Genomic DNA, 136,762 nt, shown 5'->3' on the forward strand with positions numbered 1-136,762 from the left:
AAAGAGTCTGCTCACTGCCTATAATGCAGGTAAAAATAACAAAAGTGAGAGAAAAAAAACAAATAATAAATAGACATTACTCCAGTAGTCCTGTACAGTTAGAACGAAAGTGAAATCACCTAACGTGCTGACCACACACACATACATGTTATTCAGTCATTATTCAGTCACACATAAAACGGTCAACCGAATCATTTCTAGTCGTCTCTCCTCCTTCCAGGCTTTTTCTTCTTTGGACTTTATATGGCAATTGGCATTTAACTTTTATAATAAGGTGTATTACCACAACTGACCGACCGACCTCAGTTCATCTTTCAATCACCCACATGGGTATAACCAATGAGGAGCTGGCACGTGGGTATCTGCTTCTATAAACCGATGAGGAAATGGGAGAGGCAGGATTTTCACCGCGTTCAGCGTCACAAATAGAACTGACTTCTATTTTAGCGCTTGACGCTCGTTGGCGTGTGAGAGCGTCAAGCGCTAAAATAGAAGTCAACACGGTGAAAATCCTGCCTCTCCCATTTCCTCATCGGTTTATAGAAGCACGCCAACGAGCGTCAAGCGCTAAAATAGAAGTCAGTTCTATTTGTGACACTGAACGCGTGCCAGCTCCTCATTGGGCGGCAGGGTAGCCTAGTGGTTCGAGTGTTGGACTAGTAACCGGAAGGTTGCAAGTTCAAACCCCCGAGCTGACATGGTACAAATCTGTCGTTCTGCCCCTGAACAGGCAGTTAACCCACTGCTCCTAGGCAGTCATTGAAAATAAGAATTTGTTCTTAACTGACTTGCCTGGTTAAATAAAGGTAAAATAAATATAAAAAAATTGGTTATACCCATGTGGGTAATTGAAAGATGAACTGAGGTCAGCCGCTTTCCCCTCTTTTTCGTGCTTTTCCATTAGCTGGCCACGGCTTTTCTCATCTTTCTCTGTTTGGTTTTTCTCTTCTTTCTCTGTCTGCTTTCGAGTGGTCTTCAGCTGTCTTCTATTGTTGTCACGTAGGAAGTTTGATTTTTTTGCTGCTTTCCAAGTGGCTTCCCTGTAGATCCATGATGGGAACTGAAGAATGACACCTCCCAGGCTTGGAGTCACCCTGCCTTCTCGTGCCGAGGTTATGTACAGTGTCAATAACATCTGCTAGCTTAGCCTTCTGCTCAGGTAGGACAGCTTGGCAGACTTTGATGGTCTCTTGCCGCATGTTCTCCCCATTTGCTTCAGGAACTCCATACAGTCTCAGATTCCCTCCTCTTCTTAGACAGGCTTTTCGATGTGGGCAACCTTCTACATAACATCCTTGATTTCCATGCATGCAAAATCAAACATTTTTAAGCTCTCGATTTTCATTGCGTTGTCACCGACCATTTTCTCTATGGCATCGGACCTTGTATTGATGAGCCTGGAAAGAGTGGCAATAACATTATTATTGGCAGTGGCATCAGGGCCAAGTTCAAACATGCGTTTCTTGGAAGCTGGAGGTTTGCTTGGAGTTATAGGCAAAGAAGGAAAATCCTTGTCTGACACCGTAAGTGTCATAGAATCTGTCAGGCCAGTATAGTTGTGGCAGTTGTCAATCAAAGCATTTGCCTCCTGTATAACAACGTTGGATGATGCCTGAGCATTGCTAGCTGAGGAGGTAGCCCTAAGATTTCTCTTTTTGTCATCGCGCTGTGACATTTTGAAAAATACAATCTTAAATGACTTGGTGTTTTGGATCCTCCCCGGATCAAATGGAAACTTTCCTAGTGGTTTACTCACGCTGGGTCATCACTAGTTACCACCACCACAAAGTCTGAAACTCTGCCCAAAATTTTGCTTCTAAAATGTGATTTCTTAAAATGTGATTTTAAACCTAATCCTAACCTTAACCCCCCTGCTAACCTTATGCCTAACCCTAACCTTAAATAAAGACCAAAAAGCTCATTTTAGCTTCATACATTTTTGCGATATATAGGCAATTTTGACTTTGTTGGTGAGGTAACTAGTGGAAACCCTCGCACAGTTTGAAGAATAGAAAGAAACATATGTTACAAAACATAAAAATATGTGTTGGCATTCGCCGATTGTCATTGAGTCAACTCTTATGGCATGATTTTTTTTATGCGTCTTGCAGACAAAAGGACCTTTATTGTAGAAAGAAAACTTGGGACGTCTGAAAAGGGGTTGGGATATAAGACTGTCTTTGGATGATAAATGCAGCCACATGGGGAAAAACATTGCTTAAACCTCTTAAACCAACACTTTTTTTAAAAAATTGCCTAAAATGACATACCCAAATCTAACAGCCTGTAGCTCATGACCTTCAAGGATATGCATATTCTTGATACCATTTGAAAGGAAACACTTTGAAGTTTGTGGAAATGTGAAATCAATGTAGGGGAATATAACACATTAGATCTGGTAAAAGATAATTATTTGTTTTTTTGTACCATCCTCTTTGAAATGCAAGAGAAAGGCCATAATGTGTCATTCCAGCACAGGCACAATTTAGATTTTGGCCACTAGATGGCAGCAGTGTATGTGAAACGTTTTAGACTGATCCAATGAACCATTGCATATCTGTTCAAATATATATCTGTTGTATCAAGTCTGCCCAAATGTGGCTAATTGGTTTATTAATACATTTTCAAGTTCATAATTGTGAACTCTCCTCAAACAATGTTAATGTATGGTGTTATTTTACTGTAATAGCTACTGTAAATTGGACGGTGCAGTTAGGTTAACAAAAAATTAAGCTTTCTGCCCATGTCAGATGTCTGTTCAGGGATTTTTTTGTTTGTTACTAACAACCTCATGCTAATCACATTAGCCAACAACCGTCCTGCGGGGGGACACCGATCCTGCGGGGGGACACCGATCCTGTAGAGGTTAAACCATGACACAGAGTTGGGGGTGTTCATTTAATTTGGAATAAGCTTTTATTTTAATATTTAACACTGTAGCAGTAGAAATAGCAATACAGTGCATTCGGAAAGTATTCAGACCCCTTGACCTTTTACACATATTGTTAAGTTACTGCCTTATTCTAAAATGCATTAAACAAATACAAATTCTCATCAATCTACACATAACACCCCATAACGACAAAGTGACAATAGGTTTTTATCCATTTTTGCAAATGTGTATATATATATATATATATAAAATACGTAAATACCTTATTTACATAAGTATTTGCTATGAGATTCGAAATTGAGCTCAGGTGCATCCTGTTTCCATTGATCATCCCTGAGATGTTTCTGCATCTTGATTGGAGTCCACCTGTGGTAATTTCAATTGATTGGACATGATTTGGAAAGGCACACACCTGTTAATATAAGGTCCCACAGTTGATTTCAGAGCAAAAACCAAGCCATGAGGTCGAAGGAATAGTCCTTAGAGCACCAAGACAGGATTGTGTTGAGGCACAGATCTGAGGAATGGTACCAAAACATTTCTGCAGCATTGAAGGTCCCCAATAACACAGTAGCCTCCAATATTTTTAATTTGAAGAACTTTTCAGCAACCAAGACTCTTCCTAGACCTGGCCGCCCAGCCAACCTGAGAAATCGCGGGAGAAGGGCCTTGGTTGAGGAGGTGACCAAAAACCTGATGGTCACTCTGACAGAGCTCTTGAGATCCTCTGTGGAGATGGGAGAACCTTCCAGAAGGACATCAATCTCTTCAGCACTCCACCAATCAGGCCTTTATGGTAGAGTGGCCAGTCGGAAGCCACTCCTCAGTAAAAGGCACATGACAGCCCACTTGGAGTTTGCCAAAAGGAACCTATCAGACCATGATCAACAAGATTCTCTGGTCTGATGAAACCAAGATTGAACTCTTTGGCCTGAATGCCAAGTGCCATATCTGGGGGAAATCTGGCACCATTCCCACGGTGAAGCATGGTGGTGGCAGCTTCATGCTGTGAGGATGTTTTTCAGCGGCAGGGATGAGGAGACTAGTCAGGATCGAGTGAAAGATGAATGGAGCAAAGTACAGAGGGATCCTTGATGAAAGCCTGCTCCAGAGCGCTCAGGACCTCAGATTGGGGCGAAGGTTAACCTTCCAACAGGACATTGACCCTAAGCACACAGCCAAGACAAAGCAGGAGTGGCTTCGGGACAAGTCTCTGAATGTCCTTGAGTGGTCCAGCCAGTGCCCAGACTTGAACTGATTGAACATCTCTGGAGAGACCAGAAAATAGCTGTGCAGCGACACTCTCCATCCAACCTGACAGAGCTTGAGAGGATCTGCAGAGAATAATTGAAAAGGCTCTAAATACAGGTGTGCCAAGCTTGTAGCATCATACCAAGATGACTCAAGGCTGTAATCACTGCCAAAGGTGCTTCAACAAAGTACTGAGTAAAGGGACTGACAACTTAAGTAAATGTAATATTTCAGTTTACATTTTTTACAATGAGCAACATTATCTAAAACGCTGTTTTTGCTTTGTCTTCATGGTTTATTGTATGTAGATATATGAGGGGAAACGATATTTGAATCCAGTTTAGAATAAGGCTGTAACGTAACAAAATGTGGAAAAAGTAATTGTGTCCGAATACTTTCTGAATGCACTGTATACAAAAGTATGTGGACAGGCTGTAATCACTGCCAAAGGTGCTTCAACAAAATACTGAGTAAAGGGTCTGAATACTTCATACTGAATACTTACTTTAAATTTGATAGCTCCTTTTTCTTTTTTTGCCCCCAAAAAATGTAACGTGTTTTTGCTTTGTCCTTATGCCATATTGTGTGTAGATTGAGGAAGATTTTTTTTAAGTACATTTTAGAATAAGGCTGTGTGTCACTCCCTGGCCATAGAGAGGCTTTTATTCTCTATTTTGTTTAGGCCAGGGTGTGACTAGGGTGGGCATTCTATGTTAATTTTCTATGTTTTGTATTTCTTTGTTGTTTGGCCGGTGTGGATCTCAATCAGAGGCAGCTGTCTATCGTTGTCTCTGATTGAGAACCATACTTAGGTAGCTTTTTCCCACTGGGTTTTTGTTGTTAGTTGTGTTCTGTTTTTGTGTCGATACCAGACAGCACTGTTTTGGTTATTCCCTTTGTTATTTTTGTATTTAGTGTTCAGTGTCAATAAAATAACATGAACACGTTGCACTTTGGTCCTCACCTTCTTCCACCATCAGCCGTTACACTGTGATATAACAAAATGTGGAAAAAGTCAAGAGGTCTGAATACTTTCTGAATGCACTGCAGCAGAATGATTGAATTAGCATTATTTAGGTACCCCCCATCCATTTGAGGGGACTCGTGTCCAGTGGCAACCTGTCTTTCAGGGCCCCGCCTGTTTTGAGCCCCACCTGTTTAGCTGTTTTGCATGTAATTTCGGCATTCATTTGTGTACCATATCAGTTTGCAAACAATGTACAAACAAAAGTATCCCTGACTTAATAAAGCCGCATACAAATATGGTATTTTTCTTGAGTCAGATAGCTCCAAATTGCAGGTGTTTTAGCCTAGCTCCGCGCTTTCTGTGGTGGAGGGGCAGCCAGCGAAAATACAGAGCCGTAGGCGTTGGTAATCTTCTCTTAAAGTGCCATGATAGGCTCAGTGTTCTATTTTTCACTGGGACACTATGTCACCGCAGATTCTATAGGGCGAGCTGGGCAGTTCAACCCCCCATTGGGTGCTGCCATGGATTTACATTAGAAGTGTCCATCCAAGAAGGCTCAAGGCCATTGGCCACAGATAAAATGATGTCCAATCACGGGATATCTACCGTAGCTTTGATTGGACTGATCATGTCAACATCACACTTTCAAAATATTAGCTAGCATACTATACATGCTTATACTTAGAGCTAAGTGTTACTGATTTAAGAATAAACATTATGAATTTACTGAACATAAATGTGATAATGTTTGCGTGTGTTTCAAAAGTCAAAACTCACGGTGACGTTTGTTATTATTGAAGGAGAATGCAGTTCTTATCGACTTGCAGAAATCCACAAGGAGTCAGTAGAAACCATATTTCTTTAAGCAAGTCAGCCATATCAGCTATGGTTTTTAAAAAGGCAGTAAATGAGGCTGAATGAACTGTTTTGCTGCCAGACGAGGCTCCGCTGATAACCAGGTGTAGCGGTGGTAAGAATTAACATCATGGTGCTGGAAGGAAAGCTCTGCTCTTGGGTCAGCTTTATGTAGGCCTGACTGCGGGCAATGTTTGTCACTGTTAAAGAGCAATTCATATATTGTTTAGCGTTGTGTAGCAGCTTTGCAGGTATACATCTAAAAAAAATTGGCTGAGTTTGCCCCACCAAGATTTACGTGCTAAAATTCCCACTGCTCATGTCTCATTCATCTTCAACATCTTCAACCGATCGCTACCTGCACCTACCCACCTGTCCAACATCACTACTCTGGACGGCTCTGACTTAGAATACGTGGACAACTACAAATACTTAGGTGTCTGGTTAGACTGTAAACTCTCCTTCCAGACCCATATCAAACATCTCCAATCCAAAGTTAAATCTAGAATTGGCCTCCTATTTCGCAACAAAGCATGCTTCACTCATGCTGCCAAACATACCCTTGTAAAACTGACCATCCTACCAATCCTCGACTTTGGCGATGTCATTTACAAAATAGCCTCCAATACCCTACTCAACAAATTGGATGCCGTCTGTCACCAAAGCCCCATATACTACCCACCATTGCGACCTGTACGCTCTCGTTGGCTGGCCCTCGCTTCATACTCGTCGCCAAACCCACTGGCTCCATGTCATCTACAAGACCCTGCTAGGTAAAGTCCCCCCTTATCTCAGCTCGCTGCTCACCATAGCATCTCCCACCTGTAGCACACGCTCCAGCAGGTATATCTCTCTAGTCACCCCCAAAACCAATTCTTTCTTTGGCCGCCTCTCCTTCCAGTTCTCTGCTGCCAATGACTGGAACGAACTACAAAAATCTCTGAAACTGGAAACACTTATCTCCCTCACTAGCTTTAAGCACCAACTGTCAGAACAGCTCACAGATTACTGCACCTGTACATAGCCCATCTATAATTTAGCCCAAACAACTACCTCTTTCCCAACTGTATTTTATTTATTTATTTATTTTGCTCCCTTTGCAGATTCTTCCATTGCAAAACTACCATTCCAGTGTTTTACTTGCTATATTGTATTTAGTTTTCCACCATGGACTTTTTTTTGCCTTTCCCTCCCCTCTCAACTCATTTGCTCACATCGTATATAGACATTTCTACTGTATTATTGACTGTATGTTTGTTTTACTCCATGTGTAACTCTGTGTCATTGTATCTGTATGCCATTTAGGAGACACTTTTATCCAAAGCAACTTACAGTCATGTGTGCATACATTCTACGTATGGGTGGTCCCGGGGATCGAACCCACTACCCTGGCGTTACAAGCGCCATGCTCTACCAACTGAGCTACAGAAGGACCACAGAACTGCTTTGCTTTATCTTGTCCAGGTCACAATTGTAAATGAGAACTTGTTCTCAACTTGCCTACCTGGTTAAATAAAGGTGAAATAAATAAAAATAAAAAGTCAGCAGGTCTGAGACCCCCTGGGCCCCCGCAATTTGCACTCTGAGCTATGTGTTTGTTGTGTAAAAATGGGCTGTATTTATGGTGCAAAAATAAATGGAACCATATTACCACTAGATGATGCTATCACTCAGTTTGATGCAAAGCTACTTGTTCCTCAACCAGACCGCTCTCTGTGTAAACACCCATTCTCTTACTTAGCTTATTAGAATCAAATCAAATCAAATCAAATTTATTTATATAGCCCTTCGTACATCAGCTGATATCTCAAAGTGCTGTACAGAAAGATTCAGTCATTATTCAGTCACACATAAAACGGTCAACCGAATCGTTTCTAGTCGTCTCTCCTCCTTCCAGGCTTTTTCTTCTTTGGACTTTATATGGCAATTGGCATTTAACTTTTATAATAAGGTGTATTACCACAACTGACCGACCGACCTCAGTTCATCTTTCAATCACCCACATGGGTATAACCAATGAGGAGCTGGCACGTGGGTATCTGCTTCTATAAACCGATGAGGAAATGGGAGAGGCAGGATTTTCACCGCGTTCAGCGTCACAAATAGAACTGACTTCTATTTTAGCGCTTGACGCTCGTTGGCGTGTGAGAGCGTCAAGCGCTAAAATAGAAGTCAACACGGTGAAAATCCTGCCTCTCCCATTTCCTCATCGGTTTATAGAAGCACGCCAACGAGCGTCAAGCGCTAAAATAGAAGTCAGTTCTATTTGTGACACTGAACGCGTGCCAGCTCCTCATTGGGCGGCAGGGTAGCCTAGTGGTTAGAGTGTTGGACTAGTAACCGGAAGGTTGCAAGTTCAAACCCCCGAGCTGACATGGTACAAATCTGTCGTTCTGCCCCTGAACAGGCAGTTAACCCACTGCTCCTAGGCAGTCATTGAAAATAAGAATTTGTTCTTAACTGACTTGCCTGGTTAAATAAAGGTAAAATAAATATAAAAAATTGGTTATACCCATGTGGGTAATTGAAAGATGAACTGAGGTCGGTCAGTCAGTTGTGGTAATACACCTTATTATAAAAGTAAGCCGATTCCCCTCTTTTTCGTGCTTTTCCATTAGCTGGCCACGGCTTTTCTCATCTTTCTCTGTTTGGTTTTTCTCTTCTTTCTCTGTCTGCTTTCGAGAGGTCTTCAGCTGTCTTCTATTGTTGTCACGTAGGAAGTTTGATTTTTTTGCTGCTTTCCAAGTGGCTTCCCTGTAGATCCATGATGGGAACTGGAGAATGACACCTCCCGGCTTGGAGTCACCCTGCCTTCTCGTGCCAAGGTTATGTACAGTGTCAACAACATCTGCTAGCTTAGCCTTCTGCTCAGGTAGGACAGCTTGGCAGACTTTGATGGTCTCTTGCCGCATGTTCTCCCCATTTGCTTCAGGAACTCCATACAGTCTCAGATTCCCTCCTCTTCTTAGACAGGCTTTTCGATGTGGGCAACCTTCTACATAACATCCTTGATTTCCATGCATGCAAAATCAAACATTTTTAAGCTCTCGATTTTCATTGCGTTGTCACCGACCATTTTCTCTATGGCATCGGACCTTGTATTGATGAGCCTGGAAAGAGTGGCAATAACATTATTATTGGCAGTGGCATCAGGGCCAAGTTCAAACATGCGTTTCTTGGAAGCTGGAGGTTTGCTTGGAGTTATAGGCAAAGAAGGAAAATCCTTGTCTGACACCGTACGTGTCATAGAATCTGTCAGGCCAGTATAGTTGTGGCAGTTGTCAATCAAAGCATTTGCCTCCTGTATAACAACGTTGGATGATGCCTGAGCATTGCTAGCTGAGGAGGTAGCCATAAGATTTCTCTTTTTGTCATCGCGCTGTGACATTTTGAAAAATACAATCTTAAATGACTTGGTGTTTTGGATCCTCCCCGGATCAAATGGAAACTTTCCTAGTGGTTTACTCACGCTGGGTCATCACTAGTTACCACCACCACAAAGTCTGAAACTCTGCCCAAAATTTTGCTTCTAAAATGTGATTTCTTAAAACGTGATTTTAAACCTAATCCTAACCTTAACCCCCCTGCTAACCTTATGCCTAACCCTAACCTTAAATAAAGACCAAAAAGCTCATTTTAGCTTCATACATTTTTGCGATATATAGGCAATTTTGACTTTGTTGGTGAGGTAACTAGTGGAAACCCTCGCACAGTTTGAAGAATAGAAAGAAACATATGTTACAAAACATAAAAATATGTGTTGGCATTCGGCGATTGTCATTGAGTCAACTCTTATGGCATGATTTTTTTATGCGTCTTGCAGACAAAAGGACCTTTATTGTAGAAAGAAAACTTGGGACGTCTGAAAAGGGGTTGGGATATAAGACTGTCTTTGGATGATAAATGCAGCCACATGGGGAAAAACATTGCTTAAATCTCTTAATCCAACACTTTTTTAAAAAATTGCCTAAAATGACATACCCAAATCTAACAGCCTGTAGCTCATGACCTTCAAGGATATGCATATTCTTGATACCATTTGAAAGGAAACACTTTGAAGTTTGTGGAAATGTGAAATCAATGTAGGGGAATATAACACATTAGATCTGGTAAAAGATAATTATTTGTTTTTTTGTACCATCCTCTTTGAAATGCAAGAGAAAGGCCATAATGTGTCATTCCAGCACAGGCAAAATTTAGATTTTGGCCACTAGATGGCAGCAGTGTATGTGAAACGTTTTAGACTGATCCAATGAACCATTGCATATCTGTTCAAATATATATCTGTTGTATCAAGTCTGCCCAAATGTGGCTAATTGGTTTATTAATACATTTTCAAGTTCATAATTGTGAACTCTCCTCAAACAATAGTATGGTATTATTTTACTGTAATAGCTACTGTAAATTGGACAGTGCAGTTAGATTAACAAAAAATTAAGCTTTCTGCCCATATCAGATGTCTGTTCAGGGATTTTTTTGTTTGTTACTAACAACCTCATGCTAATCACATTAGCCAACAACCGTCCTGCGGGGGGACACCGATCCTGTAGAGGTTAAACCATGACACAGAGTTGGGGGTGTTCGTTTAATTTGGAATAAGCTTTTATTTTAATATTTAACACTGTAGCAGTAGAAATAGCAATACAGTGCATTCGGAAAGTATTCAGACCCCTTGACTTTTTACACATATTGTTAAGTTACTGCCTTATTCTAAAATGCATTAAACAAATACAAATTCTCATCAATCTACACATAACACCCCATAACGACAAAGTGACAATAGGTTTTTATCCATTTTTGCAAATGTGTATATATATATATATATATAAAAAATACGTAAATACCTTATTTACATAAGTATTTGCTATGAGATTCGAAATTGAGCTCAGGTGCATCCTGTTTCCATTGATCATCCCTGAGATGTTTCTGCATCTTGATTGGAGTCCACCTGTGGTAATTTCAATTGATTGGACATGATTTGGAAAGGCACACACCTGTTAATATAAGGTCCCACAGTTGATTTCAGAGCAAAAACCAAGCCATGAGGTCGAAGGAATAGTCCTTAGAGCACCAAGACAGGATTGTGTTGAGGCACAGATCTGAGGAATGGTACCAAAACATTTCTGCAGCATTGAAGGTCCCCAATAACACAGTAGCCTCCAATATTTTTAATTTGAAGAACTTTTCAGCAACCAAGACTCTTCCTAGACCTGGCCGCCCAGCCAACCTGAGAAATCGCGGGAGAAGGGCCTTGGTTGAGGAGGTGACCAAAAACCTGATGGTCACTCTGACAGAGCTCTTGAGATCCTCTGTGGAGATGGGAGAACCTTCCAGAAGGACATCAATCTCTTCAGCACTCCACCAATCAGGCCTTTATGGTAGAGTGGCCAGTCGGAAGCCACTCCTCAGTAAAAGGCACATGACAGCCCACTTGGAGTTTGCCAAAAGAACCTATCAGACCATGATCAACAAGATTCTCTGGTCTGATGAAACCAAGATTGAACTCTTTGGCCTGAATGCCAAGTGCCATATCTGGGGAAATCTGGCACCATTCCCACGGTGAAGCATGGTGGTGGCAGCTTCATGCTGTGAGGATGTTTTTCAGCGGCAGGGATGAGGAGACTAGTCAGGATCGAGTGAAAGATGAATGGAGCAAAGTACAGAGGGATCCTTGATGAAAGCCTGCTCCAGAGCGCTCAGGACCTCAGATTGGGGCGAAGGTTAACCTTCCAACAGGACATTGACCCTAAGCACACAGCCAAGACAAAGCAGGAGTGGCTTCGGGACAAGTCTCTGAATGTCCTTGAGTGGTCCAGCCAGTGCCCAGACTTGAACTGATTGAACATCTCTGGAGAGACCAGAAAATAGCTGTGCAGCGACACTCTCCATCCAACCTGACAGAGCTTGAGAGGATCTGCAGAGAATAATTGAAAAGGCTCTAAATACAGGTGTGCCAAGCTTGTAGCATCATACCAAGATGACTCAAGGCTGTAATCACTGCCAAAGGTGCTTCAACAAAGTACTGAGTAAAGGGACTGACAACTTAAGTAAATGTAATATTTCAGTTTACATTTTTTACAATGAGCAACATTATCTAAAACGCTGTTTTTGCTTTGTCTTCATGGTTTATTGTATGTAGATATATGAGGGGAAACGATATTTGAATCCAGTTTAGAATAAGGCTGTAACGTAACAAAATGTGGAAAAAGTAATTGTGTCCGAATACTTTCTGAATGCACTGTATACAAAAGTATGTGGACAGGCTGTAATCACTGCCAAAGGTGCTTCAACAAAATACTGAGTAAAGGGTCTGAATACTTCATACTGAATACTTACTTTAAATTTGATAGCTCCTTTTTCTTTTTTTGCCCCCAAAAAATGTAACGTGTTTTTGCTTTGTCCTTATGCCATATTGTGTGTAGATTGATGAAGATTTTTTTTTAAGTACATTTTAGAATAAGGCTGTGTGTCACTCCCTGGCCATAGAGAGGCTTTTATTCTCTATTTTGTTTAGGCCAGGGTGTGACTAGGATGGGCATTCTATGTTAATTTTCTATGTTTTGTATTTCTTTGTTGTTTGGCCGGTGTGGATCTCAATCAGAGGCAGCTGTCTATCGTTGTCTCTGATTGAGAACCATACTTAGGTAGCTTTTTCCCACTGGGTTTTTGTTGTTAGTTGTGTTCTGTTTTTGTGTCGATACCAGACAGCACTGTTTTGGTTATTCCCTTTGTTATTTTTGTATTTAGTGTTCAGTGTCAATAAAATAACATGAACACGTTGCACTTTGGTCCTCACCTTCTTCCACCATCAGCCGTTACACTGTGATATAACAAAATGTGGAAAAAGTCAAGAGGTCTGAATACTTTCTGAATGCACTGCAGCAGAATGATTGAATTAGCATTATTTAGGTACCCCCCATCCATTTGAGGGGACTCGTGTCCAGTGGCAACCTGTCTTTCAGGGCCCCGCCTGTTTTGAGCCCCACCTGTTTAGCTGTTTTGCATGTAATTTCGGCATTCATTTGTGTACCATATCAGTTTGCAAACAATGTACAAACAAAAGTATCCCTGACTTAATAAAGCCGCATACAAATATGGTATTTTTCTTGAGTCAGATAGCTCCAAATTGCAGGTGTTTTAGCCTAGCTCCGCGCTTTCTGTGGTGGAGGGGCAGCCAGCGAAAATACAGAGCCGTAGGCGTTGGTAATCTTCTCTTAAAGTGCCATGATAGGCTCAGTGTTCTATTATTCACGGGGACACTATGTCACCGCAGATTCTATAGGGCGAGCTGGGCAGTTCAACCCCCCATTGGGTGCTGCCATGGATTTACATTAGAAGTGTCCATCCAAGAAGGCTCAAGGCCATTGGCCACAGATAAAATGATGTCCAATCACGGGATATCTACCGTAGCTTTGATTGGACTGATCATGTCAACATCACACTTTCAAAATATTAGCTAGCATACTATACATGCTTATACTTAGAGCTAAGTGTTACTGATTTAAGAATAAACATTATGAATTTACTGAACATAAATGTGATAATGTTTGCGTGTGTTTCAAAAGTCAAAACTCACGGTGACGTTTGTTATTATTGAAGGAGAATGCAGTTCTTATCGACTTGCAGAAATCCACAAGGAGTCAGTAGAAACCATATTTCTTTAAGCAAGTCAGCCATATCAGCTATGGTTTTTAAAAAGGCAGTAAATGAGGCTGAATGAACTGTTTTGCTGCCAGACGAGGCTCCGCTGATAACCAGGTGTAGCGGTGGTAAGAATTAACATCATGGTGCTGGAAGGAAAGCTCTGCTCTTGGGTCAGCTTTATGTAGGCCTGACTGCGGGCAATGTTTGTCACTGTTAAAGAGCAATTCATATATTGTTTAGCGTTGTGTAGCAGCTTTGCAGGTATACATCTAAAAAAAATTGGCTGAGTTTGCCCCACCAAGATTTACGTGCTAAAATTCCCACTGCTCATGTCTCATTCATCTTCAACATCTTCAACCGATCGCTACCTGCACCTACCCACCTGTCCAACATCACTACTCTGGACGGCTCTGACTTAGAATACGTGGACAACTACAAATACTTAGGTGTCTGGTTAGACTGTAAACTCTCCTTCCAGACCCATATCAAACATCTCCAATCCAAAGTTAAATCTAGAATTGGCCTCCTATTTCGCAACAAAGCATCCTTCACTCATGCTGCCAAACATACCCTTGTAAAACTGACCATCCTACCAATCCTCGACTTTGGCGATGTCATTTACAAAATAGCCTCCAATACCCTACTCAACAAATTGGATGCCGTCTGTCACCAAAGCCCCATATACTACCCACCATTGCGACCTGTACGCTCTCGTTGGCTGGCCCTCGCTTCATACTCGTCGCCAAACCCACTGGCTCCATGTCATCTACAAGACCCTGCTAGGTAAAGTCCCCCCTTATCTCAGCTCGCTGCTCACCATAGCATCTCCCACCTGTAGCACACGCTCCAGCAGGTATATCTCTCTAGTCACCCCCAAAACCAATTCTTTCTTTGGCCGCCTCTCCTTCCAGTTCTCTGCTGCCAATGACTGGAACGAACTACAAAAATCTCTGAAACTGGAAACACTTATCTCCCTCACTAGCTTTAAGCACCAACTGTCAGACCAGCTCACAGATTACTGCACCTGTACATAGCCCATCTATAATTTAGCCCAAACAACTACCTCTTTCCCAACTGTATTTTATTTATTTATTTATTTTGCTCCCTTTGCAGATTCTTCCATTGCAAAACTACCATTCCAGTGTTTTACTTGCTATATTGTATTTACTTTTCCACCATGGACTTTTTTTGCCTTTCCCTCCCCTCTCAACTCATTTGCTCACATCGTATATAGACGTTTCTACTGTATTATTGACTGTATGTTTGTTTTACTCCATGTGTAACTCTGTGTCATTGTATCTGTCGAACTGTATATATATGCCATTTAGCAGACGCTTTTATCCAAAGCGACTTACAGTCATGTGTGCATACATTCTACGTATGGGTGGTCCCGGGGATCGAACCCACTACCCTGGCGTTACAAGCGCCATGCTCTACCAACTGAGCTACAGAAGGACCACAGAAATGCTTTGCTTTATCTTGTCCAGGTCGCAATTGTAAATGAGAACTTGTTCTCAACTTGCCTACCTGGTTAAATAAAGGTGAAATAAATAAAAATAAAAAGTCAGCAGGTCTGAGACCCCCTGGGCCCCCGCAATTTGCACTCTGAGCTATGTGTTTGTTGTGTAAAAATGGGCTGTATTTATGGTGCAAAAATAAATGGAACCATATTACCACTAGATGATGCTATCACTCAGTTTGATGCAAAGCTACTTGTTCCTCAACCAGACCGCTCTCTGTGTAAACACCCATTCTCTTACTTAGCTTATTAGAATCAAATCAAATCAAATCAAATCAAATTTATTTATATAGCCCTTCGTACATCAGCTGATATCTCAAAGTGCTGTACAGAAACATTCAGTCATTATTCAGTCACACATAAAACGGTCAACCGAATCGTTTCTAGTCGTCTCTCCTCCTTCCAGGCTTTTTCTTCTTTGGACTTTATATGGCAATTGGCATTTAACTTTTATAATAAGGTGTATTACCACAACTGACCGACCGACCTCAGTTCATCTTTCAATCACCCACATGGGTATAACCAATGAGGAGCTGGCACGTGGGTATCTGCTTCTATAAACCGATGAGGAAATGGGAGAGGCAGGATTTTCACCGCGTTCAGCGTCACAAATAGAACTGACATCTATTTTAGCGCTTGACGCTCGTTGGCGTGTGAGAGCGTCAAGCGCTAAAATAGAAGTCAACACGGTGAAAATCCTTCCTCTCCCATTTCCTCATCGGTTTATAGAAGCACGCCAACGAGCATCAAGCGCTAAAATAGAAGTCAGTTCTATTTGTGACACTGAACGCGTGCCAGCTCCTCATTGGGCGGCAGGGTAGCCTAGTGGTTAGAGTGTTGGACTAGTAACCGGAAGGTTGCAAGTTCAAACCCCCGAGCTGACATGGTACAAATCTGTCATTCTGCCCCTGAACAGGCAGTTAACCCACTGCTCCTAGGCAGTCATTGAAAATAAGAATTTGTTCTTAACTGACTTGCCTGGTTAAATAAAGGTAAAATAAATATAAAAAATTGGTTATACCCATGTGGGTAATTGAAAGATGAACTGAGGTCGGTCAGTCAGTTGTGGTAATACACCTTATTATAAAAGTAAGCCGCTTTCCCCTCTTTTTTGTGCTTTTCCATTAGCTGGCCACGGCTTTTCTCATCTTTCTCTGTTTGGTTTTTCTCTTCTTTCTCTGTCTGCTTTCGAGAGGTCTTCAGCTGTCTTCTATTGTTGTCACGTAGGAAGTTTGATTTTTTTGCTGCTTTCCAAGTGGCTTCCCTGTAGATCCATGATGGGAACTGGAGAATGACACCTCCCGGCTTGGAGTCACCCTGCCTTCTCGTGCCGAGGTTATGTACAGTGTCAACAACATCTGCTAGCTTAGCCTTCTGCTCAGGTAGGACAGCTTGGCAGACTTTGATGGTCTCTTGCCGCATGTTCTCCCCATTTGCTTCAGGAACTCCATACAGTCTCAGATTCCCTCCTCTTCTTAGACACGCTTTTCGATGTGGGCAACCTTCTACATAACATCCTTGATTTCCATGCATGCAAAATCAAACATTTTTAAGCTCTCGATTTTCATTGCGTTGTCACCGACCATTTTCTCTATGGCATCGGACCTTGTATTGATGAGCCTGGAAAGAGTGGCAATAACATTATTATTGGCAGTGGCATCAGGGCCAAGTTCAAACATGCGTTTCTTGGAAGCTGGAGGTTTGCTTGGAGTTATAGGCAAAGAAGGAAAATCCTTGTCTGACACCGTACGTGTCATAGAATCTGTCAGGCCAGTATAGTTGTGGCAGTTGTCAATCAAAGCATTTGCCTCCTGTATAACAACGTTGGATGATGCCTGAGCATTGCTAGCTGAGGAGGTAGCCATAAGATTTCTCTTTTGTCATCGCGCTGTGACATTTTGAAAAATACAATCTTAAATGACTTGGTGTTTTGGATCCTCCCCGGATCAAATGGAAACTTTCCTAGTGGTTTACTCACGCTGGGTCATCACTAGTTACCACCACCACAAAGTCTGAAACTCTGCCCAAAATTTTGCTTCTAAAATGTGATTTCTTAAAACGTGATTTTAAACCTAATCCTAACCTTAACCCCCTGCTAACCTTATGCCTAACCCTAACCTTAAATAAAGACCAAAAAGCTCATTTTAGCTTCATACATTTTTGCGATATATAGGCAATTTTGACTTTGTTGGTGAGGTAACTAGTGGAAACCCTCACACAGTTTGAAGAATAGAAAGAAACATATGTTACAAAACATAAAAATATGTGTTGGCATTCGGCGATTGTCATTGAGTCAACTCTTATGGCATGATTTTTTTTATGCGTCTTGCAGACAAAAGGACCTTTATTGTAGAAAGAAAACTTGGGACGTCTGAAAAGGGGTTGGGATATAAGACTGTCTTTGGATGATAAATGCAGCCACATGGGGAAAAACATTGCTTAAATCTCTTAATCCAACACTTTTTTTAAAAAATTGCCTAAAATGACATACCCAAATCTAACAGCCTGTAGCTCATGACCTTCAAGGATATGCATATTCTTGATACCATTTGAAAGGAAACACTTTGAAGTTTGTGGAAATGTGAAATCAATGTAGGGGAATATAACACATTAGATCTGGTAAAAGATAATTATTTGTTTTTTTGTACCATCCTCTTTGAAATGCAAGAGAAAGGCCATAATGTGTCATTCCAGCACAGGCAAAATTTAGATTTTGGCCACTAGATGGCAGCAGTGTATGTGAAACGTTTTAGACTGATCCAATGAACCATTGCATATCTGTTCAAATATATATCTGTTGTATCAAGTCTGCCCAAATGTGGCTAATTGGTTTATTAATACATTTTCAAGTTCATAATTGTGAACTCTCCTCAAACAATAGTATGGTATTATTTTACTGTAATAGCTACTGTAAATTGGACAGTGCAGTTAGATTAACAAAAAATTAAGCTTTCTGCCCATATCAGATGTCTGTTCAGGGATTTTTTTGTTTGTTACTAACAACCTCATGCTAATCACATTAGCCAACAACCGTCCTGCGGGGGGACACCGATCCTGCGGGGGGACACCGATCCTGTAGAGGTTAAACCATGACACAGAGTTGGGGGTGTTCGTTTAATTTGGAATAAGCTTTTATTTTAATATTTAACACTGTAGCAGTAGAAATAGCAATACAGTGCATTCGGAAAGTATTCAGACCCCTTGACTTTTTACACATATTGTTAAGTTACTGCCTTATTCTAAAATGCATTAAACAAATACAAATTCTCATCAATCTACACATAACACCCCATAACGACAAAGTGACAATAGGTTTTTATCCATTTTTGCAAATGTGTATATATATATATATATATAAAATACGTAAATACCTTATTTACATAAGTATTTGCTATGAGATTCGAAATTGAGCTCAGGTGCATCCTGTTTCCATTGATCATCCCTGAGATGTTTCTGCATCTTGATTGGAGTCCACCTGTGGTAATTTCAATTGATTGGACATGATTTGGAAAGGCACACACCTGTTAATATAAGGTCCCACAGTTGATTTCAGAGCAAAAACCAAGCCATGAGGTCGAAGGAATAGTCCTTAGAGCACCAAGACAGGATTGTGTTGAGGCACAGATCTGAGGAATGGTACCAAAACATTTCTGCAGCATTGAAGGTCCCCAATAACACAGTGGCCTCCAATATTTTTAATTTGAAGAACTTTTCAGCAACCAAGACTCTTCCTAGACCTGGCCGCCCAGCCAACCTGAGAAATCGCGGGAGAAGGGCCTTGGTTGAGGAGGTGACCAAAAACCTGATGGTCACTCTGACAGAGCTCTTGAGATCCTCTGTGGAGATGGGAGAACCTTCCAGAAGGACATCAATCTCTTCAGCACTCCACCAATCAGGCCTTTATGGTAGAGTGGCCAGTCGGAAGCCACTCCTCAGTAAAAGGCACATGACAGCCCACTTGGAGTTTGCCAAAGGAACCTATCAGACCATGATCAACAAGATTCTCTGGTCTGATGAAACCAAGATTGAACTCTTTGGCCTGAATGCCAAGTGCCATATCTGGGGGAAATCTGGCACCATTCCCACGGTGAAGCATGGTGGTGGCAGCTTCATGCTGTGAGGATGTTTTTCAGCGGCAGGGATGAGGAGACTAGTCAGGATCGAGTGAAAGATGAATGGAGCAAAGTACAGAGGGATCCTTGATGAAAGCCTGCTCCAGAGCGCTCAGGACCTCAGATTGGGGCGAAGGTTAACCTTCCAACAGGACATTGACCCTAAGCACACAGCCAAGACAAAGCAGGAGTGGCTTCGGGACAAGTCTCTGAATGTCCTTGAGTGGTCCAGCCAGTGCCCAGACTTGAACTGATTGAACATCTCTGGAGAGACCAGAAAATAGCTGTGCAGCGACACTCTCCATCCAACCTGACAGAGCTTGAGAGGATCTGCAGAGAATAATTGAAAAGGCTCTAAATACAGGTGTGCCAAGCTTGTAGCATCATACCAAGATGACTCAAGGCTGTAATCACTGCCAAAGGTGCTTCAACAAAGTACTGAGTAAAGGGACTGACAACTTAAGTAAATGTAATATTTCAGTTTACATTTTTTACAATGAGCAACATTATCTAAAACGCTGTTTTTGCTTTGTCTTCATGGTTTATTGTATGTAGATATATGAGGGGAAACGATATTTGAATCCAGTTTAGAATAAGGCTGTAACGTAACAAAATGTGGAAAAAGTAATTGTGTCCGAATACTTTCTGAATGCACTGTATACAAAAGTATGTGGACAGGCTGTAATCACTGCCAAAGGTGCTTCAACAAAATACTGAGTAAAGGGTCTGAATACTTCATACTGAATACTTACTTTAAATTTGATAGCTCCTTTTTCTTTTTTTGCCCCCAAAAAATGTAACGTGTTTTTGCTTTGTCCTTAAGCCATATTGTGTGTAGATTGAGGAAGATTTTTTTTAAGTACATTTTAGAATAAGGCTGTGTGTCACTCCCTGGCCATAGAGAGGCTTTTATTCTCTATTTTGTTTAGGCCAGGGTGTGACTAGGGTGGGCATTCTATGTTAATTTTCTATGTTTTGTATTTCTTTGTTGTTTGGCCGGGTGTGGATCTCAATCAGAGGCAGCTGTCTATCGTTGTCTCTGATTGAGAACCATACTTAGGTAGCTTTTTCCCACTGGGTTTTTGTTGTTAGTTGTGTTCTGTTTTTGTGTCGATACCAGACAGCACTGTTTTGGTTATTCCCTTTGTTATTTTTGTATTTAGTGTTCAGTGTCAATAAAATAACATGAACACGTTGCACTTTGGTCCTCACCTTCTTCCACCATCAGCCGTTACACTGTGATATAACAAAATGTGGAAAAAGTCAAGAGGTCTGAATACTTTCTGAATGCACTGCAGCAGAATGATTGAATTAGCATTATTTGGGAACCCCCCCATCCATTTGAGGGGACTCATGTCCAGTGGCGACCTGTCTTTCAGAGCCCCGCCTGTTTTGAGCCCCACCTGTTTAGCTGTTTTGCATGTAATTTCGGCATTCATTTGTGTACCATATCAGTTTGCAAACAATGTACAAACAAAAGTATCCCTGACTTAATAAAGCCGCATACAAATATGGTATTTTTCTTGAGTCAGATAGCTCCAAATTGCAGGTGTTTTAGCCTAGCTCCGCGCTTTCTGTGGTGGAGGGGCAGCCAGCGAAAATACAGAGCCGTAGGCGTTGGTAATCTTCTCTTAAAGTGCCATGATAGGCTCAGTGTTCTATTATTCACGGGGACACTATGTCACCGCAGATTCTATAGGGCGAGCTGGGCAGTTCAACCCCCCATTGGGTGCTGCCATGGATTTACATTAGAAGTGTCCATCCAAGAAGGCTCAAGGCCATTGGCCACAGATAAAATGATGTCCAATCACGGGATATCTACCGTAGCTTTGATTGGACTGATCATGTCAACATCACACTTTCAAAATATTAGCTAGCATACTATACATGCTTATACTTAGAGCTAAGTGTTACTGATTTAAGAATAAACATTATGAATTTACTGAACATAAATGTGATAATGTTTGCGTGTGTTTCAAAAGTCAAAACTCACGGTGACGTTTGTTATTATTGAAGGAGAATGCAGTTCTTATCGACTTGCAGAAATCCACAAGGAGTCAGTAGAAACCATATTTCTTTAAGCAAGTCAGCCATATCAGCTATGGTTTTTAAAAAGGCAGTAAATGAGGCTGAATGAACTGTTTTGCTGCCAGATGAGGCTCCGCTGATAACCAGGTGTAGCGGTGGTAAGAATTAACATCATGGTGCTGGAAGGAAAGCTCTGCTCTTGGGTCAGCTTTATGTAGGCCTGACTGCGGGCAATGTTTGTCACTGTTAAAGAGCAATTCATATATTGTTTAGCGTTGTGTAGCAGCTTTGCAGGTATACATCTAAAAATAATTGGCTGAGTTTGCCCCACCAAGATTTCCGTGCTAAAATTCCCACTGCTCATGTCTCATTCATCTTCAACCGATCGCTACCTGCACCTACCCACCTGTCCAACATCACTACTCTGGACGGCTCTGACTTAGAATACGTGGACAACTACAAATACTTAGGTGTCTGGTTAGACTGTAAACTCTCCTTCCAGACCCATATCTGTTATGCAGGTGAATGAGGACCCAAAAGCGACTTGGCGAAAACAGAGTCTTTATTCCAGTAAAGGAAATAGGCAATACTCCTAGACAAATCAGAGCAGAAAACAAAACATAAAAAACTAATTCCACTCGTAGAGACGAGGACAGACTGGAGACTCGACCATAAACTGTAGGTTGCCTCGGGAAGGCACCGACCGTAGCAGACTCAGACACCTGCTCACACGCAGCATCTGAGGGAAACAAGACACAGCACGGCGAACAATATACAAGGATCCGACAGGACAGAAACGGAAGACAAGGGGAGAAATAGGGACTCTAATCAGAGGGCAAGATACGGAACAGGTGTGAAAAGATTAGATGATTGATTAGGGGAATAGGAACAGCTGGGAGCAGGAACGGAACGGAACGAACCTAATAAGACCAGCAGGGGGAAAACGAACAGAAGGGAAAGCAAAATGACAAGACAATATAAGACAAAACATGACAATATCAAACATCTCCAATCCAAAGTTAAATCTAGAATTGGCTTCCTATTTCGCAACAAAGCATCCTTCACTCATGCTGCCAAACATACCCTTGTAAAACTGACCATCCTACCAATCCTCGACTTTGGCGATGTCATTTACAAAATAGCCTCCAATACCCTACTCAACAAATTGGATGCCGTCTGTCACCAAAGCCCCATATACTACCCACCATTGCGACCTGTACGCTCTCGTTGGCTGGCCCTCGCTTCATACTTGTCGCCAAACCCACTGGCTCCATGTCATCTACAAGACCCTGCTAGGTAAAGTCCCCCCTTATCTCAGCTCGCTGGTCACCATAGCATCTCCCACCTGTAGCACACGCTCCAGCAGGTATATCTCTCTAGTCACCCCCAAAACCAATTCTTTCTTTGGCCGCCTCTCCTTCCAGTTCTCTGCTGCCAATGACTGGAACGAACTACAAAAATCTCTGAAACTGGAAACACTTATCTCCCTCACTAGCTTTAAGCACCAACTGTCAGAACAGCTCACAGATTACTGCACCTGTACATAGCCCAATCTATAATTTAGCCCAAACAACTACCTCTTTCCCAACTGTATTGTATTTATTTATTTATTTTGCCACCATGGACTTTTTTTTGCCTTTCCCTCCCCTCTCACCTCATTTGCTCACATAGTATATAGACTTGTTTCTACTGTATTATTGACTGTATGTTTGTTTTACTCCATGTGTAACGCTGTGTCGTTGTATCTGTCGAACTGCTTTGCTTTATCTTGGCCAGGTCGCAATTGTAAATGAGAACTTGTTTTCAACTTGCCTACCTAGTTAAATAAAGGTGAAATAAATAAAAATAAAAAGTCAGCAGGTCTGAGACCCCCTGGGCCCCCGCAATTTGCACTCTGAGCTATGTGTTTGTTGTGTAAAAATGGGCTGTATTTATGGTGCAAAAATAAATGGAACCATATTACCACTAGATGATGCTATCACTCAGTTTGATGCAAAGCTACCTGGTCCTCAACCAGACCGCTCTCTGTGTAAACACCCATTCTCTTACTTAGCTTATTAGAAGAGGTCTCGCATTTTCTATTTACCTCAGTGATCGTAATTTGAGTAATTCAGCAGATAGTCTTATCCAGAGCGAATTACAGTAGTGAGTAAATACACACACACAAACACACCTGTCTCTCTCTCACTCACTCACTCACTCACTCACTCACTCACTCACTCACTCACTCACTCACTCACTCACTCACTCACTCACTCACTCACTCACTCACTGCTGAATATCACTTAAGCAGAGTAAGAGCTCCAGTGGTGTGTCTAAAGATGCTATTGACTTTGCAGTGAAAGAAAGAGAGACTGCCATGCCATGCTGCCCCTGCCAAGTTTCCCCTCCTCAACATCACTGGCCTGTCCTATGTACTAATAATGACCGCTCAATCCTGGTCTGACATGGACAGACAGGGAATATTTTATGGATCCTTAAGTAGTTTTTGCGAGTATCTGAACATTACTTTACTATTTATATTTTTGACAACTTTTTACTTTTACCTCACTACATTCCTAAAGAAAATAATGTATTTTTTTTACTCCATTTTTTACTCCATACATTTTCCCTGACACCCAAAAGTACCAAAAGTTACATTTTGACAGGAAAATGGTCAATTTCACATACTTATCAAAAGAACATCCCTGGTCATCCCTACTGCCTCTGATCTGGCGGACACACTAACAAATGCTTCATTTGTAAATTAATGTCTGAGTGTTGAAGTGTGCCCTGGATATGCGTAAATAAAAAATAAACAATTGTGCCGTCTGGTTTGCATAATATAAGCAATTTGAAATTATGAATACTTTTACTTTTACTTTTGATACTTAAGTATATTTGAGCAATTCCATTTACTTTTAGTATATTTAAAACAAAATACTTTCAGACTTTTACTCAAGTAGTATGACATTTGAGTACTTTTTCCACCACTGGTTGAAGCATCCATCATCAATAGGAATGACAACCGGCGTGTTCTCAGATATTCAAAAACGTGTCTTATAAGAGTAAGAGAACAAGAAAAAAGCCATAGATGTTGTAGTTCGGAGGAAGGGAAGGGAAAGAGGATACCTAGTCAGTTGCACAACAGAATGCATTCAACCGAAATGTGTCTTCTGCATTTAACCCACTCCCTCTGAATCAGATGTAGAGTAGCTGTGCTCAATTTTTTTCCAGAGTCAGTGTCAGCTGAGGTAAAATAACTAGAGCAGCTCATAGCCCAGCCTTCCAACCAGTCAGTCAGTCAGACGAGGACAGTCTCTGCCCAGAGCACAGTCAGCAGTGGTGGAAAATATATACTTAAAATATACTTAAGTATCAAAAGTAAAAGTATGAATACTTCCTAAATGCTTATTATTAAGCAAAGCAGGTGGTACTATTTTCTTGTTTTTAAAATGTAAAGATGGTGGCACACTTCAACGTAATTTACAAAAGATGAATTTGTGTTTAATGGGTCCACCAAATCAGAGGCAGTAGGGATGAACACGTTATTTTGTGTGTGAATTGGACCATTTTCCTGTCATGCTAAGCATTCAAAATGTAACGAGTACTTTTGGGTGTCAGGGAAAATGTATGGAGTACAACGTACAATATTTTCTTTAGGAATATAGCAAAGTAAAAGACATGTAAAAGACATGTTCCCAGCACAGTAAGATGTGCAGACACAACACTGAGTTCAGCAGGAGGGTGGACTAACACTGAGGGGTTGCCTTCAGCACACACACACACGCACGCACACACACACACACATATTAAAGGGCAGGCATAGCGGGGTGCGTGTGACTCATGCCTTGATAAAAGAGGTCTGACAATGTAATGGGAAATTATTTGATTTGGATTTTATTTACTGTTGATATGGATTTATATGGAACGTATTGGAGCAACAACGGCTCAGCTGCGAAGTGGTAGGCTACACAAGCTCACAGAATGGTACCGCCGAGTGCTGAAGCATGTAGTGTGTGTAAATCGTCTGTTGCATCACTCACTAATGAGTTCCAAACTGCCTCTGGAAGCAACGTCAGCACAATGTTCGTCGGAAGCTTCAGAAAATGTTATTTTTATTTTTATGGCAGAGCAGCCACACACAAGCCTACATTTGGTGGAGGAAGAATAATGGTCTGGGGCCGTTTTTCATGGTTCGGATTAGGCCCCTCAGTTCCAGTGAAGCGGAATCTTAACGCTATAGCGTACAATAACATTCTAGACGATTCTGCTTCCAACTTTGATGCAACAGTTTGGGGAAGGCCCTTTCCTGTTTCAGCATGACAATACCCCTGTGCACATAGTGAGGTTCATACAGAAATGGTTTGTCGAAATTGGTGTGGAAGAACTTGACTGGCCTAACCTCAACCCCATCAAACACCTTTGGAATAAATTGGAACGCCCGCTGCGAGCCAGGCCTAACTGCCCAACATCAGTGCCTGACCTCACTAATGCTCTTGTGGCTGAATGGAAGCAAGATCCCGCAGCAATTTTCCAACTTCCAGTTGAAGGCCTTCCCATTAGAGTGGAGGCTGTTATAGCAGCAAAAGGGGTACCAAATCCATATTAATGGCCATGATTTTGGAATGAGATGTTCGACGAGCTGTCCTCATACTTTTGATCATGTAGTGTATGTAATAAACATAATTGTATGTGGGGGAAGACACAGACAAGACGCAAACAGACACATTCCCTCGGGACATGGGAAACAGGAGTTACTTACCATGTGAGTAAAATATTTTATGTCATTTTCACTTTACAGTTACATTGACATTTTAGTAATTTAGCAGTTGCTCTTGTTCAGAGCAACTTACAGTTAGTGCATTCATCTTCATCACTTGTTAGTCTATAACTACTGATGTTCCTACCTTTGACCTGTTTAACTGCCAGTATCAAATGCCTGCCATTGTTGAAGACTGAGCCATGGACACATTGATAATGAATCGAAATCTGGAAAAAATTGGAAAAAGTGAAGGGGGTCTGACTACTTTCTGAATGCACTGTACTTAATGAACCACAGCAACAGGACAGGAGCTCAGCAACCAACGTGAATTAGACTACAGATCTGAGAGGTCCTTACTGTACAAGCATTAGACAGCCTTACATTGTGTTTTAATATCTCGACATCATAATAACTGAAAGTAGAATAACATATAAGTCTACTTACTGTTGGCCTACTGTTTCTGCCTGAACTCTTGACCTGTAACAGACCCATATCCTCATCAACATTAATCACAGCAGGATACTGTCGAGACCTCCTCTCCATCACCGGCACTTAGAGATAACTACTACCCACAAACCCCTTCTCTCTCTCTAATCGTCCTGTTGTGTGTGGCGCCATGGTGATGAGGTCTTAATCTCTGGCACAACGCTAAGGCAGGACAGATGGCCACCACCTGACCAAGGAACCATAGAAACAGCACCCCGCCTCTTGAGGTCAAATATGTCATTCGTCATGGACACTGGTGAAATCTACCGCGTTACTAACGAGTTACTATCTCCTGACGAAACTCTAAAGATATAAATATCTCTTACATCAGTCAGTCAATTAATTCATTATTATTTACCTTATCAGTCTCATTCTGAATGTCGCAAAATTCCCTAGCATAAATGATGAATCAACGATATACAAATTGGCCTAAATATTTATTTACTAACTAACTAAATAATCATACAGAAATACATAAACACGGTATAGTTATTGGTTACAAACACAATGCAATGAAAGGTCTCTGGTGGACTAAACCGATATGACGGCTTGTTACACAAAATGGCGGATTCAAAAGAGAGGGAAAGAGAGAGACAACGGAATTCCACGATCGTACATACAGCTGATAAGTATGCTCATGGAAATGTGAATACTTTGCTCATGAACAGGCGCTCATTTGAAAGAATTGCAATGTACATATTTACGTGTGCATGTCTTTGCTGTCTCTCTGTTGATAACACTCAATCCATCTACGGGAAGTAATTCAACAGAAAGTCTCTGGTTGTCCGCCTGAGGTCAGCATGTCCTTTGTAGCTGTAGCGTCTCTGTCTCTGGGTGTCTGTTAGACCGGATCTTCCAGAGGAAGTGTTCGTTCGAATGGATCTTTCAAATTACCACCCGGTGGTTCTTGTCAAATTTACTAGACTAAACAGCTCCAGTCCTCTTCTTCTTCTTCTTCTTTCAGAGTTTCTAAGCATTTCGTACTTTTCAGCTCACGCTGTCAGTCACGCTGGTCTAATGTAGAGCTAGATCCTTTTACACGCCTGTAGCAATCCGGCAATGTACTGGTCTCTAGAGATTTCAATGCCTACCATTTCAACGTGCAGCCACGCTCCACGTTTTTCTCATCTCATAAAATCTAACCATTCGTGACGTCCAGTTCAACCGCATCCGCCTGCTTGGTCTGGTATGTTAATTCTTCACGAGGGGTTTTATGCACTCTGGAAAATGGGGCGTTCCATGACGCCGACATAATGTCTGTGCTCACGTGGGTGTGGTCACTGACTGGGTAAGACTTTATATGAACAACTATTCTCCCATTTAAAAGGCTAACATCACATCTTCTCACAAATAGTTTCATATTTAATCATATAAGTTCCTCAACATTTAGATGTGAATCTGATAACTGGGCTGTATATATTTGTAGAGGTACAGTTATTTAGTTATACCGTCCTTCATGATATCACAAAACAACAACTGTTGGACTTGTCTATTCTTTAAATACCCACGGATCATTCCCAATGTTTGGATAACAGAAATATTGTTTTATTATCCAGCCTTTTGATGTTGTAGATCAGAGTAAATGACCTCATTTAAATTTTCATGTGTATAACTTCTCTAAATGTATGATCCCATTTGCCCATTTTTTTAAATAATCATTCAAAAATGTATAAAGACCAAAGACCAAAACATTCAGTCTAGGTGTACCTTAATTCTATTTTTTATTATTTTTAGCAATTCTCAATACGCCTTTTAGGGGCTCTGACAGTCCTTTTTGGTCGTTCTGCTGTTCTGACTGAATTGTACATTTCTAAAGGCATTTTACACTTCAGCAGTATCCTCCTGATGATCCTCAGTCCCTTGCGTGAATGGCTGAAGCCTTAGATCCACTCTGTTTTGTCTCAGTTGTGATCCATGCTCTGTTTGGTACTCATAGGATCGCGATGCAACTTCTCTCTGCACACACCCTTGCTGCATCCAGGTTCCTATAGTGATGTCTCTGAGTCATACATGATCTCCAGGTTTCAGTTCAGGCAAGTGTCTTGCACTTTTGTCGTGTCGCTGTTTTTGTTTGTCTTTCTGGTCTTCCTTCGTGAGGTTGACTTTGTGAGCACCTCTGGGTGTTAGCCAGTCCTCATGGACGGGTAGGTTGGTTCTAATGCGACGTCCCATCAATTTTGTGCAGGTGAAAGTCCGTTCTGCAGCGGTGCGCTGCTGTAGATCATCAGATTTTTTTGTTTGTTGTGAAATCCTCATTTCCATTGTGTGCCTTTTTCATCAGACTTTTGACAATTTTGACTGAACTCTCTGCTAAGCCGTTGGACCTTGGGAAGTTGGGGCTGGAGGTGTTGTGTCAGAATCCCCAGTCATTAGCGAACTATCGGAATTCGGAACTTGAGAACTGCGGGCCATTGTCCGAGTCCAGTTCAGACGCAGCCCCATGTCTTGCAAAGACTGATTTCAGGTAGGTGATTACAGCTTTGCTGGAGGAAGTTGGCAGTGTTGCTACTTCAGGGTAGTTTGAGTAGTAGTCGGTAACAACAATGTGACTTTTGCCATTGCTGTCAAAAAAGTCAACTCCAACTTTGTAGTTGGGTACTGAATGAAGCATTAGTGGCTGTCCTTGCTGCTTTGGCCTGTAGGTCAAACACAGTTCACATGAAGCAGTGGTCTGGCTGATTTCCTTGTTCATTCTTGGCCAGTACAATACTTCTTGTGCTCGTTGTTTGCATTTTTCCTCACCCAAGTGGCCCTCGTGTATTTTCTGTAGCATATCTTTGCGTGGTGTCATGGGAATGACAATCTTGTTGCCTTTGAACACTATGTCATCCACAACGGTGAGCTCTGCTCTGCACATCCAGTAATCCTGTATTCTCCTTGGACAGTTGTTTTTCTGTGCAGGCCATCCTATCAGTGTTGTTTCTTTCAACTCTGTTATTGTTTGGTCAGCTGCGGTCTCTCTTTTGATCTGATCCATTCTCTCAGAAGACACAGGAAGTGATGCTACGATCATGGCGGCGTAGGCCTGAATCTCAGTGTTTTTCTGTGTGTCGAAGCTCTCCTTCTTTTCGACTGCTCGGGAAAGAGTGTTGGCGGCGAACGTGAACTTTCCCGGAGTATAGATCATCTTCACATCATACTTTTGCAGTCTGAGAAGAAGAAGTTACAGGTCTGTGAGAGCCAGAAATCTTGCTTGTTTGTAGGTGACCAAATACTTATTTTCCACCATAATTTGCAAATAAATTCATTAAAAATCCTACAATGTGATTTTCTGGATTTTTTTTCTCATTTTGTCTGTCATAGTTGAAGTGTACCTATGATGAACATTACAGGTCTCTCTCATCTTTTTAAGTGGGAGAACTTGCACAATTGGTGGCTGACTAAATACTTTTTTGCATCACTGTATATCTTGACCAAAAATACAGATGCCTTTTAAATTCTCATATGTGTTAACAAATATGATTAATAAATCTGTGGCTAAAATAAATAAAATATGGGTGGGAGATTGGACAACCATGTCTAATTCCTCTAGTAATAGAGAAACGAGGGTATGTTCTTTTACTCATAGCCACCAAACTGCTAGTATCACTATACATCATCCTTATCACTTTACAGAAATTCTCCCCGCACCCAAAAGTAGAGAGAGTTCAAAAGTAGAGTTGTGCTCTAAAGTGTCAATCATTTTTACAAAATCTAAAAACAATATATAACCCCATCTTTTTCTATGAACTCACTGTAAACTTTTTTCAGCCTATTAGCATAGACATTGGCTTATGACTTATAGTTGCCAACAACGTGATTGGTCTCCAATTGAGTAAAAGAGAGTCCTTCTTTGGTTTTGGGAATAAGAACTGCCATGTAGTATCTATCATTCATGTGTTTGACTGTTATTTTATAAATTAATTACATACCTCGTTCAATTATTATGCAAATAAATTAATCATATAACAATTCATTAAGTAGTAATCTGGGAATCTGTCACCAAGGAAAAAGTTATTTAACGAGTTACTATCTCCTGACGAAACTCTAAAGATATAAATATCTCTTACATCAGTCAGTCAATTAATTCATTATTATTTACCTTATCAGTCTCATTCTGAATGTCGCAAAATTCCCTAGCATAAATGATGAATCAACGATATACAAATTGGCCTAAATATTTATTTACTAACTAACTAAATAATCATACAGAAATACATAAACACGGTATAGTTATTGGTTACAAACACAATGCAATGAAAGGTCTCTGGTGGACTAAACCGATATGACGGCTTGTTACACAAAATGGCGGATTCAAAAGAGAGGGAAAGAGAGAGACAACGGAATTCCACGATCGTACATACAGCTGATAAGTATGCTCATGGAAATGTGAATACTTTGCTCATGAACAGGCGCTCATTTGAAAGAATTGCAATGTACATATTTACGTGTGCATGTCTTTGCTGTCTCTCTGTTGATAACACTCAATCCATCTACGGGAAGTAATTCAACAGAAAGTCTCTGGTTGTCCGCCTGAGGTCAGCATGTCCTTTGTAGCTGTAGCGTCTCTGTCTCTGGGTGTCTGTTAGACCGGATCTTCCAGAGGAAGTGTTCGTTCGAATGGATCTTTCAAATTACCACCCGGTGGTTCTTGTCAAATTTACTAGACTAAACAGCTCCAGTCCTCTTCTTCTTCTTCTTCTTTCAGAGTTTCTAAGCATTTCGTACTTTTCAGCTCACGCTGTCAGTCACGCTGGTCTAATGTAGAGCTAGATCCTTTTTACACGCCTGTAGCAATCCGGCAATGTACTGGTCTCTAGAGATTTCAATGCCTACCATTTCAACGTGCAGCCACGCTCCACGTTTTTCTCATCTCATAAAATCTAACCATTCGTGACGTCCAGTTCAACCGCATCCGCCTGCTTGGTCTGGTATGTTAATTCTTCACGAGGGGTTTTATGCACTCTGGAAAATGGGGCGTTCCATGACGCTGACATAATGTCTGTGCTCACGTGGGTGTGGTCACTGACTGGGTAAGACTTTATATGAACAACTATTCTCCCATTTAAAAGGCTAACATCACATCTTCTCACAAATAGTTTCATATTTAATCATATAAGTTCCTCAACATTTAGATGTGAATCTGATAACTGGGCTGTATATATTTGTAGAGGTACAGTTATTTAGTTATACCGTCCTTCATGATATCACAAAACAACAACTGTTGGACTTGTCTATTCTTTAAATACCCACGGATCATTCCCAATGTTTGGATAACAGAAATATTGTTTTATTATCCAGCCTTTTGATGTTGTAGTTTTGGCTGTAGAAAGAGTGTATTTACTTATTAATAATCACTTCAAGATCTTCAGATATAATACATTAACATACATGGATGAAATGCTTTACCTAGTCTGCCTACTTTTCTCCAAATTAAAGAAATAATATGTAATTTCTCACCTTTCTCAATCCATTTGGCCTTGAGTGGATGAAGGCACGCTGTACCTTATCGTTGTATATGTCATCCATTTCATGTTGCCATTTAGCAAGCTCAGCTTTTTTCATCGTCATTTAAATCAAGTTTACTGCTTAGCCTGTTAACATCAACAAAAATATAATTATTTTTTGAGGTAGCATTTCATCCGTAGTGATGGCAAGACATCGAATTCTGAATTGAATAATTTCCCATTTGTTGGTATCAGAAAGAGCAGAATCGAGACAGGTCTCTCTGATAAATCTTTAGACTGTAAACAAAAATGATAATTATTGAAAAGAAAATAGTTACATTTCCAGTGTCCTTTAGAAAAACTATTGTCATCATCAAAACAAAAAGAATGGACAATGGTCTGTCAGAGGAGCTAAGGAAATACTACATTCACTGACAAGATTCAGAAGATTGGACGATACCAAACAATAATCAATTCTAGAGTTGAATCTTCTGTCGCTAGTTGTAAGAGTTCAACCAATAAAATAGTTTTAAAAGTTCGATTCTGAGAGCGCTAAATATCGGAAAGTTGAAAATTGGAGCGGAAATGAAGAATTGAGTCATTAAAACAATGGGCTGAATGCCTGGTGGGATACCTATCCATCAGTTCATCAGGGGCAACCATTATAATCACCTCCAACAATAATATTTTCTGTTGAGTAGTCGTTTTTTTCAACTCAGTTAAGAGTTTGCTAATAGATGATAGAAGAAGATTGTATGTTAAAACCTTAAATAGTTACCAATATGTAACGTGACCCATTATATTTGAAAACAGTAGTTATCCAGAGACCCTCATCATCACATGTGCTTTCTAAAACTGTACTTGGAAAATGTCTGAAAGTGATTGCCACACCAGCAGCATGAGATGAGCCATGATCTTGTCACCCTATTGTGAAGTCCAACATTTTAAGTCAACACCTGAGGAATATGTATCTTGTTCAGGGATAAAAAGGAAAGAGAAGTGTTGAAGGAGAAGAGTATCTGAGAAAAAGAGTTGTCTGGAATAAACAGGGACCCTGAATAATATAAAAGTAACATAAGCGCTTTAGAATTATCTTGACGAACAGTAACGACCATATAAAAGAAAAGTAATGGATATATTGTGTAATAACATATCTTGTGTTAATAATTTACATCTTCAATTGAACTCTCAAACTTTAAATGAATAAATAAAACTCTGAAGGCTAATCAAGCCATATGAAGGAAATAAATTGAGATTTACTTACATGATATCGATCATGAAACAAAGTGAAATAATTAAAACTGACTGATATTTTAGCAAGCCATCAAATGACAGCAAACAACAAACACACTTTGTGTGCTTACCTTGGTTAATGTTTACATACTAAACTCGCCAAAACAAAACAATATGGCCCTATGCAATATCACCTACAGTGCCCTCGAAAGAACTTTTTTTTCCACATTTTGTTACGTTACAGCCTTATTCTAAAATGGATCAAATTTAAATAATTCCTCAGCAATCTACACGAAATACCCCATAACGACAAAGCAAAAACAGTTTTTAGAAATGTTTTCAAATGTATTAAAAAAGAAAACAGAAATACCTTATTTACATAAGTATACAGACCCTTTGCTATGAGACTCTAAATTGAGCTCAGGTGCATCCTGTTTCCATTGATCATCCTTGAGATGTTTCTACAACTTGATTGGAGTCCACCTGTGGTAAAAATAAATTGATTGGACAAGATTTGGAAAGATACACAGTTGACAGGTGATGTCAGATTAAAAACCAAGCAACGAGGTCGAAGGAATTGTCCATAGAGCGCTGAGACAGGATTGTGTCGGGGCACAGATCCGGGGAAGGGTAACAAAAAATGTCTGCTGCACTGAAGGTCCCCAAGAACACAGTGGCCTCCATCATTTTTAAATGTAAGAAGTTTGGAACCACCAAGACTCTTCCTAGAGCTGGCCGCCTGGCCAAACTGAGCAATCGGGGAGAAGGGTCTTGGTCAGGAAAGTGACCCAAAACCTGATGGTCACTCTGGCAGAGCGCTACAGTTCCTCTGTGGAGATGGGAGAACCTTCCAGAGGGCAACCATCTCTGCAGCACTTGACCAATCAGGCCTTTGTTGTAGAGGGGCCCAACGGAAGCCACTCCTCAGTAAAAGGTACACGACAGCCAGTTTGCCATTAGGCACCTAAAGGACTCTCAGACCATGAGAAACAAGATTATCTGGTCTGATGAAACTCTTTGGCCTGAGTTCCAAGCATCATGTCTGGAGGAAACCTTGAACCATCCCCACAGTGAAGCATGGAGGTGGCAGCATCATGATGTGGGAATGTTTTTCAGCGGCAGGTACTGGGAGACTAGTCAGGATTGAGGCAAAGATGAATGGAGCAAAGTACAGAGAGATCCTTGATGAAAACCTGCTCCATAGCTCTCAGGCCCTCTGACTGTGGCGAAGGTTTACCTTCCAACAGGACATCGTCCCTAAGCATACAGCCAAGACAACACAGGAGTGGCTTCAGGACAAGTCTCAGAATGTCCTTGAGTGGCCCAGCCAGAGCCCGGACTTGAACCCGATCGAACATCTCTGGAGAGACATGAAAATTGCTGTGTTAAGCAATGCTCCCTGTCCAACCTGACAGATCTTGCGAGGATCTGCAGAGAAGAATGGGAGCAACTCGCAAAACACTGGTGTGCCAGGCCTTTAGGGTCATACCCAAGAAGACTCAAGGCTGTAATCGCTGCCAAAGGTGCTTGAACAAAGTACTGAGTAAAGGGTCTGAATACTTGTGTAAATGTGATGTTTCAGTTTTACATTTTTATAAATTAGTAAAAATGTCTAAAAACTGTTTTTGCTTTGTCATTATGGGGTATTGTGTAGGTTGAGGAGGCGGGGAAAACTATTTAATACATTTTAGAATAAGGCTGAACCTAACAAAATGTGGAAGAATTCAAGGGTTCTGAATACTTTCCGAAGGCACAGTATATGCTGTGTTCAGATAAACGCTTGCATGAATAAAGGAAGTGTGATCATAATCATTAGGATAAGATATCTTAAATTCCCCCTAGCCTTCAGATGGCAGCCAAATGGCACACTTGAACTTGATACTGTATGTGTTTTTAGGCTATGGATGAGAAAGTGAACTTGACATTTCCAAACGTTTATGCGGCTTCGCGATCTATTGACAGCAAGGGTTGCATTAAATAGGCACAATATTTTTTTTATGATGCATTTGAAGTGAATTAATTCGCAAAAACATACAGACAAAGCATTCACTGTGAAAGTTGATACAAGTAGGCCCTTCATACTGTATATAGGCTATGTGCAGCACTTTGTTCAATTTATCTGAATCAGTTATTTGCTTTCTTGCTCAAATCGCGAGCAACACCTGCCAAACTCAGACATTTCCCTCAAAACAAAGGAATGTCAATTCACACGGGACTACTTTACCCTAAAAAACAGTAGGTCACTCTGGCTGGAATTGTTACTCTCCTGCCATGTAGAAATTACTGACATGGCGGATTCGGACAGGAGGAAAATTACAGATGTGGTGTTTTGTGCTCATGCGCCTTAAATAGATTACCCCACCTCCTCCATTAAAACTAATCTTGTCCGAATAGGGTTTATGTCATGGATAGAGTATGTGTTCTTAATGTGGACACTTTGTGTCTGTGTGTGTGTGTGTGTGTGTGTGTGTGTGTGTGTGTGTGTGTGTGTGTGTGTGTGTGTGTGTGTGTGTGTGTGTGTGTGTGTGTGTGTGTGTGTGTGTGTGTGTGTGTGTGTGTGTGTGTGTGTGTGTGTGTGTGTGTGTGTGTGTACATTGTTCAATCAATTGGTGAAAGAGAGCCTCAAATACCACATTAATTTGTACATATCCACTGTATACATGAATTGCGGCATCGTTGGTTCCTGTTTCAAACACGTCTTCGGTCACGTTTGTGTGGGTCAATCAAAAATACCCTAATGATTTGACGACAATAGATTCTCCCACAATACAGGTGATGGCTGCAGGATGAACTTGGAGAAGAGCAACTGCAGGAACATGCAGTTGACTGCAGCCAAAACTTCAATAACTTTGAACACATGATTTTTTTGATAAAGTTCATGCACTCGACATGTAGGCGCAAGTTGGACCATTTTTATCCCCATAATGCAAAACACTTTGAAAGGAGGTGACCAACCTGACAGATCTCATCTCCTTAACATCTCCTTAATTCACTGTAAAACCAAATAAGTTCTGGCTAGTGATTCCCCCAAAATATCTGTTAAGAAACGTATAAAGCTGAAGTGAGCAGTACTACCTTAATATGAGTAATACAAATGTTTTTTAGAGTAAGGTATATGTAAGTTTAATGACCCCACTAAGCCACGCACGCAATAATTTCCCAATGTGCCTTGCCTTTTCGAGTGAATTGTGGAGTTACCACCCATGACTGTATTTGTTAGTGACAGACATGATTGTTGAATTCATACTTTGTCAGTTCTGTGACCTTCACCAAGCGAGACCTATCTAATCGCACTTAATATATCTGGGTACATTTATTTAAAGTGATTTTGTAGTCATTACTCAAACTGATAGTGTCACAGTGGGTTCAAATTTGAGATGTATCAGCTGTAAAAACAAAACAAATTATGCCCCCACTAAGCCACGCCTCCAATATATACTGTGTGCTTTGTCTTTTTCGAGTGAATTGTAGTTACCACCAGGAGCACAACTTTCACTGAAATTGCATTTTTTGTCCCCCCCAGTTTTAGTATTGGAAAGTGATAGGAAACGAGGCAACGGTGTGCTTTTGTCAAGTCCTGACCATGGAAAGCCTGTATTTTCTATGGTAGAGTAGGTCAGGGCGTGACTAGGGGTGTTTAGTCTAGTTTATTATTACTATGTGGGGTTCTAGGTTTATTTTTCTATGTTGGTGTTTGTGTATGATTCCCAATTAGAGGCAGCTGGTAATCGTTGTCTCTAATTGGGGTTCATACTGAAGTTGCATTTTTTCCACCTGTGGGTTATGGGATATTGTTTATTTTAAGTTGCTGGTTAGCACTGCATTGTCGTCACGGTTCCTTTATTCTTTATTTTGTTTTGTATTTGCTTAAAGTTTCACTATCATTAAAATATGTGGAACTCAACATACACTGCGCCTTGGTCCGACCATCATTATTACGAACAACTTGATAGCTTTAGGACCATGCGGACGCTTCCGAGCGGTCGGGTAGGCTGTTTGGAGTGTTTATCCGACTGCATATAAGGAATATATATATATTTCTATAAGTTCCCCCACTTCTAAAAACAACAGTTTTCGTTACCACCCATTGCTGTATTTGTTAGTGACAGAGACATGGTTGTCAAATTTGTTTAGTTTCAGCCATGTGGCCTTCACCAAGTGAGTACCTAGATGCATGTTATCATTATAATTAAATTATTTTTGACGATACATTACATATCTCATAAGGCCTTAATTTGATGCCTAGCTTCACCCCAATAGAGTTGCCTAAAACTAATGGTTTTACATGCCACATCGGGTCTGCGAGTTGGGTTGCAGAATTCTGTTCATTTTCCCCAAATTCCCAGATTTTCAAAACATCCTGGTTGAAGGATCTCCGGGAACCTTCCAACTAGGATTTCTGGGATGCTTGGGCAATTTATTATAATTTTGCAAGTCACGTTATGCTGATTTGCAAAGTGATGTGTAATTCCTATTGGAATTAGTGACGTTACATTTGATACCACAAAATAAATAACGTCGTTTTCTAAACTATTCTAATATGTTGGATTTAATGCACCCGTTACTGTGATGGTTGTTCCAGTTTAGATGATTGAGGTAGTCTCAGCATTTCATCTTCTTTACTCAGTCATTTTTTTAATGCAGGTTGTGTGGTGATTAACAATGCTACTTGTTGGACATCCTAATTCCGGTTGTATTAAAATAGGGCGTACACGTCACTTTGCCAGCCAATACAATGTGGTTTGCTGGCCTTAATGTGGCTTTTAAATCAGGAGATTCCTAACACCGCAGTGTTAGGTTATAACCAGGTCCTCAAAGAAAGGCCTTACGATGGATGTAAATGTAATGTAATGTCATAAATAATAAAAAAATTAAAACCAATAAGGCTGGTGAAATTGTTCATTGAGGGTTCTAGGAAGAACCCTCCAAAGATAAAATGGTTCTCGGTACCGCACCTTCATAGGGGTTCCATGAAGAACCTTCAGATGATCAAATGTTTCTTGGTAGAAACCTTCATAAAGGGTTTTAGGCATAACCCTTCATAGTGGGTTATAGGTAAAACCATATACTCTAAGAACCCTAAATAGAGGGGTCTAGATTGAACCCTCTGCAAAGGATTTTACCTAGCACCAAAAAGGGTTCCCCCTATGAGGACAAAACGAATAACCCTGTATGGTTGGTTATACGCACCTTTTTTTCCTAAGAGTGTAGCTGTCTGGCTTTCATGTCCTTATCTTTTGAACACTCCTTTCATGTCAAAAGCGTCTTCTCTTTTTACATAATTGTCAGACAGTCAAGATAGGCTTTGTTCTAATTAATATGCACACATCTGTTTATTGTGATGTATCTTATCATATCAAAAACTGGGGATTCACAATGAGGGGAGCTGGATAATGTAATTAAGGGAATGCCGTGATATTATCAAATCAAATCAAAATCAAATGTTATTTGTCACGTGCGCCAAATACAACAGGTAATTTGACTTAAGGCACTTGGGAATGAACGGCATATATGCAGTTGTAAAACAAATCTAATGCAATATATCGTTTTACTAATACAACTAAAAAGGTCTTTGTTTGTGGATAGCGAATTGCATTTGTGGAAAGCGATTTACATTTGTGGATTGGTGATTTACATTTGTGGATTGGTGATTTACATTTGTGGACTGGTGATTTACATTTGCGGAAAGTGATTTACATTTGTGGATTGGTTATTTACATTTATGGTAAGTGATTTACATTTGTGAAAACATTTGGCACGATATTGATCCCATAGTTGATTCGCTGTGGATGGGAGCAAGAGCGCACCAGAGCACCAATTTATCGCGTCCCTCTCCTCCCCCAGTTGCAAATCATGACACATTGTCTAGGGGTATAAAAGCAGGACCACTCCTTTCACGGCGCACTGTAAGTCTGGTGACGATCACTCAACTCCGTAGCCGGACAGGGGTGTGTGCTGCCTGGTGTGAATGCGAGGATGGCGACGCTTGTGGAGTCCGCAGATATTGAGACTTTAAGCAGCTCGAGCAACGTTATGGCATCCCCGATGTCCGCGAGTCTCTCGCACCGTTTTGTTGACAACAAATTTTACCTGCTTGTGGTTATTGGGGAAATGGTCACGGAGGATCACTTGAAGTGTGCCATTGCCGATATAGAAAAAGGTAAGAAGATTGAGGGATGGGATCCTATTACGATTCTGAGGATGTGGGGTAGGCTAGCCTATGATGGTAGCGTCAGCAACAACATGCTTTGTCATAGGCTACAACTATACTCTTATCTTATTTGGAATATTGTGAGAAGAACTAGCCTAGGCCTACATCACGCGCCAAGTCTGGATCCATGCTTTTGTAACTTAGGCTACTTTACGCATGACACTATCTAATTTTGGATGTATCCACTTCCATAGGCATTATTGACAATGATGCTCTCGGGCAACCAGAAAAAGACGTGAACATGATTGTGTTGTTGTTAAAGTGATGTGTTATTGCAAGCTGCGCGCACGGCCCATCCCAGTGTGCAAATCTGTGGTTAACGCAAATCAAACAGATGGCATCGGTCCACACCTCAACACCCTTTCTCCCTTCACCTTCCTCCATACACCATTTCTATAGGACAGAATATAGTATGTTATGGAAAGGTATAGCCTACTTTTCCATAACATAATATATTCTGCAGTGTTACTTTAAATCAGTCACACACGTGGAAAAGCTGTCGGATTCGGGAATGATTCAGCATTCTTATTGTGCGTCAATGAGACATGTTTTTGCTTTTCTTGGGGATGTGATGCGGATCAGGGCCAGGATATAAGACCACCTGCGTCAATACATTTGTCATGTTTTGGTTTAGTGCATCCGTTGTTTCGTTGTCGGAAATGTATTCATAGGCCTACTGTTATAGAGGGGCCAGGGCCTATATTGTGCCCTTTACCCACACCTAAACTATAAATATATATATATATATATTTTGGTGTTGCATAGCATCGCTACACTTTGCATTCGAACTTACTGAGACAGCTTTTGTTCCACTGTGTCACATTTTGCCTACGGGAACAACAAAGGAGGGTGTAGGCTAGGCTTCTTATTGGCCGGTGTGCGCACTCCAATAGTTCCATATTTTGAACACTATGTTGCTTTATGTACATGCGTGATAACACTCCTATTGCTGCTGCATCTTAAATCATCCACCGTGCCCGCCCCAACAGGACCCATCCCATTCCTCATACTTGCTTTCTCATTCCTGTATCATGGTCTCTCTCATCCGACACCGGCATGTAGGCGTGGCCCACTCCGCACTGCGGTCCCTACGGAAAGTCGTAGGGAGCAGTAAATTCAAACATAAACATAAGGCGTTTGGGAATGACGGTGCTTGTTTCGTCTGTCAGCATTGGTTGGGCCTTGGGTGGTCATACAGGTTGGCATGACAAGAAGAAACTGTGGCGGTAGAAAAAAATGTGTGGCGGATTACAGCGCCATGTTTCGTAAACGTGTGGAACACTGAAAAAACTGCTGAGGCCTACTGCACAGGAATGATCAATGACAATTAATGCTGTGGTTTTCTCCTATATTCTATTGTTTACAGTATAAACACACTATTAACAGAATTGCGTGGATTATAAAAACAACATATGATGGAATCCTACACGTTCATATTTTAGGCCATATTCACAAAAAAAATATGTTTATGCTTAGTAGATGGGGCCTATATTTTGAAGAGTTATTTATGAATTATGATGGCAAATCTGTTCATATGCCTTTGCTAAGAATGCATGCTTTACATTCATTTACATTTACATTTAAGTCATTTAGCAGACGCTCTTATCCAGAGCGACTTACAAATTGGTGCATTCACCTTATGACATCCAGTGGAACAGCCACTTTACAATAGTGCATCTAAATATTTTAAGGGGGGAGGGGGTGAGAAGGATTACTTTATCCTATCCTAAGTATTCCTTAAAGAGGTGGGGTTTCAGGTGTCTCCGGAAGGTGGTGATTGACTCCGCTGTCCTGGCGTCGTGAGGGAGTTTGTTCCACCATTGGGGAGCCAGAGCAGCGAACAGTTTTGACTGGGCTGAGCGGGAACTGTACTTCCTCAGTGGTAGGGAGACGAGCAGGCCAGAGGTGGATGAACGCAGTGCCCTTATTTGGGTGTAGGGCCTGATCAGAGCCTGGAGGTACTGAGGTGCCGTTCCCCTCACAGCTCCGTAGGCAAGCACCATGGTCTTGTAGCGGATGCGAGCGTCAACTGGAAGCCAGTGGAGAGAGCGGAGGAGCGGGGTGACGTGAGAGAACTTGGGAAGGTTGAACACTAGACGGGCTGCGGCGTTCTGGATGAGTTGTAGGGGTTTAATGGCACAGGCAGGGAGCCCAGCCAACAGCGAGTTGCAGTAATCCAGACGGGAGATGACAAGTGCCGCTTCCTGTTTGAGGCAAGGTCGTACTCTGCGGATGTTGTAGAGCATGAACCTACAGGAACGGGCCACCGCCTTGATGTTAGTTGAGAACGACAGGGTGTTGTCCAGGATCACGCCAAGGTTCTTAGCACTCTGGGAGGAGGACACAATGGAGTTGTCAACCGTGATGGCGAGATCATGGAACGGGCAGTCCTTCCCCGGGAGGAAGAGCAGCTCCGTCTTGCCGAAGTTCAGCTTGAGATGGTGATCCGTCATCCACACTGATATGTCTGCTAGACATGCAGAGATGCGATTCGCCACCTGGTCATCAGAAGGGGGAAAGGAGAAGATTAATTGTGTGTCGTCTGCATAGCAATGATAGGAGAGACCATGTGAGGTTATGACAGAGCCAAGTGACTTGGTGTATAGCGAGAATAGGAGAGGGCCTAGAACAGAGCCCTGGGGGACACCAGTGGTGAGAGCGCGTGGTGAGGAGACAGATTCTCGCCACGCCACCTGGTAGGAGCGACCTGTCAGGTAGGACGCAATCCAAGCGTGGGCCGCGCCAGAGATGCCCAACTCGGAGAGGGTGGAGAGGAGGATCTGATGGATTCATTCCCTAAGGGATTTTAAAGGGAAAACTAGACATTTGTTTTGAAACCTTTTTTAATATTTATGCATTTGTTATTATTATGTGTTTGGTTGCGTTCTTGGCTAGCTTGTTGCATGTGTTGTTTAATGTCAGATATCAATCAGGAATTGGACACAGCTGCATCATGCTGTGCACACAGTTCCAGTAATGCTTCGTCATCTTCTAGCAGGGCATTTTCTCTCCTGATGAATCAATCAGCACAGACCAGGCTTCACCCTTTGGTGTTCTACTGTTTGTGTCTTCATCACCTCCATGATGTTATCCCTGGACTTGACCGTGTCCAGACTGCTTGCAAATACGTTGCACCTTATTTTGTCCTATAGGCCTACTGGTTGTTATCTGCACTTTGGGGTCAATGTTGTTACTGTCTTGTATTACAGTGTGGCAAAAAAGTATTTAGTCAGCCACCAATTGTGCAAGTTCTCCCACTTAAAAAGATGAGAGAGGCCTGTAATTTTCATCATAGGTACACTTCAACTATGACGGAGAAAATGAGGTTAAAAAAATCCAGAAAATCACATTCTAGGATTTTTAATGAATTTATTTGCAAATTATGGTGGAAAATAAGTATTTGGTCAATAACAAAAGTTTCACAATACTTTGTTATATACCCTTTGTTGGCAATGACAGAGGTCAAATGTTTTCTGTAAGTCTTCACAAGGTTTTCACACACTGTTGCTGGTGTTTTGGCCCATTCCTCCATGCAGATCTCCTCTAGAGCAGTGATGTTTTGGGGCTGTTGCTGGGCAACATGGAATTTCAACTCCCTCCAAAGATTTTCTATGGGGTTGAGATCTGAAGACTGGCTAGGCCACTCCAGGGCCTTGAATTGCTTCTTACGAAGCCACTCATTCGTTGCCCGGGCGGTGTGTTTGGGATCATTGTCATGCTGAAAGACCCAGCCACGTTTCATCTTCAATGCCCTTGCTGATGGAAGGAGGTTTTCACTCAAAATCTCACAATACATGGCTCCATTCATTCTTTCCTTTACATGGATCAGTCGTCCTGGTCCCTTTGCAGAAAAACAGCCCCAAAGCATGATGTTTCCACCCCCATGCTTCACAGTAGGTATGGTGTTCTTTGGATGCAACTCAGCATTCTTTGTCCTCCACAAACACGACGAGATGAGTTTTTACCAAAAAGTTATATTTTGGTTTCATCTGACCATATGACATTCTCCCAATCTTCTTCTGGATCATCCAAATGCTCTCTAGCAAACTTCAGACGGGCCTGGACATGTACTGGCTTAAGCAGGGGGCACGTCTGGAACTGCAGGATTTGAGTCCCTGACGGCGTAGTGTGTTACTGATGGTAGGCTTTGTTACTTTGGTCCCAGCTCTCTGCAGGTCATTCACTAGGTCCCCCCGTGTGGTTCTGGGATTTTTGCTCACCGTTCCTGTGATCATTTTGACTTCACGGGGTGAGATCTTGCGTGGAGCCCCAGATCGAAGGAGATTATCAGTGGCCTTGTATGTCTTCCATTTCCTAATAATTGCTACCATAGTTGATTTCTTCAAACCAAGCTGCTTACCTATTGCAGATGAAGTCTTCCCAGCCTGGTGCAGGTCTACAATTTTGTTTCTAGTGTCCTTTGACAGCTCTTTGGTCTTGGCCATCGTGGAGTTTGGAGTGTAACTGTTTGAGGTTGTGGACAGGTGTCTTTTATACTGATAACAAGTTCAAACAGGTGCCATTAATACAAGTAATGAGTGGAGGACAGAGGAGCCTCTTAAAGAAGAAGTTACAGGTCTGTGAGAGCCAGAAATCTTGCTTGTTTGTAGGTGACCAAACAAACAAGATATTGGTCCTTCTGTAGCTCAGTTGGTAGAGCATGGTGCTTGTAACGCCAGGGTAGTGGGTTCGATCCCCGGGACCACCCATACGTAGAATGTATGCACACATGACTGTAAGTCGCTTTGGATAAAAGCGTCTGCTAAATGGCATATATTACTTATTTATTTATTTATTTATTTATTATTACTTATTTTCCACCATAATTTGCAAATAAATTCATAGAAAATCCTACAATGTGATTTTCTGGATTTTTCTCATTTTGTCTGTCATAGTTGAAGTGTATCTATGATGAAAATTACATTTTACATTACATTTACATTTAAGTCATTTAGCAGACGGGCCTCTCTCGTCTTTTTAAGTGGGAGAACTTGCACAATTGGTGGCTGACTAAATACTTTTTTGCCCCACTGTGTATATATATATATATATATATATATATATATACAGTACCAGTCAAAAGTTTGGACACAGCTACTCATTCAAGGGTTTTTCTTTTTTTTTTACCAATTTTAGTTAATGGTTGAATAATAGTGACAACATCAAAATTATGAAATAACACATTTGGAATCACGTAGTAACCAAAAAAAGTTTGAAACAAATCAAAATTTATTTTTGATTTTAGATTCTACAAAGTACCCACCCTTTGCCTTGATGACAGCTTTGGCATTCTCTCAACCAGCTTCACCTGGAATGCTTTTCCAACAGTCTTGAAGTAGTACCCACATATGCTGAGCACATGTTGGCTGCTTTTCCTTCACTCTGCGGTCCAACTCATTCCAAACCATCTCAATTGGGTTGAGGTCAGGTGATTGTGTAGGCCAGGTCATCTGATGCAGCACGCCATCACTCTCCTTCTTGGTCAAATAGCCCTTTACACAGCCTAGAGGTGATTTGGGTCATTGTCCTGTTGAAAAACAAATGATAGTCCCACTAAGCTGATGGCATATCACTGCAGAATGCTGTGGTAGCCATGCTGGTTAAGTGTGCCTTGAATTCTAAATAAATCACAGACAATGTCACCAGCAAAGCACCCACACCACCACACCTCCTCCTCCATGTTTCACGATGGGAACCACACATGCAGAGATCATCCATTCACCTACTCTGCGTCTCACAAAGACATGGCGATTGGAACCAAGAATCTCAAATTTAGACTCATCAGACCAAAGGATAGATTTACACTGGTCTAATGTCTATTGCTCGTGTTTCTTGGCCCAAGCAAGTGTCTTCTTCTCATTGGTGTCCTTAAGTAGTGTTTTTTGTTGTTGCATTAATTTAACTATGAAGGCCTGATTCACACAGACTCCACTGAACAGTGGATGCTGAGATGTGTCTGTTAGTTGAACTGTATGAAGTATTTATTTCGGCTTCAATTTGAGGTGCAGTTAACTCTAATGAACTTATCCTCTGCAGAAGAAGTAACTCTGGGTCTTCCTTTCTTGTGACGGTCCTCATGAGAGCTAGTTTCATTATCGTGCTTGATGGTTTTTGCGACTGCACATGAAGAAACTTTCAAAGTTCTTGAAATGTTCCGGATTGACTGACCTTCATGTCTTAAAGTAATGAGTGACTGTCGTTTCCCTTTGCTTATTTGACCTGTTCTTGCCATAATATGGATTTTGTCTTTTACCAAATAGGGCTATCTTCTGTATACCACCCCTACCTTGTAACAACACAACTGATTGGCTCAAATGCATTATTAAGAAGGAAAGCAATTCCACATATTACCTTTTAACCAGGCACACCTGTTAATTGAAATGCATTCCAGGTGACTACCTCATGAAGCTGGTTGAGAAAATGCCAAGCGTGTGCAAAGCTGTCATTAAGGTAAAGGGTGGCTACTTTGAAGATTCTCAAATATAAAATACATTTTGATTTGTTCAACACTTTTTTTGGTTACTACATAATGTGTTATTTCATAGTTTTGCTGTCTTCACTATTATTCTACAATTTCTTTATTTGTACTATTTTCTACATTGTAGAATAATCTCTCCTTGGCACTGCTGCTTATATATATATATATATATTTAAGCAGCAGTACCAAGGAGAGATGATAAACAACAACATAATCCTGGTTATCATGGCTCAGCCTTGGCCAACAGCACCACCCAAAGCACCTGGCAAACTGAAGTAAAGCACTTATAGATATTTCCATTTATAGATTTCCTCTCTCATGCCAAATGGTATATTTTAATTCCAGGACAGGCCCAATGAACTGGAAGAGTGAGACCAATGTTTAATAGATGCTGGTGACAACATTGAAACTTATAAATTGAACAAATCTGGACCTGCTGCCAACCCAGCTAACACATTTGGTTCCTTGGAAGTTGTGGGAATGTACATTTTTGGTTTCCTATTGGTTCTGGGAATGAAGCCATAAATTTCCTGACCTGTAAAACTGAATGTTTTTTCCAACGTTCTGAGAACAGACATTAATATTTAGCCTGTTCTGAGAATGTTAATTTTGTTGTAAATAAACAAGGTATTTCTGTTTGTTTTTTTATATATATAAATTTGCAAACATTTTTTTTTTAACTGTTTTTGCTTTGTCATTATGGGGTATTGTGTGTAGATTGCTGGAAAAACACATCAATCTTAGAATAAGGCTGCAACATAACAAAATGTGGAAAAAATCATGGGTTCTGAATGCTTTCCGAAGGCACTGTATGTCCTGCCTCAAACATCATTATGCCTAAACCAATATACAGCTACACTGGCATCAAAAGACATTCAAATCCAAAACAATCACTGCTGCACACCACAGCAAGGGAGATTCTGAGAACGTTTTACTTTCCTATGATGTTTTATTTACCTTCTGAGAACACAAATTACAAGTTATTTGAAGGTAATTAAATAATGTTCTGAGAACACGTTTCAATGAGTCTTTCAATAACACTGCTAGCTTAGGTTAACTGTTTTGAACTCCAGGCACAGATAGGACACATGGAAATTCATATGCTTAGGCATTAATCATGCAAACATATTTATTTTTTATTGTGGCACGGCGTCAGTGAGATTCAAATCTATGATCTCCTGTTCTCTATCAATGGAATTAGTCCGCTGGATGGAGCTAGCATGACATGTTGTTTTAACGCTGTTCATTTTAGTCTATTCAAACAGACCCTATTTCAAAGGAAACAAGTGCTCATTAAGATCAGGATGGGCCAATTAGTGGGCACAGCCAACACACCTCGGCACACTTAACAAGATAGAGGATAGAGAGAGTTTTGTTGATGCTGAGAACGGAATGTAAATGTTTTTAAATAACATTCTTAGAACATTACTAATGTTTTCTTGTGTTTTTTGATGGAACGTTATCTTAATGTTCTGAGAACATGACTTTAAATATAATCATGTGGAAACCTTCAGAAAGCGTTATGCTAAAGTACTGACATTTCCACAGAATAATATTGTTTCTTAACAATCTCTGAACATTCTGAAAGCATGACTTTAAATAGAACCACGAGGAAACCTGTAGAAAACATTATGCTGAAGGACTGAAATTCTCACAGAAGAATGATGTTTCATAACATTCTCTAAACATTTTGAGAACGTTACTTTAAATAAAACCATGAGGAAACGTGAAGGAAACGTTATGCTGAGGTACTGCAATTCCCACTTAAGAAACATATGGTTCTCAGAACATTATGTGCTAGCTGGGTATCCTGCAGCATTCCCAGAACATTATGGGAAGGTATGCAAATTAAACATAGGACAACCACGCTCTCACCAAGCTCTAAGAAACATATGGTTCTCACAATGTTACCTGCTAGCTGGGATGGCCCTTGATGCAACATGCATGGGGAATATTCATAGTGTGTTAGCCTCTGCCTGGCTAGCCTAGTGATAGAAGAAGTGGGTTTTGCACTGATGTCTTTCTGTTCCTCAATCTTATTGTTTTGTTTTCCATGCAGGGATTCGCTCATGGGACACCAACCTCATCGACTGTAACCTAGACCAAGAACTCAAGCTCTTTGTCTCCAGACATTCGGCCCGTTTCTCTGCAGACGTACGAGGTAAGGTCAAGCACAAAACAAACGTGAAGATGTGACAACGCACCATTGGCAACTTTACAGTCTATGCGTGTTTAATGTTGGATATTCACCCTATACTTCACTTCTTTACATCTTCAGAGGATGCCTCTCTCTCTCTCTCTCTCTCTCTCTCTCTCTCTCTCTCTCTCTCTCTCTCTCTCTCTCTCTCTGCTCTCTCTCTTGCTCTTTCTCTCCTTCTAACTCTCTCTCCTTCGTCAGGTACTAGGTGCAGTAACCCCCAGCAGTGTTTAGTGTGTGATCTCTGTGCTGTCTGTGATTGTATTATGTGTCTCTGGATCTGTAGTGTCAGAAGTGAGCTTGGCTGTCTCCCTATAGAGTGGGCAATAAAGCAGTGGTCCTGATAGACTAATAGCTAGCAGGACATGTGGCATCACAGTGGACAGGGTGACCTTGACCGGGAACAGACGTGCAGCCGACCTTTTGGCTTCACAAGGGGTCCCATTTTATAGGCCTTATTCCATAGGGATAATGTACCTAATATCCATGTTATTACATTGGAATATACATCTTTTATTACTATGGAATATTGTCTCTGTATTGTAAAGTATAACCCATACAGGTCATGATCAGCTAGGCTGCCCATTGGGCTGATGGCTCCAGCCAAAAGAGAATAGATGGCAGGTGTCGTGGTTTGTGTTAATTACAAGCACACACCTACCTGGTGTAAGTTTGAACTGTACCTAGACAGTATACATAGATTCATATTTTTACTATCCTTGGAAGAGAACATTTCCCACATCTCCACGAGTACAAAGGCTATTTTAAGCTTAGGGGTTAGGTTAAGGGTTACAATTATGGTTAGGGCAAGGGGTTAGGTTTAGGAGTTAGGGTTACAGGTTAAGGTTTAGGGTTTAGGGAAAATAGGGGTTTTGAATGGAAATCAATTTTAAGTCACCATGAGGATAGAAAAAAAAGTGTGTTTGTTTGTGTGTGTGTGTTTGCCTTTATGATCTCACCTCTCTGACTTTGGGTTGTGTCATTGTCAACTGACAGCTGGTGAATCAGCAGCAGTTTGTATATTTACATACCTAGAGGTTTGCATATTCAATTTGTTTAGTTTATTCTTGCCAATGATTGTGTGATGTTGGGATATCCTTGGTGGATGCAGTGGAATACATTGAGTCATGCTACATTCAAATAATATGAAATCCTCACAAACAAACCAAAATAGATGCTAAATATAGATGAAAACCAAAGCCATTTAGTGGTCGAAACTGGATTCTAGCTGTGTGGATTCTAGCTGTGTGTCTAGTCAAAATACACTTCTAATGTCGACCACTAAACAGTGACACAGCAGGGGTCAGTAGCCATTTTACTTTCACCTCACTGAGCATAAAAGCCTTTAAGTGAGGTGAACTGTCATCCTCTTTATTCCTCCTGTTATCCCTCTCGCTCTCTTTCTCTCCTCCAGCCTCGCCCTCTCTTCCTCTCTGTGTGTGTGTTGTTGCCGAGCAACGCGGCCCGGGTGCAGATGCACAGGAGAACCGTGGGTAATTAGCTTGATGAACCCCTCCAGTGGCCTGGGTCTGGGCCTCACAATGATTGATGGAGGGAGGGATAGAAGGAGGGAGTTGGGGGAATGAGAGACAGATGAACTCCTCAGTAGCCTGGGTCTCACAATAAAAGGAGGGAAGAGAGGGATGCACTGTAAAAAAAAAAAAATTTAAAAAGAAGAAAAAATAAACATGTTGATTCAATGTACAATATGATTGTGGGTTTGCTCAATAAAATAGCATTGAAGTTGATTCAACATAGGATTGTCATTTTTTATATTTTTTTTTATAGCTGACCCAACATACATTATCAAGTTAAATTGTATGTTCACTCAACTTTGAATTTCAGGTTGAGTGAACAAACAATTCAACTTGAGAATGTATTCTACCTTATTTACATATTTCCCAGAGTGCCTTTCCAGTGAATTGTAGTTACCGCCCATGCCTGTATTTGTTAGCGACAGAGGCAGCATTGTTGTATTCGTTGTATTGTAGTACTTTAGCCATCACCAAGCGAGTGCCTAAGTCAAGCCTGGGCAAAGGTTGGCCTGAGGGCTATATGTGGACTGCAACTTGATTCAATATGGCCTATGGAATCATGCTCAGATCACAAAACTAATTTGGTTTACTAAAGTTTTGAGAAAAATATTTGTTAGTCAAATTAAAAGCCCATTGAATACTTGCCTTTGTGTAATGATTTAACTCCCATGGCTTTGTGGGACATTTATTTTTAAGGAACATATAAACAACTGCACGAGGACAGACAGTGACTCACAGGCTAACACACGTCACAGTTACAAATAGTAGCTAGCTATAAATTGCGCAAAAATTTGTTTTTCAAAGATTTCAAAGAAAAGGAAAGTAGACAATGAATGTAGGGTGTTCCAGCAAGAGTGGACATAGAAATATGTCCTTATTGAGGTATCAGGGAAAGCTGTGTGCTAAGGGTGCAAAGAGAACACTGCTGTCTTGAAAGACTACAATTTGTCCCGACACTTCCAGATGAGGCATGCACAGAAATATAGGAATATGTCTTCTGAGCAGATGGCAAGTGCATCAAGTGCAGAGTTGCTTTCTCATTTGCAAAAGCAGTAAGGACTTTTCACAAAACTGCATTCATTAAACAACGGAATTGCGAGAGCTAGCGACAGTTGAAGTTGGAAGTTAAGGTAGGAGTCATTAAAATTTGTTTTTCAACTACTCCACAAATTTCTTGTTAACAAACTATAGTTTTAGCAAGTAGGTTAGGACATCTACTTTGTGCATGACACAAGTAATTTTTCCAAAAATTGTTTACGGACAGATTATTTCACTTATAATTCACTGTATCACAATTCCAGTGGGTCAGAAGTTTACATACACTAAGTTGACTGTGCCTTTAAACAGCTTGGAAAATTCCAGAAAATTATGTCATGGCTTTAGATGCTTCTGATAGGCTAATTGACATCATTTGAGTCAATTGTCTAGAAGTACCTGTGTATGTATTTCAAGGCCTACCTCTTTGCTTGACATCATGGGAAAATCAAAAGAAATCAGCTAAGACCTCAGGTGAGTCTGTCTGAAAAAAACTGTAGACCTCCACAAGTCTGCTTCATCCTCGGGATCAATTTCCAAACGCCTGAAGGTACCATGTTCATCTGGTTAAAACAATGTTTTCGCCAAGTCGCTTTTGGGTCCTCTTTCACCTGCATGACATTAACAAACTATAGTTTTAGCAAGTAGGTTAGGACATCTACTTTGTGCATGACACAAGTAATTTTTCCAAAAATTGTTTACGGACAGATTATTTCACTTATAATTCACTGTATCACAATTCCAGTGGGTCAGAAGTTTACATACACTAAGTTGACTGTGCCTTTAAACAGCTTGGAAAATTCCAGAAAATTATGTCATGGCTTTAGATGCTTCTGATAGGCTAATTGACATCATTTGAGTCAATTGGAGAAGTACCTGTGGATGTATTTCAAGGCCTACCTCTTTGCTTGACATCATGGGAAAATCAAAAGAAATCAGCTAAGACCTCAGAAAAAAACTGTAGACCTCCACAAGTCTGCTTCATCCTCGGGAAATCAATTTCCAAACGCCTGAAGTTTGTAAAAATGTTCACCCTCCCAAGTCTGCATCATCCTGTACAAACAATAGTACGCATCCAAACACCATGGGACCACGCAGTGGGCATACCGTTCCGGAAGGAGACGCATTCTGTCTCCTAGAGATGAACGTACTTTGGTGTGAAAAGTGCAAATCAATCCCAGAACAACAGAAAAGGACCTTGTGAAGATCCTGGAGGAAACATGTACAAAGGTATCTATATCCACAGTATAATGAGTCCTATATTGACATAACCTGAAAGGCCGCTCAGGAAGGAAGAAGCCACTGCTCCAAAACCGCCATAAAAAAAGCAAGACTACGGTTTGCAACTGCAAATGGGGACAAAGATCGTACTTTTTGGAGAAATGTCCTCTGGTCTGATGAAACAAAAATAAAACTGTTTGGCCATAATGGCTATTGTTATGTTTGGAGGAAAAAGGGGGAGGCTTGCAAGCCGAAGAACACCATCCAAAACATGATGCACGGGGGTGGCAGCATCATGTTGTGGGGGTACTTTGCTGCAGGAGGGGCTGGTGCACTTCACAAAAAAATGGCATCACGAGGTGGAAAAATGACGTGATATATTGAAGCAACATCTCAAGACATCCGTCAGGAAGTTAAAGCTTGGGTCTTCCAAATGGACAATGACCCCAAGCATACTTCCAAAGTTGTGGCAAAATGGCTTAAGGACAATAAAGTCAAGGTATTGGAGTGGCCCTCACAAAGCCCTGACCTCAATCCCATAGAAAATTTGTAGGCAGAACTGAAAAAGCATGTGCGAGCAAGGAGGCCTACAAACCTGACTCAGTTACACCAGCACTGTCAGGAGGAATGGGCCAAAATTCACCCAACTTATTGTGGGAAGCTTGTGGAAGGCTACCCAAAACGTTTGACCCAAGTTAAACAATTTAAAGGCAATGCTACCAAATACTAATTGGGAATGTGATGAAAGAAATAACATCTGAAATAAATCATTCCCTCTACTATTATTCTGACATTTCACATTCTTAAAATAAAATGGTGATCCTAACTGACCTAAGACAGAGAATGTTTACTAGGATTAAATGTCTTGAATTGTGAAAAACTGGAGTTTAAATGTATTTGGATAAGGTGTATGTAAACTTCCGACCTCAACTGTATGTACTGTCCCACAAAATTGCTAGACATAGCAAGCCAATTGCTGAGGGCGAATTCATGAAATAATGTTTAATTGACTCTGCAGCAATACTTTGCCCCGACAAGATAGCTGTTTGAAAATGTTTCCCCGTTAAGACGAACAGTGAAACGGCATGTTGAGGACATTGCAGAGAATATGGAACAGCAGTTGAAAGACAAGGTAAATCATTTTGTGGTTGTTGATATTCTTACGAGGCATAACCCCAGACTTTGAAATTACAGAGAAGCTTGCTTCAGTGCAGTTAATGAAGACCACAGGGAAATATTTGTTGGGGGACGTTAGTAAGTGTGTGGCAATGCTGGGACTGAGTTGTGAAAAGTTATCCAGTCTGACCACTGATGGGTGACCAAACTTGGCAGGAAAAAACATTGGCCTTTTGAAAAGGATGCAAGATCAAGTAGCTGAGCTGAACCCAGATCAGAAAATGCTTTTCCTACATTGCATTATTCATCAGGAGGTGCTCTGTAAATGTGTTCTGAAAATGAGCCATGTTGTGGACACAGTCACTAAAGTGGTAAACTTCATAAGAGCAAAATCTTTAAACCACACGCAGTTTGTCTCACTGTTAGAAGAGACAGAGTCGGGTCATGCAGATCTCCCCTACCACACAAACAGTAGATGGCTGAGTTTGGGGAAGGCACTTGAAAGGGTGTGGGACCTGAAGTCGGAGATTGCTGAGTTTTTGCAAATGAAAGGAAAATATGTGGATTTCCCTCAACCGATTTCCCTCAACTTTCTCAGTGTTGGAAAATGACATGCTGTTGGTTTCCTCTCCTTTCACCTTCAATGTGGATAACGCTCCCACTGACCTGCAACTTGAGCTTATCCATCTTCAGTCTGATGCCGTGATTGGAGAGCTATTCAAAACAATGTCACTGATAAGGTTCTATGCATCTCTCGATGAACAAAACTTTCCAAAGATTAGGAGTCATGCTCAGAAGATGTTTGTACTGTTTGGGTCAACCTATGTATGTGAACATACATTTTCAGTGATGAAATATAACAGGTCAAGGCACAGATCATCTCTCAGCAATCCTGCGCATAGCGATGTCAGAAACTATACCTGACTTCACTGCTCTAGTCAATGCCCATCAGAGACTCCACTCCCCACACTGGTTGAGTAGTTTAAATGTAATGTTGAGCTCTCTCTCTTTCTTGTGTTGTTGTGCATGCCCGTTAACAAGGGTTCTGTCCGTGGTGCTGAATGCACAGTGTACTTTTCCCTCCGTGTAGTTCATTGCATGTGTAATAATGAAAATACCTACCAAAAGGAGAACATGGATGTGGTTTATTTCTGTGCATGTTAAAAAAGTATAAGTATCATATCTGGAGGCGATTTACAGTAGATATATCGGTCAACACAGTCATACACATTATGTATAATCCTGTAATATGATTCTGGCCCGCAATGGCAAAAATATATTCTAATGTGGCCCACCATGGAAAATAATTGCCCAGGCCTGGCCTAAGTGAACATGTTATCTTTAAAAATAAACACTTTATTACATTACATTTATCATAAGGCTTTTCTTTGAGAGTTACACCCTAACACAGTGGGTTGAAACTCTTGGTTTAGAAAAATGGCATTATGCTTGCTTGCAAAGTGATGTGTATTTCCTATTGGAATTCAGCCACAGAGTGGATATCCAACAATATTGCTTATTGAGACTACCTTAATGATATAAACTGAAAAAGCCATCTCAGTAACAGGTGCAATAAGTTCTTCTACTAACAGATTAGAAAAAAATGTTATTTATGTTTGTGTAGCATACGATTAATCAACCAATCAAAGTGCATGCAAAAACACAGATATTGAAACAAGCAATTCTGAAAATCAACCTGCAAGATAGCATGCTGGGAAATATGATATTAGTGGAAAAGGTTGAGTTGTTTTAAGCAAACATGAATTCGTAATTTGACTCGAACAAAATTGTTTAAATTCACATTATCTCATATTCTTGTCCTTCTGAAGTCCACTCAACTTGCAAAATTACACTGATTAAGTAGTTGGTGAAGTTGGCCTTTTTACAATGTGGAGGGAGAGAATAATAAGCTGTGTAAAGTCTTATAACATAGCAAGGATGATTTATGAGAAGCTTCTCATCTAGTATTCCCCACAATCAAAAATGTAATTAGATATGATATAAATAAATAATATGCTCCTAGGAGATAATTGACTAGAAATGTCATTACCATTTTGCATGGTGTATAAATGATGGTGTTATCCATGTTGAGAAATGTACTATGCTGGTGTGCGTTTAAACTGTCTTCATTGTGCTGTAAATTGGCCTGGTTTTAACACCGCTTCCCCAATAAACACAATTATTAACAAACATAATTAAGCAAGTGCATCTGTTCTCATGTGGATCCTCATTTAAAAGCTTTGAAAACATCAAAAGCCTACCATACTAACAGCGTTATCACTTATGGTTCATAAAAACAATTGAATCCTGGGCAATGCCATGATAACGGAGTAACACAGAGACTCATATTTTTCACTTTAAAATGTATGTCCAACCAAAACCAAGGATTGCAAAGTTAAACAAACTATACAAGTCTATGCACAATGACGACTTTTAACCATTTCTACAGAACATCTTACAAAAATACATTTACTTGAAGAACAGTAGAGATGCAAGGTTTAGTAACAGAATGACAGTTTGTGCACAATACCCGAAAGGACACTTTTCACCAAAACCACTAGTTATTGCTGAAATGTTTAGGTTCCACGGAATAAATCAGGAATAGGGAGAATCAGTGACGATGGTTACTGCTGCATTAAATAAACTATCAGAGCACTGTGAGTTGAATGATGTTCTAAATGACACCATTTGAGACAGACTAGTATGTGGGCTATGGAGTGAAGCTATACAAAAGAGACTATGGACTGAAAGTAATCTGACCTTGGCAAAGGCCATTGAAGTCAGTGTTTCCATGGAACGAGCTGCTAAAGAGGCTCAGCAGTTGAGTTCATCAGTAAAAGTGCACAGAGTTGCAACTGATATCAGAGACAGGGAAATCAAGGCACATTATTATTATATATATTTAATTGTACCTTTATTTAACTAGGCAAGTTAGTTAGGAACAAATCCTTATTTATAATGGCAGCCTACACCGGCCAAACCCAGACGACGCTGGGCACTGCCCTATGGATTCGAACCAGGGTGTCTGTAGTGATGCCTCTAATGCTGAGATGCAGTGTCTTAGACTGCTGCTCCACTCAGAACCCCTGTGGTATTGTGGGACATCAGGCGTGTACATGCTGCTGTAAGGACATGGATTTCTGAGCCTGTGATAAAAAAGGGCCACATCAAACGAGCCTGCAGAAACAAAAAGAGCTCCGAGATGCAGATCATGCATTCTGATGAAGAGAAGCGGATTGCTTTCGCATCGAGGACATTGAACAAAAGCAGAAACTAACGCACAGATAGGACGAGAAGCCCTAGGCATCATCTTTGGAGTGTTTCAGTTTCATCAGGGTCTGTACTGGAGGAACAGCTCCAGCTTCCGTCACTTAATGCAAGCTTATCAAATAAAAGGACAGCTCATAATAATGGATGGAACAGAGCAAATGGAATGGCATCAAACACATGGAAACCATGCGTTGATATATTTAATACCATTTCACTTATTCCGCTCCAGCCATTACAACGAGCCCGTCCTCCCCAATTAAGGTAGCACCAACCTCCTGGGTGTAGACTAACAGAATACAAAAGTTTTTACCCTTGTAGGATGGTAAAAATTAGGGCGACTAAATCAATGGAGGCCAGAGGAAATAAAGTGGTCATAAATCAGGAAAATAGGCTGGATGCTGTGGGAGAATTAAGGCTACCATTGAACTTGTCATCTTTCTTCTCAAATCCAGAGGACATAAAACAATAGATATCGATTTTGAGACATGAGTATTTTCATATTTTAGTATAGGGTGTTCATATTAAATACTGTTACGGTTTTCTTCTGGTGAAAGAGAGGAGGACCAAAATGCAGCGTGGTTATTTATAAACATCTTTAATAAAGGCGATAACGTGAACAATAAACATATACAAAACAAGAAACCGTGGAAAACCGAAAACAGTCCTAAGTGGTGCAAAACACAGAGACCTGAACAATCACCCACCAAAACCCAACACAAAATAGGCTACCTAAATATGGTTCCAAATCAGAGACAATGACTAACACCTGCCTCTGATTGAGAACCATATCAGGCCAAACATAGAAATAGACAAACTAGACATACTACATAGAATGCCCACCCAGCTCACGTCCTGACCAACACTAAAACAAGGAAAACACACAAGAACTATGGTCAGAACGTGACAAATACAAAGTACCTGTTTCAAAGACTTCTCACAAAAACAAGCGTATCTCTGTAAAATGTCAACGGAGCACTGAGCCGCACAATTTTTTATTTTCAAAGCCTGATTCAGCTTGTGTCATGCTTATTTTGCTATTTGTGACCCGCGGAAACAACTAGGAATACTGCGACCACAAATCCCCCCAAAAAACATGTTGTCGATAAAGCTGCACCGCATCTGTCAACTTAGTTCAGTGCTTATTATTGGAAGTATTAAACTACGAAATACAGCTTTTAAAAAAAATATATAATGTTAATGATATGTTAGAGAAAGACCCTTTTTGAACAATTCAGAACATGAAGAATTAGATTTTGTCTTGGCAAAGTCTATTTTATAACATAAGGATGTGAAATGTCCTCACGAAGCGCGTTTTCACCCATTTTGGACACACCCTAAAGAGGGGAGACGAGATCAGTGAAATATCAAGGGACCTCTGGATTCAGTTCAAATCAAATTTGATTGGTTACGTGCACATGGTTAGCAGATGTTATTGCGAGTGTTGCGAAGTGCTTGTGTTTCTCGTTCTGACTGCAGCAATATCTAACAAGTAATCTAACAATTCCACAACAACTTCCTAATACACACAAAGCTAAGTAAAGGAATTGAATAAGAATATATACATATAAATACAGTTGAAGTCGGAAGTTTACATACACCTTAGCCAAATACATTTAAACTCAGTTTTTCACAATTCCTGACATTTAATCTATGTAAAATGTCCCTGTTTTTAGGTCAGTTAGGATCCCACTTTATTTTAAGAATGTAGAGAGAATGATTTATTTCAGCTTTTATTTCTTTCATCACATTCCCAGTGGGTCCGAAGTTTACATACACTCAATTAGTATTTGGTAGCATTGCCTTTAAATTGTTTAACTTGTGTCAAAAGTTTTGGGTAGCCTTCCACAAGCTTCCCACAATAAGTTGGGTGAATTTTGGTCCATTCCTCCTGACAGAGCTGGTGTAATTGAGTCAGGTTTGTCGGCCTCCTTGCTCGCACACGCTTTTTCAGTTCTGCTCACAAATGTTCTATAGGATTGAGGTCAGGGCTTTGTGATGGCCACCCCAATACCTTGACTTTGTTGTCCTTGAGCCATTTTTCCACAACTTTGGAAGTATGCTTGGGGTCATTGTCCATTTGTAAGACCCATTTTTTATTTATCTGTTATTTTACCAGGTAGGTTGACTGAGAACACATTCACTTACAGCAACAACCTGGGGAATAGTTACAGCGGAGAAGAGGGGGATGAATGAGCCAATTGGAAACTGGGGATTATTAGGTGACCGTGAAGGTTTGAGGGCCGGATTGGGAATTTATCCAATTTAGCCAGGTTAACACCCCTACTCTTACGATAAGTGCCATGGGATCTTTAATGACCTCAGAGAGTCAGGACACCGTTTAACGTCCCATCTGAAAGACGGCACCCTACACAGGGAAATGTTCCCAATCACTGCCCTGGGGCATTGGGATATATTTTAGACCAGAGGAAAGAGTGCCTCCTACTGGCCCTCCAACACCAATTTGCGACCAAGCTTTAACTTCCCGACTGATGTCTTGAGATGTTGCTTCAATATATCCACATCATTTTCCTGACTCATGATGTCATCTATTCTGTGAAGTGCACCAGTTCCTCCTGCAGCAAAGCACCCCCACAACATGATGCTGCCACCCCCGTGCTTCATGGTTAGGATGGTGTTGTTGGGCTTGCAAGCCTCCCCCTTTTTCCTCCAAACATTATGACCAAGAAGTTATATTTTTGTTTAATCAGACCAGAGGACATTTCTCCAAAAAATACAATCTTTGTCCCCATGTGCAGTTGCAAACCATAGTCTGGCTTTTTTAATGGAGGTTTTGGAGCAGTGGCTTCGTCCTTGCTGAGCAGCCTTTCAGGTTATGTCGATATAGGACATGCTTTACTGTGGATATAGATACTTTTGTACCCGTTTCCTCCAGCATCTTCACAAGGTCCTGTTGTTCTGGGATTGATTTGCACTTTTCACACCAAAGTATGTTCATCTCTAGGAGACAGAACACTCCTTCCTGAGCGGTATGATGGCTGCGTGGTCACATGGTGTTCATACTTGTGTACTATTGTTTGTACAGATGGATGTGGTGCCTTCAGGCATTTGGAAACTGCTCCCAATGATGAACCAGACTTGTGGAGGTCTACAATTGAGGTATTGGCTGATTTTTTTCCCCCCATGATATCAAGCAAAGAGGCACTGAGTTTGAAGGTAGTCCTTGAAGTACACATCCAATTGACTCAAATTATGTAAATTAGCCTATCAGAAGTTTCTAAAGACATACTTATCTGGAATTTTCCAAGCTATTTTAAAGGCACAGTCAACTTACTGTATGTAGGGCCTCCCGGGTGGCGCAGTGGTTAAGGGCGCTGTACTGCAGCGCCAGCTGTGCCATCAGAGTCCCTGGGTTCGCGCCCAGGCTCTGTCATAACCGGCTGCGACCGGGAGGTCCGTGGGGCGACGCACAATTGGCCTAGTGTCGTCCGGGTTAGGGAGGTCTTGGTCGGTAGGGATGTCCTTGTCTCATCATGCACGGTTGCCAGGTACACACACCTCTGACACATTGGTGTGGCTGGTTTCCGAGCCTGTACGGGAGTTGTAGTGATGAGACAAGATAGTAGCTACTACAACAATTGGATACCATGAAATTGGGGAGAAAAAGGGGTAAAATTTAAATAAAAACCTTAGTGTGACCAATTCACTGGAATTGTGATACAAGGAATTACAATAATAATAATAATCTGTAGGTAAACAATTGTTGGAAAAATTACTTGTGTCATGCACAAAGTAGATTTTGCCCCACTCTAACCAACTCTAGTTTGTTAACAAGAAATTTGTGGAGTGGTTGAAAAATGAGTTTTAATGACTTTTAATGACTTAATGACTAAGTGTATGTAAACTTCCAACTTCAACTGTATATGGATGAGCAATGACAGAGCGGCATAGGCAAGATGCAATAGATGGTATGAAATACATTATGTACATATGAGAATGAGTGATGCAAGAAATGTAAGCATTATTAAAGTGGCATTATTAAAATGACTAGTGATCAGTTTATTAAAGGGGCCAATGATTTCAAGTCTGTATGTAGGCAGCAGCCACTCAATGTTAGTGGTGGCTGTTTAACAGTCTGATGGCCTTGATATAGAAGCTGTTTTTTAGTCTCTCGGTCCCTGCTTTGATGCACCTGTACTGACCTCACCTTCTGGATGATAGCGGGGTGAACAGGCAGTGGCTCGGGTGGTTGTTGTCCTTGATGATCTTTATGGCCTTCCTGTGAAATCGGGTGGTGTAGGTTTCCTGGAGGGCAGGTAGTTTGCCTCCGGTGATTCGTTGTGCAGACCTCACTACCCACTGGAGAGCCTTACGGTTGTGGGCGGAGCAGTTGCCGTACCAGGCGGTGATAGAGCCCAACAGGATGCTCTCGGTTGTGCATCTCTAAAAGTTTGTGAGAGCTTTCTTCAGCCTCCTGAGGTTGAAGAGGCACTGCTGCACCTTCTTCACCACGCTGTCTGTGTGGGTGGATCAATTCAGTTTGTCCGTGATGTGTACGCCGAGGAACTTAACTTACTACCCTCTCCACTACTGTCCCGTTGATGTGGATAGGGGGGTGCTCCCTCTGCTGTTTCCTGAAGTCCACGATCATCTCCTTTGTTTTGTTTTGTTGACGTTGAGTTATTTTCCTGACACCACACTCTGAGGGCCCTCACCTCCTCCCTGTAGGCCGTCTCGTTGTTGTTGGTAATCAAGCCTATCACTGTAGTGTTGTCTACAAACTTGATGTTTGAGTTGGAGGCGTGCATGGCCACGCAGGCGTCGTTGAACAGGGAGTACAGGAAAGGGCTCAGAATGCACCCTTGTGGGGCCCCAGTGTTGAGGATCAGCGGGGTGGAGATGTTACCTACCCTCACCACCTGGGGGGCAGCCCGTCAGGAAGTCCAGTACCCAGTTGCACAGGGCGGGTTGAGACCCAGGGTCTGGAGCTTGATGATGAGTTGGAGGGTACTATGGCGTTAAATGCTGAGCTGTAGTCAATGAACAGCATTCTCACATAGGTATTCCTCTTGTCCAGATGGGTTAGGGCAGTGTGCAGTGTGGTTGCGATTGCGTCATCTGTGGACCCATTGGGGCGGTAAGCAAATTGGAGTCGGTCTAGGGTGTCAGGTAGGGTGGAATTGATATGGTCCTTGACTAGTCTCTCAAAGCACTTCATGATGACGGAAGTGAGTGCTACGGGGCAGTAGGCGTTTAGCTCAGTTACCTCTCCGCGCACCTCCCCACTCTGCAACAGTACGTCACCAGTCCAACTCACTCAACTCGCATCCTGGACCAGTGTTATGACAATGTTATAAGTACGCATACAAGGCAGTGTGCATTGCACCTATCGGGAAATGAGACCATTACTTTATCCATCTCCTACCGAGATAAAGGCAGCAGGTGAAACGCGAAAAACACATTCAGGGGACAGAGGAGAGTAGGGAGGAGCTCAAAGATTGCTTTGACGTCACAGACTGGGGGGTGTTCTGGCAGGGATCCCCACGAGTTGACAGACCGTATTATGTCACACATCCAGTTCTGTGAGGATACTGTCAATAACACAAAAACTGTCAAAATATTTCCTAACAACAAGCCCTGGGTGTCTTAGGACTTGAAATGTGTCTCAATGAAAGGAAGTTTGCATTCCTGAAAGGAGATACTGAAAATGAATTCAGGTCAAAAATGTGGAAAGCAAAAAACAACTTCAAGGATAAAGTGGAACAGAGGTTCTGTACAGGCAATCCAAGACAGGCATGGGAAGGGCTCACTGCAATGATGGGATGAGAAGGGAAACGAGAGAACAATAAAATTGTAGACTGTTCATTCTTTGTAAAAGAACTAAACTGTTTTTATGGAAGATTTGACTCTGTCTATTTTAAAGACGAATGTATACAAATATGTGAGACATCCCCAAATCCTCTACTGTCCAGATAACAGAGAACGAGGTGGCCTCATGCTTGTCAAATATTAAGCCACACAAAGTGCCGGGCTCAGACAGACTACGGGGCAAAGTACTGAAGGTCTGCGCCGACCAGCTCAAGGGAGTCTTCACACGACTGTACTCCTGGAAGGTGTTGACGTCAGGGGCCTAAGACGTCACCAAATGACTTTCGACCTGTGGCCCTCACGCCCCTTCTGGCCAAATGCATGGAAAGGGTTGTTAGTAAGCATCTTACCTTTTCCATTGCAGATCAACTGGACCTGAGCATGATACCCTGACCTTGGTGAACATGGTGGCTAGTCACCTTCAACATGCAAAATCCTATGCACACATTTTATATATTGATTTTAGTTCAGCTTTCAATGCAATGCAAACACACACACTGCTGAAACGACAACTGGACCTGAATGTCAATGAAGGCCTCGCATGTTGGATCAAGGACTTTTTAATTGACGCCCACAGAGGGTCCTCATGAACGGGGTCCTCTCTGATGAACTGACCCTGAACACAGGGCGCCCCAGGGGTGTGTCCTTTCCCTGTTGTTGTTCACTATCTACACTAATGAGATGAAGATCCAAGGAAACAATGTGAGGCTTTTTAAGTACGTGGATGACATGGCTCTGGTAGAACTCTTTTTTTAAAGATGCTACGTCAGATGGGGACAGCTACTTTAAACAGACCAACAACCTTCAAGAAAAAAAAAGACAAAGGAGCTGATCATCAATGGCAACAACTTACCAATGTCCCAACTACTCTTTCTGAAAGACCAACCAGTGGAGGTGGTTGAGTGTTTCAAATTGTGACACAAATCGATAACAAGCTGAGGTTTACAGAGAATGCAGACTGTATTTTTTTAAAGCAAGCCAGCGCCTGTTTTTAATCAGGAAATTGAAGGGGTTTGGGGTCAGCAGCTTGGTGGAGAGCATCCTCACGTTCAATATGACAGTCTGGTATGGTAATCTGAGCATGAGGAGCTAAAGCAAACTGACCAGAATAGTAAATACAGCTAGCAAAATAATTGGTTGACCACAGGCGCATTTGAGCAGTCTGTTCCACAAGGCAACAAAAAGAAGGCACTGGCTGTTTGAGAGGCTTCCCTCTGGCCCGCGCTACAGAATGCCCATGGCCCAGAAGAACATGTTCAAACATTGTTTTTTTTCTTATGCTGTTGGACTACTAAATGCAAACTAAATTGTGTCGGTGTATGTAGTTCTCTATCCAGTGCAGTTGGGACAGCGGTCGGTTGTGAGTGAATGTTTTAATGTCTTCTATGTTTTTAGTTTATGCAACATGATGGACTGACTGGTTTAAATGTGTATGATGTGAGAATGTATGTGTATGTGATCCGTTTAAGGGACGGTGATGCCAAAGAAAAATGTCCATTCTGGATGGACAATAAAGTTTTATTCTATTCTATTGAATACGTTAGTCCATATTTACATTTCGTCAGCCAACAAGATGATTAGGCTCAACAAACAGCAAAAGCACCAGCCTATGTCAATTTACTCATCACCCATAGTACAAAAGTTGCCCTTTCTATTGGTCAACTTGTCCTTCTGTGCGAGAAAGAACCCTAATCCAAACATAGTCTGGGACAGTTGTTGGATGCGACAGATCCCAAATTAATACAAACACTCGCATCAAAAAAATGTTTGAAAGCAATGAGGCTGATGCAACAGTTCAGAACGTTTAGCTTCACATGTTGATAAACTATTTAGGCTATTTCTTCACATTATAAGCGCAGCAATGCGCACACGTGTGAAAGTGTGAATGTTCCAAAATTCAATCAATTAACAATCCAACACCTTTCTCAAAAGTGACCACAAATGTGATTATGCATGTAATGCTTTATCATAAAGGTGTTTATGGTTTTTAATGGTGAAAACTACCTTCCCCTATCTTGCGTCGCCTATGTATGCCAGTTTGGCTCTACACCAGTTATAAAGCAGATTAATGTGCTTCATTTTAAGAAGTTCTTTGGCCACTTTAGTTGTGATACAAACCTGATCAAAACATATAGGTCTATGGGCTAGGTTACATGAGGTGTTCGACTATGATTTTAAAAAGTTGCACAAAAAAAAGGAACGTGCTGTTTCTTGCTTTACTGCACACTTTGGGCATAATTCACAAGTGATAGGTTAATATTGTCACCCACGGAATATTCTTAATTTAATATTGTCTTTACATATACTAAATAATATATGTGTAAATTAGTTTTTATTTAGAATGGACCATTATAATGCACCTGTCGTAGAAAAGGGGAATGTATGCGTTTCCTGTCCTGTTGTAAAGTGAAGCAATGTGCTTAATATTAGGAAAGTTGAGAAAATATATAATAGGCCTAGCTTGTAGAAAGCTGATGGGATCCTCCTATTTTTTAATAGAGGCCATCAAAACTGTTTTCTCACGCAATTAATTACTTAATCATCCAATGTTGAACAAGCTGAGCCTGGGCCTAAGTCATGCAATAAACTCTTCTTTTGGTTGGGGATGTGAAAGGTGATATGGTCAATTGCCAAGAAACTGAAGATCTCGTACAACACTGTGTGCTACTCCCTTCACAGAACAGCGCAAACTGAAAGAGGAGTACTGAAAGAAGCAGACAGGTTAATGTCGATGCACAGTTTTCTTGTTAAGTGGTGGCTCTGATGCAGCAGCAAGGTCTGGTTAGTAAAGCTAGAGTACGTTGTGTTTTCTCCCCGTCAACACCATACAATCCACAAAGCCTATAGAAATATTGCACAACATGAGCTCTCATGAAGTGTTTGATTTGATGTTCGATTACATTTTCATTGATGTCAGTGATTAGAGGGACAATAGAGGGCTGTTAGCCAACTTTCGGAGTTAGAAAGCTTGGTAGGCTACTAATGACCATCAGCAGCATCAGAGCTTGGAGAAGCCTAGTTACTGTGACTAAATGGTCACTTGGAATTTGACTGTGGTGATTTTATTTATTTGTTATTTAACCAGGCAAGTCAGTTAAAAATAAATTCTTATTTACAATGACGGCCTAGGAACAGTGGGTTAACTGGCTTGTTCAGGGTCAGAACGACAGATTTTTACATTGTCAGCTCAGGGATTCAATCTAGCAACCTTTCGGTTACAACACTCGAACCACTACATTTACATTACATTACATTTAAGTCATTTAGCAGACGCTCTTATCCAGAGCGACTTACAAATTGGTGCATTCACCTTATGACATCCAGTGGGACAGTCACTTAACAATAGTGCATCTAAAACTTAGGGGGGGGGGGTGGGGTGAGAGGGATTACTTATCCTATCCTAGGTATTCCTTAAAGAGGTGGGGTTTCAGGTGTCTCCGGAAGGTGGTGATTGACTCCGCTGTCCTGGCGTCGTGAGGGAGTTTGTTCCACCATTGGGGGGGCCAGGGCAGCGAACAGTTTTGACTGGGCTGAGCGGGAGCTGTACTTCCTCAGTGGTAGGGAGGCGAGCAGGCCAGAGGTGGATGAACGCAGTGCCCTTGTTTGGGTGTAGGGCCTGATCAGAGCCTGGAGGTACTGAGGTGCCGTTCCCCTCACAGCTCCGTAGGCAAGCACCATGGTCTTGTAGCGGATGCGAGCTTCAACTGGAAGCCAGTGGAGAGAACGGAGGAGCGGGGTGACGTGAGAGAACTTGGGAAGGTTGAACACCAGACGGGCTGCGGCGTTCTGGATGAGTTGAAGGGGTTTAATGGCACAGGCAGGGAGCCCAGCCAACAGCGAGTTGCAGTAATCCAGACGGGAGATGACAAGTGCCTGGATTAGGACCTGCGCCGCTTCCTGTGTGAGGCAGGGTCGTACTCTGCGGATGTTGTAGAGCATGAACCTACAGGAACGGGCCACCGCCTTGATGTTGGTTGAGAACGACAGGGTGTTGTCAGGATCACGCCAAGGTTCTTGGCGCTCTGGGAGGAGGACACAATGGAGTTGTCAACCGTGATGGCGAGATCATGGAACGGGCAGTCCTTCCCCGGGAGGAAGAGCAGCTCCGTCTTGCCGAGGTTCAGCTTGAGGTGGTGATCCGTCATCCACACTGATATGTCTGCCAGACATGCAGAGATGCGATTCGCCACCTGGTCATCAGAAGGGGGAAAGGAGAAGATTAATTGTGTGTCGTCTGCATAGCAATGATAAGAGAGACCATGTGAGGTTATGACAGAGCCAAGTGACTTGGTGTATAGCGAGAATAGGAGAGGGCCAAGAACAGAGCCCTGGGGACACCAGTGGTGAGAGCGCGTGGTGAGGAGACAGATTCTCGCCACGCCACCTGGTAGGAGCGACCTGTCAGGTAGGACGCAATCCAAGCGTGGGCCGCGCCGGAGATGCCCAACTCGGAGAGGGTGGAGAGGAGGATCTGATGGTTCACAGTATCGAAGGCAGCCGATAGATCTAGAAGGATGAGAGCAGAGGAGAGAGAGTTAGCTTTAGCAGTGCGGAGCGCCTCCGTGATACAGAGGAGAGCAGTCTCAGTTGAATGACTAGTCTTGAAACCTGACTGATTTGGATCAAGAAGGTCATTCAGAGAGAGATAGCGGGAGAGCTGGCCAAGGACGGCACGTTCAAGAGTTTTGGAGAGAAAAGAAAGAAGGGATACTGGTCTGTAATTGTTGACATCGGAGGGATCGAGTGTAGGTTTTTTCAGAAGGGGTGCAACTCTCGCTCTCTTGAAGACGGAAGGGACGTAGCCAGCGGTCAGGGATGAGTTGATGAGCGAGGTGAGGTAAGGGAGAAGGTCTCCGGAAATGGTCTGGAGAAGAGAGGAGGGGATAGGGAGAAAGAGGTCAGAGCACAGGGTAGGGCAGTGTGAGCAGAACCAGCGGTGTCGTTTGACTTAGCAAACGAGGATCGGATGTCGTCGACCTTCTTTTCAAAATGGTTGACGAAGTCATCTGCAGAGAGGGAGGAGGGGGGAGGGGGCGGAGGATTCAGGAGGGAGGAGAAGGTGGCAAAGAGCTTCCTAGGGTTAGAGGCAGATGCTTGGAATTTAGCGTGGTAGAAAGTGGCTTTAGCAGCAGAGACAGAGGAGGAAAATGTAGAGAGGAGGGAGTGAAAGGATGCCAGGTCCGCAGGGAGGCGAGTTTTCCTCCATTTCCGCTCGGCTGCCCGGAGCCCTGTTCTGTGAGCTCGCAATGAGTCATCGAGCCACGGAGCGGGAGGGGAGGACCGAGCCGGCCTGGAGGATAGGGGACATAGAGAGTCAAGGGATGCAGAGAGGGAGGAGAGGAGGGTTGAGGAGGCAGAATCAGGAGATAGGTGGGAGAAGGTTTGAGCGGAGGGAAGAGATGATAGGATGGAAGAGGAGAGAGTAGCGGGGGAGAGAGAGCGAAGGTTGGGACGGCGCGATACCATCCGAGTAGGGGCAGTGTGGGAGGTGTTGGATGAGAGCGAGAGGGAAAAGGATACAAGGCAGTGGTCGGAGACTTGGAGGGGAGTTGCAATGAGGTTAGTGGAAGAACAGTATCTAGTAAAGATGAGGTCGAGCGTATTGCCTGCCTTGTGAGTAGGGGGAAGGTGAGAGGGTGAGGTCAAAAGAGGAGAGGAGTGGAAAGAAGGAGGCAGAGAGGAAAGAGTCAAAGGTAGACGTGGGGAGGTTAAAGTCGCCCAGAACTGTGAGAGGTGAGCCGTCCTCAGGAAAGGAGCTTATCAAGGCATCAAGCTCATTGATGAACTCTCCGAGGAACCTGGAGGGCGATAAATGATAAGGATGTTAAGCTTGAAAGGGCTAGTAACTGTGACAGCATGGAATTCAAAGGAGGCGATAGACAGATAGGTAAGGGGAGAAAGAGAGAATGACCACTTGGGAGAGATGAGGATCCCGGTGCCACCACCCCGCTGACCAGACGCTCTCGGGGTGTGCGAGAACACGTGGGCGGACGAAGAGAGAGCAGTAGGAGTAGCAGTGTTGTCTGTGGTGATCCATGTTTCCGTCAGTGCCAAGAAGTCGAGGGACTGGAGGGAGGCATAGGCTGAGATGAACTCTGCCTTGTTGACCGCAGATTGGCAGTTCCAGAGGCTACCGGAGACCTGGAACTCCACGTGGGTCGTGCGCGCTGGGACCACCAGAGTAGGGTGGCCGCGGCCACGCGGTGAGGAGCGTTTGTATGGTCTGTGCAGAGAGGAGAGAACAGGGATAAACAGACACATAGTTGACAGGCTACAGAAGAGGCTACGCTAATGCAAAGGAGATTGGAATGACAAGTGGACTACACGTCTCGAATGTTCAGAAAGTTAAGCTACGTAGCAAGAATCATATTGACTAAAATGATACAGTACTGCTGAAGTAGGCCAGCTGGCAGTGGGTGCGTTGTTGACACTACACTAATCAAGTCGTTCCGTTGAGTGTAATAGTTTCTGCAGTGTTGCTATTCGGGGCTAGCAGGCTAGCTAGCAGTGTTGTTTACGTTACGTTGCGTTAAAAGAACGACAATAGATGGCTAGCGAACCTAGAAAATCGCTCTAGACTACACAATTATCTTTGATACAAAGACGGCTATGTAGCTAGCTAAGTAGCTAGCTACGATCAAACAAATCAAACCGTTGTACTGTAATGAAATGAAGTGAAAATGTGATACAACCTGTGAATGCGACCGGGTAGTTGAGTTCTATACAGAAGACGTTGGCTAGCGTTGGCTAGCTAGCAGAGTCACCTACGTTAAGGACGACAAATAGCTGGCTAGCTAACCTCGGTAAATTAAGATAATCACTCTAAGACTACACACTCTAAACCTAAACAACACAATTATCTAGGATACGATGATACGAAGACAGCAAAGACAGCTATGTAGCTAGCTAACACTAAACTAATCAAGTCGTTCAGTTGAGTGTAATAGTTTCTCCAGTGCAGCTAATCAGTGGACGTTAGCTAGCTGGCTAGTGAAGACTACGTTAGGACGGCGAAATACGATAATTACGCAATTATCTTTGATACAAAGACGGCTATGTAGCTAGCTGAGAAGAAATTGCTAAGATAAGACAAATCAAACCGTTGTGATATAATGAAATATAATGAAAAAGTTATACTACCCGTGGGAGCGAAGTGCAGATGCGACCACTCGCTCCAACCGGAACCGGATGTCAAGAGGCTACCTACCTACCTGCCACCCCTACAAATGACTTGTGACCGCCGGTGTGGTGGTAAAACAGTCACCGTAACAGCCCTAGCCATGGGATGTTTTTTTCCACACTGTCAATGCCATTGAAACTATTTCTTTGAAGTTTTTCAATACATTTTAATATTTGTAGCTACTTTAAGTAAATACCTGCAGTCAACTTGTGCAATACGTTAGGAGTTGAAGCAGATCGCGTTCTTCATTTCACTTTATTTTACATTATGAAGCTTACTGTAGTTCCCCAGTGTGTACAGGGCTCCGGGCAGCCGAGCGGAAATGGAGGAAAACTCGCCTCCCTGCAGACCTGGCATCCTTTCACTCCCTCCTCTCTACATTTTCCTCCTCTGTCTCTGCTGCGAAAGCCACTTTCTACCACGCTAAATTCCAAGCATCTGCCTCTAACCCTAGGAAGCTCTTTGCCACCTTCTCCTCCCTCCTGAATCCTCCTCCCCCTCCCCCCCCTCCTCCCTCTCTGCAGATGACTTCGTCAACCATTTTGAAAAGAAGGTCGAAGACATCCGATCCTCGTTTGCTAAGTCAAACGACACCGCTGGTTCTGCTCACACTGCCCTACCCTGTGCTCTGACCTCTTTCTCCCCTCTATCTCCAAATGAAATCTCGCGTCTTGTGACGGCCGGCCGCCCAACAACCTGCCCGCTTGACCCTATCCCCTCCTCTCTTCTCCAGACCATTTCCGGAGACCTTCTCCCTTACCTCACCTCGCTCATCAACTCATCCCTGACCGCTGGCTACGTCCCTTCCGTCTTCAAGAGAGCGAGAGTTGCACCCCTTCTGAAAAAACCTACACTCGATCCCTCCGATGTCAACAATTACAGACCAGTATCCCTTCTTTCTTTTCTCTCCAAAACTCTTGAACGTGCCGTCCTTGGCCAGCTCTCCCGCTATCTCTCTCTGAATGACCTTCTTGATCCAAATCAGTCAGGTTTCAAGACTAGTCATTCAACTGAGACTGCTCTCCTCTGTATCACGGAGGCGCTCCGCACTGCTAAAGCTAACTCTCTCTCCTCTGCTCTCATCCTTCTATATCTATCGGCTGCCTTCGATACTGTGAACCATCAGATCCTCCTCTCCACCCTCTCCGAGTTGGGCATCTCCGGCGCGGCCCACGCTTGGATTGCGTCCTACCTGACAGGTCGCTCCTACCAGGTGGCGTGGCGAGAATCTGTCTCCTCACCACGCGCTCTCACCACTGGTGTCCCCCAGGGCTCTGTTCTAGGCCCTCTCCTATTCTCGCTATACACCAAGTCACTTGGCTCTGTCATAACCTCACATGGTCTCTCCTATCATTGCTATGCAGACGACACACAATTAATCTTCTCCTTTCCCCCTTCTGATGACCAGGTGGCGAATCGCATCTCTGCATGTCTGGCAGATATATCAGTGTGGATGACGGATCACCACCTCAAGCTGAACCTCGGCAAGACGGAGCTGCTCTTCCTCCCGGGAAGGACTGCCCGTTCCATGATCTCGCCATCACGGTTGACAACTCCATTGTGTCCTCCTCCCAGAGCGCCAAGAACCTTGGCGTGATCCTGGACAACACCCTGTCGTTCTCAACCAACATCAAGGCGGTGGCCCGTTCCTGTAGGTTCATGCTCTACAACATCCGCAGAGTACGACCCTGCCTCACACAGGAAGCGGCGCAGGTCCTAATCCAGGCACTTGTCATCTCCCGTCTGGATTACTGCAACTCGCTGTTGGCTGGGCTCCCTGCCTGTGCCATTAAACCCCTTCAACTCATCCAGAACGCCGCAGCCCGTCTGGTGTTCAACCTTCCCAAGTTCTCTCACGTCACCCGCTCCTCCGTTCTCTCCACTGGCTTCCAGTTGAAGCTCGCATCCGCTACAAGACCATGGTGCTTGCCTACGGAGCTGTGAGGGGAACGGCACCTCAGTACCTCCAGGCTCTGATCAGGCCCTACACCCAAACAAGGGCACTGCGTTCATCCACCTCTGGCCTGCTCGCCTCCCTACCACTGAGGAAGTACAGCTCCCGCTCAGCCCAGTCAAAACTGTTCGCTGCTCTGGCCCCCAATGGTGGAACAAACTCCCTCACGACGCCAGGACAGCGGAGTCAATCACCACCTTCCGGAGACACCTGAAACCCCACCTCTTTAAGGAATACCTAGGATAGGATAAGTAATCCCTCTCACCCCCCTTTAAGATTTAGATGCACTATTGTAAAGTGACTGTTCCACTGGATGTCATAAGGTGAATGCACCAATTTGTAAGTCGCTCTGGATAAGAGCGTCTGCTAAATGACTTAAATGTAAATGTAAATATTGACAGGGGTCGCATTTTATATTGTAAGTCAAGTGTTTTTTTGATTCATTAGAGTAATCAGGGTGTGCAACTATAGAAATAATGTAGCCAGCTACATTTCCTAATATTTGGCTTAAAGTTAATCTCACATTTTACCAGAGAAAGTAGGCTGGGTACTCTGAGAAATGTACCAGAGAAAAGTAACTACACATCAGTCACAGCGTTGTCTGCTGATAGAATGCTGTTCATGAACTCACATCCGAGTGGAGTGGTGCAACTGAAGAACAAAATGTGTCTGATGCCGAGCAGAAATTACAATAAGAAACATTTTAGATCTGTGTTTACAAAACGCAGCAAGAGATTCCGCATTAACACAAGCCTTAAGATTAACTTGATAGTTATCTAAGTAAGTTACTGAATTAATAAGGTGACAGGGCTTCATATTGTGTAAGCTTTCTGCCGTGTTTGAGAGGTCAAAGCCCTTTGGATGAGTTATCTGTACAGCTGCCACTGATATCTTTTGATTTCCTTTTTTTGGTTTTTTTTCTCCTCCCTTCTTGGCTCGTTTGCTCCTACCCCAACTTCTCAGAGCAGAAAAGTCCGGCCCATTGCCCTAGCGACTCCAGACTCCACACAGAAACAGGGTATACACACTTTGCTTCAGAGTGGGGCGGCAGGGTAGCCTAGTGGTTAGAACGTTGGACTACTATCCGGAAGGTTGCAAGTTCAAACCCCTGAGCTGACAAGGTACAAATCTGTCGTTCTGCCCCTGAACAGGCAATTAATCCACTGTTCCTAGGCAGTCATTGAAAATAATAATTGTTTCTTAACTGACTTGCCTAGTTAAATAAAAAGAGTCAGCACTGGTCTTCAGACAAGCATGTGCCAAAACTTTGTTCATTTGCACAATGTCTCTCGTTCACATATGCTTGTAAATGTCCAAACTCAACAAAAATTATATTCGGTAGCTCCTATCTATAGATGTATAACTTTATGAGCTGGATTGCCTGTCTTTGCAATTTGTTTATTTTCTTCTGCATATTTAGCTAGTAGCCTCTGTGGTAATTCGCTATTACTTGTGCTAATGTTGTTAGCATTCTAATACACACAATAGTATTTTTGGTGCCCCCTTGTGTACTAATCTGGTAATACCTTAAATCTCTGGCTAAGAGAAGGACGGTATGACCATATGAAAATCTGGATACCGCCCAACCCTAGTTTCACATGGCCTTTCCTTCCCACTGAGAGAGAGGTGGAGGGGTTGGAAGGACGGAGGGGTAGAGGGATGCAGGGGATGGAAGAGGGTAGCAGAGAGGGCCCTTTTATCATCCAAGCAACTGTAATTGTCAGGGGTCAATCTAGCTTCAGTGGCCCTTACACTATTTTTATCTCTTTCTTTTAAGGGGCAATGTAAAGGGATAAAGTAAACAGAGGCATTTTCCAAGGTGCACAGAGGTGGGTGTGTTAGTTGTGCTTCTAGAAAATGAATGCTGGGACTGTGGCCTAGTACTGCATATAGCTGAGTTTTAACATTTTATTTTTGGGTTGAACTGTTCCTTCTGTTCTCTGCAGAAAAGTAAAGTAGGGCACTAACCAAAGCATTTGATCTACATAGAAACCCTGAAAAAGGGAACAAAATGGCCACTTTTTCATTCCATTAGCTGCAGGGCTGTGCACAGTCCCTTTTGGGGGGCATATGCTCAACCCAACAATCAAAAAAACACTCAAACGCTGTCACAGACTCGTCAAGCAATTATTACAAGAGGAGAATGCATCACAATCTGATGAGTAAAGTATTTTGCTAAACTATTTTGAAGTGGAAATGCTGCACTTATTAATAATGACCAACACTATTTCAGTTAAAATAGACGATTGTAAGAAACACTGTAGCCTACAATTACTATTTCCAACCCAACTCCATTTGTTGCCATGCACAAACAATCACTGTGCAATTGTAGCCTGTCATTACAGCCATAAACGGTTATGCATTTTCTAAGTGCAAGATAGGCTACAGAAATAAACTTTGTTTTATACCTGCATGTGGGGCTGAAAGTCATTCATGTAAGCAGCCAATTTCAACTAGGGATATATCATGTCACTTCTCTGGATTCCAAAGCAAGCAAAATCATATGGCCTATTGGTAACGGAGGTTGCAGGATTGGATGGAAAGCATGTTCTGTCTGCATCACCCCATCAGCCTGCCAGCAGTATGCTCATTGCCAGCGAGGTAGTGACAAAAACTTGAATCTCAAACTAACGATAGCAACGCCACAGCTAGCGAGATTAGCATTAGCTCTGAGAGCACTGACGACAGTTCAACACGGTTCCTCTCCGCAGCCACTTCCAATTCTTCTGAGATGCTTGCTACTCTCCTCCGGGAAGTTCAAGATGGTAAAAAAGGACTTTCACTAAAAATGTACAAGAAATCGTCTGAACTTCATTCTTCCTTTGACGGCCTGAAATCCTCCCTGAATGATCTGCTTTTGAGAGCAACTGAGGCTGAGTTGCACATCAGCACCATTCAAGATACCATCACATGTCATGACCAGGTGATCAAACAGCTGCAGAAAGACTAGTCCTATCTCAAAAACAAGGTGGACTAGATGGAGAACCAGAGCAGAGGTAGCAACATCCATGTGGTGGGATTGAAGGATGACAGCAAGGGCCGTGATCCCATCGTTTCTTCACTAAGTGGATCCCTGATGTCTTGGGCATAAACAACTTCACCAAGCCACTAGAAATCGAACGCACCCACAGAACCTTGATGCCAAAACCCACACCAGATAAACCCACACGGTTCCTCTATTTCCAGGACAGGGAGAAGATACTGTGACTTGAAAGAGCCAAAGGGGACATCACCGTTGCTGGCAAGAGGGTCCATCTTTTCCCGGATATGAGCGTGGATCTCGCAAGTCGTCGCAAGCAGTTCACTCCAACCACCACAGACCTGAAGGAGAAGAATATTACTGACTACCTCATTCACCCCGCGTGGATGAAAGTTCAGTACAATAGCCGAAGCCATCTCTTCGACACGCCGAGAGAAGAACTGAACCGAGTTTGAATTACAAAGGTCTATCGGTGGGATTTGACGCAGTTATTGGATTTCTCTTGTTTTTGCTGTCCTGGGACTGAACTGCTAATGTCTATTTTGAATTTGGATGTGATTACCCCACGATTCGGCCGCTACAGGTGAGTGGGACTGTTACTGAGTTTTATTACACTCGTTATTATGGGACATTTACGGGACAGCATATTTTGGTTTTGATATTGACTGGGCGACGCAAAATCAGTAGGCCTGGGCCTACTGCTTTTTCCCTCATTTATGTTTCTCTTCTTCTCCTGAAAAGAGACTCAAGCGGCCCTTATTGTTGACAGTAAAATATTCAGCATAGAACGCTCGTAGATTTTAGTTTATGTCAAAGTTTAGCTAGTAAGAGCAAGATGGAAAGCGAGCAACAATGTATCTCTACAAATGTTTTAGTCCAACTATCGGGTTGGGTTTTTTCTATGGTAAATGTTGTTTCCTTCCTAAAGAGACACATGGCGCCGGAGGAGATGGCCGCCGTTTTACGGTCTCCTAACCAATTGTGCTATTATGTGGGGGTTTTTCTTCGCGATACCTGAAGAACCTCTATAAACTCAATTTGGCCAGCTTGTTGCCAAAGGTGGAGGGTAACCTGTGTAAATGGAAGGACTTGCCACTTGTTTTACTGCATAGAATTCATGTAATTCAAATGAATGTCCTGCCCAGATTTCCATATTTGTTTAAATCTCTCCCAATCCCTGTACCCGCAGCATTAATTTTCTCTCTCAACAAGCTGACTAGACACTTTATCTGGCACAGTAAAATGCCTAGGGGTTAGCCGGGACAAACTGACCCTTGATTACGGTCAAGGGGGCTTAAACCTCCCCAATTTTAGAATGTATTACTTGGTTGTGCACTCTAGACTATGGCCCTTCCCCCTCATGGTTGAACATCGAAAGGTTTCAGATTTGGCAGATTTGTTTTACAAATGGGACATGAAGTCTATAAAAACTATCACAGACAACCCTTTAATTATACATTCCGTCCTGACTTGGTTTAAACTGCATGAGCTGTTCAGACGAGAGGGATTAATTCCCCTTAAACCCCTCTATGGAACAATAGATTGCTTCCCATGTTTCTCCAGAACAGTAACTTTAGATCATGGCCTGATAAGGGTATTACTCTTCTGAAACATTGTTATGAGGAGGGAATTCCTATGTCCTTTGAACTGCTGCAACAGCAATACCACTTGTCTAACAAGGACTCCTTTAGTTACCTACAACCTCATTTTATCAGGGTGAATCTCAAGGGCCAGTGGAACCTACCAAAGATGTCACCTATCGAACAACTCTGCCATGTGGACCAACCACTGTCCAAGACCATTTCCTATGTTGACGATCTATGTATGTCAGGATTACCTCTGCCTGGGTTAGATAAACCTTGAATTAGATGGAAAAAAATATCTGGGTATCAATCTTGATGAGGGGTTATGGAGTGACCTATGCAGGGATGGTGTTACATCCACATTGAACTCCAGATACAGACTGATCCAGTTTAATTTCCTCCATCAGCTCTATATCACCCCATCTAGACCTTCACAAGTTCCACCCTGGTATCTCCGTCCTATTTTTTTTTTAGATGAACAGTAGATAAAGGAACATTCCTCCATTCAACTTGGCAGTGTTCAAAACTACAGTTTCTGGCAAGGGTATGTGATGCCATATCCTCAATCCATGGGGTTGCGTTCCCCTTAGACCCAGAGGTTTGTTTACTGGGTAACTTTACTAATTCCTATCTTTAAAAAAAGCAGAAATATTACTAGCAATTGCCAAAACATGTATTGCTTTGAAATGGAAAGCAGATACCCCGCTGCCAATTGGAATGTGACTATCCAAAGTTAATAGTTGTATCCCACTGGAGAAAATGACTTATTCGTTGAGGGACAAGTCAAGAGACATTTTACAGAATTTGGCAACCCTTTATTGATTTTATGGAGAATCTCCCCTCACATCTCATTGATTGCATCACTGTTTGATCCTCATCTAATTTTTCACACTTAATGTGCAATATGTAGCCTCCTGCATGTGACTGTGTGAGCCAATGTCCCATTTATTTTTTTATTTTATAAACATTTTGTAGGTTCGTTGTCTTGTAAGGTTATTGTCACATTGTTATATTGTTGTCAAATGTCTTTTGAAAATATCAACGTTTTTATATATTTTTCATTTTTGAGTAAATTATACCACCACCGAAAAGGGGCATTTGCTACGACGTAGGTAGATGAGGCATGGCAACAGTCCTCTTACCCATCCTCCTTAGGGGGAGTGTACCAGCTTAATGGAGGATATCCTGTTGAGCACAAGAGGTGTAGGCCGCCTCCTCCACCCACCCAGCCCTCTCAGGCTACTTTTGGAAATATGACCAGGCTTAGCAAAGGCAGATTGGATTTAATCACATTATCAGTCACGTAATGTGGTTGAATTTAACTCCACATGTAAAACTTGTAAAGTTGTATTTCTGAGAATTGATTTCATTGTTTTTAATGTAACCTTGCTACATCTGTGCACGTGCCTGATTTAGCTGCCACCTGCTAAGAAGACGGGGCCGGTAGAGAAATAGCCTGTGTTTGTGATGTTTGTGTATGGAGATTGTGTTTCCCACAGTCAATTATTATTCTTATACAGAAACACAGAGGCCCCAGTTCTAGGCTGCAGGGTGCTGCTTATCAATCTCCATGAAGACCGTGGGGTTGAAACATTTCCCCTGGACTTTAAAGTAATAAATCTGATGCTGTTAAGCCAGCCTTGGAAAATGAATGAATACACGGCGAGAGAATACAGTAATAGCTCCAGCTTTGAACTGCGCCAGGAAGTACAACACAGCGTCAAAGAGACAACCAGTTATTTTGAAGATGAACTGAACTAAGCTTGTTCCGCAATTTTAAAATCACAGTTCTCTCCCTGGAATAAAATAAACGCTGTGGATTTCCAATAGCAGTCTGTGTGTCCGTATCAAATCTTATAGGCAGCTATCCAAGACAAACATCAACTCAGAAATGATGGATATCTGCATTTCCGCCATAACATTTCCACCATGGATTAAAAAGAAGTCCTTCGACTAGGAACTACGTCTGCTTAACCTATTCCTCCTTTCTAATTTGGAGTGCATGATCCATTGGCCGTTGAAGGTTTAAAAATATATATATAAAAATAACAGGATGCGCAACCGGAAAAATAAACATGACTATCGAGCTAAATCTATTCCTCTGATATGTGAGCCAGTCTTGCATTAGTGGCAGTAGATTGAGCACCTCCTCCATAGTGAGTGACAGCCCTCAGGAGAAGGGTACAGCAGGTGTATTAATGGGTAGGAGGATCGATCGGGAATATGAAATGTGTATGGCTAAATCAGCCCTGAGGCCAGAACCTACTGCTGTATGGAGCCCCCCAGACATTCACCCTCTCTCTGAGATAATCACGACTGGTAGTCTTTCTATATACCAGCAGAGCAGATCCCCAACCCCGCCCTCGACCTCCAAGAAAGCATCATGCATTTCAGTTATTTCTGTTTTGTTGCAATCACGGTGTTAGTTTTACAAATCTGGCCTGGTTTTCCACTAGTGATAGAACTTAAGCTTTTACGAGTGTTGGCATGTTATGATATGTGATAAATCAAAACTAGTTTTTTTTTTGTAAATTATGAGGAACATAAACGCCTGTCTCTTGAATCAAGTAATGTAGCAGCAGTATACCATGGCTGTAGAACCTCTTGGTAAATACCACCACGGCTCACCACGATGAGTGAAAGGAGGAGACAGAGAGAAAGATCGATTCCCACTGGGCACACACTGGTTGAATCAACATTGTTTCCATGTAATTGCAATGAAACTACGCTGAACCCGCGTGGAATAGACATGGAATTGACGTCTACGCCCAGTGATTTGGGATGCCACTCAGGTGATTTAAAGGAAGGCATCGCAACTACTGTAGGTGAATGATGACTCTGTGGTTGCCCTCAGTGTGTTGGTGCAACTTGGACCAGAGGAGCATAAACAAAAGGCAGAGGCACACAGTTGGATTAAATAGAGACTACGTGACAGTTTTGTATTGTTATATACTGATGCTTACCAACTCACTGTTTGCTGTTGATTGGGTAGTTATCAGGAAGCACAAGTCCTGTTTCCTCATTAAATGATGTGTGGCGTAAGAACACTGAATTCATGCATTAACATGTTGAAGGGTTACCCAGTTGGTTCTTAATATATAATAATGGCGAAGGAAAGTATTCAGATAAAGCAAGCTGCTGAAAGTTCCTAAAACAGTGATTTCTTGTTTAGTCAGATTCTGAGTAGCTGGGCTGATTCTCGGATCCAGCCATTTCATGGCTATATTGGACAGGCAGTGATAAAGGCCACCTCTGGAGGAACATGACCATTTACATAGTCACATTAAGACTGTCAGAAACATCTGTATCTGAACAGTTTGATTAATAGACAGACAGACAGTAGAGAGAGAGAGAGAGAGAGAGAGAGAGAGAGAGAGAGAGAGAGAGAATACATGAGATCCCACAATAAATTATTAATGATTGCCTTTGATATTAAAGGAGAGCATTATGGAGTTGGAGTTCCATGAGTAATGATTTAATGAAGAAACACTGGATTCATAAGATTCATACTGAAACAAATAGACTACAAAGAGATGTTTCTTTCTCACCGATTCCCTGGTTGAATTGGAAGTGACTGGGGGTAATTGGTGGTAATGGCTTCTTGGTGACAGTCTGTGGCTGGTGGTAGGTGGGTGATTAGTAGGCTGTGTGGGTAATTGGGTGTGTGCAGCCTTGATGATTGAGTGGAGGAGACTACTAAGAACATTTAGTCTCTGGAGGGCAGACATGCCATACTGGCCTGACATGGCAAAGGAAAACAATGATCTGCTGCAACTGTAGCCTCTGATTTAATAGGGCAATTGAACATTTTCAGCTATTTAAGGCATGCTTTTACATGCTTTTATCAAAAAAACGTATCAATCAGCAAAAAATGTAAGCATTTCATTTATATATTTTCCACAGCACACATTGATTGAGTTATTCTGTTTCCCTTTGTTGTTTTCAGGGCAGAGAATTCTTCACCACAAAAGCAGCGTTCTCGAGACAGTAGTTCTTATCAACCCTTCAGATGCAGCTGTCAGCACTGAGGTAAGTACATTCCATAAGTACATAAATGATCTAAGGCACTGCAGTGCTTGAGGCGTCACTACAGATCCGGGTTCGATCCCAGGCTGTGTCGCATCTGGCCGCAACCAGGAGACCCATGAGGCGACTCACAATTGGCCCAATGTCGTCCTGGTTAGGGGAGGGCTTGGCCAGCCGGGATGTCCTTGTCCCATTGCGCTCTAGCGACTCCTGTGGTGGGCCGGGCTCATGCATATGCTGACACGGTCACCAGTTGAACAGTGCTTTCTCCCACACAATGGTGGGGCTGGCTTCCGGGTTAAGCGAGCAGTGTGTCAAGAAGCAGTGCGCCTTGGCAGGGTCTGTTTCAGAGGATGCATCGCTCTCGACCTTCGCCTCTCCCGAGTACGTACGGGAGTTTCAGCGATGGGACAAGACTGTAACTACCAATTGGATATCACCAAATTGGGGCGAAAAAGGGCTATATACAGTGTGGAGAACAAGTATTTGATACACTGCCGATTTGGCAGGTTTTCCTACTTACAAAGCATGTAGAGGTCTGTAATTTTTTTATCATAGGTACAATTCAACTGTGAGAGATGGAATCTAAAGCAAAAATCCAGAAAATCACATTGTATGATTTTTAAGTAATTCATTTGCATTTCATTGCATGACATAAGTATTTGATCACCTACCAACCAGTAAGAATTCTGGCTCTCACAGACCTGTTTGTTTTTCTTTAAGAAGCCCACCTGTTCTCCACTCATTACCTGTATTAACTGCACCTGTTTGAACTCGTTACCTGTATAAAAGACACCTGTCCACACACTCAATCAAACAGACTCCAACCGCTCCACAATGGCCAAGGCCAGAGAGCTGGTAAGGACATCGGGGATAAAATTGTAGACCAGCAGAAGGCTGTGATGGGCTATATATATATATATATATATATAAAAAGAAGTGGGGGGGCCTTAAAACAAAAATATTAACAATTATTATTAATTATTTTAGTGGGTAGATCAGCTTTAACATTGCAGATATATTGTGGCTTCCATCAATGTAATTGTCTGCATCATTTCCAATCACCCATATAGATTTTTGTAAATATATACAGTACATTGGACACAAGTTTGGACACACCTACTCATTCAAGGGATTTTCTTAATTTTTTACTATTTTCTACATTGTAGAATAATAGTCAATACATCAAAACTATGAAATAACACATGGAATCATGTAGTAGCCCAAAAAGTTTTATTTTATATAATGTAGTAACCAAAAAATATATTTAATATTTGCCTTGGTGACAGCTTTGCACTCTCTTGGCATTCTCTCAACCAGCTTCACCTGGAATGATTTTCCAACAGTCGTGAAGGAGTTCCCACATATGCTGAGTAATTGTTGGCTGCTTTTCCTTAACTCTGCAGTCCAACTCATCTCAAACCATCTCAATTGGGTTGAGGTTTTGTGTTTGTGGAGGCCACGTCATCTGATGTAGCACTCAATCACTCTCCTTCTTGGTCAAATAGCCCTTACACAGCCTGGTGTCTTAGGTCATTGTCCTGTTGAAAAAAAAAAGATAGTCCCACTAAGCGCAAACCAGATGGGATGGTGTATCACTTCAGAATGCTGCGGTAGCCATGGTGGTTAAGTGTGCCTTGAATTCTAAATAAATCAAAGAATTGTCCCAGCCATGCACCCACACCATCAAACCTCCTCCTCCATGCTTCACGGTGGAGATAATCTGTTCACCTACTCTGCATCTCAAAGACACTGCGGAACCAGAATTCTCAAATTTGGACTCTTCAGACCAAAGGACAGATTTCCACCAGTTTAATGTCAATTGCTTGTGTTTCTTAGCCCAAGCAAGTCTTTTCTTCTTATTGGTGTCCTTTAGTAGTGGTTTATTTGCAGCAATTTGACCATGAAGGCCTGATTCACGCAGTCTCATCTGAACAGTTGATGATGAGATTTGTTCTTATATTTGAACTCTGTGAAGCATTTATTTGGGCTTAATTTGGGTCTTTTACCAAATAGTGCTTTATTCTCAATACCACCCCTACCTTGTCACAGCACAACTGATTGGCTCAAATGCATTCAGAAGGAAATCAATTACACAAATTAACTTTTAACAAAGCATACCTGTTAATTTAAATGCATTCCAAGTGACTACCTCATGAAGCTGGTTGAGAGAATGCCAAGAGTGTGCAAAGCTGTCATCAAGGCAAAGGATTGCTACTTTGAGGATTTGTTTAACACTTTTTTGGCTACTACATGATTCTATATGTGTTATTTCATAGTTTTAATGTCTTCACTATTATTCTACAATGTAGAAAGTAGTAAAATAAAGAAAAACCCTGGAATGAGTAGCTGTGTCCAAACTTTTGACTGGTACTGTATATACAGTTTTATATATTACCCATTATTATTTTCTCCTAACCCTACCACCTCTCCCCTAATAGGAGTAAACTAATGGACAACAACACTTAGGCTTCTACTTCCAGCTTATACATAATATATACAGTGCATTCGGAAAGTATTTTTGTTAAGTTACAGCCTTATTTTAAAATGGATTAACTAGTTTTTTTCCCTCATCAATCTACACACAATACTCCATAATGAAAAAGCAAAACAGGTTTTTAGACATTTTTGCTTATTTAAAAACTGAAATATTACATTTACATAAGTATTTTGTTCAGTACTTTGTTGAAGCACCTTTGGCAGCGTTTACAGCCTCGAGTCTTTTTGGGTATGACACTACAAGATTGGGACACCTGTATTTGGGAGGATTCTCCCATTCTTCTCTGCAAATCCTCTCAAGCTCTGTCAGGTTGGATGGGGAGCGTCACTGCACAGCTAGTTTCAGGTCTCTCCAGAGATGTTCAATCAGGTTCAAGTCCGGGCTCTGGCTGGGCCACTCAAAGACATTCAGAGACTTGTCCTGAAGCCAGTCCTGCGTTGTCTTGGCTGCATGCTTAGGGTCATTGTCCTGTTGGAAGGTGAACCTTCGTACCAGTCTGAGGTTCTGAGCGGTTTGGAGCAGGTTTTCATCAAGGATCTCTCTGTACTATGCTCCATTCATCCTTCTCTGAATCTTGACTAGTCTCCCAGTTCCTGCCGCTGAAAAACATCTCCACAGCATGATGCTTCCACCACCATGCTTCACCGTAGGAATGGTGCCAGCTTTCCTCCAGATGTGATGCTTGGCATTGAGGCCAAATAGTTCAATCTTGGTTTCATCAGACCAGAGTATCTTGTTTCTCATGATCGGATTCCTTTAGGTGCCTTTTGGCAAAGTCCAAGTTGGGCTATAATGTGCCTTTTCTTGACGAGTGGCTTCCGTCTGGCAACTCTACCATAAAGGCCTGATTGGTGGAGTGCTGCAGAGATGGTTGTCCTTCTGGAAGGTTCCCATCTCCACAGAGGAACTCTGGAGCTCTTTCAGAGTGACCATCGGGTTCTTGGTCACCTCCCTGACTAAGGCCCTCCTCCCCCGATTGCTCAGTTTGGCAGGGGGTTCCAAACTTCTTCCATTCAATGGAAGAAGGCCACTGTGTTCTCGGGGCCCTTCAATGCTGTAGACATTTTTTTGGTGCCCTTCCCCTGACCTGTGCCTCGACACAATCCTGTCTCTGAGTTCTATGGACAATTCCTTCAACCTGATGGCTTGGTTTTTGCTCCGACATGCACTTTCAACTCTGGGACCTTATACAGACAGGTGTGTGCCTTTCCAAATCATGTCCAATCAATTGTATTTACCACAGGTGGACTCATTTAGAGTCTCATTGCAAAGGGTCTGAATACTTATGCAACTTTGGTATTTCTGTTTTTAATTTTTAATACATTTGCAAAATTTCGGAAAACCTGTTTTCACTTTGTCATTGTAGGGTATTGTGTGTAGATTGAGGAGGAAAAAAAATATTTAATACATTTTAGAGTACGGCTTTAACATAACACAATTTGGAAAAGGGGAAGGGGTCTGAATACTTTCCGAATGCACTATACATTTTCTACAAACCCAGTATATTTTACAATAGTTATGTTTTGTTTGTTTTTAGTCCCATCCTTCAGCTCAACTCCTCCCATCTGTCTCTGAACACCATCCAGTTTTGATTTCTATTTGCCAAACGTTTTTGAACTGTGCTGTGATGTTTCACAAAAGTGTACTTTTGTACTTTTTTTCTTTCTACGAGTATTATATTATTGATCGATTGACTATAACAATAAAGAGACTATATACAGGGGGTACTGGTACCGAGTCAATGTGCCGGGGTACAGGTTAGTCGAGGTAATTGTTCAGCAGTCTTATGGCTTGGGGTTAGAAGCTGTAAATCACCCAGCAGTGCTATTTGCAGAGGGGGACATAACTTGGCAGGGTGTCTGGGGTCATCCCATTTTGGGGGGAAATCTAAAGAACATTTCTACACAATATAATATGACCCATGGCCCTTCTAGCCATCTCTATTTAGAACAACAAAAAGTAAGCAAAAATGCCCACAGTCATCAAACGAGGTAAGAGATCATTAAATATGTTTAAGTGATTGATAAGACTAAACTTGATCCATGATAATGCAGTAATCAATATTGGGTTGCACACCAATAGCCTAACAAATGAACAACTCTTACAAATAAAGTACAAATACAACATTTGATTGTCTTTAAAACATCCTCTATATCAAATTTCAGCCAGACCGCCCAGCCAACCGGAGCCACCTACACTCCCGACCCCCACCAGTCTAGTCAATAACTCAACTTTCTCCCCATCTTTTTTTTATGCCTCAAAGGAAAGGTTTGGAAAACACCTAAACATTAACACACAGAAACAGTACACCCACCATATAATTCATATCATAGGCCTAATAGTACTTGCACACAATATAGCTGGGTCACCCCGTCCTGCCCCTAGGGGTCCACGGCCACGTAGCGGCCCAACCTAACACACCCCACTCAGCTTTAGAATCTTAGTGAAACATTCATTATTGGTTTCAGGTGTGTTAAGCCAGAGTGACAGCAGTACAGCAGACCCCCAGGGCCAGGACTGAGCAGCCCAGCAACTAGGAATTGCCTAAATCTCCCCTGACGTGGGCATGTTTTCAATATAGACTCCTTTTGTCATACAGTATTCCATATATGACATCCAGACCTTATGAAAGTTGCACAGTATACCCTTAATCTTAAAACAAATCTAGTGATACTGTACATAACTTGACATTTCTTCCATACATTGTAGGTGGATAACCAACCTTCCAATTAATTTTGTATATATCTTTTTTTTATTTAACCTTTATTTAACGAGGTAAAACCCATTGAGGGTTCTCTTGGATAATATAATGTATAAATGTACACCAAGGTAATTCTTTGAAAACCCGACTGAAATGGAGATAGAAACTGAGTTACTACAAAGAAAGTCTTTCAACTGTGAGTTCACCAGGTTTTCCAAAACCTTTGCCAGTACAGACAGTTCATAAATGATAGGTCACACAGTTTCTTCTGACAACAGTCTCCAGTATCAACATTTCCATGCAAACAAAAATGGGGAGAAGGGAGAATCTGTAGACATGCTGAGATTAAAGAATTGAGCCAGCCTTCAAGACCACAACAGATGCAAATATGTCCCCATTTGTGTTATACACTTCCAGCAGAATAACACAATTTCTGAGTGCGTGATATTCAGTTTCACTGGCATATTGCACATTCAATGGATGGTCTTAAACTGCAGTAATTTATGTCTGAGATTATATGAACCTGACGGAGCATTCTAACATATCTGTATACGTTCATCATCATCAATAGCGTCTCCCAGGTCTTCCTCACAATTTTTGTTTGACATGTTTTGTGTCATCGGGAAAAACCTCTATCAACCCTTAATACCGTTTGGAAATCACCTTTAGAGGTTTGTCAGACTGCCTTAAAATAGCATCTGGCTTGTACAGTGATTGCTGTATAGAGAGAATAAAGTATTGTATCTGCAAAAAATTCACCTCACAGACTGGTCATCCCTGGCTGCCTGACTCTGCTGAGACCCCTGTCACCATCTACTAAAATGAGGCATGACAAAGAATTACCTTGGTGTACATTTATACATTATACACTGCTCAAAAAAATAAAGGGAACACTTAAACAACACAACGTAACTCCAAGTCAATCACACTCCTGTGAAATCAAACTGTCCACTTAGGAAGCAACACTGATTGACAATAAATTTCACATGCTGTTGTGCAAATGGAATAGACAATAGGTGGAAATTATAAGCAATTAGCAAGACACCCCCAATAAAGGAGTGGTTCTGCAGGTGGGGACCACAGACCACTTCTCAGTTCCTATGCTTCCTGGCTGATGTTTTGGTCACTTTTGAATGCTGGCGGTGCTTTCACTCTAGTGGTATCTTGAGACGGAGTCTACAACCCACACAAGTGGTTCAGGTAGTGCAGCTCATCCATGATGGCACATCAATGCGAGCTGTGGCAAGAAGGTTTGCTGTGTCTGTCAGTGTAGTGTCCAGAGCATGGAGGCGCTACCAGGAGACAGGCCAGTACATCAGGAGACGTGGAGGAGGCCGTATGAGGGCAACAACCCAGCAGCAGGACCGCTACCTCCGCCTTTGTGCAAGGAGGAGCAGGAGGAGCACTGCCAGAGCCCTGCAAAATGATGGTCAGAAACAGACTCCATGAGGGTGGTATGAGGGCCCGACATCCACAGGTGGGGGTTGTGCTTACAGCCCAACACCGTGCAGGACGTTTGGCATTTGCCAGAGAACCTGATTCACACTGAGCACATGTGACAGACGTGACAGAGTCTGGAGACACCGTGGTGAACATTCTGCTGCCTGCAACATCCTCCAGCATGACCGGTTTGGCGGTGGGTCAGTCATGGTGTGGGGTGGCATTTCTTTGGGGGGCCGCACAGGCCTCCATGTGCTCACCAGAGATAGCCTGACTGCCATTTGGTACCGAGATGAGATCCCCAGACAATTTGGGAGACCATATGCTGGTGTGGTTGGCTCTGGGTTCCTCCTAATGCAAGACAATGCTAGACCTCATGTGGCTGGAGTGTGTCAATAGTTCCTGCAAGAGGAAGGAATTGATGCTATGGACTGGCCCGCCCGTTCCCTAGACCTGAATCCAATTGAGCACATCTGGGACATCATGTCTCGCTCCATCCACCAACGCCACTTTGCACCACAGACTGTCCAGGAGTTGGCGGATGCTTTAGTTCAGGTCTGGGAGGAGATCCCTCTGGAGACCATCCGCCACCTCATCAGGAGCATGCCCAGGCGTTGTAGGGAGGTCATACAGGCACGTGGAGGCCACACACACTACTGAGCCTCATTTTGACTTGTTTTAAGAACATTACATCAAAGTTGGTTCAGCCTGTAGTGTGGTTTTCCACTTTAATTTTGAGTGTGACTCCAAATCCAGACCTCCATGGGTTGATAAATTTGATTTCCATTGATCATTTTTGTGTGATTTTGTTGTCAGCACATTCAACTATGTACAGAAAAAAGTATTTATTAAGAATATTTCATTCATTCAGATCTAGGATGTGTTATTGTAGTGTTCCCTTTATTTTTTGAACAGTGTATTATCCAAGAATGTAATCAATGGTTCAATAATTGAAATGACCATTATTCCAACTGCTACTGTAGGTCTACTCATCAATTCAAGATGGAACTTTGTATCATTCACTGAATATAATGGAAAATTCACTTGAGCTCCGTACACTGGTCTTCCCTGGCTGTCTGACCCTGCTGGGACCCCTATCACCATCTGATCCTGCTGGGACTCTTGTCACCATCTGATCCTGCTGGGACCCTTGTCACCATCTAATCCTGCTGGAACCCTTGTCACCATCTGATCCTACTGAGACATGATGAACATAGTGTTGTGTACTGACTGCACTAGAGGGCTGCATTCCCGCGGGAAACCTGCTGGACATGCAGGTCTCGACAGAGATCATTGCAGCACGACTCACAAGTCCTCAACTGGCAGCTTCATTAAATAGTACCCGCAAAACACCAGTCTCAACGTCAACAGTGAAGAGGCGACTCTGGGATGCTGGCCTTCTAGGCAGAGTTGCAAAGAAAAAGACATGTCTCCGACTGGCCAATAAAAAGAAAAGATTAAGATGGGCAGAAGAACACAGACACTGGACAGAGGAACTGCACCCCGAGTCGCCTCTTCACTGTTGACGTTGAGACTGGTGTTTTGCAGGTACTATTTAGTGAAGGTGCCAGTTGAGGACTTGTGAAGGCATCTGTTTCTCGAACTAGACACTCTAATGTACTTGTCCTCTTGCTCAGTTGTGCACCGGGGCCTCCCACTCCTCTTGCTATTCTGGTTAGCGCTAGTTTGCGCTGTTCTGTGAAAGGAGTAGTATACAGCGTTGTATGGGATATTCAGTTTCTTGGCAATTTCTCGCATGGAATAGCCTTCATTTCTCAGAACAAGAATAGACTGATGAGTTCCAGAAGAAAGTTATTTGTGACATTTTGAGCCTGAAATGCTGATGCTCCAGATACTCAACTAGTCTAAAGAAGGACAGCTGTATTGCTTCTTTAATCAGAACAACAGTTTTCAGCTGTGCTATCATAATTGCAAAAGGGTTTTCTAATGATCAATTAGCCCTTTAAAATTATACATTTGGATTAGCTAACACTACGTGCCATTGGAACACAGGAGTGATGTTTGCTGATAATGGGCCTCTGTATGCCTATGTAGATATATATAAAAATATGCTGTTTCCAGCTACAATAGTAATTTAAAAACAATGTCTATACTGTGTTATTTTAATGGACAAAAAAATGTGCTTTTCTTTCAAAAACAAGGACATTTCGAAGTGACCCCAAACTTTTGAATGGTAGTGTACGCCTAAAATAACATTGTGGGACTGCGGTTGCAGGTGGGAGTCTGTGTCACGCCCTGACCTGAGATATCTCGGATTTCTTTATATTTTGGTGGATACTAGGGTGGATACTCTAGTTTTTGTACTGTCTAGGGGTTTTGTATTGTCTAGGGGTTTTGTATTGTCTAGGAGTTTTGTATTGTCTAGGGTTTTTGTATGCCTAGGGTTTTGTAGGTCTAGGTATTTGTATGTTTATGGTGGCCTGATATGGTTCCCAATCAGAGGCAGCTGTTTATCATTGTCTCTGATTGGGGATCATATTTAAGTAGCCATTTCCCTTTGGTGTTTGTGGGTTCTTGTGCACTTCAGTAGCGGCACGGTTCGGTTGTTCTTTATTGTTTATGTTCGGCGCTCTAACCGATCGCTGCAGCTGTACATAATCTATTGGTAAATAGCACACCCATTTTCACCTACCTCATCCCCACAGTTTTTATTTATTTACTTTTCTGCTCTTTTGCACACCGATATCTCTATCTGTACATGATCATCTGATCATTTATCACTCCAGTGTTAATCTGCAATATTGTAATTATTCGCCTACCTCCTCATGCCTTTTGCACACATTGTATATAGACTCCCCTTTTTTCTCTGTGTTACTGACTTGTTAATTGTTTACTCCATGTGTAACTCTGTGTTGTCTGTTCACACTGCTATGCTTTATCTTGGCCAGGTCGCAGTTGCAAATGAGAACCTGTTCTCAACTAGCCTACCTGGTTAAATAAAGGTGAAATAAAATTTTAAAATTAAAAAAATGTTCGGCGCTCATATAATAAATAGCGAATGTACGCATACCACGCTGCACCTTGGTCTCATCATTACAACGAACGTGACAGTTGGACAGAAAGCCAGCAGGTGTGGGCGTGACCTCTACTGTGCACCATTACAGTGAAGCCTGTAATGTTATTGCTGTTTATTACTGTGCCATTGTGAAAAGTAGGGAATTAGCTTGGGAAACTGACAGATCAATAACGCACATTTTATACACTGACTAATACAAATCACATTGCACTGATTAAAAGGTCAGAATATCAATCTTCAATTATTTGGCTGCTAGTTTCATCGTTTTATTCAGGTTTAGTTTGATTGAGGCAGAAATAATAGCTAATGTAAGCCAACTTTTAGCCAGCGCTCTCTCTAATGGTACATCAACTGCCGAAAGCTTGCCAAGTTCATTTACTTCTGAAATGTGACAAAACAAAGGCTACAAAACATGGACATACAAACATCTGCTGTTAGTAATAATAGCCACCTCATATTGCTATCTATCTGACAGATAACTAGAGGCTAGAGTTGATCAGGCTGTGATAGCTACTCACTAGCATAGCTTATTCATTCACCTATTCATTCACCTCAGTCGAGAGGGTATGAAACATTAGCTAACTTTACTTGCAGGTTACAATACTAGCTCAGCACTGCGAATAAACACTAGTTTAGTTTTTTTTCTGTTAAGTTAAACAGCAGTTACCTTGCCAGCTACATCAGTCAACTAAAGAGTAGCCAGTTTCTATTTATTTTACAAGCCGGTGAACGAGCGCAACACATACACTGAACTCTCCCGTGCTGGTGCAGCCAGCCTTCCAGAGGTTTTGCCTTCACACAGCCCGTCAGCACGCTGTCAGAGTGGCCCTAAATCCAGTCAGATAAACACCCAAAACAGCCTACCCCAACGCTGCCTTGTTTTGTATGACATTCCAATGATAAAACTGAGGAGGACAAAAATGCAATTTCAGAATTTGGGGGACATGTCCTGTCGTATTGCTTGGGGATAGAAGATGTTCAAGAGCCTGTTGGTGTCAGAGTTGATGCACTGGTATCTCTTGCCATGCAGCAGCAAAGAAAATAGTCCATGGCTTGTGGTTGGAGTCTTTGACGAGTTTCCGGGCCGTCTTTTCACACCACCTGATATAGAGGTCCTGGATGGCAGGGAGCACAGCCCTAGTGATGTACTAGGCTGTCCGCACAATCCTCTGTAGTGCCATGCGATTGAGGGCGGTGTTATTGCCATACCAAGCAGTGATGCAACCAGTCAATGTACTCTCAAGGTACAGCTGTAGAAACTTTTCAGGATTTGAGGTCCCATGACAAACCTTTTCAATTCTTCTTCATGACTGTGCGTGTGTGTTTTGACAATTTTACGTCTTTAGTGATTTGGACATCGAGGAAGTTGAAGCTGTCTACCTGCTCCACTGACACCCCTTCAATGTGGATGGGGCATGCTCGCCCCACCATTTCCTGTAGTCCAAGGTCAGCTCCTTGGTCTTGCTGATGTTGAGGGAGAGGTTGTTGCTCCGGCACCACACTGCACCTCACTGACCTCCTCCCTGTAGGCTGACTCATCGTTGCTGGTGATCAGGCCTACCAACTTCGTGTCGTCAGCGAACTTGATAATGGTTTTGGAGTTGCGCGTGGCCACACAGTTGTGGGTGAACAGTGGGGGCCCCTGTGTTAAGGGTCAACGTGGCGGAGTTGATGTTGCCTACCCTCACCACCTGGTGTCAGCCCGTCATGAATTCCAGGATCCAGTTGCAGAGGGAGGTGTTCAGACCCAGAGTCCAAAGCTTGGTGCCGAGCTTGGAGGGGACAATGGTGTTGAACGCTGCGCTGTAGTCAATGAACAGCATTCTCACATAGGTATTCCTCTTATCTAGATGGGTGAGGGCAGTGTGGAGAGCAATTGAGATTGCGCCGTCTATGGATTTGTTGTGGCGGTATGCAAATTGGAGTGGGTCTAGGGTGGCTGGAATGGAGGAGATAATGTGTGCCATAACCAGACTCTCAAAGCACTTGATTACAGAAGTGAGTGCTACAGGGTGGTATTCATTATGGCATGAAGCTTTATAGTTATCAGGAACAGGAATGATTGTGGCCATCTTAAAACATGGGGATTACAGACTAGGACAAGGAGAGGTTGAAAATTACCATGAATATGCCTGCAAGCTGTTTTGCCCATTCTCTGAGAAAGTGCCCTGGAATACTGTCGGGGCCCGCGGCCTTACAGGTGTTAACCTGATTAAAGACCCTTCTCACGTCAGCCTCGGAGAGCGAGATCACCCAATCCTCTGGGTCGGTGATGGCTGGCTCAACATCGTTGTTGTCCAAATTAAATGCATTTAGTTTGTCTGGTAGAGAGGCATTGTTGGGCAGATCACGTTTGGGTCTTCCTTGCAATCCGTAATGGATTGTAGCCCCTGCCAAATGCTTCCGGCGTCAGAGCCTGTGTAATATGACTTCACATTTTTCCTATGTTGTCCTTTTGCTAGTTTGACTCTGCAGAAGTCATAGTGGGCCTTCTTGTATTTATTCCTGTTTTTGGCGGTCGCATAAACTATTATTGCAAAAGAGATTCATGTCACAATTGCACTGAAACTCCAATGAAACATATGTCTTTCTGACATGTTTGATGCCTTTTTTCTGCCTAGGTTTGTCAAATGATCTCAGACACAGCCAGACACAAGCTGCTGGTGCTTTCAGGACAATGCTTTGAAGACACAGGAGAGCTGATTCTGCAGTCCGGCTCATTCTCTTTCTTCAACTTCATAGATATATTCACAGACCCCGAGGTGAGTCAAATTGAGCAAATTGTTTGCTAAACAATTACTATACAATTATAATTGTACAAATTTTACTGACCTATCAATGAGCAACCCTCATCAATACATCAGATACAATACATTTGTCATCTGTTATCTGTCATAATTGTGTTAATAAATATATTCTGTTTGATCAAACAGTCATGATTTTTATCTCAAGTCTGGAAATATCTCTCTCTTCCCCAGATTGGTGAATTGCTCATAACTATTCACCCAGCAAACAAAGCAAGCCTAGCCCTCTACTGCCCTGAGCAAGGCGACTGGAAAAATTCAAACCTGGACAAACACAACCTACAAGATTTCATCAACATGAAGCTCAACTCACCCTTGATACTCCCAGAGATGGAAGGTCTCTCAGAGTTCACAGAATACCTGTCGGAGTCAGTAGAAATCCCATCGCCATTTGACATGTTGGAGCCACCAACCTCTGGTGGTTTCCTGAAGCTCTCAAAACCATGCTGCTACATCTTCCCTGGCGGCCGCGGCGACTCAGCCCTCTTTGCGGTGAACGGGTTCAACATGCTTATCAATGGGGGCTCTGACCGTAAGTCCTGCTTCTGGAAGCTGGTGAGACACCTAGACCGGGTAGACTCCATCCTCCTGACCCACATCGGGGATGACAACCTGCCTGGCATCAACAGCATGCTCCAGAGGAAGATGGCTGAGCTGGAGGAAGAGCAGTCCCATGGATCCCAAGCTACCGGCGACTGGGTGAAGAACCTCATATCCCCAGACATTGGAGTTGTGTTCTTGAACATTCCTGAGAATATAGGGAAGCCTGCTGAACCCAACTTCAGGGTGAGGAGAAACATTGAAGAGGTGGCACAAACTCTCCATTACCTGAGCAAGCTGAATCTGAGACCTGAGCCTCTGCAGAGGCCAGTCGGGAACACAATCGAACCCATCATTCTGTTTCAGAAGATGGGTGTGGGGAAGCTTGAGATGTATGTGCTTAGCCCATCAAAGACCAGCAAGGACCTGCAGCACTTTATGAAGCAGTGGACAGGTAGTGAGAAAGACAAAGCCTCTGTTCTTCTGCCCAATGGAAAAGAATCAGAGCTCCCAATCTCTTACATGACCTCAATATCTTCATTGATCGTGTGGCACCCATCAAACCCTTCAGAGAAGATAGTGCGAGTTCTTTTCCCTGGAAATGCCACTCAGTATCACATTCTTGAAGGTTTGGAAAAACTAAAACACTTGGACTTTTTGAAGCAACCAGTTGTCACTCAGAAAGAGCTATCTTGTAACTTGGCTCCAGCCTTGAAGCAGGCAAAGTTGAAACATAAAACTGACAGCAAAGAGAGTCTGAAGTCAGTCTCAAGGCCATCACCAAGCAAAAGTTTCAAGAAAGAGTCAAAGGAGGAAGCTCCAGAGAAGGCAAAGACAGACTCAGAATCAGCTCGAGAAAAATTTGAGAAAAAAGAGAAACCTTTGGTGAAAAAGGAGAAAGCGAAGGCACCGGAAAAAGAAGTGAAGGCTAAAGCAGAGCCGACACATGAAACTCCAGAAAAGAAGAAGCCTGAAATTAAACCAAAAGCTCTTAAGGAGAAGATTATCAAGAAAGAACCCAGGAAGTCTGTAGAAAAGGAAGTAAAGAAAGAAGTAGCGAAGGAAGATGAGAAGCTAACATCTAAAAAGGAGGAAACACCCAAAAAGGAACAGAAGCAAGAAACACCCAAAAAGGAACAGATGGTAAACAAAGAAGAGGTAAAGAAAGACATTTTAAAGAAAGACAAAAATTTCAGGAGAGATTCCCCAATGAAGGTAAGGAAGGAAGAGAAAAAGGAGCAAAAGAAAGAAGATCTAAAGAAAGACATAAAGAAGCCATCCAAGGATGTAAAAAATGCTTCATCTGCATTAGGTGAAGGGAAAAAACTTGCACCAAAACCAAAACCCCTGAAAAAAGATGACACTACAAAGAAAGACTTTGGAAGCCCTTTTAATTCCAAGGGGAAACCAAAAGTCACCAAGAAGGACACCAAAGCCACAGATGCTAAATCTGCTGCTGGAGGAGCTGCAGCTGTCACAGCAGGAGTGGTAGCTGCCACTTGTGCTGCGGAGGTCCTTGAGACAGAAAGAGCCACAATGTCTTCTCCAGAGGACCTCACCAAGGACTTTGAGGAGCTCAAAGAAGAGGAGATCGTTCAGGAGGAAGAGCCGGTGGTGGTCCACAGAGAGGCCCTCCTGCACTCTAAGGAGTCTCCTGAAGCAGAAGAGTCTCTGGATGAGGGGATCACAACCACTGAGCATGAAGGAGAAAGCAGGGAGACCCCAGAGGAACAGGAGCATAAAGGCAAGTTGAGTGGCAGCGGCGGTGAGAAGTTTGAAGATGAGGGAACTGGGCTAGATTATGAAAAGAAGGGAGAGACAGAAGAGGTCCATGAGCCAATGAGAAGGGAAATGGACAAGCATATACATGCTGAGGATAGTGAAGACAAGGACTCTGAGGATGAGAGTGCGGATGCAGACCAATATGTAAGAGATCATAACAGAAATGAAAGTGAAGTACAGAAGCTGGGTCTGTCTGTGACACACCCTCACATAACATCTGAGCCTCTCTCTCCGGCTGCATCTATTCACGATGAGACCCTTCCAGCTGGCTCCGACGACGACGAAGTAGCCTCAGATGATGAGAACCGAGACGAGGCATACACTGCTACATCTGGCCACACCCAGTCAACTATTGAGATCTCCAGTGTGCCTACTCCAATGGATGAAATGTCCACTCCAAGGGACATTATGAGTGATGAAACCACTAACGATGAGACAGAGGATTCTCCCTCTCAGGACATGGCCAGGTTTGGAGGAACCACGTTAGGAGACTTTGAGAGGAAGAGGCTGTCTCCGCTACAGGATGGCCCAGAGTCAGACCATTCAAAGAGTAATGCCACTGAAGGCAGGGACTACCACGCTTCTGCGTCCACAATATCTCCACCATCGTCACTGGAAGAGGACAAAGAGGAAGGATTCAAGTCAGACAAATTTGGTCTTGATTCGGCAAGACTCAGCTCTGCACTCTCCACTACTTCTCCTCTCATACGCTCCCCTTCAGCTCCCAAAGGAACCTTTGACTCATACCCCTCTGGATTCGCTGTACCAATTGAGCTGTGCACAACACTTTCAGGATCATCAAAGGCAGCAGCAGGGTCTTCCACCAGCCCCGATGACAAGACATTGGAAGGAACCACCTCACCTCATTCCTCTGGTCACACACCTTACTTTCAGTCTCCTGTGGATGAGAAGTATGGCTCTATACCACCTGCAAATGACCATGGTCCTGTAATCGTAGAAGTTACGGGTGACAAAGAGGATTCCATCAGGGTCAGCCCCATGGATGACCCAATTCCAGACCACACCTCACCTGTAGAGAAGGTGCTCTCCCCAATGAAGAGCCCACCACTAGTAAGAGGAAAGACACACTTTGATTTAGATCAAATGTTAACAATACACTTGAGTCAAGATGAGAAGAAAAATGGAGCTAGAGACAGTAACTCAGTCTCATCCACAAACCCCTTCGCAGGTTTCAAAGAGGAGAGTAAAATGTCGATCTCAGAGGGAACCACGTCTGATAAATCGGGCAGCCCTGTTGATGAGGCTGTAGCAGAGGACACTTTTTCACACGTCGCCTCGGCTTCCACCACCTCACTGGCCACCAGCTCATTCCCAGAGCCTACGACAGATGACGTTTCCCCTGCTCTCCACGCTGAAGCCGGCTCCCCTCAATCAACAGAGGTGGAGGACTCCTTGTCTGTCTCTGTGGTTCAGACTCCAACCCCCTTCCAGGAGGCAGAGATCTCTCCCAAGGGGGACAGCCCCAGGCCCATGTCAATCTCTCCAGACATCTCACCAAAGACGGCCAAATCAAAGACACCAGTACAGGAGCCCAAATCCCCGGAACATTCAACCATGTCACTTGGTCAGGAGTCCCCTGACCACTCATTAGCCCTGGACTTCAACAAACAGTCTCCAGAGCACACCTGTGCAGGCAGCTTGCGCGCCATGGAGAATGGGCCGACAGAGGTGGACTACAGCCCGTCAGAGGACAATGATTTGAGACCCGCTGAGCAGTGCCCACCCACTATGGACAAGCCTATGCTCTTCAAAGAGAATGACTCAAGTCACGCCACCTCTGTGTCCCCTTCGGATGCATCCCAATCCACCCCCTCGACCACTACACCTTGTCAGATGAGGGAAATGTCACCTGTCTTAGCCCAGCAGATGGACAAATCCCCTGCCACCCCCTCTTCATCCTCCTATGCTTGCTTCACACAGAAAACAGACATGTCTCTGGGAGCAGAAACTAATCCCTTCAAATGTGAAGATTCCAAATCCCCTGTCAGTCCCAAGGTTCCCTCCCCATCCTACCTTCCACTCTCCTCAAACCTCTCTGACTATCAGAAGTTTGCAGGTGGCTCCAAGGATCCAGACTCCTCCAAGAAGAGCCCTTCTTCTGGTTCCAGAACAGATGTTGACCTATGCTTGGTGACTTCCTGTGAATACCGACACCCTAAGACAGAGCTGTCCCCCTCCTTCATAAACCCCAGTCCCCTGGAGTACTTCATGAATGAGGAGAACCCTCTGGAGGAAGAGAAGCCCCTGGCTAAGTCAGATGGAGGTCCTCCACCCCCCAGCAGTAAACTACACGCTAAGCAATGTGAAGAGACTCCACCAACCTCCATCAGTGAATCTGCCCCGTCCCAGACAGATTCGGATGTTCCCCCTGGGACTGAGGAGTGCCCTTCAATTACCGCAGATGCAAACATAGACTCTGAGGATGATTCTGAGACACTTCCCACTGACAGAACCCTAACGTACAGACACGCAGATCCTCCTCCCGTGGCCCCCAGGGACTCTGCTCCGTCTCCAGCCCACCCAGATGTCACCATGGTGGATCCGGAGGCTGACAAGCCACCCCCTGACGACAACAACCAGACCAAGGACAAGGACTCAAAGGCAGAGGGAGCTGAGAAAGCTAAGAAGAAGAAGCTCACCAAGACTAAGTCCTCCTCTCCGGCCAGAAAGACTGGGCTCTCAAAAGTAAAAGATTCAAAAGTAATAGCCTCTCCCAAAAAGAGTGCAGGAGAAGGGAAAGATGCCAAAAATGCCACCAATACCTCTGCGTCAAGGGGTGTGAAAAGTGCCACATCAGGTAAGACCTGGTACTCATCACTCATCTTTTCATACTTGCTCATGTGTTTAGATCCTTTGCTTCTTTTTCTGATTAAAAAAAAACAAGTTTAAGGTTTAATCGCTGTTTGCCTCGGTATAGTTTCACATTTCTTTCCTCCATGATGTACGTTGGTTTTCTAACATCTCTGTCTCAGGTTCAGGTAGTGGAAAGGCGGCAGCGGCAATGCCCGTACCCAACTGCCCTCCCACATACATGGACCTGGTTTACATCCCAAACCACTGCAGCGCCAAGAATGTGGATGCAGAGTTCTTCAAATGGGTCAGGTCCTCCTACTATGTAGTCAGTGGCAATGACCAGACGGCCCGGGAGCCCAGCAAAGCAGTCCTGGACTCACTGCTGGAGGGCAAAGCCACGTGGGGAAACAACATGCAGGTACCTGTATATATTTGCCTTTTAGAGCGGAACCAAACAAAGCTCTGAGTTTTTGAAAAAATAGTATTCAAGCCCTAACCTCTTTTCCCTGTTGGCAGGTGACCCTGATCCCGACCCATGACTCAGAGGTGATGAGGGAGTGGTACCAGGAGACTCATGAGAAGCAGCAGGACCTGAACATAATGGTGCTGGCCTCCAGCTCCACCGTGGTCATGCAGGATGAGTCCTTCCCCGCCTGCAAGATAGAGCTGTGAACCTGATCCCGAGCCTCGTTCCGTTCCATATTATGCGTCTCTTCTTCCCTTCATTTCTCCCTTCACTGGAGTGTGCACTCCATTGACATTCCAAGAGGCACTTTCAGAGTGAGGGGACTGATGGAGGGAAGGGGTCGTAGTAATTTGGATTGGAACAACCCTCTGGACTCTCCTGATCAAAGGATCTGGTAACCGAGAGATCTAGTGATCAAGTGGATCATGTTGTTAGTGGTATCTTTGAGTTGGGGTGAGGGATGACATAGACATAGAGTATAAACCATGTAAACACGTCATTTAAACAAAGGCTCTTTGACAACATTAATGAACAATGCATAGCTGACATTACAATTATGTTTGAGTTTGAAATGACAATCGCAAATGTAATTGTCCACAATACTCAAACAAACTATCTCACACAAGTTAACATCAGCTTTGTGGAACACTTTCAATAAGGAATGATGTTATAATAATATCCGGTATGCATGAAATATAAGACCTAAACCAGTGTGGAGAACATGAAGAGAAGGTCCCATCATATATATTGGTGCACTTGACGTAGATTTATTTATTCAAAAAACTCTCTTTCCCATGAGCACCAATTATATATGTATCAAGTAACATATAGATAGAAGAATCCATGAGAATACACTTGTTCATACTGGGGGAAAATAGATCTGACAATAATAAAAAATAGATATGATGAAATTAATTTATCCTCAAGGTTGGGACTACCAATTTAAAAGTCAAAATTCTTCTGGTACATGCTGACAACTTAGATATTGGGTGTGATAGTTTAATAGGTCATCAAGCAGTCTCAATCCACTGATTACATCTCTGTCCATAAAAAGAACTAATATATAAGATTGATTTAACCCAGCTGCGTACACCAAAGGATCGAGGAGAACTCATTTAAGTTATTGCCTTAGGAAGTGAATTGAATGTAAAAGATTGATGCACTGAGGACAAATAGAAGGCAGCGTAAACTTAAAATACAATAAAACGAGTTTGTCCCCAACTATCAGAGATCTGTCTCTATCTGTATAGAGCTAGTTTCGTTTGACACTGCAGTGACGGAGTATGAAGAAATACATAGACCAAGTTCAAGTTCAACTGCACTGAGGGGCCTGTGGATCATGTTAACTGTCTTATTCCATTGTATCCATTCTGTTTGCCCATTAGTTAATAATGGGCGCCATGATTTTAAACATTTTATCTCAGTGTTTTTAAAAGTTGTTATTTATTGATTTTAAACGTATACAATTCAGTATAAAAATAATGACCTTCTCGCGGGAGAATTGTTTAATGCAAGGTCAAACGTGCATTACAAATAAGTAGAACTTGTTGGCCAAATGTCAAATATGTTTGTTGACCAATTGAATTTGAAAAACACTGTTTCAAAATGATATCTGTAACGTTCAGAAAGATTCAGAAATGGTCTGCTAACGTTTGTGTTGCACTGATTTCAATAGAACTCTATGTACTGTACTCTCCTGCTCAGTCCGTCCTGCAGCCTTTTGTGTCAACCACAAATGGAGCCCTAGCGACTGCTTGAATGTGCCACAATATGTTCCGGCTTGTGAAGCTTTCCTAAGCTTAGAATTTTTTTTTTTTTTTTTTTTTAACACTGTACTATAATTATATATAGCTTTGTGGCAGGGTGACTGGCCAAAAGAAATGTGCATGAGTAATGTAAAATATACCAAGTATTTTTTGTCTTTTTAAGGATGGGGAAAATCTGCCCTTAACTGCCAAAAGAACAATGCAAGGCTGTGCTGATTAATATAAGACATAAACCACTGGGGACAGACGTCGGTTCAACGTCTTTTGATTTACATTTGGATTAGTCGTCAAACTATTGTGAATTCAACATGAAATCAAAAAAAAAGTGTTGACATGATTAGATTTAGATTCAAAGTTGGGTGTAAAAAATAGTCAATTCACTTATGTTGACTACTTTTTGCAAATCCAATCAGGTTTTCACATTGATTCAACGTCATCACGTTGAATTACATTTTTGAAATGTTGTGGAAACAATGTTGATTCAACCAGTTTTTGCCCAGTGGGAGGTACATTAATAGTTGGTTGTCTTTGAGGTGTTGCCTGCTACGCCATTATGGCATGGAGTGAAAAGTGAAACGAGCGGCCCCATCCTCTGACTATTTTGGCCGTTTTAAGGTCTTTAAATCTGCTCCATCATAGTCCATGGCCCTGTAGCTACTCAAAGAGGACGTATAGAACATCGGGCAACCACAGGTCTGTAGAAAAAAGTGGTCAGATGCCTTGTGATGGAATATGGCAGTACCTCTGCCAAAATCGCTTTGAGTCAGGTAAAGCGCTGTATAGATGCTCCTTGAGAAGAGTAGAACACGGGGGAGAGTGACTGTTTTGGGTGTGAGTTCCAGGTGTGAAAGACAAAAAAACTTTAAAAGCCAGGACAAATAATAAGAAATGTAGCGCGAAGCCATGAACAGAACAATAGAAAACTCCAAGCGCACACGTCAACCACAAATGACAGTGCCTATTTGGATGCCATGAACATACAACCATCCTTTACTCAGAACAAACGGTCACTGTTAGGTGAAAACTCACAACGTAGACAAATTAGTACAGTCAACCAACCAGAGGCAGGGACTTAGTCACTGTCTCCATGGAAACACAATTATCCAGTTGTCCTGTACAGCTCTGCAACAGGAACCTTTAACCAGAAACATAACCATTCTGCCGTTCAACTACAAACTATAGTGACCGACCGACCACGCACACCACTCTTTCTTGACCTTTCCTCACACTACTGCTTTATTGTATTCCTTGCTTTCTATAATCCCTGTAATCTCTCTATCTTTCTCTCTTGTGGATGATTGTTAATACTGTCTGCAGCCTTGTGATATAAAATTGTCTCGTGATCTCTGCATCTTCCCTCTCGTTTTCCAAACTCACACACCTAATGTAGCGGTTAGTTTCAAGTGAAAGTATTACTTAGTGCTTTTCTGATATTTGCGTGCAGTATCTCCTCTCCCCTCCTATAGGACATTTGATGTAAAGGGCACAACTATTAAAAAGGAAACCTACAAAAAGAACCGCAATAAACTCATGTTGTGGAGAATCATGAATGTGTGTCTTGGTGTCCTTCTTTCCTGAATGAATGTACAATATCAGTCAAAGGTTTGGACACACCTACTCCTTCAAGGGTTTTTCTTTGTTTTTTTAACTCATTTCTACATTGTAGAATAATAGTGGGGAACAGAGAGAAGGGAGGAGAGATTGAAGGGAGGAGAGATGGAGATGAGGGAGGAGAGATTGAAGGCCCAGGAAGTCAACCTGTTTGTCACACTGGTTATAACCACTGGGATGGATATGGGTGCTAGTCTAGTCTAGGCTGCAGCCCGCCTTGAGACACACATTGTCCCATGAGGAACATGCTGTGCAGAGTTTTAGGCAATGAGGGTGTGAGAAGCATGATAATGTAATAATTTAACTTCAGCTGAAAATGTAAACAAAACTGAAAAAGGTAAAACAAGCCATCAACAATCAATATTATTGAAACTGATGGAACAAATAATCAACTAACCGTTACGATAAACCAGACTATGGGCATTGCACTCGCAGGTGGTCTATAGAGTTTTTAATAAGGTGCCCTTTCCCATGGCATCATCATTACCAGCAGCACGTTAACGTGTGTCTGTTTGTTTGGGCCACAAGAACACATGTTCAGTTTGGAACAGGTTGGAACAGAGGCTTAATGAGCAAGTTACAGGGGAAGGTTATCACTGTAACCCCTCCAGATTGACACAACCACGCACTCACGCTCACAAGAACACACACATACACTTGTAACTCCTCCAGATGACATGAATTACTCATAAGTGCTGTCGGGGAATTCCCCTAATTAACTGTGTCCAGCCCAGTAGCCATATGGGGTCATTCTGAGTGCAAACATTGTCACTCGCTATCTATTCTGAAAAATAAAATAAAACTCAACATGCAACAATTTCAAAGATTTGGCTAAGTTACAGTTCATATAAGGAAATCAGTCAACTGAAATAAATAAATTAGCCCCTAATCATTGGATTTCAAATTACTGGGCAGATGGGTGGGCCTAGGAGGGCATAGTCCCACCCACTTGGGTGCCTGCCTCAGCCAATCAAAATGAGTTTTCACCCCACAATAGGGCTTTTTACAGACAAAAATACTCCTCAGCCCCTCCCACTGACGATCCTGCAGGTGAAGAAGCTGGAAGATGTGTGAAGAAGATGTGGGGGTCCTGGGCTGGAGTGGTTATATGTGGTCTGCGGTTGTGAGGCCGGTTGGACGTACTGCCAAATCCTCTAAAACGACGTTGGTGGCCACTTATGGTAGAGAAATTCACGTTAAATTTTCTGGCAACAGCTTTGGTGGACATTCCTACAGTCAACATGCCAATTGCATGCTCCCTCAAAACTTGAGACATCTTTGGTATTGTGTTGTGACAAAACTGCACATTTTAGAGTGGCCTTTTATTGTCCCCGCACAAGGTGCACCTGTGTAATGATCATGCTGTTTAATCAGCTTATTGATATGCCACACCTGTCAGGTGGATTATCTTGACAAAAGATAAAATGCTCACTAACAGGGATGTAAACAGAGAGCGAGTCAGAGAGAGTGACTCGGTGGCCCATGCCAACCGTTTCAACCAGGACATTTATTTATTAATGATGATGGCACAGGCCCACCCCGGGGCACTTTCCAGCGCCCAGACGAAGAGCACACAGGGATAAATCAAAGAACTGTCTGTCGTTAGTGGAACAACTTGGCAGAGTCAGAGGAAAAAGTCTGGGTTGCAAACTAGACCCATTGTATAAGCTATGTCAATTGGTCAGCTGGTTGTGTCTGTCCACTTTAAAAGCCACTACAAACCTGCAATATGTCTGAATGACTGTAACTGATGTTTGCATTTAAGATAATTATTATTCTCCAAAATGCAGACAGATTATTAAATGAGATCCAAGAAATCTCATTTTTCAAAACATAGACTCAGGCTCCACAATGTCACAGATAATCCAGCAAGGGATGTAAACCAGCCAGGATGTGGGAGGAGAGGACTAGCAACACAGAGGATGGGGCAGTCAGCGTGTCAGACGAATGTGTCTAGTCAAGGACATTCACCAAGGCCACACTGTCTATTAATGTGTGTGGGAGAGAGAGAAGGAGAGTTCAGACAGAAAGAAAGAAAGAAAGAAAGGGAGAGAGGGAGACAGAGAGCGAGAGGGAGAGAGAGAGATGCAGAGAGAAAGAGGGAGAGACCGAAAGACAGATGCAGAGAGAGAGAGACAGACCGACCGACCGACTGTTAACACAGTGTTCTTGACTTCTTTCTTATGTCATTCTTGTTGGCACCAAATGTTTTTTTTTATTATAAGGGATAGAATGCGGTCAGACGATCAGATAATTGGCATATACATTACTGTTACTGAATTTCCATGTGGGCGAGGATATGGGACATTTTTATCAAAACCTATTAACTACGGAAGAGGAATTTATAACTGAATTTTTTATACCATAGTTACAGAAAATCTCCTTATTGTATGGGACACTTTTAAATGTGCCTTTAGAGGCCATGCAATTCAATACTCATCTCTAAAACAAAATAAATGTAGGTCAAAAGAGTCCATTCTAACAAGGTAGAAGGTCTAACAAAACAGATAGGTAGCAAAAAAAACTGTACCATAGAGGCTAAGTTACAGGAAAAACAAAAAGAAATGGAGGAACTTATTCAAAAAAGATCAAATGTAATATGTTATAAAAAAATGAAGCAAACTGATTTTTTTAACCTTTATTTAACTAGGCAAGCCAGTTAAGAACAAATTCTTATTTACAATGACCACCTACTGGGGATTAGTGGGTTAACTGCCTTGTTCTGAGGCAGAATTACAGATTTTTACCTTGTCAGTTTGGGGACTTGATCCAGCAACCTTTTGGTTACTGGCCCAACACCGTAACCGCAGGCTACCTGCCACCCCATGTCCCATATCTCTCACATGGGTGTTGATGATTATATTATCACATTTGTGGAAACTCAGTCATTTAAAGCTGGGGAGACTTGACAAAATGCACATAGAAATGTGTGTTATCGATCTGTCATTCTCATTAAAAGTAAGACTAAGAAGTGGGTTATATATTCTAAGTGCACGATTTCTATGCTTCCCATTTAACGTTTCATTTTGCGTCTTACTTTTGGTTTGGTACACTAGCTGCAAACAGTTTTTAATTTATTTATCCGTTATTTTACCAGGCAAGTTGACTGAGAACAACATTCTCATTTGCAGCAACGACCTGGGGAATAGTTACACAGGGGAGAGGAGGGGGATGAATGAGCCTATTGTAAACTGGGGATTTTTAGGTGACCATGGTGGTTTGAGGGCCAGATTGGGAATTTAGCCAGGACACCAGGGTTAATACCCATACTCTTACGATAAGTGTCATGGGATCTTTAATGACCTCAGAGAGTCAGGACACCCGTTTAATGTCCCATCCAAAAGACAGCACCCTACACAGGGCAGTGTCCCCAATCACTGCCCTGGGGTATTGGGATATTTTTTTTAGAACAGAGGAAAGAGTGCCTCCTTCTGGCCTTCCAACACCACTTCCAGCAGCATCTGGTATCCCATCCAAGAACTGACCAGGACCAACCCTGCTTAGCTTCAGAAGCAAGCCAGCAGTGGTATGCTGGGTGCTATGCTGGGTGCTACGGTTGAAAATACAATATTTGTGGTCATGGAAAATAGATTTGATTGTGTTTAGATGGTACAATGATTCTCTACACTATACTTGCTTGTTTTGTCACAAATTTAAACTAGGCGAACTATTAGAATACTCAAGGGTTTTTCTTTATTTTTACTATAATAATAATAATAATAATATATGCCATTTAGCAGACGCTTTTATCCAAAGCGACTTACAGTCATGTGTGCATACATTCTACGTATGGGTGGTCCCGGGGATCGAACCCACTACCCTGGCGTTACAAGCGCCATGCTCTACCATGTAGAATAATAGTGAAAACATCAAAACTATGAAATAACACCTACTGTATAAAGCATGTAACCAAAAATGTGTTAAACAAATCTAAATATATTTTAGATTCTTCAAAGTAGCCACCCTTTGCCTTGATGACAACTTTGTACACTCTTGGCATTCTGTCAACCAGCTTCATGAGGAATGTCTTGAAGGAGTTCCCACATATGCTGAGCACTTGTTGGCTGCTTTTGCTTCACTATGTGGTCCATCTCATCCCAAACCATCTCAGTTGGGTTGAGGTCGGGTGATTGTGGAGGTCAGGTCATCTGATGCAGCACTCCATTACGCTCCTTCTTGATCAAATAGACCTTACACAGCCTGGAGGTGTGTTTTGGGTCATTGTCCTGTTGAAAAACAAATGATAGTCCCACTAAGCGCACACCAGATGAGATGGCGCATCGCTGCAAAATGCTGTAGTAGCCATGCTGGTTGTGAGCCTTGAATTCTAAATAAATCACTGATTGGTGGAGTGCTGCAGAGATGGTTGTCCTTCTGGAAGGTTCCCCCATCACAGAGGAACTCAAGAGCTCTGTCAGAGTGACCATCGGGTTCTTGGTCACTGGATGGCCAGCTCTAGGAAGAGTCTTGGTGATTTCGAAATTCTTCCATTCAATGCTGCAGAAATGTGTTTGTATCCTTCCCCAGATCTGTGCCTTGACACAATCCTGTCTCGAACCTCTACGGACAATTCCTTCGACCTCGTGGCTTTGATTTTGCTCTAGCATGCACATTCAACTGTAGGACCTTATATAGACAGGTGTGTGGCTTTCCAAATCATGTCCAATCAATTGAATTTACCACAGGGGTACTCCAATCAAGTTGTAGAAAGATCTCAAGGATGATCAATGGAAACAGGATGCAACTGAGCTCAATTTCGAGTCTCAGAGCAAAGAGTCTAAATATTTATGTATATAAGGTATTTCATTTTTTTTCGAATTTTTTTTTTTCTAAAAACCTGTTTTCGCTTTGTCATTATGGGATATTGTGTGTAGATTGCCAATGTTTTTTTTATTGAATCCATTTTAGAATTAGGCTGAAAGATAGTAAAAAAGGGGGAAAAGTAAAGAGGCCTGAATACTTTCTGAATGCACTGAATACTGCTCTTGCAGTACACATCACAGCCCATATATATATATACAGTGCCTTGCGAAAGTATTCGGCCCCCTTGAACTTTGCGACCTTTTGCCACATTTCAGGCTTCAAACATAAAGATATAAAACTGTATTTTTTTGTGAAGAATCAACAACAAGTGGGACACAATCATGAAGTGGAATGACATTTATTGGATATTTCAAACTTTTTTAACAAATCAAAAACGGAAAAATTGGGCGTGCAAAATGTGAGCCTGTAGGACTTGTGCAACAAAGTTTTCAACTGATATGTTGAGTCTATGAACACTGTAATGACTCATACTGGGACAATAAACAAACAAACAATCTAACAAAGGTTCACCTGTAGCTGCATGGCCTATTGCATTGACAAAAGAGCTGTAGCTATGGTGTTTGAAGGTCGAGCACTTTAACTATGCTGCGATTAGCCTACTTTCATTGTTGTCACTTACAGCCAATAATAAACCATAAACCTGTGCTTCTATCAGTTGAATTCCTATATCTTGCGGCTGGTCAACAGTCGCTGGGGTTGGGTTCCTGAATAGGCCTCCTGGCCTCTCGGTGCTTTCCGGAACAGAGACACTTTTGGTACTTCTGGGGGTCGAGACAGCTGCGGAACATCTTTTCCATCTAACTCTAGTATTGCTCTTTCCCCCACAAAACAGACGATTCTTTCCACATTATTGGCACTTCTTTTATATTTGAGTAGAAGATTGCGACAGGAGCCACATACTGCTTTTGAAAACCCATCACTCAGTGCGACCGGTCCCATTATCTCTTCTTATTAAGCCAGTGTGTAGTCTGGTTGCAATAAAGATGATTTGCCTCTCAAAAAGTTGTGTTTGTTCCTGTTACAGTCGTACGGTTCAACACAAACATGGCAAATGTCAACATATTTTGATGGGGTTTTAATTGCCGATTTCGCTGCAATGCTCACGCACTGTTGCACCTACAACAGTAGTATTTTTTTTTCGAGCAAGAGTTCCAGCTTTAAACTTACTCTTGATAGTTGTAAAAGTAGAATGCACAAGGTTCAATTTCTAAATTGGCTAGTGCATCATCGGTTCCTATTGTCATTAGTCATTGCGTAGCTTAGAGAGCTATTTATAACTTGTCAGAAATATCCAGATCAACTAGCCCATGTCAGTAAACATTTTTTGATTTTGTTTTCTTTAGCCCATAGATATTGCTGTCATTTTTTGTGCACTCAAATATCACATGAATAGACATTAGAACATTTTCTTTAAAATGGCTAAATGTTTTTTGTACCCCATGACAAAATGTGTCTAACTACAGGAAATAAGATTTAAACCTGCAAAATGTTCTCCACCAACAAGAGGACTGTGAACGGTTTGTGTCATGAACAGTGCTTGTGCCCATAGAAATAGACGTGGCACTTGCGTGCAGGGGATGTTCCCCAATTCTGGAAGAGGGGGCCCTGAGTGAAAAAGTTTGGGAACACCTGATCTAATGAGGACCTCCACCCAAGCAAGGCATTTGATTGGTTTGACGTGTTGTGCGGCGTCTCTGAATTCCCAATGGGGTTCCCACCATTTTCTAGCTGATTTGTGACATGAACTTCCCCAGGTTTCCCATTTAGGGAAGTCTGGTTCTCCACGAGGCTAGCCAGCATAAACTAGCTGGGAAGGGCTTGTAAGCAGGGCCCTGCAGAGACCTTTTAGGGGACAGGTGCTTCTACTAAATGCTTCTGTAGCTACATTTTTTTTAAATGTTGAGCTTTTTACAATTAACAAAAAATATAAATTCAACAAAGAGTTTTGCAGTTCATATAAGGAAATCAGTCAATTAAAATATGTTCATTAGGCCATAATCTATGGATTTCACAGGACTGAGAATACAGATATGCATCTGTTGGTGACACATACCTTAAAAAAAGGAGCATCCCAACACTGGCATTTCTGGGGGGGGGGGGCAGTGCCCCTGTGACAAAAATGTTGGACCCCTTTGTGGCCCCCCTAAATGTGGAGTATGATATCATTTTTACATAACAGATTTTTGCTATTGTTCTTTTTTATGAACATGGTATTTTGTCTGCTAATGCCTGCAATGCAGTGAAGAAAACGATATGACAATAATAACGTCTAATGTAACTGGCCCCTCTAAAAGTACAACTGGCCCCAGCTTGGCCCCCCCAGTTGAAATTGTCTAGAACCGCCACTGCATCCCAAACATGCTCAATGGGTATGTAGCCCATGGAAGATCTGAGACATTTTCAGCTTCCAGGAATAGTGTACAAATCTTTGCTACATGGGGCTGTACATTATCGTGCTGAAACATGAGGTGATGTCGGCAGATGAATGGCACGACAATGGGCCTCAGGATCCCGTCACGGTATCTCTGTGCATTCAAACTGCCATCGATAAAATGCAATTGTGTTCGTTGTTTGTAGCTTATGCTTGCCCATATCATAACCCCACCGCCACCATGGGGCACTTTGTTCACAACTTTGACATCAGAAAACCGCTCGCCCACACGACGCCATACACGTTGTCTGCGGTTGTGAGGCCAGTTGGACGTACTGCCAAATTCTCTAAAATGACGTTGTAGGTGGCTTATGGTAGAGAAATTAACATAAAATTCTCTGGAAACAGCTCTGGTCGACATTCCTGTAGTCAGCATGACAATTGCACGCTCCCTCAAAACTTGAGATATCTGTGGCATTGTGTTGTGTGAGAAAACTGCACCTTTTAGAGTGGCCTTTTATTGTCACCAGCACAAGGTGCACCTGTGTAATGAGTATGCTTTTTAGTCAGCTCCTTGAAAATAATGATTATTTTGGTAAAGGAAAAATGCTCACTAACATGGATGTAAACAAATTTGTGCACAAAATTTCAGAGAAATAAGCTTTTTGTGCATATGGAAAATGTATGGGATCTTTTATTTCAGCTCATGAAACCAACACTTTACATGTTGCGTTTATATTTTTGTTCAGTACACATTTTAGTCATTTAACAGACACTCTTATCCAGAGAGACTTACAGGAGCAATTCGGGTTCAGTTCTTTCCTCAAGGGCACATCAACAGATTTTGCACGTAGTCGGCTCGGGTATTCAAACCAGCGACCTTTCGGTTACTGATCCAACACTCTTAACCGCTAGGCTACCTGCCACCCACAAAGCATCGTTGGCCAATGTATTTCTGCATGTTGATGATTTTTTAAATTATTTTTTTATTTTTATTAACTAGGCAAGTCAGTTTAACTAGGCAAGTCAGTTTACAATGACAGCCAAACCCAGACGACGCTGGGCCAATTGTGCGCCGCCCTATGGGACTCCCAATCACGGCCGGTTGTGATGCAGCCTGGAATCTAACCAGGGTCTGTAGTGCCTTAGACCGCTGCGCCACTCAGAAGCCCAAATTTAAATTGGCTAGTTAGCTAGCTCAATTTATTTTTGTGATTGTGATGTACCTTTCTATGTCATTCTGCCTCTAGCTGCTGCTTGCATCAGCCAACCAGAATTAATTTAAATCAAGTGTTATCAAATGTTATGCTTCTGTAGCAGTTGATATTTAAGCTAGATAGCCAGCTACACATACTAGACCGGTGACCGCATCTATCAAGCCATGCATGTTTGTACACCTGGTGTGTACGATCTCCATACTGGGCAGACTGGGAAAAGGCATTACCAGAAGCATCCATACAAGGCAGATCAACAGGCACAACCAACAGATGGGGTGGGGAACTTGACTGCAACTTGCATGCAATGGGTTCTGAACAACAATGACAAAAAATATATACAAATAAATTACACTGGGGTGGGGGGGTTATACCACCACCCAAAAGGGCACTCTGGAGACTGCAAGGGCAAAGAGGTATTTCCTCCGCACTGGTAGACACGGGCACAATCAACGGACTGGTTCGGGGGTGGCGCACTTGACGACGACTCGCTAGTCGAGTGACAATAAAAGGGCAGTGGGTTCTGAACAACAATGACCAAACATTTATAAAAATGTAAATATATTTAGGGGGGGGAATTGTCATGATGAAACAGGTAAGGACCTTCCCCAAACTGTTGCCACAAAGTTGGAAGCCCAGAATCATCTAGAATGTCATTGTATGCTGCCGCGTGAAGATTTCCCTTCACTGGAACTAAGGGGCCTTGCCCTAACCATGAAATACAGCCCCAGACCATTATTTCTTCTCCACCAAACTACAGTTAGAATGATGGAAACCCATTTCATGAAGCTCCCGACTTACATTTCTCGTGCTGAATTTGCTTCAGACGCGCTTCAGCACCCGGCTGTCCTGTTCTGCGAGCTTGTATGGTCTACCACTTCGCGGCTGAGCCATTGGTGCTCCAAGATTTTTCCACTTCACAATAACAGCACTTTGACCGCAGCAGCTTCAGTTGACTGGGGCAGCTCTATCAGGGTAGACATTTGAGGAACTGATTAGTTGGAAAGGTGACATCTTATTGTGGCACGTTGAAAGTCACTGAGCTCTTCAGTAAGGCCATTCTGACAGGAGTGTATCAAGCACTTGAATCAAGACGGTGGATGGTGGTTGGAAGAGCGCACTTGTTTGAAATGGAAAAGCGTCACTGTAGCTTGTGATAAAGAAGAACATCAAGACGATGCAGCTGCTTTATATATAATTGGGATGCACTGTTGAGCGCTACATCCCGAGGGGTTCGTGCTGATTGTACGGAGATTGTGACAGCCGGTTAAATGGAGACTGCAAGGGCAGTCCCTTGAGAAGGCAAGAACAAGATGAATATCAGGAGAATTGTAGTATTATCATAAGGAAATGTACACTTGGAATACGGAGGAGGAATAGAGGGAAAAAGAGAGGCAGGTGAGGTCTAAGAGAGAAAGGGAAGAAGAGGGTGAGCTTGAGTCGGTTAAAAATGGCCGCAAAAAGGGAGACAGGAGGAGAAATGGAAATGAATAAGGTCTAAGTATCGGAGGTGGTAGATGTGGTGAAGTTCTCAGAGCCCGAGGCTTGCACCGAGGGTCAGAATAAATATGAGCATGTGACAGTAGGAGTGAAGTTTTTGGAAAAAGCTTCCCCTTGCCTTTTGGCTGATCCATTTTTGGCTTCAGGGTCGGTGAAAACAGAGTTGGGTGCCGTGGAATCGGTGAGGGTAACCAGAGGTGGTCTTGTGATAATTCTTTGTGTTTCTGCTGGTCAGGGGGAGAAGGCGCTCCACGTTAAATGAATGGGGGAAAGAAATGGGAACGGTTTTGCTCTCAAGAAAAGGGCACGATTGAAAGGAGTGATTACTGGGATAGCAGTAAATGTAAAAGTTGACCAGCTGAAGGGGAAAATTCCCGGTGTTTGTGATGCTCGTACTTTGGTGCGACTTAGACAGGGTGGCATGAGTGGTGAAAAAGAAGAGTCATTGTCTGTTCTTTTGAGCTTTGATGTTGAGTCTTTGCCCGACAAAGTGATGTTAGGATATATAAGTTATCCTGTATGAGCTTTTGTGCCAAATACATTATGTTGTTACAGGTGTAAAGCTTATGGGCATGTGACATCACTGTGTAGGAGGGAGGTTCCTAGGTGTGAGAAGTCTACAGAAGGGCATAAGACAAAGGAATGTGTAACATTGGGCAAAGTAGTGATATGTGTTAATTATAGAGGTGCCCATGGAGCTGGGGATCAGAAATGTCCATGCGAGAGAGGCAGGTTGAGGTTTCCAGAGTTAGAGTAGTGCAGAAGTTGTCATATGCTGAGGCAGTGAAGAAAGGAGAGGAAGATGGGGCACTGGGGAGGGATCCTGAGAGGAGTGGTGTGAGTAGTAGATACAGTGCCTTGTAAAAGTATTCAGAACCCCTTGGCGTTTTTCCTATTTTGTTGCATTACAACCTGTAATTTATAAATTGTTTTTATTTGGATTTCATGTAATAGACATACACAAAACAGTCTAAATTGGTGAAGTGAAATTTTAAAAAATTACTGGTGGTGCGTGCATATATATTCACACCCTTTGCTATGAAATCCCTTAATAAGATCTGGTGCAACCAATTACCTTCAGAAGTCACATAATTAGTTTTAAAAAGTCCACCTGTGTGCAATCTAAGTGTCACATGATCTGTCACATGATCTCAGTATATATACACCTATTCTAAAAGGCTCTGTAGTCTGAAACACCACTAAGCAAGCGGCACCACTAAGCAAGCGGCACCACTAAGCAAGCGGCACCACTAAGCAAGCGGCACCACTAAGCAAGCGGCACCACTAAGACCAATGAGCTCTCCAAACAGGTCAGGGACAAAGTCATGGAGAAGTACAGATCAGGGTTGGGTTATAAAAAAAAGAATCAGAAACTTTGAACATCCCACGGAGCACCATTAAATCCTGTCACGCCCTGATCTGTTTCACCTGTTCCTGTGATTGTCTCCATCCCCTCCTGGTGTTGCTTATTCTCCCCAGTGTATTTATCCCTGTGTTTCCTGTCCAGCTGTGCCAGTTCGTCTTGTATGTTCGTCAAGTCAACCAGCGTGTTTTTCCCGTACTCCTTTTGCAAGTTTTTTTTGATAGTCTTTCCGGTTTTGACTCCTGCCTGACTCTGGACTTCTTTCCCACCCGCCTGGTCATCCTGCCTGCCCAGGTCTTTATTCTGCCTGCCCAGGTCTTTATTCTGCCTGCCCAGGTCTTTATTCTGCCTGCCCAGGTCTTTATTCTGCCTGCCCAGGTCTTTATTCTTCCTGCCCTTTGGTACCTTTTGGACTCTTTTGCCTGTCCATGACCATTCTCTTGCCTTACCCTATTGGATTAATAAATATTGTAAGAGTCCCAAACATCTGCCTCACGTGTCTGCATCTGGGTTTTGCCTTGTGTCATGATAAAATCATTATTAAAAAATGTAAAGAACATGGCACCACAACAAACCTACCAAGGGAGAGCCGCCCACCAAAACTCACGGATCAGGCAAGGAGGGTATTAATCAGAGAGGCAACAAAGAGACCAAAGATAAACCTGAAGGAGCTGCAAAGCTCCACAGAGGAGATTAGAGTATCTGTCCAGGGGACCACTTTAAGCTGTACACTTCACAGAGCTGGCCTTTATGGAAGAGTGGCCAGACAAAAAGCCATTGCTTAAAGAAAAAAATAAGCAAACGTGTTTGGTGTTCACCAAAAGGCATGCGGAAGACTCCCCAAACATATGGGAGAAGGTACTCTGGTCTGATGAGACTAAAATGTAGCTTTTTGTCCATCAAAGAAAATGCTATGGCTGGCGCAAACCCAACACCTTTCATCACCCTGAGAAAACCATCCCCAGCGAAGCATGGTGGTGGCAGCATCATGCTGTGGGTATATTTTTCATCGTCAGGGACTGGGAAACTGGTCAGAATTGAAGGAATGATGGATGGTGCTAAATACAGGGCAATTCTTGAGGGAAACCTGTTTCAGTCTTACAGAGATTTGAGACTGGGATGGAGGTTCACCTTCCAGCACTATGCATACTGCTAAAGCAACACTCGAGCAACACTTGAATGGTTTAAGGCACATATGTCAGAGTCAAGGCCCGCGGGCCACATCCGGCCCGCGAGAAGGTTTTTTACGGCCCCTGGGATGATCTTGATTTATTATTAGAACCGGCCCGCAGACCGCAGCAAGCCGGCAGCCCGCAGATCTTTTACACGCACCAATACTACATTTCCCACAATGCAACGGTGACGCACCGAGCAGTAGGCTGCTTCATTTCAATATTTATTGGCACAGCAGTTGTCAGCATCACAGTAAAATTAACTTTCAGATACCCATCAAAAATGGCAAAACGGAAGGTGGACACTGAGAACCGGGGTTTCAAACAAGGTGGGAGTCGGAGTATTTGTTCACGGAGGTAGCTGGAAAACCTGTGTGTCTTCTGTGTGGAGAAAGTGTGGCGGTACTGAAAGAGTATAATCTGAGACGACATTATGAAACGAAACACGCGGACAAAAACAAGAATATGGACATGGAACAAAGGCTACAAAAGGCAGAGGAATTAAAACGAGGCCTCAAATCTCGACAGGCTCTGTTCAAAAAAGCCAAATCACAAGGCCAGGCTGCTGTCAAGGCCAGTTTTATTTTGGCAGAAGAGATCGCTAAATCAGCCCGGCCATTTACGGAGGGGGATTTCATCAAAAACTGCATGATTAAAGTTTGTGACGAAGTTTGCCCAGAAAAAGGCAACTCTTTTTAAATGTGAGTCTGAGCAGAAACACCATTGCCGAGAGAGTAGACCAGTTGTCCATCAATCTAAAAGAGCAGCTTGTGAAAAAGGGAAAAGATTTCATTGCATATTCCTTGGCTGTGGATGAGAGCACCGACATTTCTGACATTGCCCAGTTGTCAATTTTCATCCGCGGAGTGGACTCCAGCCTAAGCGTGACAGAGGAGTTTTTGGCTTTATGTCCTATGCATGGCACAACTACGGGGCATGATTTGTATGAAGAGGTGTCAAGATGTGTAAATGAGATGGAGCTGCCTTGGGAAAAACTCGTGGGTTTGACAACCGACGGAGCACCTGCGATGTGTGGACACAGGAGCGGACTGGTGGCGAAGATACGGGAAAAGATGCAAGAGGAAAACGCGACAGGTGAGCTGACAGCTTATCATTGTATCATACACCAGGAAGCGTTGTGCGGTAAAGCCTTGAAAATGGAGCATGTAATGAGCATCATCACACGCACAGTTAACTTTATCAGAGCCAAAGGTTTGAATCACCGCCAGTTCAAGGCATTTCTGACGGAGTTAGAAACGGAGCATGGTGATTTGCCTTATCACACAGAGGTGCGATGGCTAAGCCAGGGAAAGGTGCTTCAAAGATGTTTCGAGCTTCGTGAGGAGATTTGTCTGTTCTTGGACAGCAAAGGGAAAGACACAACACAACTCCGAGACGAAATGTTTCTGTGTGAAATGGCTTTTCTGTGTGACATTACGAGTCATCTGAATGCAATGAACTTGCAGCTGCAGGGTCGGGATCGTGTCATCTCTGATATGTACAGTACAGTGAAGGCATTTAAAACCAAACTGACTCTGTGGGAGACGCAGATGCGGAAAGAAAATTTGAGCCACTTTCCCAGCTGCCAGACCATGAAAGAGAAGCTCTCTACCAGTGCGTTCCCGAGCGCACAGTTGGCTGATAAAATAGGTATGCTTGCCGCTGACTTTCGACGCCGATTTGCTGACTTTGAAGCACAAAAAAGCAGGTTGGAACTGCTCGGTAACCCATTTGCTGTTGACGTGGAAAGCTCACCACCAAACCTCCAAATGGAGTTGATTGACCTCCAATGCAATGATGCACTGAGGGCAAAATATGCGGCAGTGGGTGCTGCGGAGTTCGCCCGTTTCCTCCCCGACACAATGCCCCAGCTGCGCATCCAGGCTGGTCAAACGTTGTCTATGTTTGGCAGCACATACCTGTGTGAACAACTGTTTTCTTTGATGAACTTGAACAAAACATCACACAGAAGTCGACTTACTGCTGAACACCTCCACTCAATTCTGAGGATTTCCTCAGCTCAGAGCCTTACCCCGAACATTGATGAACTTGTGGAAAAGATGGGACACCACCAAGTATCACCCTCAACCTCAAACAAGTGAACATTACTGTGCAATCACATATTTAGAGTTTTTACTCAGTTCAAGTTTAAAAGTTAAAGTTTAATATTTGTTTTCACTGCATGTTACTTCTCCTTAAACAAAGTGTTGTTTTTGATTAATAGATTTTTGCACTTTATTTTATTGTATTTCAATCCAATTATATTTTAAAAATATTTCAGTTGAGTGGATGATAGAAAATTGCTATTATTGTTTTTTTCTTTGAAGTAAATTTAGCCCACTTTTGCTAAAATAGAAAATATAGGCTACTGATGGTGCCTTGAATACCGGTTTCTTTCATTTAATGTTCATGTTATGGGGATTTTTATATAAAGGAAATTTGTCTTTTGTGTCTGTTGAAAATTAAAGATTACTGACAGAGCCATAAGAAAATATTGCTTTATTTATCTGATCATATTGGAATATATTTGTTAGGTTTTCAGTAGGTTCAATTAGGTTCACTAGACTATATGCGTCATTTAAAAAATTTTCAATGAACATTCGAACAGTCCGGCCCTCGGCTTGTAGCTAAATTTTTTATTTGGCCCTCCGTCCATTTGACTTTGACACCCCTGGTTTAAGGGAAGCATTTAAAGGGGAAGCATTTAAATGTCTTGGAATGGCCTAGTCAAAGCCTAGACCTCAATCCAATTGAGAATCTGTGGTATGACTTAAAGATTGTTGTACACCAGCAGAACCCATCCAACTTGAAGGAGCTGGAGCAGTTTTGATTTGAAGAATGGGCAAAAATCCCAGTGGCTAGATGTGCCAAGCTTAGAGAGACAAACCCCAAGAGACTTTGAGCTGTAATTGCTGCAAAGGGTGTTGTGTAAATCAAATTATACAATCAAAAATCCATTTTAATTCCAGGTTGTAAGGCAACAAAATAGGAAAAATGCCAAGGGGGCGAATACTTTCATATGCCACTGTAGGCCAACAAGTGATATGTTTCAGTTAGATAGGATTTATAGCAATGGTTATCAACTATACTGCAGGGATGGAACATAAGTTGCAGAAAATTGTGGTTGTGGTTGCAGCCACAGAGAGGTATTTGGGTGTGCGAGACTTGACATCAGAATAGCTAAACGGTGTGTTAAGGGGTGGTGTCCCAACCTTTCAGGTTGTTGGCCTGAGGTAGGACTAAATAGATTCAAATAGTAGAGTAGGGTGGTGTTGTTTTTATTTTTGGAGTGTAGTAGTAGTAGTGTTAGATGGTAGGGGGTTTTTTCTTCTTCCAAGCTAAGAATAAGGGAGTACTGCCAATGTTTCTCTATGGAGATGCAATGTCTGTGTGCTCAATTTTATACACCTGTCAGAAACAGGTGTGACTGAAATAGCCAAATCCACTAATTTAAGGGGTATCCACATACTTTTGGTAATGTAGTGTCCGTATAGCGCCTCCCACATTACCCCATTATAGTTGACATGTAAAATGGTTAAGGTAAGTTTACGGTATGGACGTCACAAGGAGGCCAGATAGCACTTAACATTTCGTCTTTGAGGACATATTTCCATTTTAGTGGTCACTCGACTATCTTGTCAATATAAAATAACATCTTTGTTATACCATTTTGGTTGGAAGCAAATTGTGTATGGAACACTGCCTCCTGCAGGTTGTATGACGTTTTACCTTTCTGTTCAGCATGTGCGAAATTCATTTCTTTGACTTGATATAAACACTACCAGACATCGGACAGCGAATAAGAATGGAAATGAGATGGAAAGAGATTGATTATTTAACTCCATGACAGTCCATTGGTCAGAATAAATATTCGTTTTACCTAGACATTTGGAAATCCAATGTAAAAAAAAATAGTAAACACGGTGACAGGGCGCAGACATTTTGGAATGTACCAACTAAATCGTGTAAAAGTGGAGAATAAAACGTATATATTTATATTTCTCCATTGTTACATAAGCTATTAATTGCATGTTAAACAATAACTATATTTAGTCAATGTATAATAGTTTGCTGTGCTTCTAAAAAAACCCGGCGCAGCGTAAGCAGATTTCTTTCTTCACCCTTGGTTGTCGCAGTAATAGTACAGTCAGGGGGCAACATGGCGCTTGGAAGAATGAGCGTCTGCTTCCGAGTACTGCTTCATGATATTCCCTCAAAGGGATTATGTCGTGGCCTCATACAATCGGACTGTATGACATGCAGGGTAGGAGGTATATGAATAACGTATTTTATGTATAAGATGTCATGGCGCTGTTTCTGTGCCGCTAGCGCTTGCTTGTCGACCACCACGGAATCTGTCTCGACTCAATGTCAATATTGTTGTGACGGCGGCTGAGCTGTCTCTCCTGTCCTGTTATCATATTTATCTATCTTGGAACTACTTCAACTTTCCATACGAATGTGTAATGCATGCAGCCAATTATCACAAGTGTTGAACTTGATACGTGGGAAAGTACAGTACAGTACCCGGTCCTGTCCAGATGGCCTACAGCTTTTGTCAAATTGACAACAAAAGTTTTTTTGTTGAATTTGAGCTAAAGCCCTTTCTTAACCTTAACCTAATTCATATCCATGTATATGCTGACTACTCCTGTTGCTTCATTCATTTCAGCAAAAAGGCATCTGCTGTCAGAGGATGTTGTCAAGCTACAAGAATTTCAGCAGCGGAAACTGGCAGTGGCTCATCAAGTGTCCGGATCAAAAAGTAGGCTACTGATTCTGATATGACCTTACTGTTTGGATCTAATACTACCGTACCACAACTACTACTTTTGAAGTTGACAGACCCATGTTATATTTTCCAGGTCATTATATTGAGGTATTTAATCAGAAGCTGATGAAGAAACAGCTAGTATTGAAGGATGAGTTAAAGCTGCTTCTACACCTTTGCCAATCTGCAGAGGACATGGTCACAGCCAGAGGTGCCATCTACAGGTATGGATCACAGTGAGATACTAGTTTCTTGCTAATGCATTGTGGCCACTGGCCTGATGATATAGTATTTCATACTTCACATATTCAGTGGTGTCAAACTCTATCCTGAGTATGCTCACAATTAGCTGTCAAAACAGACCAGAAGATGAAGTCTCCTCAACTGTGTTAGGAACAGATAAAGCATAAGTTTGAAATAGTTTAATGCAATCTTGTAGTTTGACTAATGCTGGTAGTCTGGGGCTCCTTAGAGGCGCAGCGGTCTAAGGCATTGCATCTCAGTGCTAGAGACGTCACTACAGACCCTGGTTCGATTCCAGGCTGTATCACAAACAGCCATGATTGGGAGTCCCATAGGGTGGCGACACAACCCCCACCTCTTTAAGGAATACCTAGGATAGGATAAGTAATCCCTCTCACCCCCCCCCCCCCTTAAAATTTAGATGCACTATTGTAAAGTGACTGTTCCACTGGATGTCATAAGGTGAATGCACCAATTTGTAAGTCGCTCTGGATAAGAGCGTCTGCTAAATGACTTAAATGTAAATGTAAATGTTAGGGTTTGGCCGGTGCAGCTGTCACTGTAAATAAGAATTTGTTCTCAACTGGCTTGCCTAATAGTTAAATAAAACAAAATTCAGTTGAAATTCGTCATGGTTCTGTGTTTGTATATGTATTGTGTGTTCTGCTGTCCAGGTACCATGAGGAGAACAGAAACGTAGCATTTGGAGAGTTTAAGTTTGGTCCTCTCTTCATGAGGCTGTGCTATGAACTGGGGCTGGAGGAGATGGCTGCTGCCACACTGACAGACAAGGTAAACAATCTATTAATACGCAGTACTTAGACTATAATAATTAATCATCTCTGAATGAACTAAGAATAACAAGTGCTATAGAGATCATATGATGTAATTATTTTAGTGCGGTCCCATAGAGTAGGGCATTGATTAAAGTTTACACATACTGTATTTGGTCAAGTTGTAAATCTTCTTTCTCTAACAGGATTTGAGAGGATTCTTCTCGGACTCAACCTCCTTCAATATTGCCATAGACATGCTGTTTATGAAAGGATTATATGAGAGTAAGTGACATCCTTTTAATAATAAAAGCCAGCAGGCATTCAACAAGAAAGGGTATATTTATAGATGACTGATCTCTGTCATCACTAAACCCTGCCCATACTACTAGGTGGTCTGGATGTACTGCGAGACATGAAGAACCAAGGTGTGCCATTCAACAAGGACACGTTCACATTAGCAACTGGTACTTGCTATAAACTGGTGAGGATTTGTCCACCTTGCAGACATTGTATTGTTCCACCCTGTAGACCTTTTCAACTGTCAAAACAATAACACGTTCTATATGCACGCACAACCAAGAGGTTCCAGAGCAAACATCCAGTGCTAGCTAGCTAATTAGTTGGCCAGCTAGCACAAAATAACAAGTTCATATTTCTTGATTCAACCAAAAAGAACAGAACACACGTGTCATATACACAAATTGACTTGCTTACCGGAGAGACACTAAACAAAATCCTCAGACAGCGTTTATTTCCATTTCATTCTCTTTTTGCTTTGGTGGTGTTAGCTAGCTGCAAATTGGCTAGCACGGCAAATAACCACATAGCTAGCGTGATCAGCGTACCTTGTTAGCCAACTAGATAGATTCATTTCTCTCACGACAGCCAACAATTTAACAAAACTAAATGTAGCTAGCATACGAGTCCAAAGTAAACAGGTTTCGTAATGCTTTAGTTGTTAGGAGTGTACTGATAATAAGTAGGACACGTGGCATCCTGTCAACTTTGATGGAAAAAAAACAATGCATATTCATGGCATGAAGCTAGTAACATAGCATCTCGCTCAACTGAATACAGGCGGTTGACATCAACAACCCTCATTGAATATTCCAAAAGGGATTACAATAGTGACATGTATCTTATCAGTATATGCGTAACATTTGTCAATAGACAGGTGATGTAATGCCCTGTTTCCTGTTTACCAGAACACTCCAGAGTCCTATAGAATCTGTACTGCCCTGATGGAGGAGGGACAGACCAAAGGACACATGATACCCAGGCACGCCTACTGCTTCACTGTGGCGCTAGCACTTAGACAGGTTGGTCATCCATCCTCTCTCGCACTCTCGCTTTCTCTCTCATATACAAATGTGATTCAATATATTTTATTTTCCTTCCAGAATGATGTTGAAAAAGCACAATCCATGTTTGGTCAGATTATGAGCACTGACAGCAGAATATGCCAAAATCTCAAAGTGAGTTCTAATATTCAGTCTTCACTATATCTTTGTAATGTGTCTAGCTCCCACCCTGGGAGCAGCCTATTTGATGTAGTTTTGTGGTGGTGTTCCAGGTTCTGATACTGGCTATGGCAGGAGCTGTAAAAGAATCCCTCTTCATCCTGACCCTAGCTTTGGGTTCTAGCACCACTGTCTTTATCAAGAAGCCTGAATTTGCACAGGAAGTGGTGAGAAAAACACCCTACAAATGGATGTTTGCAATGTCTGATGCATAACCTATACATTATTATCTCCTATACGTTATTATCCAGTCACAAATATAATTCATCAATACGTGTGTGACTTATTTCTTAGGTGGACCTGGTGCGTTTGCGGAGTGAGGACAGTCCTTTGATGGCGGGTGTGGAGGAGGCAGTGTCCCGTCTCCAAAATGCTGGTCAGGTGACACAACGGAGCCTGGACGAAATGTTGTGTCACACCCCCACGGGGAAGAGGAGGATGCCCATAGGAATGATGGAGGAGAGATTGATCAGCCGGAGGACTCTGAGGCCCCTGCAGTCCACTCTGCTCTCAGAGTGAGGAGGAGGACTAGGTGTATCTCCCAGCATGTTTGAGGGGATCGGTTCGTGGTGCAGAATCGCCAATCTTGACCCCATAATGAGTAGTTATTTGGGATGCAAGGTGATTTGTAGATCAGTGATTCTGTGCAGTTCGACTGCAATGTAGTCATCCTAAACTTTAGCTGTCCCAGTCATGGCCATCTCACACCACTCAAAAGGGACTGAACAGAGATGGTCTCTGAGCTTTGCTCTCTCTCTCTCTCTCTCTCCACCTGGACCTTAGTTATACTGTACCAATCAGTGAAATCAACCTTTCCTCTCAACCAGAGACCCCTCGGTATCCTTCCTTCTTGGTATTTTTGGTCTATCCTAAAATATGCTTTAGGATGGAACCGATATACTTGTAAGTTCAATGGCTTGGGAGATCCTTTAGAGCCTTTCAGAAAGAATAAACTCCTGGCTGTGGAAAGGCTCCCTTGAATTCAAGGGATGCTCACCTCACATCAATGCAACACTATAACATCAGACATTGACAGCAATGTGTGGAAAGAAGAATGTGTAAGGGTATGTGAGACACACCTGTAATTGTTTGATCAAAATGTATTAAATATTGAATGCTATAAAAACAGTATTTTTCTTAGTTTTGATAGCAATAATGTTTCCTCTACTTTGCTTTGATTCCTGTCACCAGTTCCTCCTTACATTAGGTAGATGCATTTTATTTTTAACATTTTATTTTATTTAACCAGGTAGGCCAGTTGAGAACAAGTTCTCATTTACAACTGCGACCTGGCCAAGATGAAGTAAAGCAAACAAGTGCGACACAAACAACACAGAGTTACATATGGGATAAACGAACGTACAGTCAATAACACAATAGAAAATCAATAACACAAATGCATCATAGATATACCTGAGTAAATCACAACACTCATTATGTATCCCTAAACATTAGCATTACATGCAGTGGTGGAAAACGTACACAACTGTCATACTTGAGTAAAAGTAAAGATACCTTAATAGAAAATTACTCAAGTGAAAGTCACCCAGTAAAATACTACTTGAGTAAAAGTATTTGGTTTTCGATATACTTAAGTATCAAAAGTAAATGTAATTGCTCAAATATACTTAAGTATCAAAAGTAGAAGTATAAATACTTTTCAAATTCCTTATGTGAAGCAAAGCAGATGGCCACATGTTCAAGTTTTGTTTTAATTTACACATAGCCAGGGGCACACTCCAACACTCAAGACATCACAAACAAAGCATGTGTTTAGTGAGTTAGCCAGATCCGAGGCATCAGTAATGACCAGGGATGTTCTCTTGTTAAGTATGTCAATTAGACCATTTTCATGTCCTGCTATGCATTCAAAATGTAATGAGTACTTTTGGTTGTCAGGTGAGCTGTATGGAGTACAAAATACATTATTTTATTTTGGAATGTCGTGAAGTATATATAAAAGTTGTCAAAAATATAAATAGTGAAGTACAGATAGCCCCGGAAAACTACTTAAGTAGTACTTTAAAGTATTTTTACATAAGTATTTTACACCACTGATCACATGATTGTATCTTGAATGCACCCACCCATTTAATATTGGCGCTGTAGAGTGCAGCATCTGTAGGACCAGCAAAGATTGTTATAACTAAACCAAGATAAACCACAGCGTGTCGTTTCTGATGAAAACAAATGAGTCATAGTGGGCAGAACAAGCACGAGCTAGTGAGATCCTATTTGGGATCCTATGCGTTCCAGCATATTTCAGTTAGGTAACGCCTACTCTGCCAAGTGTGCATTTGCAATACCGCAATTCGCGTTTGCACTCCTAAACAACGCTTCTTTTTTTACTTTTGCAAAGGGTAAAGTCTACAAAACTTAGTCCACTCTGTTCGTATCATAATTGTAGTTTTAGGAACAGAAAACTTTATTGAGCCGTTTCATCGATGAGAAAATTAGCAGAATTTCGGACAAAATCCATTACGGTCCATCTTCTCCCACTGCTGGCCACTGAGGTTCCTCAAACTACCCGCCAAGCGGATGCTTCTCATTTATTCATCCAGTGAAATATCTGTCTCATTGCTCTATCTGTGGTACTAGCCTCTGCTGAGTCCAAAACAACTTGATGTTCCGGTTTTCAGGGGAAATGAGATGCCTGTGACGCACCATCGTCACTAGTTACCACGGCCACGAAGTCGTAAACACTGCATATTAATACAATGTATGATTTTAAGCTAACATTAACCCTAAGCTTAACCACACTGCTAACCTTATACCTAACCTTAAACTATGATTAAAAAGCTAAATGTTTGTTTTCATTGTTTTTTTCAATATAGCCAATTTGACTTTGTGGCTGTGCTATTTATTTGAAACTGAGACATAATAGTAACGCTGTGACGCAACTAACAAGGCGACAGTCTTATCTTACCACCTCTGAATGTACTATATTGGTTGAACAATGCAGGAAGGAGAGTGTCCCCCTAAAGTGTTTTTTCTTCTCATCAAAATCAGTATGAAAGACCGTACAGTATGGTTCTAGAAATTATGCGGCAGTATATAGGTAGTATAGACAAGATGCCGCCGACAGATATGGCAGCTCTGTTTCTAGCAAATTTGCAGTATTTTGCTTTTTTGTGTGTTATTTCTCACATTATCAGCCCAGAATGTTTTTTGTGTTATTACATACAGCCGGAAATTACTTTTGGATATCAGAGCATCGGTAACTCACCAGTGTTAAGACCAGGAATACGACTTTCCCGGATTGAATCCTTTGTTCATACCCCCCAGAACAATTGAGGCTGCTCGAAGACGCCGCCGTGGAGAAGAGGTATTCGGATTGGACTTCTAGTACAACTCAGGAGGCGTGCACAACATCCCATGCTTCAGAGTATATTACTTGCTAATGTTCAGTCTCTGGACAATAAAGTAGACGAGCTCAGGGCGAGGATCTCCTTCCAGAGAGACATCAGGGACTGTAACATACTCTATTTTACGGATTCATGGCTCTCTCCATACAGCAATCTGGGTTCTCAGTACATCGCTCAGAAAGGAATAAAGAACTCTTTGGGAAGAAGAAAGGCGGGGGTGTATGTTTCATGATTAACTATTCATTGTGGGATTGTAATTATGTACAGAAACTCAAGTCATTTTGTTCATCCGACCTAGAATACCTCACAATCAAAAGCTGACCGTATTACCTCCCTAGATATTTATCTTCGGTTTTATTCACAGCCGGGTATATTCCCCCTTAAACTGATACCACAACGGCCCTCAAGGAACTACACTGGACTTTGTGAAAACTGGAAACCACATATTCTGAGGCACTATTTATTGTAGCTGGGGATATTAATAATGCAAATTTGAGGAAAATGCTACTGAAGTTCTACTAACACATTGACTGTAGTACTTGCGATGCTAACACACTTGACCACTGCTACTCAAACTTCTGGGATGCCTACAAGGCCCTCCCCAGCCCTCACTTCGACAAATCAGATCATGACTGCATTTTGCTCATACCCTTCTTGTAGGCAGAAACTCAAACAGGAAGTACCCATGCTAAGGTCTGTTCAACGCTGGTCTGACCAATTGCTTCACAATTATAATTATTTATTTTTTAAATTTAAAATTTTACCCTATTTTCTCCCCAATTTCATGGTATCCAATTGTTTTAGTAGCTACTATCTTGTCTCATCGCTACAACTCCCGTACGGACTCGGGAGAGACAAAGGTTGAAAGTCATGCATCCTCCGATACACAACCCAACCAAGCCGCACTGCTTCTTAACACAGCGCGCATCCAACCCGGAAGCCAGCCACACCAATGTGTCGGAGGAAACACTGTGCACATGGCAACCTTGGTTAGCGCGCACTGCGCCCGGCCCGCCACAGGAGTCGCTGGTGCGCGATGAGACAAGGACATCCCTACCAGCCTAACCCGGACGACCCTAGGCCAATTGTGCGTCGCCCAACGGACCTCCCGGTCGCGGCTGGTTACGACAGAGCCTGGGTGCGAACCCAGAGTCTCTGATGGCACAGCTGGCACTGCAGTAACCACTGCGCCACCCGGGAGGCTACTTCACAATTGTTTTGATCATGTGGACTGGGACATATTCCGGGTAGCCTCTGAGAATAACATCGACGAATACACTGACACAGTGACTGAATTCATCAGAAAGTGTATAGCAGATGTTGTTCCCACTGTGACTATTAAAACCTACCCAAATCAGAAAACGTGGATAGATGGCAGCATTCATAGAAAACTGAAAGCGCGAACCATCGTATTTAACCATGGCAAGGTGACTGGGAGTATGGTTGAATACAAACAGTGTAATTATTCCCTCCATAAGGCAATCAAACAGGCCAAATGTTAGTACAGAGACAAAGTGGAGTCGCAATTTAACGGCTCAGACACGAGACGTATGTGGCAGGGTCTACAGACAATCACGGATTACAAAGGGAAAACCAGCCACGTCGTGGACATCCAAGTCTTGCTCCCGGACAAGCTAAACACCTTCTTCGCCTGCTTTGAGGTTAACACTGTGCCACCGACGCTGACCGCACCCAAGGGCTTTGGGTTCTATGTTGTCCATGGTCGACATGAGTGAGACATTTAAAGGTGTTAACCCTCGCAAGGCTGCAGACCCAGACGGCATCCCTAGCCGCATCCTCACCTGGCTGGAGTGTTTACATACATATTCAATTTCTCCCTATCCCAGTCTGCTGTCCTCACTTGCTTCAAGATGTCCACCATTGTTCCTGTACCCAAGAAAGCAATGGTAGCTGAGCCAAATGACTATAGCCCCATAGCACTCACTTCTGTCATCATGAAGTGCTTTGAGAGGCTAGTTAAGGATCATATCACCTCTGCCTTACTTGACACCCTAGATCCACTTCAATTTGCATACCGCCCCAATAGATCCACAGACGATGCAATCACCATCGTACTGCACACTGCCCTATCCCATCTGGACAAGAGGAATACCTATGTAAGAATGCTGTTCATTGACTATAGCTCAGTCTTCAAATCAAATCAACGTTTATATGCCACGTGTGCCGAATACAACAGGTGTTCACCTTACAGTGAAATGCTTACTTACAGGCTTTAACCAATTGTGCAAAAAAGGTGTTATGTGAACGATAGGTAAGTAAAGAAATAAAAGCGACAGTGAAAAATAACAGTAGCGAGGCTATATACAGTAGCGAGGCTACATACAGACACCGGTTAATCAGGCTGATTGAGGTAGTATGTACATGTAGATATGGTTAAAGTGACTATGCATATATGATGAACAGAGAGGAGCAGTAGCGTAAAAGAGGGGTTGGCGGGTAGTGGGATAAACGCTCGACCTCATCTTTACTAGATGCTGTTCTTCCACTAACCTCATTGCAACTCCCCTCCAAGTCTCCGACCACTACCTTGTATCCTTTTCCCTCTCGCTCTCATCCAACACCTCCCACACTGCCCCTACTCGGATGGTATCGCGCCGTCCCAACCTTCATCTCTTCCCTCCGCTCAAACCTTCTCCAACCTATCTCCTGATTCTGCCTCCTCAACCCTCCTCTCCTCCCTCTCTGCATCCTTTGACTCTCTATGTCCCCTATCCTCCAGGCCGGCTCGGTCCTCCCCTCCCGCTCCGTGGCTCGATGACTCATTGCGAGAACAGAACAGGCCTCCGGGCAGCCGAGCGGAAATGGAGGAAAACTCGCCTCCCTGCGGACCTGGCATCCTTTCACTCCCTCCTCTCTACATTTTCCTCCTCTGTCTCTGCTGCTAAAGCCACTTTCTACCACGCTAAATTCCAAGCATCTGCCTCTAACCCTAGGAAGCTCTTTGCCACCTTCTCCTCCCTCCTGAATCCTCCTCCCCCTCCCCCCCCCTCCTCCCTCTCTGCAGATGACTTCGTCAACCATTTTGAAAAGAAGGTTGACGACATCCGATCCTCGTTTGCTAAGTCAAACGGCACCGCTGGTTCTGCTCACACTGCCCTACCCTGTGCTCTGAACTCTTTCTCCCTTCTCTCTCCAGATGAAATCTCGCGTCTTGTGACGGCCGGCCGCCCAACAACCTGCCCGCTTGACCCTATCCCCTCCTCTCTTCTCCAGACCATTTCCGGAGACCTTCTCCCTTACCTCACCTCGCTCATCAACTCATCCCTGACCGCTGGCTACGTCCCTTCCGTCTTCAAGAGAGCGAGAGTTGCACCCCTTCTGAAAAAACCTATACTCGATCCCTCCGATGTCAACAATTACAGACCAGTATCCCTTCTTTCTTTTCTCTCCAAAACTCTTGAACGTGCCGTCCTTGGCCAGCTCTCCCGCTATCTCTCTCTGAATGACCTTCTTGATCCAAATCAGTCAGGTTTCAAGACTAGTCATTCAACTGAGACTGCTCTCCTCTGTATCACGGAGGCGCTCCGCACTGCTAAAGCTAACTCTCTCTCCTCTGCTCTCATCCTTCTAGATCTATCGGCTGCCTTCGATACTGTGAACCATCAGATCCTCCTCTCCACCCTCTCCGAGTTGGGCATCTCCGGCGCGGCCCACGCTTGGATTGCGTCCTACCTGACAGGTCGCTCCTACCAGGTGGCGTGGCGAGAATCTGTCTCCTCACCACGCGCTCTCACCACTGGTGTCCCCCAGGGCTCTGTTCTAGGCCCTCTCCTATTCTCGCTATACACCAAGTCACTTGGCTCTGTCATAACCTCACATGGTCTCTCCTATCATTGCTATGCAGACGACACACAACTAATCTTCTCCTTTCCCCCTTCTGATGACCAGGTGGCGAATCGCATCTCTGCATGTCTGGCAGACATATCAGTGTGGATGACGGATCACCACCTCAAGCTGAACCTCGGCAAGACGGAGCTGCTCTTCCTCCCGGGGAAGGACTGCCCGTTCCATGATCTCGCCATCACGGTTGACAACTCCATTGTGTCCTCCTCCCAGAGCGCTAAGAACCTTGGCGTGATCCTGGACAACACCCTGTCGTTCTCAACCAACATCAAGGCGGTGGCCCCTTCCTGTAGGTTCATGCTCTACAACATCCGCAGAGTACGACCCTGCCTCACACAGGAAGCGGCGCAGGTCCTAATCCAGGCACTTGTCATCTCCCGTCTGGATTACTGCAACTCGCTGTTGGCTGGGCTCCCTGCCTGTGCCATTAAACCCCTTCAACTCATCCAGAACGCCGCAGCCCGTCTGGTGTTCAACCTTCCCAAGTTCTCTCACGTCACCCCGCTCCTCCGTTCTCTCCACTGGCTTCCAGTTGAAGCTCGCATCCGCTACAAGACCATGGTGCTTGCCTACGGAGCTGTGAGGGGAACGGCACCTCAGTACCTCCAGGCTCTGATCAGGCCCTACACCCAAACAAGGGCACTGCGTTCATCCACCTCTGGCCTGCTCGCCTCCCTACCACTGAGGAAGTACAGCTCCCGCTCAGCCCAGTCAAAACTGTTCGCTGCTCAGGCCCCCCAATGGTGGAACAAACTCCCTCACGACGCCAGGACAGCGGAATCAATCACCACCTTCCAGAGACACCTGAAACCCCACCTCTTTAAGGAATACCTAGGATAGGATAAGTAATCCCTCTCACCCCCCCCCCTTTAAGATTTAGATGCACTATTGTAAAGTGACTGTTCCACTGGATGTCATAAGGTGAATGCACCAATTTGTAAGTCGCTCTGGATAAGAGCGTCTGCTAAATGACTTAAATGTAAATGTAAATGTAAATAAACAGAGAGTAGCAGCAGCGTAAAAGAGGGGTTGGGTTGGGGGGGCACACAATGCAAATAGTCCGGGTAGCCATTTGATTACCTGTTCAGGACTTTTATGGCTTGAGGGTAAAAACTGTTGAGAAGCCTTTTTATCCTAGACTTCACACTCCGGTACCGCTTGCCATGCTTTAGTAGAGAGAACAGTCTATGACTGGGGTGGCTGGGTCTTTGACAATTTTTAGGGCCTTCCTCTGACACCGCCTGGTGTAGAGGTCCTGGATGGCAGGCAGCTTTGCCCCAGTGATGTACTGGGCCGTACGCATTACCCTCTGTAGTGCCTTGCAGTCGAAGGCCGAGCAATTGTCGCACCAGGCAGTGATGTAACCAGTGCTCTCAATGTTGCAGCTGTAGAATCTTTTGACGATCTCAGGACCCATGCCAAATCTTTTTAGTTTTCTGAGGGGGAATAGACTTTGTCGTGCCCTCTTCACAACCGTCTTGATGTGTCTGGACCATTCTAGTTTGTTGGTGATGTGGACACCAAGGAACTTGAAGCTCTCAACTTGCTCCACTACAGCCCCTACGATGAGAATGGGGGCATGTTCGGTCCTCCTTTTCCTGTAGTCCACAATCCTCTCCTTAGTCTTGGATATGTTGAGGGATATGTTGTTATTCTGGCACCACTCGGCCAGGTCTCTGACCTCTTCCCTATAGGCTGTCTCGTCATTGTCGTTGATCAGGCCTACCACTGTTGTGTCATCTGCAAACTTAATGATGGTGTTTGGAGTCATGTCTGGCCATGCAGTTGTGGGTGAGCAGGGAGTACAGGAGGGGACTGAGCACGCACCCCTGGGGGGCTTCAGTGTTGAGGATCAGCATGGCAAATGTGTTGCTACCTACCCTCATCACCTGTGGGTGGCCCGTCAGGATGTCCAGGATCCAGTTGCAGAAGGAGGTGTTTAGTCCCAGGATCCATAGCTTAGTGATGAGCGTTGAGTGTATTATGGTGTTGAATGCTGAGCTGTAGTCAATGAATAGCATTCTCACATAAGTGTTCCCTTTGTCCAGGTGGGAAAGGGCAGTGTGGAGTGCAATAGAGATTGCATCATCTGTGGATCTGTTTGAGTGGGATGCAAATTAGATAGGGTCTAGGGTTTCTGGGATAATGATGTTGATGTGAGCCATTACCAGCCTTTCAAAGCACTTCATGGCTACGGACGTGTGTGCTATGGGTCTGTAGTCATTTGGCAGGTTGCCTTTGTGTTCTTGGGCACAGGGACTATGGTGGTCTGCTTGAAACATGCTGGTATTACAGACTCAATCAGGGACATGTTGAAAATGTCAGTGAAGACACCTGCCAGTTGGTCAGCACATGCCCGGAGCACACGTCCTGGTAATCCATCTGTTCCCGCAGCCTTGTGTATGTTGACCTGTTTAAAGGTCTTACTCACGTCGGCTACGGAGAGCGCGATCACAGTCATCCGGAACAGCTGATGCTCTCATGCATGCCTCAGTGTTGTTTGCCCCGAAGCGAGCATAGAAGTGATTTAGCTCGTCTAGTAGGCTCGTGTCATTGGGCAGCTCGCGGCTGTGCTTCCCTTTGTAGTCTGTAATAGTTTGCAAGCCTTGCCACATAAGACGAGCATCGGAGCCGGTGTAGTATGATTGAATCTTAGCCCTGTATTGACGCTTTGCCTGTTTTATGGTTCGTCGCAGGGCATAGTGGGATTTCTTGTAAGCTTCCGGGTTAGAGTCTCGCACCTTGAAAGCGGCAGATCTATTCTTTAGCTCAGTGCGAATGTTTCCTGTAAATCATGGCTTCTGGTTGGGGTATGTACGTACAGTCACTGTGGGGACGACGTCCTCGATGCACTTATTGATAAAGCCAGTGACTGATGTGGTGTACTCCTCAATGCCATCAGAAGAATCCCGGAACAATTCGTTCCAGTCACTGGCAGCAGAGAACTGAAAGGAAAGGCGGCCAAAGGAGGTGTCGGCTTTGGGGATGACCAGTGAGATATACTGTCTAGAGTGCGTGTTAAGGGTGGGTGTTGTTATCATGAGCAGAGATAAGGTGGAGCTTTACCTAGCATAAATTTATAGATGACCTGGATCCAGTGGGTCTGGCGACGAATATGTAGCGAGGGCCAGCCGACTAGAGCATACAGGTCGCAGTGGTGGGTGGTATAAGGGGCTTTGGTAACAAAATGGATGGCACTGTGATAGACTGCATCCAGTTTGCTGAGTAGAGTATTGGAAGCTATTTTGTAGATGACATCGCCGAAGTCGAGGATCAGTAGGATAGTCAGTTTTACTAGGATATGTTTGGCGGCGTGAGTGAAGGAGGCTTTGTTGTGAAATAGAAAGCCGCATTATAGATTTAATTTTGGATTGGAGATGTTTAATATGAGTCTGGAAGGAAAGTTTACAGTCTAGCCAGACACCTAGATATTTGTAGTTGTCCACATATTCTAGGTCAGAACCGTCCAGGGTAGTGATGCTAGTCGGGCGTGCGGGTGCCGGCATCGAACGGTTGAAGAGCATTCATTTGGTTTTACTGGCGTTTAAGAGCAGTTGGAGGGCATGGAAGGAGTGTTATGGCATTGTAGCTCGTTTGGAGGTTAGTTAACACCGTATCCAAAGAAGGGCCAGATGTATACAGAATCGTGTCGTCTGCATAGAGGTGGATCAGGGAATCACCCACAGCAAGAGCGACATCATTGATATATACAGAGAAAAGAGTCGGCCCGAGAATTGAACCCTGTGGTATCCCCATAGAAACGGCCAGAGGTCCGGACAACAGGCCCTCCGATTTGACACACTGAACTCTGTCTGCAAAGTAGTTGGTGAACCAGGCGTGGCAGTCATTTGAGGAAGGCTATTGAGTCTGCCGGTGATTGAGTCAAAAGCCTTGGCCAGGTCGATGAAGACGGCTGCACAGTACTGTCTTTTATCGATGGCGGTTATGATATTGTTTAGTACCTTGAGCGTGGCTGATGTGCACCCGTGACCAGCTCGGAAACCGGATTGAACAGTGGAGAATGTACGGTGGGATTCAAAATGGTCAGTGATCTGTTTATTATCTTGGCTTTCGAAGACTTTAGAAAGGCAGGGCAGGATGGATATAGGTCTATAACAGTTTGGGTGTCACCCCCTTTAGAGTGTCACCCCCTTTGAAGAGGGGGATGACAGCGGCAGTTTTCCAATCTTTAGGGATATCGGACGATAGGAAAGAGAGGTTGAACAGACTGGTAATAGGGGTTGCAACAATGGCGGCGGAAAGTTTAAGAAAGAGAGGGTCCAGATTGTCTAGCCCAGTTGATTTGTACTAGTCTAGGTTTTGCAGCTCTTTCAGAACATCTGCTATCTGGACTTGGGTGAAGGAGAAGCTGGGGAGGCTCCGGCACGTAGCTGCAGGGGGTTAGAGCTGTTGGCTAGGGTTGGGATAGCCAGGAGGAAAGCATGGCCAGCTGTAGAGAAATGCTTATTAAAATGTTTTATTATCATAATTTTATTGGTGGTGACCGTGTTTCCTAGCCTCAGTGCAGTGGCCAGCTGGGAGAAGGTGATCTTGTTCTCCATGGACTTTACAGTGTCCCAAAACTTTTTGGAGTTAGAGCTACAGGATGCAAATTTCTGTGTGTATTGGTTCCTGACTTCCCTGAACAGTTGCATATCGCGGGGACTATTCGATGCTATTGCAGTCCCACACAGCATGTTTTTGTGCTGGTCAAAGGTAGTCAGGTCTGGAGTGAACGAAGGACTATATCTGTTCTTAGTTCTACATTTTTTGTAAGGGGCATGCTTATTTAAGATTGTGAGGAAATTACTTTTAAAGAACGACCAGGCATCCTCGACTGACGGGAGGTCAATATCCTTCCAGGATACTCGGGCCAGGTCGATTACAAAGGCCTGCTCACAGAAGGGATTTAGGGAGCATTTAACAGTGAGGAGGGGTGGTCGTTTGACCGCGGACCCATAGCGGATGCAGGCAATGAGGCAGTGATTGCTGAGATCCTGATTGAAAACAGCAGACGTGTATTTGGAGGGCAAGTTGCTCAGAATAATATCTATGAGGGTGCCCATGTTTACAGATTTAGGGTTGTACCTGGTGGGTTCCTTTATGATTTGTGTGAGATTGAGGGCATCTAGCTTAGATTGTAGGACTGCCAGGGTGTTAAGCATATCCCAGTTTAGGTCACCTGACAGAACGAACTCTGAAGATAGATGAGGGGTAATCAATTCTCATATGGTGTCCAGGGCAAAGCTGTGAGCTGAGGGGGGTCTATAACCGGCGGCAACAGTGAGAGACTTATTTCTGGAGAGATTCATTTATTAAATTAGAAGTTCAAACTGTTTGGGCATAGACCTGGAAAGTATGACAGAATCTCTTTAGTAGATTGCAACTCCTCCCCTCAGTTCTATCTTGACGGAAAATGTTGTAGTTGGGTATTGAAATTTCAGAATTTTTGGTGGCCTTCCTAAGCCAGGATTCAGACTTGGCAAGGACTTCAGGGTTGGCGGAGTGTGCAAAAGCAGTGAATAAAACTTAGGAAGGAGGCTTCTGATGTTAACATGCATGAAACCAAGGCTTTTTCAATTACAGAAGTCAACAAATGAGAGTGCCTGGGGACACGCAGGGCCTGGGTTAACCTCCACATCACCGGTGGAACAGAGGAGGAGTAGGATGAGGGTACGTCTAAAGACTATCAAGACTGGTCGTCTAGTGCGTTGGGGACAGAGAATAAAAGGGGCAGATTTCTGGACGTGGTAGAATAGATTCAAGGCATAATGTGCAGACAAAGGTATGGTGGGGTGCGGGTACAGTGGAGGTAAGCCCAGGTACTGAGTGATGATAAGAGAGAATGCATCTCTGGACGTACTGGTTATACTGGATGAGGTCACCGCACGTGTGGGAGGTGGGACAAAGGAGGAATCTGATGCATGTAGAGTGGGGCTAGGGGCTCCACTGTAAACTAAAACAATGATAACTATGCTAAACAACAGTATACAAGGCATATTGACATTTGAGAGAGACATAAAGCGAGGCATAAAGCAATCACGTGTTGATTGGGAGAGCTAGCTAAGACAAGAACGGGTAAGACAAGAACAGCTAATCAGCGAAGACAACAACAACAGGTAAAATTACAATGAATGGGCAGAGGGTCGGTTAACTACACACAGGGTCTGAGTTCGGGGCTAGGGCCGACAGATAAACAAAAGCAAAATGGAGTACCGTGATAAATGAACAGTCCAGCCGGCATCAGCTATGTAGCCAAGTGATCATAGGGTCCAGTGAACAGCAATAGATGGAGTATGAAAGCCGCGGCGTAGTCATTACTACGCTGGCATGCGGGAGACACTGCATTTAAAGTTAGCAGGCCGGGGTAAGTAGAAGCATCTGCTCCAACGTCCGGCAAAGGCCGATTGAGGGCACAGTGGATGGAATTATGTCTGCGGACCAGTTGTGGTGGTATGGCGGGGCGCCGTGTCAACGAAGGGACTGGGCCAGATGGCGAAAGAGGTATTGTAGTTGTAGTAATTTTGTTTGCTAGCCGGGAGATGCGCCTGGCTCAGGGCTAACTTCGGGGCTGGGTCACTCGGAGGCAGCAAGCTAGCTGTGATGACCAGGAGTAATGGTCCAGGGTTTACGACAGGAATCTGGCATTGTAGTGGAGAAAAACAGTCCTAGGCTGGCAGGATTTATCCAGGCTAAAAAACGGCTGGTGCCTGTACAGAGGGTAAAGGCTGCTAGCAGTGGCTAAATAGCTAGTAGCTAATTAGCTGGTTAGCTGCTGATGGCTGGCTTCTGATGAAAGTTTTGGCTATAAGGTCGGAAAAAAATAGCGGATCTGTGTCACATTGAGTGAGGTGGGTTAATAACGGAAGATATATATAATTTTAAAAAATGGAAAAGAGATTGAAAAATAAATTGAAATATATACAAAAAAGACGAAAAATACAAACAAGAGGACGACAAACCACGTCTGCACTGCTACGCCATCTTGGTTTTCCAAGAACCCCGCCCTGTGCAACTGAGTCCTGGACTTCCTGATGGGCCACCCCCAGGTGGTGAAGGTGGGAAACAACACCTCCACTTTGCTGATCCACAGCATAGGGGCCCCACAAGGGTATGTGCTCAGCCCCCTCCTGTACTCCCTATTCATCCATACCTGTGTGGCCACGCATGCCTCCTACTCAATCATCAAGTTTCCAGACGACACAACAGTAGACCTGATTATCAACAATGATGAGACAGCCTACAGGGAGAAGGTGAGGGCCCTGGCGAAGTGGTGCTGGGAAAATAACCTCTCCCTCAACATCAACAAAATGAAGGAGCTGATCTGAAATGGTCCACCCACACAGACAGTGTGGTGAACGAGGCGCAACAGCGTCTCTTCAACCTCAGGAGGCTGAAGAAATTCAGCTTGGCCCCTAAGACCCTCAAAAACTTTTTACAGATGCAAAATTGAAAGCATCCTGTCGGGCTGCATCACCACTTGGTACGGCAACTGCACTGCCCGCAATCGCAGGGCTTTCAATAAGGTGGTGCGGTCTGCCCAACGCATCACCGGGGGCACACTGCCTGCCCTCCATGACACCTACAGCACCCGATGTCACAGGAAGGCCAAAAGATCATCAAAAACATCAAACCACGAGCCACGGCCTGTTCATCCCGCTACCATCCAGAAGGTGTGGTCAGTACAGGTACATCAAAGCACGGACCAAGAGACTGTAAATCAGCTTCTATCTCAAGGCTATCAGACTGTTAAATATCCATCACTAGCCGGCTACCACCTGGTTACTCAACCCTGCACCACTCCGCCAGGGCCCTAGACTGCTGCCCTAAATATATACAGTATAGCTTGGAATGGAAAACTGGTCACTTTAATGTTTACATACTGCCTTAATCATTTTATATGTATTTACTGCATTCTAGTCAATGCCACTCTGACATTGCTCATCCAAATATTTATATATTTCTTAACTCCATTCTTTTACTTTAGATTTGTGTGTATTGTTGTGAATTGTTAGATATTACTGCACTTTTGGAGCTAGGACCACAAGCATTTATCTACATCTACATATCTGCATGTGGCCAATAAAATTTGATTTGATTTTGATCTAATTTCAGGCGTTTATTTTACCCCTGCGACGTGCTGGCAGGCTACGTTAGGTTACTGCAGTACCTCCGCTAGGAACACACCCACATGCAAACAAATGGTGACGTACAATATTTTAATCAGTCCAGGGAGGTTCATGGTGGATAGAAGTGAGGGAGAGGCTGAAAGCTGTGGCTAGCGATCAATCGTTGATAATCAAACAATCAAACTTTACTCGGTGTGGGAGCGGTTCGCCACTGCTATGCTGTGACTGGGTCAAAGATGGTAGGAGATAGTGATGGAGAAGTGAAGCAAGTATGGAGCGTAGTGGTACAAATAAAGAGGGGAGTGAGAAAAAGAAAGCGGTAGAGAAAGGGAGTAGGGGTTTGATGGGGAGCGAGAGGTCTATGGAGGCAGAAAAAGGAGTTTGAGGAGAGAAACGTAGCTTCCAACGCTAGCGGCAGT

At 42.9% G+C, this 136,762-nt stretch overlaps 2 protein-coding genes across 4 annotated transcripts; both read left to right on the top strand.

The window, feature by feature from the left end:
* Positions 1–37,224: 37,224 nt before the first annotated feature.
* Positions 37,225–101,170, top strand: LOC124007330 (microtubule-associated protein 1B-like). 2 transcript variants are annotated; one of them, XM_046317816.1, is made up of 7 exons: positions 37,225–37,316; positions 47,907–48,008; positions 79,691–79,773; positions 92,070–92,210; positions 92,427–97,392; positions 97,568–97,806; positions 97,905–101,170. In XM_046317816.1, exons 1-7 carry the CDS (start codon positions 37,301–37,303, stop codon positions 98,058–98,060), a joined length of 5,703 nt encoding a protein of 1,900 aa, XP_046173772.1. In that variant the 5' UTR covers positions 37,225–37,300; the 3' UTR covers positions 98,061–101,170. The 2 variants fall into 2 exon arrangements, with proteins under 2 accessions (XP_046173772.1, XP_046173771.1); XM_046317815.1 differs by lacking the exon at positions 37,225–37,316 and adding an exon at positions 39,034–39,318.
* Positions 101,171–117,792: 16,622 nt separating this feature from the next.
* On the top strand, positions 117,793–122,111 carry ptcd2 (pentatricopeptide repeat domain 2). 2 transcript variants are annotated; one of them, XM_046317566.1, is made up of 10 exons: positions 117,793–117,946; positions 118,348–118,440; positions 118,541–118,670; positions 119,364–119,481; positions 119,669–119,747; positions 119,855–119,946; positions 120,671–120,784; positions 120,866–120,940; positions 121,039–121,152; positions 121,280–122,111. In XM_046317566.1, exons 1-10 carry the CDS (start codon positions 117,835–117,837, stop codon positions 121,502–121,504), a joined length of 1,152 nt encoding a protein of 383 aa, XP_046173522.1. In that variant the 5' UTR covers positions 117,793–117,834; the 3' UTR covers positions 121,505–122,111. The 2 variants fall into 2 exon arrangements, with proteins under 2 accessions (XP_046173522.1, XP_046173523.1); XM_046317567.1 differs by having other exon boundaries at positions 117,816–117,939.
* The last annotated feature ends 14,651 nt before the right edge of the window (positions 122,112–136,762 follow it).

This window comes from Oncorhynchus gorbuscha, linkage group LG20 (assembly GCF_021184085.1).
Source record: "Oncorhynchus gorbuscha isolate QuinsamMale2020 ecotype Even-year linkage group LG20, OgorEven_v1.0, whole genome shotgun sequence".
In the NCBI taxonomy this organism is placed as follows: domain Eukaryota; kingdom Metazoa; phylum Chordata; class Actinopteri; order Salmoniformes; family Salmonidae; genus Oncorhynchus; species Oncorhynchus gorbuscha.

What these genes read in the sequence shown, in the direction of transcription:
- ptcd2 (XM_046317566.1), top strand. Translation starts at nt 117,835, where the DNA reads ATGGCGCTTGGAAGAATGAGCGTCTGCTTCCGAGTACTGCTTCATGAT. An exon ending in TATGAAAGGATTATATGAGA is followed by an intron (nt 119,748 to 119,854) that starts GTAAGTGACATC and finishes CCATACTACTAG; the next exon opens with GTGGTCTGGATGTACTGCGA. An exon ending in CTGGTACTTGCTATAAACTG is followed by an intron (nt 119,947 to 120,670) that starts GTGAGGATTTGT and finishes CCTGTTTACCAG; the next exon opens with AACACTCCAGAGTCCTATAG.
- LOC124007330 (XM_046317815.1), top strand. Translation starts at nt 39,135, where the DNA reads ATGGCGACGCTTGTGGAGTCCGCAGATATTGAGACTTTAAGCAGCTCG. An exon ending in ATGCAGCTGTCAGCACTGAG is followed by an intron (nt 79,774 to 92,069) that starts GTAAGTACATTC and finishes TTTTCTGCCTAG; the next exon opens with GTTTGTCAAATGATCTCAGA. An exon ending in CGTGGGGAAACAACATGCAG is followed by an intron (nt 97,807 to 97,904) that starts GTACCTGTATAT and finishes CCCTGTTGGCAG; the next exon opens with GTGACCCTGATCCCGACCCA.